General features: G+C 40.6%; 3 protein-coding genes and 2 pseudogenes across 4 annotated transcripts; 3 read left to right on the top strand and 2 right to left on the bottom strand.

The window, feature by feature from the left end:
* Positions 1-31,811: 31,811 nt before the first annotated feature.
* LOC117084914 lies at positions 31,812-35,596 on the bottom strand (annotated as a pseudogene).
* A 596-nt stretch (positions 35,597-36,192) lies between these two features.
* Positions 36,193-39,017, top strand: PYURF (PIGY upstream reading frame). The gene is made up of 2 exons (XM_033214794.1): positions 36,193-36,514; positions 37,987-39,017. The coding sequence occupies exons 1-2, from the start codon at positions 36,312-36,314 to the stop codon at positions 38,126-38,128; spliced, it is 345 nt and encodes a 114-aa protein (XP_033070685.1). The 5' UTR covers positions 36,193-36,311; the 3' UTR covers positions 38,129-39,017.
* On the top strand, positions 36,218-39,017 carry PIGY (phosphatidylinositol glycan anchor biosynthesis class Y). The gene is made up of 2 exons (XM_033214795.1): positions 36,218-36,514; positions 37,987-39,017. Exon 2 carries the CDS (start codon positions 38,223-38,225, stop codon positions 38,436-38,438), a length of 216 nt encoding a protein of 71 aa, XP_033070686.1. The 5' UTR covers positions 36,218-36,514; positions 37,987-38,222; the 3' UTR covers positions 38,439-39,017.
* Positions 39,018-40,412: 1,395 nt separating this feature from the next.
* On the top strand, positions 40,413-52,773 carry LOC117085664 (annotated as a pseudogene).
* A 764-nt stretch (positions 52,774-53,537) lies between these two features.
* HERC5 (HECT and RLD domain containing E3 ubiquitin protein ligase 5) lies at positions 53,538-114,052 on the bottom strand. Of its 2 annotated transcripts, XM_033214793.1 has the most exons (23): positions 113,625-114,032; positions 111,724-111,844; positions 108,752-108,828; positions 106,537-106,758; positions 105,274-105,365; positions 104,915-105,045; positions 101,857-102,002; positions 100,439-100,515; positions 99,600-99,703; positions 98,199-98,258; positions 96,357-96,450; positions 92,855-93,044; positions 88,891-89,045; positions 80,017-80,130; positions 79,071-79,181; positions 76,960-77,130; positions 73,162-73,305; positions 71,680-71,846; positions 66,054-66,120; positions 65,099-65,169; positions 55,601-55,784; positions 55,414-55,516; positions 53,538-54,025 (listed from the first exon to the last, which is right to left on the bottom strand). In XM_033214793.1, the coding sequence occupies exons 1-23, from the start codon at positions 113,887-113,889 to the stop codon at positions 53,820-53,822; spliced, it is 3,072 nt and encodes a 1,023-aa protein (XP_033070684.1). In that variant the 5' UTR covers positions 113,890-114,032; the 3' UTR covers positions 53,538-53,819. The 2 variants fall into 2 exon arrangements, 1 of the variants encoding a protein (XP_033070684.1); XR_004438040.1 differs by lacking the exon at positions 55,601-55,784 and having other exon boundaries at positions 113,625-114,052.
* Between the last annotated feature and the right edge of the window lie 13,221 nt (positions 114,053-127,273).

The following is a 127,273-nucleotide window of genomic DNA, read 5'->3' as shown; positions in this document are numbered from 1 at the left end:
GAATCAGTGGACTTGGGGTGCATGTGACCTAGTGAGACACCAGCTGGGGTGGCCAAGGGAGTGTTTACATCACTCCTCCTCCAACGATAGGCAGCACAGCTCACAGCTTTAAGAGAAACTCCTTCTTTCTGCTTGAGGAGAGGAGAAGGGAGAGTAGATAGGACTTTGTCTTGCAACTTGGGTACCAGCTCAGCCACAGTAAAAGAGGGCACCAGGAAAAGTCCTGAGGCTCCCATTCCAGGCACTAGCTCCCAGATGGCACTTCTAGACACACCCTGGGCCAAAACAGAACCCACTGCCTTGAAGGAAAGGGTCCTCCAAGCAGCATTCATCACCTGCTGACTAAAGAGCCCTTGGTCCTTGAATAAACATCAGTGGTACCCACACAAGTCTCACCATGGGCCTCCAGTGAGACCCAGTGTCATGCTGGCTTCAGGAGATTTCTAACTGTGGTGGCTGCAGGGAGAGATTCCTTCTTCTTGAGAAAAGAAAAAAAGAAGAGTGAGAAGGACTTCATCTTGCAGCTTAGGGGCCAGCTTAGTCACAGTAAAATACAGCACCATGTAGATTCCTAAAGTTCCCAACTCCAGGTCCCAGCTCAGGCATGACATTTCTGGACCCACCCCAAGCCAGAGAGGAACTTGCTGCCATGAAGAGGACAGAAGCCTGGCGGGACTCACCACCTGCTAACTGAAGAGCCCTTGGGCCTTGAGTGAACATAGGCAATGGCTTAGTCTTGCTTTGGCTATGCAGGCTCTTTATTTCTTCCATATGAATTTCAGAATTTTTTTTTCTAGTTCTATGAAGAATGATGATGGTATTTTGACAGTAATTGCATTGAATCTGTAGATTGCTTTTGGCAGTATGGTCATTTTCACAAAATTGAGTCTACCCATCCATGAGCATGGGATTTGTTTCCATTTGTTTGTGTTACCTGTTATTTCTTTCAGTAGTGTTTTGTAGTTTTCCTTGTAGAGATCTTTCACCTCTTTGTTTAAGTGTATCCCTAAGTATTTTAATTTTTTTCAGCTGTTGTAAAAAGGATTGCGTTCTTGATTTGAACCAACCTCAGTTTGATTGCTGTTGGTGTACAGAAGTGCTGCTGATTTGTGCACATTGTTTTGTATCCTGAGACTTTACTGAATCCATTTATCAGATCTAGGAATTGTATGGATGAATCTTTAGGGTTTTCTAGGTATGCAATCATATCAGTGAACAGTGACAATATGACTTCCTCTTTTCCAATTTAGATGTCCTTTATTTCTTTCTCTCGTCAGATTGCTCTGGCTAGGACTTCTAGTACTATGTTAAATAGAAGTGTTGAAAGTGGGCATCCTTGTCTTGTCTCAGTTCTTAAGATGCTTTCAAGTTTTCCCCATTCAGTATGATGCTGGCAGTGGGTTTGTCATATACAGTTTTTATTACTTTGAAGTAAGTCCCTTTTAGGCCTATTTGGTTGAGGGTTTTTATCATACAGTCATGCTGGATTTTATCAAATGCTTTTTCTGCATCTATTGAGATGATCATATGGCTTTTATTTTTAATTCTGTTTATTTGATGTATCACATTTATTGACTTGCATATGTTAAACTATCCCTGCATTCCAGATATGAAATCCACTTGATCGTGATATATTATTTTGATGTGCTATTGGATTCAATTAGCTGGTATTTTGTTGAGTATTTTGTATCTATGTTTTTTTGTTATGTCCTTTCCTAGTTTTGGCATTAGGGTGATGCTGGCTGCCTTCACAGAATGATTTACGAAGGGTTCCCTCTTTCTCTATCTTTTGGAATAGTTTCAGTGGGATTGGTACCAGTTCTTTGAATGCCTGATATAATTCAGCTATAAAGCCATCTGGTCTTGAACTTTTTTTGTTTGTTTGTTTTTTGGAGACAGGGTCTCACTCTGTCACCCAGGCTGGAGTGCAGAGATGTAATCTCAGCTCACTGAAACCTCTGCCTCCAAGATTCAAGTTATTCTCTCACCTCAGCCTCCAGGGTAGCTGGGACTACAAGTGCGCACCACCATGCCTGGCTTATTTTTATATTTTTTGGTAGAGACGGGGTTTCACCACATTGGCCAGGCTGGTTTCAGACTCCCAACCACAAGTGATCTGCTCGCCTTGGCCTCCCAAAATACTAGGATTACAGGTGTGAGCCACTATGCCTGGCCATTTTTTCGTTGGTATTTGAAAGAAATTACTGATTCAATCTTGCTGCTTGTTATTGGTTTATTCAGGGTTTCTATTTCTTCTTGGTTTAATCTAGATTTTCTAGTTTGTGCGTGTAAAGGTATTCATGGTAGCCTTGAATGAACTTTTGTATTTCTGTGGTATCAGTTGTAATATCTCCAGTTTCATTTCTAACTGAACTTCTTTTGATCTTCTCTGTTTTCTTTTTTGTTGTTGTTGTTGTTTGTTTGTTTGTTTTTTTATTTTTATTTTTTGAGAGTCTCACTCCGTCGCCCAGGCTGGAGTGCAATGGCGCGATCTCGGCTCACTGCAAGCTCCACCTCCCGGGTTCACACCATTCTCCTGCCTCAGCCTCCCAAGTAGCTGGGATTACAGGCACCTGCCACCACGCCCGGCTAATTTTTTTGTATTTTTAGTAGAGATGGGGTTTCACTGTGTTAGCCAGGATGTTCTCGATCTCCTGACCTCTTGATCCGCCCGCCTCAGCCTCCCAAAGTGCTGGGATTACAGGCGTGAGCCACTGCGCCCGGCCGATCTTCTCTCTTTTCTTAATCTCACTAATGGTCTATCAATTTTGTTTATCCTTTCAGAAAACCAACCTTTTGTTCCACTTATCTTTTGTATTGTTTTTTGTTTGTTTGTTTTAATATCATTTAGTTCTGTTCTGATCTTTGTTGTTTCTTTTCTTCTGCTGGGTTTGGGTTTAGTTTATTCTTATTTCTCTAGTTCCTAGAGGTATGACATTAGGTTGTCTATTTGTGCTGTTTCAGACAGAATTTTTAAATAAGTAAATGAATGCATAATCAACATAGTAGTAGAAAAATCACAGACTTTGAGCTGGATGTGGTGGTTCATGCCCATAATCCCAACATTTTGGGAGGTCAAGGCGGGCAGATCACTTGAGGTCAGGAGTTCAAGACCAGCCTGGCCAACATGGTGAAACCCCATCTCTACTAAAAATATAAAAGTTAACCGGTTGTGGTGGCGGGCACCTGTAATCTCAGCAACTGGGAGGCTGAGGCAGATGCAGGAGAATCACTTGAACCTGGGAGGCAGAGGTTACAGCAAGCACCACTGCACTCCAGCCTGGGTGACAGAGCGAGACTCCATTGAAAAGAAAAGAAAAGAGAAAAGAACAGGGAAGGGGAGGGGAGGGGAGGGGAAGGGGAGGGGAGTGGGGAAGGGAGGAGAGTGGGGAGGGGAGGGGATGGGAATTATGGACTTTTTGGATATAAAAGTTCAAATCCCAGCTCTGCACCTAAGGCAGCTGTGCCTCAGTTTTCTTACTTATTAAATGGTAATTACAATACATCCCCTAAAGATTGTGTTAAGGATTAAATGAGCCAATATCTTAAAAGGGTCTATCATAGTTCCTGGCATAGGACTCTGAATTATTAGTTCCCTTTCTTTTCCTTCCATTGACTACATTAATAAGACATATGGTTTAAACTAAAGTGTGAAGGAATTAATTTATATAAAGGAACAAATTTCCTGACAGCATACATTTTCCAATATTAAAATTGGTATATAATAAAAACAATGAACAGGTCAACTAAGGAATTTGGGGCTTAAGGAATTTCTCATTTCCTTCAGTAGAGATGCATTTTTCAGAGGCAGTCCATAGGTGGGAGAGAAGTAAGTGAAGGCTTATTGGAATGAGGGGAGAATAGAAAAGGAGTCTCATGAATAGGACTTTCCATTTTAAAAAGCTTAGCTCATGTCCAGAAGCATGACCTCTCACATTCCAGTGTGTGATTTATAAGCTGTAAGAGTGGAAAAAGAATGGGCTAGGGAGGCAGGCAGGCAGGAGTTTGCATCCTGGCCATGTGTGACCTTGGACATATTATTTAACTTCTTCGAGCCTCACTTTACGCCATTTATAAGTTGAAGATAATACTTCCCTGCAAGTTTGTAATGAATTACATGAGAAAACCTAGCCTTAGTGCAGCACGCCCAATAAACGAGGTTTCTATAAATCTCAGCTGTCCTTCCCACACTCTTCAGGGTGTCTTTCCTTATTTCTGTGCTACACCCAGGTGCTGTAATCTCTCAGCTGGTTTCCTCAGCTCTTGTAAAGGTATTTTTTTATGAACAGATAGTTGTTCAAATTGATGTTTCTGTGAGGGAATAAGGCTGGTCCATCCTATTCTATCTTGCTAGCATTACTGCTAATAAAAGAAAACCTTAGCTGTCCTAATAGCATCTGGACAGCTAAGGAAAACAAAATCAACTCCAGCAATAGTTTATGAGTTTATAATATGGAACATAGTCCATATGAAAACATTTTTTTTCTGAGGCAGGATCTCACTCTGTCACCTAGGCTGGAGTGCAGTGGCCCAATCACGGCTCACTGCATTCTCAACCTCCTGGGCTCACCCTCATCATCCCTAGTAGCTGGGACCATAGTCAAGTGTCACCACATTTGGCTAATCTTTGTATTTTTTGTAGCAATGGGTTTTTACTGTGTTGCCCATGCTGGTCTCAAACTCCTGGACTCAAGCGATCTAACTACCTTGCCTCCCAAGGTGCTAGGATTATAGTTGTGAGCTAGAGTTGGACTTTATTTTTAATATAATGAGACTATGCAGAATGATATTTAAGTCATTCAATGAAATTATCAGTTCTATTTCTGTATTTATATATATATATATATACACACTTGTATACACACACACGTATATATCAGTGCTGGCAATATAAAGAATTATCCACCAAAAATATTGGTGACAGAGGTTGTTTTAGGAATCTAGATGATTCATGAAAACCTGAGTTAATACAAGGTAGCAGGGATAAAGAAGAGACCCATATAAGTGAAATTTAGGAGGTAGATTTGACTGTATTTATGACCTACTTACTGAGTCCATGCTATGAGCCAGGCTAACTACTAAGGAAATAGAAAAGAAAAAATAGCTCTTAACATTAAGTAACTTCTAGTCCAGTGATGGATACCAACAGTTAAACCAACTACAAGTCAATAGGGAAATCATTATGATAGAGGTATAATCAGGTGCTATGGTTGCCTAGCAAAGATGTGATTAACTCAAACTAGGGAAAGAAAGTTAAAGAAATTGAAGGATAAGGTGGAAATGGGAGAGGAAAGAAGAGGCGGATACTTTCCAGATGAAGTGAATCTGAAAGGGATACATGGAGGAAGGAGAGGTATGGTTATTTTGCAGAACTGCAAATAGCTTGCTATATGTGAATATAAGGTACATGAGACCATGTGGTGACAAATAAGGTGAAGAAACTAAGATAAGAATCGGAAAAATTCCAGCACTTTGGGAGGCCAAGGCAAGAGAATTGTTTGAGGACAGGATTTTTAGACCAGCCTGGGCAACAGAATGAGACTTTGACACTCTTTAAAAAAAAAAAAAAAAAAAAGAGAGGACTTCGTGCCGTGGAGAGGAATTTGAAATTAGTTGGAAAGCTGTAGGACACCACTGAAGAATCATGACAGACAGGCAACAGAATCTTATTGGTGTCTGAGGAAGATGGCTGTGGTGGTAGAGTAGAAGACAGATTGCAGAAAGGTAAGGAAGCCAGGTCAGTAATGATATTAGCACCGAGTGCAAGTAAGGGATTAATTAAAGGCTATGATGAAGAGGTAGAATTTATAGGACTTGTGACTGATCTGATGGGGAGGTTTTAGAAAAAGGAAGTAGCTGTTACCACAGTGATTATTTTCACATAATAGGCTCTCATAAATGTTAATAGAATGTAACTAAATTGCTTTTTTTCTTTAAATGGGTTTCTTTCAACCAACGAATTCTTTCAAAATAAGAATATTTGTTTCTATTAATGCTGCTAAAGAGTGTGGTTTTACAGCTATTCGGGTTTACTTCCATTTTATTCACGTCTTAATCTATTATTGCAAATGTTTGCACAAAGCTTTTGGACAGCTAAACAGGTAATAATATTCAGAATGATTGCTTTGCACAAAGATACTTGGGGTTTAGCAGCTCCTGGGCACCTCCTATGTAACACAGTTGCCCTACCCAGGATGCTTCATTTTTCACTGACGGATGTTAGAGAATGGCAAGATGTTTGATAAGGCTAGGATGATTTTATGTATCATGCTATAGAGTTATAGTCTGGAAACATCAACAAAGCAAAAATAACTGTGAGTCCTTTGTCATACTTTTACAGCTTCCAACATCATCAATTTCAAAGCTCCTTTACCTCTTCTTCTGACCCCTCTCCCCAAATCCAACCCAATTATCGATTGGAGACCCCCATGCCTATTATATATCTAATTGGTCAATCCAGTCTATTCTCTCATCTAGATAACCTTACCAGCTTACTAGCTTCTCACTGGAGCTTAACAGGTCACCAATTTCATATAGAGTAACATTCACTATAATTCTCTCTCCTCATTCTCATCATATCAAACTTAACCAAGAATAGAATATTCCTGCTCAATCTCTGCTAATAGGATTTATCTGCATCCTCATTTCAGCAACCATTGTCATACAAAGTAGTAAGTAAATTTTAATTTATTTCAGGTTATATAAAAAGTCTTCATATCCACTGGAAATATTTCAATAGAATATGCCAATATCGTTTTCAATAAATATACAAAATAGCTTTTTAAAAGAACCTTTTGTATCAAACCTACCAGTTAATGATAATTAGCCAAAAAAAACAACCTAATTCCATTAGTTTAATCAAATTTTCACTTGTAGCATACCCAACAGCCACTTGTAAACAAAATTTCTCCATGTTAAACAAATCAAATGTTTTTAAGATATCTCAAACTACCCCATAATAATTTGCAAAACTTCCATGCTGTCATACTCTACTATATTCAAATTAAGTCAGTTAATTAAATTTTTGATTCCACACTCTAAAAATGTTGGTTTGTACTATATAATTTCTTTCCTTTTTTGCAGGGGGCGGGGGACGAAGTCTCGCTCTGTCTCCAGGCTGGAGTGCAGTGTCTCGATCTCAGCTCACTGTAACCTCCACCTCCCAGGTTCAAGTAGTTCTCCTGCCTCAGCCTCCTGAGTAGCTGGGACTACAGGCACCATGACCATGGCCACCTGATTTTTGTATTTTTAGTAGAGACAGGGTTTCGCCATGTTGGCCAAGATGGTCTCGATCTCTTGACCTCATGATCTGCCTGCCTTGGCCTCCCAAAGTGCTGGGATTACAGGCATGAGCCACTGCGCAGCCACCATATAATTTCTATACTAAAGTTCACCTGTCTGATAATTGTTTTATTTAGTTTAGTTCTAGATGTAATCCTATGTTTGACTCTCCATAAACATTAGCATGAGTAAGCCTGGAAATTAACACTCTACCTGAAAATCATCATCCAAAATAACAAAAGCAGCAGCACATTTTAGTATACTTGCTATACTTATTCCTAGGCCAATAAATAGAACATAAGCCTCACACCTCAGTCGCCATAATTCTGACTCTACCCATGGAGCTAGGACTTATCTGTTTGCCAGTTAAATGCCAACGTATCCTATTTACCTCTTCATATCCTCCTCTTAACATGTCAAAAATTTTCCCATTCTCAACCAATTCTTCCCATGATTAGCTCTGCATATCTTTCATTAGTAAAGCCCTTAACTTTACTTGGCAGCTGAGAAGCTTTAATCAAATTCAACTGGGAAAAATTGTAGGCTACCTATGCCTCAGTTGTTCACAAAGACTAAATAGCAGTCATTATTGTTTAAAGCCCAACTCTGATTAACCTCAATCATTTTGTTTACCTCATCTTCACAGTTACTTTATTATTCATTGAAAATTATGTGCCTGCTACCAAGACACAGCCTCTTGTCACTGAATTTATAATTGGTATTGCCAGGATACCGTTGTTTTTTTTTTTTTTTTTTCAGACAGAATCTCCCTCTGTCGCCCAGGCTGGAGTGCAGTGGCACAATCTTGGCTCACTGCAACCTCCACCTCCTGGGTTCAAGGATTCTCCTGCCTCAGCCTCCCGAGTAGCTGGGACTACTGGCACACACCATGATACCCAGCTAATTTTTGTATTTTTAGAAGAGTCAGGGTTTCACCATGTTGGCCAGGATGGTCTCGATCTCTTGACCTTGTAATCCGCCCACCTTGACCTCCCAAAGTGCTGGGATTACAGGTGTAAGCCATCGCAGCCAGCTGATACCATTTTAAATCCTTGGGCGATGTTTGCCATTAATAAGGTTTCTGCCCAACGGTCTTATTTTTGAAGAATTTGTTAAGCACCACATCGCCATTTTAACAATTTCGTTATTACCCCCTTACCAAATACTTCTCCTAAATAGGACTCTGTTAGTGAATGCTAATTGCATTTCTAACACCATAGATTTATTAAAGGCAAAGATCCTAAGGTTCTCCTATTTTCCTTCTTAATTGTTTTCATGAATTTTAGCCTTTACTAACCCCAAAATAATTTTCATTCTCTTTTCTCATGTCATTCTTTTAACAGTCAGTATCTTTGAGAAAAATATATTGTCAAATGTGACAAATTTATACTGAGTATTTTTAGTTACTTCATTTACTCTGTTTCAACAACTCTGTTGTTTACAAGCAACAGAGACCCTTTCAAGTTAGCTCATATGGATGAATAAGCAGACGAGGAATTCATGGAAGTTCAAGAATTGAGGCTGGATATTCGTTTTGGATTCAAACTTATTCTAGAAATCTTAGATGCAGGAGTTCAAGAATCTTTCCCCACAAACTCTGCTGTTGGTGTCAATCAGCTCTATTCTGTGTGTCTACTATTCTGTGCTAATAAACTTCTTCTGTTTACTTATGATTTCTATTTCCCTATAATTATATTACCCATGGTCCATTATGGCCTCCCAATCCTGGGTTCTGTCTCATAGATTTTCAGCTACACCATCCACCAGTAACAAATTCACTTTTGTTCCTTAGGTCCAATTCATGAGAAAAATTCATTTGATCAAATTAATTTTTTGAATCTGGCCTTAGAGGGTAAAGGTTACTGTCTCACCTGAAGGTAAGCTGTTCCTGAGACAGATGGTTAATCCAGTCCAATAAATGTGGTTGGAGGGTAGGGAAAGAGGGAAGATATCACCACATACCAAATACGGCTTCTGAAACAACAGGGCCCATTAGTAGGTCAGTTTCCCTTGGCGGAGGTTATGGACAGGGCAAGCACACAAAAAAGGTGGCCAGTAGTTACAGATGAGACAAAATGTAACCCTATTCTTTGTTTAATGTTTACCTCAACTTTATCAGATTTTATTATGCTGTTGTGCATTAACTAATGAAATTGTTTAAGAGAAGAATGTAACAACCATAAATTCTTTAAAAGATAATTACAGCATCTACGAAAAATCCATAGCTAACATCATCCTTAAAGTGCCCATTAATGGTGGACTGGATAAAGAAAATGTGAGCCAAGCATGGTGGCCCACACATGTAACGCCAACACTTTGGGAGGCCGAGGTGGGTAGATCACTTGAGGTCAGGAATTCAAGATCAGCCTGGGTAACCTAGTGAAACTCCATCTCTACTAAAATACAAAAATTAGCCATGAATGGTGGCGCATGCCTGTAATCCCAGCTACTACGGAGGCTGAGTGTGGGAAACAAATTCACCCAAACAAACCCAAAGAATGGACTCAGAGACACACAGAGCAGAGGAAAACGAGACTTTTAATAGTGGTCTTGCAAGATGGGGTTTCTGCTAGGCAGGCACACCTGGGGCAGTTCACGGCAGGTAATTTATCTCCTAGCACACAAGTCCATCCCCCAGTTCCTCATTGGTCGAGTCCTATGGGGTTATAATCTTCCCAGATGTCGCCTAAGTTTCATTATCCCCTTATAAAGTCATATCCAATTCCCCTTCCCCGCTAAAGTTTCGATTCCCCAATAAGGAAACTTTCTTCCCTTTTATGGGCTGACCCCTCCTCCTGTTCGTGTATCCTGACATTCTAGATGCATGTGGTTGATCACACCCGCAGGCTGGCTGCCAGTATTTAGATTTCTATCATGCCTTGAAAATGGACCATTTAAAATGTTTTCTCACACTGAGGCAGGATAATCGCTTGAACCTAGGAGGCGGAGGTTTCAGTGAACCGAGATTGTGTCACTGCGCTCCAGTCTGGGTGACAGAGCAAGACTCCGTCTCAAGAAAAGAAAAGAAAAGAGAAGAGAAGAGAAGAGAAGAGAAGAAGAGAAGAGAAGAGAGAGAAGAGAAGAGAGAAGAGAAGAGAAGAAGAGAAGAGAAGAGAAGAAAAGACCATGAAATACTACACAGCCATAAAAGAGAATGAAATCATGTCCTTTGCATCAACATGGATGCAACTGGACGCCATTATCCTATTTGAATTAGTGCAGAAACAGAAAATCAAATACACATGCTCTCATTTATACATGGGAAATAAACAATGGATTCACATGGACATCAAGATGAAAATAATGTCTATCTGGGGACTCCTTACAAGGGAAAGCAGGAAGAGGAAGGGCTGAAAAACTACCTATTGGGTACTGTGTTCACTATTTGAGTGATAGGTTCCAGCACGCATTATGCAGTATACCCATGAGCAAACCTGTACATATACTCCGTGAATCTAAAATACCGTTTTGTTAAAAAAAAGATACTGTTAAGTAAAAAAACCTAAGGCATATATGAGATTTATAATATAATGCAAGTTAGTAAAATCAAACACTCACCACCCCCCCAAAAAAAATGGTGCTAGGACAAATTGCATCCACATGCAAAAGAATAAGTTTTTATTTCTACTTTATATCATATAAAAAATTTCACTGGCAATGACTCTAAGAACTAAATGTAAGAAATAAAAACATGAAACTCTTAAAAGAAAATATAGGCATAAATATTTGTGAACTTGGATTAGCCAATAGGTTCTTAGATATGACACCAAAAGCACAAGCAACTAAAGAAAATAAGAGAAAAACTGTACTTCAAAGGATACCATTAAGAAAGTGAAAAGAGGCCGGGCGCGGTGGCTCAAGCCTGTAATCCCAGCACTTTGGGAGGCCGAGACGGGAGGATCACGAGGTCAGGAGATCGAGACCATCCTGGCTAACACGGTGAAACCTCGTCTCTACTAAAAAAAAAAAAAAAATACAAAAAACTAGCCGGGCGAGGTGGCGGGCGCCTGTAGTCCCAGCTACTCCGGAGGCTGAGGCAGGAGAATGGCGTAAACCCGGGAGGCGGAGCTTGCAGTGAGCTGAGATCCGGCCACTGCACTCCAGCCTGGCTCACGCTTGTAATCCCAGCACTTTCGGAGGCTGATGCGGGCAGATCACGAGGTCGGGAGATCAAGACCATCCTGGCTAACATGGTGAAACCCTGTCTCTACTAAAAAATACAAAAAACTAGCCAGGCATGGTGGCTGGCGCCTGTAGTCCCAGTTACTTGGGAGGCTGAGGCAGGAAAATTGCTTGAACCAGCGAGGCGGAGGTTGCTGTGAGCTGAGATGGCGCCACTGCACTCCAGCCTGGGCGACAGAGCGAGACTCCGTCTCAAAAAAAAAGAAAAGAAAAGATGACCCACAGAATGAGAGAAAATACTTGCAAATCATATATCTGATAATGGAATTGTATCCAGAATATATAGAACTCAGTAATAATTCTTAGAACTCAATAATACAAAGGCAATCCAATTGAAAACTGTCAAAAAAAACTGAACAGCCATTTCTCCAAAGATGATAAACAAATGGTCAATAAAAAGATGAAAAAAAGATGCTCAACATCATTGGCTCTCAGGGAAATGCAAATCAAAAGCACATGGAGATACCATATCATACACACTGAGATGACTATAATCAAAGAGACGAGATAATAACAAGTCCTTGCAAAAATGTGGAAAAATTTAAAATCGTCATATACTACTGGTAGAGATAAAATGATGCAATCGCTTTGGAAAATAACCTGGAATTTTCTTAAAACATTAAACACAGAGTTATATGACCACCAATTCTAATCCTAAGTATATATTCAAGTGAAATAAAAATGTACATGTATACAAAAATTTGTTCACAAATGTTCATAACAACATTATTCATAATAGGCAAACATTGGAAACAACCCAAATGTCTATCAACTGGTGAATGGATGAATAAAATATGGTATACCCACACAATGGGATATTATTTGGCAATAAAAAGGGATGAAATACTGATACATGCTAAAACATGTATGAAACTTTAAAACATTATGCTAAATGTGGCTGGGCACAGTGACTCTTACCTGTAATCCCAGCACTTTGGGAGGCTGAGGCAGGCAGATCATTCGAGGCCAGGAGTTCGACACCAGCCTGGCTAACATAGTGAAACGCAATCTCTACTAAAACTACAAAAATTGGCCAGAAATGGTGGTGCGCTACTATAGTTCCAGCTGCTCGGGAGGCTTGAATCCTACGGGTGCAGGTTGCAGTCAGCCAAGATCATGCCACTGCATTCCAGCCTGGGTGACAGAGTGAGACTCTGTCTCAAAAGCAAACAAACAAACAAAAAAATTATGCTAAATGAAAGAAGCCAGTCACAAAAGATCACATATTGTCTGATCTCGTGTATAGAAAATATCCAGAACAGGCAAATTAGTAGAGACAAAGTAGATTCATGGTTGCCTAGGGCTGCAAGTGGGGTGGGATTGGAGAAATGGGGAGTAAGTGCTAATAGGTATGGGATTTCTTTCTGAGATAATGAAAATGTTCCAAAAGGAATCTTAGTGATTTTGAAACTCTGAATATACTAAAAACCATTACATTTTACATTTTAAGTGGGTGAATTATATGGTATATGAGTTTATCCTAATCAAGCTGTTATTAAAACAAATTTATAAGTATACATTTCTTTGATATTTGTTACAATAATGCAGTGATTAGCTACTCGTTATACTTTCTATCCAGAGAATTGTAACACAATTCTTATACCAATACTCCAGCAAAGAATAAAAATTAAGAACTGGAATTTAGTCACTAGAGTAGTGACATTTTATCTGATAAGGTCAACTAGTTTAATAAAGTTGCCTACCATTTCATTATTAAACATAATATTGTCTTAAACATTGCATTATATTATAAATTATAGTGTATTACATAAGTTTGGGATGAAAGAAAGAAAAAAAGGTAAAGGAAGTACTGAAACATGTTTTTTTCAGTGTCTGTTGTGGAATTTCAATTATAGACCAAGAAACAGTTTTTAAAAATCGCCCTAGCCTAGGAACTATGTCACATGTTCTAGGGGAATATGACACATTACTGAAGAATAATAATTCAGGGAGCCTATTATTTTAATAATAACAAAGTCCAAAACTTATTTCTGAGACTCTATGACAGAGACTACTTAAATACATTAGATTCATCTGGGATTAATAATACCCAGTGCGTTTCAATTTGTATGGTGCACAAAAACAAAAATAAAAGCAATCATCTGCACAATTGAGCTATATGATTTCATTAAAACAGGTTTCACAATGCATGAAAGGACTAGATTAGCCAGGCCTGGTGGCGCCTGCCTGTAGTCCCAACTTCCCTGGGGGATCTGAAGCGGGATAATCAGTTAACCCAGGAGGTCGAGGCTGCAGTGAGCCATGATGGCACCACTGCACTCCAGCTGGGCAACAGAGGAAGACCAAGAAGGAAGGCAGGAAGGCAGGAAGGAAGGGAAGGAGGGAGGGAGGGAGGGAGGAAACAAAGGACTAGAAAAAGTATATAGAAGAATCATTAAACACTACTAGATTTGGTAGTCAATAATAATCAAGTTCTTTTTCCTGGCATAGGGATAGCACTATCCTACCCCACTGAAGTTAGATACAGCCTTATAACATTTTTTGACCAATAGAGGTGCAGTGTTAAATGATGTGTGTACTTTCTTCAGTTCTTTTCCTTCTGCCAAGGTAACCAGCAATATCCTAGCTGGTGGAACCTCTGTTAGACTGTGTCCCTTGGTACAGACAACGTGGAGTAGAGACCCCAGTCATTCTGTGATTGACATGGATTACACCAATCCATATGAATTTACAGTATCTCTAGTTCAAAAATTGTGAAATACTGGAAATTTCAAGTAATTCAACCTAATAGCATAAACACAAAATACACTTGTTCTTTTAAGCCACTAAGATTTAGGGATTGTTTTTACTGTACTATACCTAATCTATACTATTAGTAAGTGATTTTTTCCCTAAAGAGCAATGAAGTCTATTCTAAAATATTTGGTTGAGATTCCCATTTATACCACTATTAAGGAGGATGGAACTATAAAGAGCACTTGAATTATTACATCTTCATATTAGGATAATTTTATACTGGATTTTAGTTTAGAATTATTCCTTTAGTTCAGATTTAAAACCTCTTTATAGCTGAGTTCTCTTCAAGCATATGAAAAGAGAAAATAGGTATTTTTCTTGGAGCTGTCATCACTTTAAAATGAAACCAGGTGTGGTGGTGCACACCTTTAGTCCCAGCTATTTGGGAGGCTGAGATAGGAGGATCCTTTGAGCCCAGCAGTTTGAGACCAGCCTGGGCAACATAGCAAGACCCTGTCTCTAAAAAAGAAAAGAAAACTTCTCATATGTAATTCCCTAATCGTTAAGAATTCTCAAAATGCTGATGTGGTAGGATCACACAAGCCCGAGGGTGAGGCTGCAGTGAGCCATGACTGTGCCACTGCACTTCGGCCTGGGTGACAGAGCAAGACCCTATCTTAGAAAAAAAAAAAAAAAGGAATTTTCAAAAGGAATGATTTCCTTTAAATAATTAAACAAATTTAAATATATGTTTTAAGTCTCATAAGGAATGTATAATACCTCCCTTTAAGTCCTTGTAAAGTTGGTAGAATAACCAAAATTTTTAAATTTTATTTTATTTAGAAAAAAATTTTATTTTTAATTTCTGTGGGCACATAGTAGGTGCATATATTTATGGATGGCGTACATGAGATGTTTTGATACAGGCATGTAATGTTAAACAAAAATATTTTAAAGCAAGCCAGGGGACTGGAAGAGTAGTGATATGGACAGGACTGTGTCCCCCCCTACCATTCATATATTGAAGTCCTAACCCCCAGTGCCTCAGAATGTGACTGTATTTGGAGATAGAATTTTTTTTTTATTATTTTACTTTAAGTTCTAGGATACATGTGCACAACATGCAGGTTTGTTACACAGGTATACATGCACCATGTTGCTTTGCTGCACCCATCAACTCGTCGTTTACATTGGTTATTTCTCCTAATGCTATCCCTCCCCGAGCCTCCCACCCCCTGACAGGGCCCAGTGTGTGATGTTCCCCTCCCTGTGTCCATGTGTTCTCATTGTTCAATTCTCACACGAGTGAGAACATGCAATGTTTGATTTTCTGTCCCTGTGATAGTTTGCTGAGAATGATGGTTTCCAGCTTCATCCATGTCCCTGCAAAGGACATGAACTCATCCTTTTTATGGCTGCATAGTATTCCATGGTATATATGTACCACATTTTCTTAATCCAGTCTATCATTGATGGACATTTGGGTTGGTTCCAAGTCTTTGCTATTGTGAATAGTGCCGCAATAAACATACATGTGCATGTGTCTTTATAGTGGCATGATTTATAAACCTTTGAGTATATACCCAGTAATGGGATAGCTGGGTCAAATGGCATTTCTACTTCTAGATCCTTTAGGAATCACCACACTGTCATCCACAATGGTTGAACTAATTTACACTCCCACCAACAGTGTAAAAGTGTTCCTATTTCTTCACATCCTATCCAGCATCACTTGTTTCCTGACGTTTTAATGATTGCCATTCTAACTGGCATGAGATGGTATCTCATTGTGGTTTTGATTTGCATTTTTCTAATGACCAGTGATGATGACTTTTTGTCATATGTTTGTTGACTGCATGAATTTTTTCTTTTGAGAAGTGTCTGTTCATATCCTTTGCCTACTGTTTGATGGGGTTGTTTGTTTTTTTTCTTGTAAATTTGTTTAAGTTCTTTGTAGATTCTGGATATTAGCCCTTTGTCAGATGGGTAGATGGCAAAAATTTTCTCCCATTCTGTAGGTTGCCTGTTAACTCTGATGATAGTTTCTTTTGCTATGCAGAAGCTCTTTAGTTTAATCACATATGTCTATTTTGTCTATTTTGGCTTCTATTTTGTCTATATAGCCATATATCTATTTTGGCTTCTGTTGCCATTGCTTTTGGTGTTTTAGTCATGAAGGCTTTGCCCATGCCTATGTCCTGAATGGTATTGCCTAGGTTTTCTTCTAGGGTTTTTATGGTTTTAGGTCTTACATTTAAGTCTTTAATCCATCTTGAGTTAATTTTTGTATAAGGGATAAGGAAGGGATCCAATTTCAGCTTTCTGCATATGGCTAGCTAGTTTTCCCAACACCATTTATTAAATAGGGAATCCTTTCCTCATTTCTTGTTTCTGTCAGGTTTGTCAAAGATCAGATGGTTGTAGATATGTGGTGTTACTTCTGAGGCCCCTGTTCTGTTCCATTGGTCTATATATCTCTTTTGCTACCACTACCGTGCTGTTTTGGTTACTGTAGCCTTGTAGTATAGTTTAAAGTCAGGTCGCATGATGCCTCCAGCTTTGTTCTTTTGGCTTAGGATTGTCTTGGCTATGTGGGCTCCTTTTTGATTCCATATGAACTTTAAAGTAGTTTTTTTCCAATTCAGTGAAGAAAGTCAGTGGTAGCTTGATGGGGATGGCACTGAATCTATAAATTACCTTGGGCAGTATGGCCATTTTCACAATATTGATTCTTCCTATCCATGAGCATGAAATATTCTTCTATTTGTTTGAGTCCTCTTTTATTTTGTTGAGCAGTGGTTTGTAGTTCTCCTTGAAGAGGTCCTTCACATCCCTTGTAAGTTGGATTCCTAGGTATTTCATTCTCTTTGTAGCAATTGTGAATTGCTCACTCATGATTTGGCTCTCTGTTTGTCTGTTCTTGGTGTATAGGAATGCTTGTGATTTTTGCACATTGATTTTGTATCTTGAGACTTTGCTGAACTCGCTTATCAGATTAAGGAGATTTTGGGCTGAGACGAGGGGGTTTTCTAAATATACAATCATGTCATTTGCAAACAGGGACAATTTGACTTTCTCTTTTCCTAATTGAATACCCTTTATTTCTTTCTCTTGCCTGATTGCCCTGGTCAGAACTTCCAACACTATGTTGAATAGGAGTGGTGGGAGAGCGCATCCTTCTCTTTGCCGGTTTTCAAAGGGAATGCCTCCAGTTTTTGCCCATTCAGTATGATATTGGCTGTGTGTTTGTCATAAACAGCTCTTATTATTTTGAGATACATTCCGTCAATACCTAGTTTATTGAGAGTTTTTAGCATGAAGAGCTGTTGGATTTTGTCAAAGGCCTTTTCTGCATCTATTGAGGTAATTGTGTGGTTTTTGTCATTGGTTCTGTTTATGTGATGGATTATATTTACTGATTTGTGTACATTGAACCAGACTTGCATCCCAGGGATAAAGCCCACTTGATCATGGTGGATAAACTTCTTGATGTGCTGCTGGATTTGGTTTCCCAGTATTTTATTGAGGATTTTTGCATCAATGTTCATCAGGGATATTGGTTTAAAATTCTCTTTTTTTGTTGTGTCTCTGCCAGGCTTTGATATCAGGATGATGCTGGCCTCATAAAATGAGTAAGGAGGATTCTCTTTTTTCCTATTGATTGGAATCGTTTCAGAAGGAATGGTACCAGCACCTCCTTGTACCTCTGATAGAATTCAACTATGAATCCACTGGACTAGTTTTGGTTGTTAGGCTATTAATTATTGCCTCAATTTCAGAACCTGTTGTTGGTCTATTCAGAGATTCAACTTCTTCCTGGTTTAGTCTTGGGAGGATGTATGTGTCCAGGAATTTATCCATTTCTTCTAGATTTTCTAGTTTATTTGCATAGAGATGTTTATAGTATTCTCTGATGGTAGTTTGTATTTCTGTGGTATTGGTGGTGATATCCCCTTTATCATTTTTTATTGCATCTTTATTTGATTCTCTCTTTTCTTCTTTATTAATCTTGCTAGTGGTCTATCTATTTTGTTGATTTGTTCAAAAAAGCAGCTTCTGAATTGATGTTTTGAAGGGTATTTGGGTCTCTGTCTCCTACAGTTCTGCTCTGATCTTAGTTATTTCTTGCCTTCTGCTACCTTTTGAATGTGTTTGCTCTTGCTTCTCTAGTTATTTTAATTGTGATGTTAGGGTGTCGATTTTAGATCTTTCCTGCTTTCTCCTGTGGGAAATTTCCCTCCACACACTGCTTTAAATGTGTCCCAGAGATTCTGGTACATTGTGTCTTTGTTCTCATTGGTTTCAAAGAACATCTTTATTTCTGCCTTCATTTTGTTATTTACCCAGTAGTCTTTCAGGAGCAGGTTGTTCAGTTTCCATGTAGTTGTGCGGTTTTGAGTGAGTTTCTTAATCCTGAGTTCTAATTTGATTGCACTGCGGTCTGAGAGACAGTTTGTTGTGATTTCCGTTCTTTTACATTTGCTGAGGAGTGTTTTATTTCCAATTATTTGGTCAATTTTAAAGTAAGTGTGATGTGGTGCTGAGAAGAATGTATATTCTGTTGATTTGGGGTGGAGAGTTCTGTAGATGTCTATTAGGTCCGTTTGGTACAGAGCTGAGTGCAAGTCCTGGATGTCCTTGTTAACCTTCTGTCTCATTGATTTGTCTAATATTGACAGTGGGGTGTTAAAGTCTCCAGTCTAAGTCTCCTGGTAGGTCTCTCAGGACTTGCTTTATGAATCTGGTAGCTCCTGTATTGGGTGCATATATATTTAGGATAGTTAGCTCTTCTTTGAATTGATCCCTTTACCATTATGTAATGGCCTTCTTTGTCTCTTTTAATCTTTGTTGGTTTAAAGTCTGTTTTATCAGAGACTAGGATTGCAACCCCTGCTCTTTTTTTGCTTTCCATTTTCTTAGTAGATCTTCCTCCATCCCTTTATTTTGAGCCTATGTGTGTCTCTGCACATGAGATAGGTCTCCTGAATACAGCACACTGATGGGTCATGACTCTTTATCCAATTTGCCAGTCTGTGTCTTAATTGGGGCACTTAGCCCATTTACATTTAAGGTTAATATTGTTATGTGTGAACTTGATCCTGTCATTATGATGTTAGCTGGTTATTTTGCTCATTAATTGATGCAGTTTCTTCCTGGCATCAATGGTCTTTACATTTTGGCATGTTTTTGCAATGGCTGGTACTGGTTGTTCCTTTCCACGTTTAGTGCTTCCTTCAGGAGCTCTTGTAAGGTAGGCCTGATTGTGACAAAATCTCTCAGCCTTTGCTTGTCTGTAAAGGATTTTATTTCTCCTTCACGTATGAAGCTTAGTTTGGCTGGATATGAAATTCTGGGTTGAAAATTATTTCCTTTAAGAAGGTTGAATATTGGCTCCCGCTCTCTTCTGGCTTGTATAGTTTCTGCCAAGACATCTGCTGTTAGTCTAATGGGCTTTCCTTGTGGGTAACCCGACCTTTCTCTCTGGCTTCCCTTAACATTTTTTCCTTCATTTCAACCTTGGTGAATCTGACAATTATGTGTCTTAGGATTGCTCTTCTCGAGGAGTATCTTTGTGGTGTTCTCTGTATTTCCTGAATTTGAATGTTGGCCTGCCTTGCTAGGTTAGGGAAGTTCTCCTGGATAATATCCTGAAGAGTGTTTTCTAACTTGGTTCCATTTTCCCTGTCACTTTCGGGTACACCAATCAAATGTAGATTTGGTCTTTTCACATAGTCCCATATTTCTTGGATGCTTTGTTCATTTCTTTTTACTCTTTTTTTCCTCTAAACTTGTCCTCTCACTTTATTTCATTAATTTGATCTTCAATCACTGATATCCCTTCTTCCACTTGATCAAATCGGCTATTGAAGCTTGTGCATGCCTCACGATGTTCTCGCACTGTGGTTTTCAGCTCCCTCAGGTCACTTAAGGTCTTCTCTACACTGTTTATTCTAGTTGGCCATTCGTCTGACCTTTTTTCAAGGTTTTTAACTTCCTTGTGATGGGTTAGAACATGCTCCTTTAGCTTGGAGAAGTTTGTTATTACTGACCTTCTGAAGCCTATTTCTGTCAACTCATTAAAGTTATTCTCCATCCAGTTTTGTTCTGCTGCTGGAGAGGAACTGCAATCCTTTGGAGGAAAGGAGGTGCTCTGGTTTTTAGAATTTTCAACTTTTCTGCTCTGGTTTCTCCCCATTTTTGTGGTTTTATCTTCCTTTGGTCTTTGATGTTGGTGACCTACAGATAGGGTTTTGGTGTGGATGTCCTTTTGTGGATGTTGATGCTATTCCTTTCTGTTTGTTAGTTTTCCTTCTGACAGTCAGGGCTCCCAGCTGCAGGTCTGCTGGAGTTTGCTGGAGGTTCACTCCAGACTTGTTTGCCTGGGTATCACTAGCGGAGGCTGCAGAACAGCAAATATTGCAGAACAGTGAATATTGCTGCCTGATCCTTCCTCTGGAAGCTTCGTCCCAGAGGGGCACCCACCTGTATGAGGTGTCTGTCGTCCCCTACTGGGAGGTGTCTCCTAGTCAGGCTACACGGGCATTAGGGACCCACTTGAGGAGGCAGTCTGTCCAGTCTCAGAGCTCGAACATCATGCCACTGCTCTCTTCAGAGCTGTCAATAGGGATGTTTAAGTCTGCAGAAGTTGTCTTCTGCCTTTTGTTCAGCTATGCCCTGCCCACAGAGGTGGAGTCTATCGAGGCAGTAGGCTTTGCTGAGCTGTGGTGGGCTCCACCCAGTTCAAGCTTCCTGGCCACTTTGTTTACCTACTCAAGCCTCAGCAATGGCAGATGTCGCTCTCTCTGCCAGGTTGTAGCCTCACAGGTTGATTTTAGACTGCTGCACTAGCAGTGAGCAAGGCTCTGTGGGCATGGGACACACTGAGCCAGGCACGGGAGGGAATTTTCTGGTCTACTGGTTCCTAAGACCATGGGAAAAGCACAGTATTTGGTCGAGAGTGTACCATTTTTCCAGGTACAGTCTGTCCCACCTTCCCTTGGCTAGGAAAGGGAAATCCCTTGACACCTTGCACTTCCTGGATGAGGTGATGCCCCGCTCTGCTTCGGCTCACCCTCTGTGGGTTGCACAACCAGTCCCAATGAGACGAAGCAGGTACCTCTGTTGGAAATGCAGAAATCATCCGTCTTCTGCATTGATCTTGCTGAGGGCTGCAGACCGGAGCTGTTCCTATTCGGCCATCTTGGAAGCAACTGGAGATAGCACTTTTAAAGAGGTATGAAATGAAAGTAAAATGAGGTTATGGTGGGTGAATCCTGATTCAATATGACAGACATCCTTATAAAAAGAGGAAATTGAGACACAGACATATTCAGAGAGATGACCATATGAAGTCAACAGAGAGACAGCCATCTATAAGCCAAGGAGAGAGGCCTTAGAAGAAACCAACCCTGCCAACACGTTGATACCTAGCCTCAAGAATTGTCAGAAAACAAATGCCTGTTGTTCAAGCCATCCAGTCCGTGGTACTTTGTTATAGCAGCCCTAGCAAACTAATAGGCAGCTATCACCACCATACTCCATGGTGTACAGTGTCATCTGAAAGAGCATCACAGTGTGAAAGAGGTCTTTAGTAGCTGAATCTAGTGAGGGAAGGAAATATTATACTCTGAACTGCATAGTTCCTTTACTATGATGCAAAACCATTTAAAAGAATAGTTCAAGAACCTCCCATTTATTGTGTTAAATTTCTAACTCCAAAAAACAAGTAAAATATCCATCAAATCACTTGTACCATTTCAATATAGTTCTCCCTTAAAGAATATGCGAGTTGAACAAAGAGGCTGAGAGTCAGGACTCACAGCTGTAACACCAACATAAACCTATTCTTTGTAAAGTATGACTAACAACATGGGACATTATCTTCCTGTCAGAGGGTTTTTGACTAGTGATCTAACTGTGAACCAAATGCACAGTGTTGCAGAAACAACAGTTCTGCTGCTATTCGATCTTCGTTCCCAAGGAGCTGCTAAATGCAGATCTCCCATTTACTTAAGGCTTTAATATTCAGGGCTATGGATTTCAGAGCTTAACATCTTGTTTTTATACATAATTTTGCAGCTAAAGCACTAAAAATGTCAGAAAATCACCATTTTTAAGTCTTTTGATTTTTATTTGTAATCTCTAAGAAGGCCAAATGTCAGAGCTAAACAATTTCTACTTAGAACACAGAGGAACACTTGGTCTCTCTTTTGTTTAGCCTTCAATGTAACCTCATCGCTGTATGCTACTTATTAATTACATAGAGGAAAACAGTAATTTACAGTAGTGACAACTTAAAGGGACCACTTTAACAAAATGATCAGAGTTAGCATAACCAGTAATAATTTTTGGTAGGATACACTAAAAATGACATAGTGTTACTTCTGTGGTATCCTGGCAAAAAATGCATAACTTGAAAAAATGTATAACCTGAATCTAGTCGTGAAGAAATATCAGACATATCCAAATTGAGGAACAGACTTGCTGCAAGTAAACTTCCCATAAAGCCTCAAAATGTCAAGGTCATGAAAAACAAAAAAAGACCAGTGAACTGTTCCGGATTACAAGAGATGAATGAGACGTGATGACTAAAAGCCGTGTCTCATCCTGGATTGGCTCTTGGACCAGAAATCCTTTTCCTTTTGCTATAAAAATACATTAGTGGAACAAATGGTGAAATTTAAATTCATAAATTATAGAATAACATTGTATGAATATTGATTTTCTGATTTGGATAATTGTCCTGTAGTGATGTAAGAGAATATATTTTGTTTTGGTTTTGGTTTTATTTCAAAGTGTTGAAGTATAAATGAATCTCATGTCTGCAAGTTACTGTCAGTTTTTTAAAATCTAGCTACAGAAAGCTATTAATTTAAGAAATCCAGGTGAAAATATATAAGAATTATTGGTTATAGTTTTTATAACTGTAGTGTGTGTTTTAAAAATATATAATCCCAGGCAAAAAAGAATTTAGAAGACAGATGTGATAGAGTACTCCTTCTAGCACCTCTACCCTAACTTATATTACTCAAAATTATAATCAGATTGGGAAATAGTTTATATGTTTTGAATTTCTCTAAATTGAAAAAAGAATTTATTGTGCTTTTCTTTTCACAGGTAGCTAAATTTCAAGCAGATTCATTGACTGTGTAATATTTTTTTCCGTTGGCAAGTTAAGAGGAACAACATTTGGTACTAGACATATTCCATTCATGTCACAAGTGTTTATTAAACGTATACTATGTGCCAGTCACTGTGCTAGATTTAGGGATAAATAAATAAAATACACATGGTATGTGACCTAGAGGATCTTCTAGATTAGTACAGGAGACAGACATATAAGTGAATACTTGTAAAGAAGTAATAAATGTTATAATAAGAGTTAGTGAGTGAGTGTGCACGTGTTGGGGCAGGGGGTAGTTTACTATTGTATACAAGAGATTGATGGTCAATTCCCAGGAAGCAGGGAAAGGGAAGGAGTTAGAAAAATCTTCATAAAAGAGACTGTGTTTGAATTGAGTCTTAAAAGCTGAGTCCTGGTTTAGATGGACAATGGAGTAAAGATATTCTGGGCAGATGAAATGGCACGAACAAAAGACATGGAGCTATGAAACAGGCTATTATGGGGACAGCAAATAATTCAGAATGGCTGAATTCAAGACGAGAAGTGGTCACAGTGAGAGAAGATGCTAGAGACAAGCTGAGACCAGTTTCTGGAGGGCCTCATAAGCCATTGTGCCAGAAGATTTTGCACAAATCCAGGGAAATCATCGGGGAGTTCTTGGCCACTTGAGTGCATCGGTGAATAGCTAATCTGTTAAACTATCACATGCAAAGTAAGGTACATTGAGGTAGGCCATCCTACTCTGATAAGATGATTTGTGTTTATTGTAATAAGGGAATTGAACCAAGAATGGGATGCTCTTCCATCTTTCTATCTTACGTTACAACATAAGAAACATTTGCATTCTTTCTACTCTGTAATATTTCTGTAAAAGATTTCAGGAGTGCTGTGGTTTGAATATGTCCTCCAAATTTCTTGTATTGGAAACTTAACTGCCAAATTCATATGTTGATTGGAAGTGGGGCCTTTGAGAGGTAATTGGAATTAGATAAGGTCATTCGTGTGGGACCCCCATGGTGGGACTGGTGGCTTTATAAGAAGAGAAAGAGAGACCTCAGCTGACACACTTGCTCCTGTCCTCCTGCCATTGGATGCTCTTCCTCATGTGACTGGATGTGGGAGGTGAAAAGATGAAGTCCACCATGACTTCAGACCTGGGCCCAGGTGACACAGAGGATGGTGGTATCATTTACTAAGTTCAATAACGAGGAAGGAGAGTTTGCTGGGGAAAGTGTAGGTGAGTGGATAGTAAGTTTAAGAAGATCATTCTGATAGTCACCTTATATAACATTTTTCAGTTTATGAATTCTCTAAGTTGGTGACTAAAGTACTTTTCAGTAGGATCTTTACATTAAACGAAAATGTCCCCAATGACTTGACCAAACTCAAACTACTGAAATATTTAGTTGTATTTTCCATTGCAATGAAATCAAGAAGAAAGCAGGGCAGAGTGGGAATCCCAGGGCAGTACCCCAGGTGCTGGCAGGCCAGGTGTAAGTTCAAAGTTGGGCTCTGAGTCAGCCAAAGATGCCTGACAGGCTTAGAAAACTAGGAAAAGCAGACTTCCAAAAACTTAGAATTCTGACCATAGTTTCAATAAAAATACTCAGGACTCAGTTTACTTTCATCTAGTCAAGATTCTGGTAAAAATTATCCTATTTTGTTCATATGCAATAACTCTTGTGTAAGCTACATAACTGGAAAGTCAAATCAAGTTAAAGTTGTCAAATTCCTGACTCTCTTCAACTATGGAAAACACAGCTTTCTACAATAAAAGAACTTTTAAAATAGCCCCATCTTCCTCATCTGAATACAAAAAAAGACTTCTTTTGGAGATTCATTTCCTTTTTCACTATGGACTATTTGATTGCTACAATCTGAGCAGTTATTGAAAACACACACAAAGTAAAACACCTATTGATTATTATTTTGAGAATTACTTCAGTTGTTTTTGAAGGCACCATAATGCACTAGCTTAAAAACGGATAATAAAAAAGTCATATAGGATCACACATTTCAAAACTGTAAACTTGCTGTCTTAATTTTTTATTTTTTTCTGAGAGCACGAGGCTTTTAAAATCATGTTAATACCATGAAAAATTCCATTCATAACTTTCATTTAATTATTTGGAAAAGGAAATGGTAGACTTTTGGGGAAAAAAAGCTTTCCAATATGAGATCCTTTTAGTCACAGGAACTGACTAAGTAGAGGGAAGAGGACTGGAAAGTTTTTTCTAGAAAGAAAAAAAAAACTGTTAGACTCATAGAAGATGCTACTGAGTGCTTATTATAGTGTTTAAGATCATTCTAGAGCAGGATTCCTCAGCCTGGTCACTGTTGAAGTTTTGGGCCAGGTAATTCTTTGTTGTGAGGGGCTGTCCTGTACATGGTAAGTGCTTGGTGGCATTCCCGGCCTCTGCCCAGGAGCACCACCCCAGTTATAACCATCAAAAATGTGTCCACATATTGCCAAATATTCCTGGGGTCCAAAATTATTCCAGTTCAAAAACCAGTGTTCTGGAGTCTTGCTACTAAAAGTGTGGTCTGCAATTCAGCAGCAGCAGCCGGAAGCTGCTAAGAAAAGAGGATTTCAAGCCTCCTATTCAGTATGATCCTAGTCATAATGAGTCAGAATTTGCATTTTAACAAGATTCTCAGGTGATTCATATGCATATTCAAGTTTGAAAAGCACTGTCAGATGATATGGATCATATTTATCCATTAGCAGGAGGGTAGTGGAGAAGAAGGAGGAATGGGAGGTAGAAAGAGGGAGGAAGGGAGTAAAAAAAGATGGAAGCTAAGAAACCTGGTTGATATTGGAGACACATAGCACTTTAAAACCAAGCATAAATAACTTTGCTTTTTGTGAAATTTTGAACAAAGTTGCCAGTGAGAACGTTAAAGAATAACCTTTTATTATTGGGATTTTAAAGGGAAAAATATTAGAAAATTAGAGATAAAGAAGTTAGGACTATATACGAAGTTAGCCACAAGTTTAAATCACTGAGGCCTAGATTAGAATTGTGACTATTAAAATCAAAGTGCTGAAAGCCAGAAGACTTATGAAGAAACAAATTGTAAGAAATGGTGAACAGCCACATGTGAAAGAGAAATTATAAAGGCTTTTGGCACGCTGTTTCTCACACGGTCACCTTCCAAACTAGTCTGCATCATGCCAATGAAAACCTTGAGAAAGGGAAGGGGATAGTAGTATCAGTAGCATCGAATTACTCACATAGGTCTCAGGTGACATTGTTTTGCCTCCTTTTTTCCCTTCAATTTTATTTATAAAGTCAGAATTTTCCATGGTATGATGGTTAATAATGTGTCAACTTGATTGGATTGAAGGATGCAGAGCATTGTTCCTGGGTGTGTATGTGAGGGTGTTGCCAAAGGAGATGAACATTTGAGCCAGTGGACTGGGAGAGGCAGACCCACCCTCAGTGTGGGTGGGCACCATCCAGTCACCTGCATGGTGGGTGGAATAAAGCAGGCAGAAGAAGGTGGAATGAGCAGACCTGCTGAGTTTTCTGACTTTCATCTTTCTCCCATGCTGAATGCTTCCTGCCCTTGAACATCAGACCCCAAATCTTTCAGCTTTTGGACTCTTGGTTTGGGACTCAGAGTGGCTTCCTTGCTCTTCAGCTTGCAGATGGCCTATTGCGGGACTTCACCTTGTGATCATGTGAGCAAATTCTCCTTAATAAACTCCCTTTTATATATTCATCTATCCTATTAGTTCTGTCCCTCTAGAGAACCCTAATACATATGGTATTAGTACAAGAGGTAAATTATCTTGCCTCTTCCTCAAGCTCTCCCTTGAACCCTTGCAAAAAGAAAGTTCCCCACATTGTTTCCCTAAATATTACAACTCTATGTCCAGAGGACGATTGTCTTCCTGAGTACTTCTTAGTACTTCTACTCTTCGTTCTTTTTAGTAATTCTGATCAGGATCTTTTATTTTCTGTTATAACGGGCCAATGTGATGGTTAATTTTATGTGACATCTTGACTGAGCTGAAGGATGCCTGGTTAGCTGGTAACACATTATTTGTGTTTGTGTCTGCGAGGGTGTTTCTGGACGAGTTTAGGATTTTAATTTATAGGTTGAGTAAAGAAGATCTGCCCTCACTTATGTGAATGGACATCATCTAATCCTATGAAAGCCTGAATAGAACAAAAAGGTGGAGGAAGGGTGCATTTGCTTCTCATTTGAGCTGGGACAGCCATATATACTCCCCTGCCCTCAGACACTGGTGCTCTGGGTTCTAGAGTCTTCAAGCTCCGATCTGGACCTACACTGTTGGTTCCCCTGGTTCTCAGGTCTTCGGATTCAGAGTGAGTTACATCACCAGCTTTCTCCCGCTGGTTTTCCAGCTTGCAGAGGACAGATTATGGGACTTCTAGGCCTCCATAATTGTGTAAGTCAATTCCTGTAATAAATCTCCTGTTTTATAAATATATCTATGTAGATATCTCTTATTGGACTGTTTCAGGCCATTATTCTTTATGTAAATCACTATTCTAAATGATTTACATGTTTTATTTAATGATCACATCTACACTCTGGGGTAGTCGACCACTCAGGATTCAGTGCAGGAAAAAGAAATTATTCTAGGAATTTCCAGTACATAGGAATTTTAATATACAGAAGTATGTGTTTATAAAATTATTGAAATGGCTGGAAGAGCAGAAACAGAAGGCTGCTTCTGGGATTTTGGTGTTAAGCTAATGCCCTTATAGCTGTGACCCAGAAGAAACTGTTACTGCAACCACTGCTGTGGCTGCCACAGCTGCCCTGTGCTAAGAAGACATTGCTCCTTGCATCTAGAGAGTGCAGCATTCATCTAACCCATGCAAATCCTGTGTCTGTCAGGACCTGCATGTCAACTCTCCCTGCTGCAGGAAGCTCACCTCTGCCTCCCTTTGAAATTTCAGGTGTGTGTATCTAACTGGCAGAGTCTATTTCATAGCCAGAACCCTATCTATAAGGGAGTCTGGAAAATGTGCTTGTTCATTTTCCAAATTCTTCAAGTAGGAGGGTTGAGAGAGCAATAGCTCATCTTCAGATGGAGGTTGAGAGAGCAATGGCCACCACAGATTTCAAGCTGAGTTGGACAGAACTGCAATTTTTTTCTTGATTTCATTTGTTCTAAATAGACAAATTAATATCATGTGGAGTTGCTTATCTGGATATTTTCTTGTGATATATTTATAGTTTTAGTGACCTCTTTTCTTATTTTTAAAGTTTGTATTTCAAAATATGTATGAATAGGATATTTTAAAGAACAAAATAGTGGTAATGACTCCCTTTAAGAAATACTATTGGCTGCGCATGGTGGCTCATGCCTGTAATGCCAGAACTCTGGGAGGCCAAGGTGGAAGGACAGCTTGAGGCCAGTTCAACTAACCTGGATAACATAGCACAACCCCTGTCTCTACAAAAAAATTTTTTAAAATACTGTTTGTGCCAGGCACGGTGGGTCATGCCTGTAATCCCAGCACTTTGGGAGGCTGAGGGCGGACCACCTGAGGTCAGGAGTTCAAGACCAGCCTGGCCAACATGGTGAAACCCCATCTCCATTAAAAATACAAAAAAATTAGCCAGGCATGATGTGGTGGTACACACCTGTGGTCTCAGCTGCTTGGGAAACTGAGGCCAGGAGAATCACTTGAACCTGGGAGGTAGAGGTTGCAGTAAGCTGAAATCGCACCACTGCACTCCAGCCTGGGCAACAGAGCTAGACTCTGTCTCAAAAAGAATAAAAACAAAAAATAAAATACTATTCCTCTTTCCATATATTCATATCTTAATTATGTTGAACTTTTAGGCTTAAGATCAAACCTGGCCATTTTCATGATCAGTTTTGAAATCTTATAGTTATACACAGAAGGCATTTAAAATGTATATTAATATGCAGCCCTACAATATCTACTCAAGTCCATATTATTCACTCTTGCCTGAGCTGTAGCATAGTATTGATGGCTCATCATACTCATCTCTGCCTAGCAAATTTTAGATTCTACTTGCAAAGATAAAATTGTTTTTGTGGATTAAAAAATGATGAAAGGAGATAAAATGGGTGTCTCTTGAGGTCTCAGTAAATAATTTGTTACGGCTATATCAGTATATATCAGTATAGGTCATACTGATACTCCCCTAAGCCCTCCTTAGGCCTTTGGCACAGCCTTTTTGTGAGCCTCATATAAAGTATTAGTTCAACAAATGTTGAATGAATACACAGAAGAACGCATTATATGTAAACCTGAATTTTTTATTTACCTTTATTCTGTGCTGTGCTGTTTACTTCACTTAAGATTATAAACACCTTCAAAATAGGGAAAACCTTTTTTTTTTTTTTTTTTTTTTGGAGACGGAGTCTAACTCTGTCACCAAGGCTGGAGTGCAGTGGCACCATCTTGGCTCACTGCAACCTCTACCTCCCTGGTTCAAGCAATTCTCTTGCCTCAGCCTCCTGAGTAGCTGGGATTACAGGCACTGCCACCACACCCAGCTAATGTTTTGTACTTTTAGTAGAGACGGGATTTCACTATGTTGGCCAGGCCGAGATGGTCTTGAACTCCTCAGGTGATCCGCCTGCCTCAGCCTCCCAAAGTGCTGGATTACAGGCATGAGCCACCGCACTCAGCTGGAATAGCATCTTATATGCTTTTATACCCCTCCTTTTCACCTCTTAATATGATCCGAGAACACAGGAAGTGATCAATATTTACTGAACCGAATCAATAGTTTTGAAATAAAGTATTCTTTTACCAATTATGAACTGGTAACGTTTATATTTTAAAACTACTTTATTAAATAAAAAATTTTAAATAGAGAAATATTTAAAGAACAATTCAGCAATATTTCAACCAGCTAAAAAGAACCAACTTTTTTTTTTTTTTTTCCAGACATAGTCTCTCTGTCTCTCTCTATTGCCCAGGCTGGAGTGCAGTGGTGTGATCTCAGCTCACTGCAACCTCTGCTACCCGGTTTCAAGTGATTCTCCTGCCTCAGCCTCCTGAGTAACTGGGATTACTGGTGCCTGCCACCATGCCTAGCTAATTTTTGTATTTTTAGTAGAGACAGGGTTTCACCATCTTGGCCAGGCTGGTCTTGAACTCCTGACCTCGTGATCCACTTGCCTCGGCTTCCAAAAGTGCTGGGATTATGGGTGTGAGCCACTGTGCCTGGCCTATTTTTTACTTTTTAGAGACAGGGTCTTGCTATGTCGCCCAGGCTAGAGTGTAGTGGTGCCATCATACCTTACTGTAACCTCGAACTCCTGGGCCCAAGTGATTCTCCTTCCTCAGCCTCCTGAGTAACTAGTACTTCAGGCACTGCCACAGCCAGATAACTTTTTTATTTTTTGTAGAAATGGAGTCTTGCTAAGTTGCTCAGTCTGGTCTTGAACTCCTGGCCTCAAGCAATCCTCCTGCCTCGTGCAGGATTACAGGTGTAAGCCACAGCACTCAGCCAACATTTTGGTGGTTATTTGTTTTTTGCCCCTATGCCGAAGTTCTTGGTTTAAAAGTATAATCTTCGTGCATACATTTTTGTGTCCTGCTTGTTTTTCACTTATTATAATTGTTTGTGTTATGAGTTTTTATTTTTAAATCTGAATAATGGTGCATGCCTGCCACATAGTGGGCATTCAATAAATGAATAAGTTGATACTTTATTCATTTATTCATAAACATTAAGAATTACATTTTTTAAATATTTACTATTTTGATAGATGAGAAATGGAAACTTCTTTGATTTTTTAAAAAAACTAAGATCACTTTTATTTATCGAAGAACAACATAGTATATTAACAAAATGTTAGCTGATAGAGAAATAACACCAGAAGAAGTCTTGTGTACGTGATTATCAGCTAAGTAACTGGTTGAAGTCAGGATATAAATCACTGCATAATTTTTCATGGAAAGACAGAATAAATTGATGAGGCCCTTAATAAAGAAATGAAAATGAAACTTTGCCCTTTGGAGAAAGAGCACTCTGTAATTCCTATAGCCACCACCCTTCATCAAAGAGAAACAGGGCTGTGACAATGGTCCCATGAGCCTGGACCTAGAACCCCCTTAAGCTTGTTTCTTGCTTGACTTTGCAGAGCAGACTGGGCATAACATAGAGGCCAGAGACTAATTTGACAATGAAGTTATCAAATGTTAAAAACTATCAAATCAAAGTTAAAAACTTCATATCCTGGGCCCACTCTTTGATCTTGAACCATTAGTTCCACAGTTTCTCTTGGCCTTTCATGTCTAAAAAAATGCCCACGTATTACTATTACCACCTTGAGAGATGTGGCTGCTGCCATCAGTAGGTGAAAGGTTGTTTTGCTGCCTGAGATGGAAAGTCCCTAGCCAACACCTTATTTTCTGGCTGTATAAGACAGGCACCCAAAAGGCGAAGGGATGGGAGGACAGGCAGTCCAGCAGGTGACCATTTAGAACTTCATGCTATAAATGGTTTTGGATTTCCAAAGATGAAACGAGTCTCCCCAGCACAGGGCAGTTGCAGGTCACACCCCCAGGGCCTGACTGGTTTTATCAATCTGGCTGTTCGGGGTCAGTGCAAAGGACGTCCTCACCACCTGGATTGCACGTACGCACAGATGGTGATGATTCTGATATACAGGAAATTGTCGTGAAACTACAGTCTCGCTTTTGCATAGCAACCTTTCGCTTGTGGATCTGAAGGGCAAGATGCTTGTTGCCCACTGGACCAATCACTCTTGCTATTTAGGCCACAACAGTGCAGAAATGACTGGATGGAGTCCCACATCGCCTTGGTGCTGTTTTCCCAGTGGTAATGGCAGATGCTGTCCATCAGGCCCTCTGCTACCTGTACATTCAGCTTCTGTTCATAAACAAAGTGCAGGATAGCCAAAGTCACCTTAGCAAGGAGGATAATTAGCAGCAGAATGAACAAGGACATAAGCAGACACCTGTTTTTCTTGACAGAGCCTACGCAGCCCAGGAAGGCAACCACTGTGATAATGGAGCCCACGATGAGATGACAAGCTCATTGCCCAGCGTGAGGGAGGGGAGCTTATGGAAGAGGACTCCCAAGCTGTTGTGGGTCAGTGAGTACATCCCCTAAAAGTGCAGCAGCCACAGAACCGAAAGAGCAAGCTGGGCTGTGCGCAGTGGCTCACGCTCGTAATCCCAGGACTTTGGGAGGCTGAGGTGGCAGGATCGCTTGGGCAACATAGTGAGACCCTGACTCTACAAAAAAAATTTTTTTTAATTAGCTGGGTGTGGTGGTGCCTGTGCATGCCTATGGTCCCAGCTACTTGGGAGGCTGAGGTGGGAGATTGCTTGAGCCCAGAAGTTCAAGCTGCAGTGAGCTATGATGGAGCCACTGCACTCCAGCCTGGGAGATAGAGCAAGATCCTGTCTCAAAAAAAGAAAGAAAGAATGAGAGAAAGAGAGAGAGAGAGAAAGAGAGAAAGAAAAAGAAAAACAGGACATAATTCCACAATTTCAAGCTACTCGTGCCCATGCTGGGATATTCTGGCCCTTTTTCAGGCACTAGTCCTTAGCCCTTCAGAGAGAATTTGTGATTATCCTTCAGATGGCCAAGACAAGGCTGGTAACATTCATGTCTAGGGTTATTTCAAAACTTATTTGATGTTCGAAACTAGCATTACAACGTTACTATTGAAGATAAATTTTTTAATGTGTTTATTGATCAACTGTATTTTTTTGTGAATTTTTCTTTTCAAATATTTTGTCCATTTATCTATTGTAAACTTGATTTTAATGAACTCATTATAATTAAAATTTATTAGTAAGACTTTTATGATTTTTGTTTTTAAAATAAGTGTTGGGCTGGGCACAGTGGCTCATGCCTGTAATCCTAGCACTTCGGGAGGACAACGTGGGTGAATTGCTTGAGCTCAGGAGTTCCAGACCCGCCTGGGCAACATGAAACACCAGCTCTATAAAAAATACAAAAATTAGCTGGGTGTGGTGGCGTGCACCTGTAGTCCCAGCTACCCAGAGGCTGAAGTGCCAGGATTGCTTGAGCCTGGGAGGTCAATGTTGAAGTGAGCCACGGCTGCACCACTGTACTCCGTCCTGGGTGACACAGAGAGAATCTGTCTCAAGAAAATAAAACAAAAATAAAAAATAAGTGTTATCAAATTAAGAAACAATTGGCAAAATGAAAGTAAATCCTTGTAATCACAGAGAGAAAAAAATCAAGCAGAGATAAATGTTAGTTCAAATAGTAAATGATGCCATCTAGTGGAAAATTTACTTTGACTCATTTCTTTGGATTACAGGTTCATAAATTTCAATCCCACCAAATTTGGAATTGATGGGTTTTGTTAAAATATATAGTCCAACCCCTCTTCTGCCTAAAGATTTCTAACTTCATGTGTGTGATAATCCAAGAATTGTATTTCAATAGTATCCATATTGGAAATTAGAAAAATTCCATTTCAGTTAAAAAGAGTGTTCCAGAAGTACCTTGTGCTTTCCCTTTTCATCAGAATGTCTACTAGTTTCACCATAATAAATAATTTTATTGCTAACAACATTCTTTAGATGTGTTAGCCCCTGTACTGTTTTACTTGAATTGTTTTATTTAGTCTGTTCAAACACCATAAGTTACATACTATTATTACTGTATTTCACAAGTGAGAAGGTTGAGGGGGAGAACTTAAGTAGCTTCTTCAAGGTCACACAGGTATACTGTATCTGAGCTCAGAAACCATCAGGTTATTGTGCACAGGCCTATGTGACAGGAAAGGTCATAGTCATGTGAACAGTGACAAGGGACTAACTTTTAAAAGCCCAGTTCCAGTCCCATGATCCTATACTATCATCTACATTTAGCTTAGTATACTACGGGCAGAAATGAATCGTATTACTAAGGGCTATTTAGGAACATTTTGCTTTGATATGTTGCAACTTAATACGCACATAGTGACAGTCATACATTCAGATGTTCCTTAAATATTGGTTGTTGATTTCTGGTGTTATAAATTTGAGGATGTTTTCAATACTTTGCTGTTACTCTCTATTCTTCCCCTAAATAAAGTAAACGGAATTGCCTCAACGCTTCATGTGGAGGCAAACTGAAACTAATTTATTTATAACTGGTTAGAAAACCCAGTTGATAGAGATCTGTCAGCCAAGCTAGTTGAGGCATGTCAGCCAAGCTAGCTGAGGCTTAAGCGTGGGTGCCTTCCCCTACCCAAAAAGGGCCAAGGGTTGGGCCCACTCAGCGCTGGCAGAAGTCAAGCGCTGTTTCTCCTTAAGCAGAAACTTATCTTTCCTACAGTTCAGCCCTTCCCTTGAGCCCAAAGTATCAACTGACTTCAACTGAAAAATTAATTCCTGCTATTGCCCTAGTCGGAAATAGTGTGAAGGTGACATAGGAACTTTACAGTAGTTTCCCTTGAGGGTAAGTCCTGATAACTGCCCTATTCTCTAGGCCGTTAGTGACTAGGGGGTAAGTCCTGATAACTGCCCTATTCTCTAGTCCCTTAGTGACTCTAATAACGGAAAGTTACGACTATGAAAGATTTCTTTGTGGGGGAAGGAAGGTGTGGCAACCAGAGACTTTCATTATCTCTTAAATATCTATCCAGTAGAAGTGTTTCCTTTTTGGTATCCTATAAGCTACATTAACCTTAGAAAATCTCCTGAGCATTAGTGAACAAAGAACATCAAAAAATGAACCTTTTTTTTAAAAAAAAAAAACAGGATGGCCCAAAAAACAAATAAAAAATTAGGATGAACACATAAACATTTCTCAATTTATTTTTACATTGGAGTGGGAGAAAAATTTGAAAATATAAACATATTTTTGTATTCTTTCCTTCCAGCCCCAGGAACTCAAAGTGTGAAATGATAATGCCCAGAGATGCAAAAAAAAGTTCAGGTTGATATTCAGCAGAACGGAGGGAAAAAATGGATGACTAACAAGAAACTCTGAGTCTTCGGACATGGAAAAACTAGATGAAATAAAAATAAAAATAGACAACATTAATGGAGCACTAATTTGTGCCAGGCACTTTTCTAAATGTTCTTCGAATGCACAATCACATTTATCCCCTACCTTGAGAGAACAAGGTAGGTACAATTATTAATCTTATACAGATAAGGAAAATGAGCAGTCAAGTCATTTGCCGAAGTAATTCGGCTACTAAACTGTGGACAGGAAACCAAGCTGTCAGGCCCCAGAGCCCAAGTTCCCTTCTACTACACTGTAAGAAAGAGATCTAACATGCGTCACTTCCTCGGAGAGCCGGAAGCAAACCTGGGATACAAATTCACTGAATGGATCACCCATTTGACTAACAGACATCTGCCTGTTACACAGTTATTTAGGCCCTTTGCGGCCTCTAAGTTCATTGATAGAAGTAAATTAGTTGTGCTTTATTACGCAAATACTTCACAATGACTGGGTCTCAGGCAGGAAGAATTTATATAGTTTGGAGGGTCAGAGGCCTAGGCCATTCCTTCCAGGTTCTCACTTTTTTTAATGAGACAGAAAAAAGCCAAACAAGGTTACAGAAACTAATGGTATAGTAAAGACGTACATGAAAGAAATGAACGCTTTCAATACATCCATGGCAATACATTCAATACAATACATGAGAGTGTGTTTGAAACTTCACTTGGAGGTAACCACGTAGGTCCAAGCCTAACTCCCTACAACTCTGAGATCTGGCCACTGGCTTCCTAGCATCTCTGCCACAGGCCCCGGTGAAAACCCAGACACCTCGACTTAAACACTGGTTTAGTTTGTAGTCTGGTAAGGCGGCGGGGCACCCCAGAGGCCTCTGCCCTGGGGCTGTCCTACGGCCTGCAGATGACGTCCGTGGGAAAAGCAGTCGGAGCAGGAGCACCCTCGGAACCAAACCGCCCGCCCCGCCTACTCCCCGGCAGCGTTTCCCAGAGCACCAGGGGTGGGGCCTGGCCGGCTGGTTTGGACGAACGCGGAGCGAGGAGCTCGGCCCCGGCTGGCGGAGGCGCAGTGAGGCCTGGTCTCAGGCTGCTAGACCATGCTGAGCGGAGCACGCGGCAGGCTCGTCTCAGCGCTGCAGGGAACTAGCGCAGCGCCGTACGCGGTCGCCTGTAGGTGTCTGCACGCGTCGGGGTCGCGGCCTTTGGCCGACCAGAGCAACAAGACGGAGGAGCCGCCTCGCGCCTTCGATCCGGCGCTGCTGGAGTTCCTGGTGTGCCCGCTCTCCAAGAAGCCGCTCAGGTGACTCGCTGGCCTTGGCCCTTCCTTTGCAGCCTCCCGGTGGGCGGAAAGGGAGCGGTGGACCGCGGCCTGTCGCAGCCAGTGGGGCCTTGTAGGTCGGTCAAGTACTCTCCGCTGCCATATTCTGGACTCTGTCCCCGCCGGGCGCACGCACCTCCCGCTGCGCGGGGGCAGAATGGGGGAGACCAGAGGCCAGGGGAGCCGCGTCCCACATCTCCCAGAGCACATAGCCAGCCTGCCGGAATGGCTCGAAGCGGTTTAGGGTTCGCGACCGGCTGCTCTTTGCAATCACCCGGGGACCGTTTTAAAAATGCCGATTCCCCTGCAGCCCCCAAGACGGGCAGACTTGGAATGCTCGGGGGATGGGACCTGAACATTTGTATTTTCTTTTTTTCCTTTTAAGAGACAGGGTGCCCCCCTACGTTGCCCAGACTGGCCTAGAACTCCCACCTCAGCCTCCTCAGGAGTCGGGAGACAGGCGCCGCCCCCACGCCCAGCTTATTTGTGTTCTTAAATGGTCCCTAAATGATTTCTAACGTACCACCAGGTTCATGAACTACTGCGATTCAGGACAAGTCCAAAGCCTTCCGGTTTTTAAGCCAAGATAATGAAAAGTATTGTACCCTCCAGATTCTTGTGAAAGTGTCTTGTACAACGGGTGCCTGGCAATCTTAAGCAATTCAGCTGTGTATGCTGCCTGGTGGCTCTTAGTTGTGGCATAGCAAGTTTCGTAGAAGCCTCTTTAACCTAGTTTTTGGGAAGACAGCTCTACAGTTTCCAAGCTCCCCAAAATGGAATATTGACAACACCAGCGCTAGTATTACAAATCGCGTAAACGAAACACCAAACGTTGTCAGTGGTTATCTTTGAGTGGTAGATTGCTAGCAGTTTTTCATATTTCTTTTTTCCCATAATAAACATACTCAGTTTTCTCAAACCTTGAAATTATTTGATTTGCGTTTATAACTAGCTCATTGCGGACTTACTGCTTTCCAAAGTTTCCTCATTTCTGCCCTCTCACCTTTTCCAGTGATTTCCTTCTAATGGATTAGTTAAGTTTCTCTACTTAGCATTTATTCTAAAACGAAGAAGTTGATTTTTCTCTTGTGTTTATTCCAGTAGTAAATTAACAGGGATGATTTGGGGGTTGACCAAAGTAATGAAGGAATATTTGGATAAGAGAGGGGGATCTTTTCTGACTAATATGAAAAAAAAATTAAGGAATAACTTGTGAATAAGGTGAAAAAGAGAATATGAGAGAAACTGACTAAAATGGGAATAATTACAGATTCTGAGAGAATTTTTCTAAGATAAAAGGTTGAATTGGCCATCGTTGCTTTTAATTAAAAAAGACTATTCTGGGATTAACTCCATACCAAGAATTGGATAAATGGTGGTATTTGTTGAAAATCAGTCTCTTCAATTATTTTATTTTTCCACAACTCATTTTGTTCTTTTTTTTTCCACCCCAGATATGAAGCATCCACAAATGAATTGATTAATGAAGAGTTGGGAATAGCTTATCCAATCATTGATGGGATTCCTAATATGATACCACAGGCAGCTAGGATGACGCATCAAAGTAAGAAGCAGGAAGAAGTGGAGCAGCGCTAGTTCATAATTAAAAAAATAAAACGCCAACAGCCAACTTTTCTTAGTGCCATATACCTTTTAAAACACAGTGGCAGGTAATAAGTGGAAGAGAAGAATGTTTCTGTCTCTTCCTACATTGACTGTTCTTATTCCACTGGTTTCTTTAACAGGACTGTTCTACTCAGCCTCTGTGGAAGAAAACTTCCCGCAGGGCTGCACTAGCACAGCCAGCCTTTGCTTTTACAGCCTGCTCTTGCCTATTACCATACCAGTGTATGTATTCTTCCACCTTTGGACTTGGATGGGTATTAAACTCTTCAGGCATAATTGATGCAACTAGAGTCAATATGCTGTATGTATTAATGGTGGTTCTTGGGCATCTTCTTATCTCTGAAAGCTCAAATGGATGGAATTGAGTTTGTGGGAAAGAGGCTTTGCTTTGCGCATATCAGGCTTAGGACTGTGGGACGCTTAAGTTGCAGATGCTTCTTTTATTGTGCTCTTGTTCTGCCCTTGTTTTTTGAAGGCTCTGACTTATAACTGCTGTATCAGAAGAAACATTTTGACAGTGTCTTGTTGGAGATAAACATCCGTAATTGACATGTGATGACTATTTCTTATTCCATTCATCTAAGAGTCATTGAAATTTTGTTTTGCTTGTTTGTTTAGCTTCAAGGTCTTTGGTAAAGTCACATGTTAGGGATGACTGAAATAATTCCAAAGGAGTGATGTTGGAATAGTCCCTGTAAGGGAGAGAAATGCATTTGAACGAATGTGATACAAAACCATATAATCAAATAGAAATTTCATGTACTTACAAAAATTGAGTCTGTAAAATTACCTTCATTTCTTTGACATTAAATGCTTATATTAGCAATAAAGATGTTGACACTTTCCCATAAAAAATAAACCAGTTTGTAATCATTTGTTTTGTTTATTTGTTTGGTCACGGAAGTGTTATTGATACTAAGGGAAGTTGTAAAACTGCACTAAATGTAGCTGTGTTTAGAGAGGTACTTAATACATAAAATAGAATCATTTCCTAGGAAAGTAGGGGGTGGGAAGACTTGCAAGTAGTAGATTGTGCCCTGTTGAGCTTAGAGCCATATTTTGAGCCACATTTCAATTTATTTTCCCAGGACGCTGAATAACACCACTAAGGGCATGAGCATCGACACATTAATAGCCTCTGATTTTCCAGAACTTTCAGTAAGACTAATCGAGCATAGTACAATACTTCTGAAGTATAGTGTGTTTCAGTAGTTAACCCAGAGAAACCTAAGAACCGAATACAAACTTTATTTTTATTGGAATCTTATGTTAACAGAAACCTTAAACAGTGATTCTTCTGCATCAAAAAATTAAAACATGTTAGATGTGTTTTCTTTTGAATTAATTCAGAGTATACTGTAGTATAAATGGCATGTTAAAATTACTATGGCAACATACAGATAACCTGGAAGACTACAGGTTCCCAGGTATTTCCTGAAGAGTTGTTCTTTTCAGTTAACCCTAACTCTCACACTTAACCAAGTCAGGGAAAAGGAAACAATTCTGAAAAACAAGTATGTACTCTATCTCAAGAAGTCAATTTCAATTTCAGCTTTTGGGGAAGTTGAGTGTTTGACCGTTTTAGGAAACACTGACACGCATGCCCTTGGGGAGTTTAGTATTTAACACCATCCTCTCACTAATATAATTTATTTAGCTATCAGTTGTTATAGTATAAACATACACCAGGTACAATTATAAACATAGTGCTGTGTCTTCAATCTTACAACCCTAAGGAGTAGGTAATATTAGCACCATTTTACAGATAAGGAAACAAGCACAGAGAGATTAAGTAACGTGCCCAAGGTAACATAGCTAATAATTGGATTGAAATGTAAACCATCCAGCCATCTGGCTTCAGTCTTAACTACCATGCCATGTGCCACTTTATTTTGTACTATTTGGTCCTTTTTATTTATAAGAACAACAAGAATCAAAATGCTTCGTTTCTAATTTTTATTCAAGACTGTACTAGGTGACCACCACCCCCTTTTTTTTTTTGAGACAGGATCTCACTGTGTTGCCCAGGCTGGAGTGCAGTGGCATGGTACGATCATGGCTCACTGCAGGCTCCACCTCCTGAGTCAAGTGATTCTCCCACCTCAGCCTCCCAAGTAGCTGGGACTACAGTCATCTGCCACCATGCCCGGCTAATTTTTTTTTTTTTTTTTTTGTAGACATGGGGTTTCACCATGTTGTCCAGGCTGATCTCAACTCCTGGGCTCAAGCGATCCACCCGCCTCGGTCCCCCAAAGTGCTGCGATTACAGGAGTGAGCCACTACACCCAGCCAGTGCCCTTCTTACTGCTTAAGGCACTGTACACTTTAGCACTTAACCTTGTGCTGCAATTGTGTGGTTTTTGTCTCCTGTCTGTACAGTAAATGCTGAACATTTTAAATCTAATGTTTAGCACAGAGCAGGCAGTAAGTGCCTCCTGAATGAACACATGGCTCTGAGAAGCCTTATAACTTCAGCCAAGTTACTTAGCATTCTGGGCCTCATTTTTAGGGCCAAAAAGTCCTTACCCTTGTTTCATAAAATGGTGAGGATCAAATAAAATTTTATATGTGAGGGTACTTTGTAAAGAACTAAGTGATACTTCTGGAGACCATGTGAGGAACTTTGTGAACCCATTCGCCAGTGAAACAAGCCTAACTAGTGAAAATTATAAACAAAACAACCATTTAAACAGTCTGGAAATTGTCCTAAGGGCATACAGCTCATTAAATGAAGAAACATTCAAGGAAACCTACTGAAACTTAATAAGAACAGCAAGTTTTTGTCATCTGACCCAGCAACCATTTCTTTTTTGCTCCTTTTCAGCTCGGCAATGGCCACTCCAGGAGGGTGCAGTCAAGAACACAGGGCTCGCTCTTCCCCCAGCTCCTAGTTGAGGGTTACGGTACCTCCCAGGAGGCACAGGCCATCAGCATAGTAAAGGTAATTATGTAATTATAAAAGACAGTATAAATGCGTATTTCGTCATTCTTATTTATAGGGCAATTACGGACAAAAACCATGTATACGCAAGATGCATTGTATTTGGGAGCCTGTAACATAGATAACATATTTAGTATTAACATCACAAAGGAAATGGAGGTAAGCAAAGGTGTATTTGCAGTACGAAAATGATACCAGATAGTAACTTGAATTCATAGAAATACATGAAGAGAACCATAAGAGGTAAATAATATTAATGTAATGAATGCTATAAATATATACTTGCTCTCCTTTTCTCAGTTTAAGAGACATCAGATTATATAAAATAATTATAACTAAGTGTTGAGTTTGTAACATACGGATGTGATTACATAACAATAGCACAGCAAGAGGGAAAAAGGAATTGCACGCTTGATATGTGGCTAGGTCAAATAATGCTTCTATATCTTACTGACACTTTGTTGTTGTTGTTGTTTGAGATGGAATCTCACTCTCACCCAGGCTGGAGTGCAGTAGCATGATCTCTGCTCACTGCAACCTCCGCCTCCTGGGTTCAAGTGATTCTCCTGCCTCAGCCTCCCCAGTAGCTGGGATTACAGGGGTGCAACCACCACACCTGGCTAATTTTTGTATTTTTAGTAGAGATGAGGTTTCACCATGTTGGCCAGGCTGGTCCTGAACTCCCAACCTCAAATGATCCACCCTCTTCTGCCTCCCAAAGTGCTGGGATTACAGGAGTGAGCCACCATGCCCAGCCTCTTATTGACATTCTTATGAACAGATCAGCAGTTTTAAAAGACCTCGTAAGCCTTCATACACTGCTGGTGAGAATTTAAAACGTTGCAGCTTCTTTGGAAAACAGCAACACCACAAAAGGTCAAATGTAGAGTTGCCACATGACCCAGCAATTTCACTCCCAGGTATATACTCAAGAGAAGTGAGAACTTAAGTACTCACGATAGTTTGTATGCACATGTTCATAGCAGCATCATTTAGAATAGCCAAAAAGCAGAAACAACCCAAACGTCCATAAACTGATGAATGGATAGATAAAATGTAATATGAATATAATGAAATAATATTTGGCAATATAAAGTAATAAAGTAGTGATACATGCTAGACTATGGATGAACCTTGCAAACATTATGCTAAGTCGTAGAAGCCAGTTACGATAGGTCACATAGTCTAATTTCATTTATTTGAAATGTCCATAATAGGCAATCTCTAGAGACAGACAGTAGATTAGTAGCTGCATAGAGCTGGAGAAGAAGGGGGAGATTGTGCAGTTTTGGCTAAAGGATACAAGGTTTATCTTTGAGGTGATAAAAATATTCTAAAATGGACTATGGTGGCACTTTGGGAGGCCAAGGTGGGAGGCTTACTTGAGCCCAGGAGTTCGAGACCAGCCTGGGCAACATAGGGAGACCCTGTCTCTACAAAAATTAAAAACAAATAAAAAAATTAGCTGGGCATGGTGGTGTGTGCCTGTGGTCCCAGCTACTCAGGAGGCTGAGGTGGGAGGATCCAGCCCAGGAGGTCAAGGATGCGGTGAGCCATGATCATGCCACTGCACTCCAGCCTGGGCAACCCAGCAAGACCTTGTCTCAAAAAAAAAAAAAAAAAAAAAAAAAACCCAAACAGAAAAATTGACTATGGTGATGCTTGCACAATTCTGTGAAGATACTAAAAACCATTGAGTTATACACTATATATGGCTGAGTTACATGCTATGTGAATTATAGCTCAATAAAGTTGTTAGAGGAAAATTTAAAAAGCAGTATCTCAGTGTCCAGCCTAAGGCTCAGTGGTTCCAGGTCACTTGCTGGAGGTCAGATGCTGGTTAGAGGCATGGCCAAAAGTGAATGCAGGTCTTACGCCTTCTAAATTTTGTCCACCCGTTGTGCTACTTCTAGTGACCCTATGAAATATGACACCCTGTATTGGGAATTCAACAGGTTTCTACTGTTCCTTCCCAAGCTTCTCACTAGCAAATCATCCTGGCTTCATATCTGTTCATAGGGACACAAGCTGACCATTACGTAGCTCATGCTGCACACCAAGGCTTTGACCCCACCACTTCCATCTGTTGCACTGTAAACTCACCATGAGGAACACTGTCTTATTCCTACATTAGTGAAACTCCTCCCCACTCCTCCTCCTCAATAATTCGCTGACTTCATAATGCCAGGGGACCTATTGCTTCCTTAGAGACTCTTAACAAGATTCTCTTTGTAAGTGTCCTCAACTGCATCCCTGACAAACCATCTTTAACCACCTGTTAATGAGATCCTTCCCACCAGCTCTAAATGAGAAATTCCCATCCTGAGGGAGCAAAACCTGGCCTATTGTATGACCTACTCTCCTTCTTTATTTGCTGCCAGTCCTGCAAAGGAGGGGATTGGTTTTGTTATGTTTTGTTTTTGAGACATAGGCTCCCTCCCGGGTTCACGCCATTCTCCTGCCTCAGCCTCCCAAGTAGCTGGGACTACAGGCCCCCGCCACCACGTGGGTAGTTTTTGTAGAGACAGGATTTCACCGTGTTAGGCAGGATGGTCTCGATCTCCTGACCTTGTGATCCGCCCGCCTCGGCCTCCCAAAGTGCTGGGATTACAGGCATGAGGCACTGCGCCCGGCCCAAAGAAGGGAATTTTAAGGAGGCCCCTCTGAACTTGAGACTGCATCTGTAAGATGAAAATTACGATACCTACTTCCAGACCAAGGGAGAGTTTTAAGTTAGGTAGAAAATGTGAGACTATCTAGGAGAGCCACGAGCCCCAGTAGATTCTCCCTACTGTGTGTAGTGGTAGAGAAAGCCTGTCCACTATTCCAAGTTTTGTCCCTCTTAGTGAAATGTTCCATTTGGAGGCGATTGTTGTCTTCTGCATTTGCCACTAGATGGCACTTTTGGTTAACTCATGGGACCAATGGCCACTGAGCCCTCAGAAGGAAGCAGAAAGAGAACTGCACTGGTGAAATGCAGAGCTAGGTAGCATCCAGCAGAATGTCATGAGAGCCGAAGTGAATCCTGAAAAATGAATAGGAATAACCAAGACAGAGGAGGAGGCAGAATTGAAGAGAGGAGGTGAGGAAGAGGGAGAGATAGTGGTGCAATGGGAAGAGGGTTCCAGGCAAAAGAAAAAGCATGTGTGAAAACACAGAGAAGAGACTGGCCCATTCAGGAAACTGAAATAGAATCATGGGCTGCTTAATGATGTTTCCATTAACAACAGACCACATATACAACCCATAAGATTATTTGAGGAGCTAAAAATTCCTGTCACCTAGTAGCATCATAGCTGCCATAATGTTGTAGAGCAATTGCTTTATGTTTTAAATAAATGTAGTGTAGCCTAAGTGTACAGTGTTTATAAAGTCTACAGTGGTGTAATGTCCTAGGCCTTCACATTCACTCACCACTCACTCACTGACTCACTCAGAGCAACTTCCAGTCCTGCAAGCTCCATTCATGCTAAGTACCATTTAAAAAAATCTTTTATATCATATTTTTACTGTACCTTTTCTATTTTTAGATATACAAATATCGACCATTGTGTTAAAATTGCTTACATTGTTCAGTACAGTACACATGCTGTACAGGTTTGTAACATCATGCAAACATCACAGTGTACTTATAAACACAGCGTGTAAGTGTACTCTGTGATGTTTACACAGTAACAAAATCTCCCAAACAGTGGGAGATGAGGCTGGAGCTGTACACAGGGCACATCAGGAAGGATTTGGGAGCTGTCCAGTGAAATTGGAATTTATTGCCTGACTTTTAAATTATTTGGATTTGTGCAGCTGATAAACACTATGGTTGTTTTTATTTGGATTTGTGCAGCTGATAAACACTATGGTTGTTTTTCCCATAAAAAGGGAAAGAGAAAAAAAAGCACGTGCAGCGTACCAGAGGGTTTGTGTGTTACAGATCCCTGCTGTGGCAAATGTTCATACTTACAGTACAGTAACCACTTGTCACATGTAGATATTGAGTACTAGAAATGTGACTGTGACTGAGAACCTTTTAAATGTATTGAATTTTTATTAAAGAGCCCATACAGCACAGCACAGTTCTAGACTGTTTTTCCCACTGCTGCCAATGAATGTATTCACTTTTCAAAATTCTTCAAAGACTAAGCCTTTTGTACAGAGGAGTCCAATTTATTGGACAGTGCAGATAAAGATTTCCAGCTTCACAGCAAGCTCTGCTGGACAGTGTTGGTCTAGATATAGGGAGACCAATTGAGAGGCTAATGAAGTGATGGGACAAGAGATTTTTTTTTTTTTTTTTTTTTTTTTGAGACTGAGTCTTGTTCTGTCACCCAGGCTGGAGTGCAATGGCACAATCTTGGCTCACTGCAACCTCCGCCTCTCGAGTTCAAGCAATTCTTCTGCCTCAGCTCCCTGAGTAGCTGGGATTACAGGCACCCACCACCATACCCAGCTAATTATTGTATTTTTGGTAGAGACGGGGGTTTCACCATGTTGGCCACGCTGGTCTCGAACTCCTGACCTCAGGTGACCCACCCGCCTCGATGTCCCAAAGTGCTGGGATTACAGGTGTGAGCCATTGCGCCCAGCCAGTAGATGATGATCTTGAACTTTGAGCACTGGCAGTAGTGGGGTTACAGAGGTGTTAAAACTAGAATTATTAGAACTTGACTTGAATGTGGAATGTGGTAAAAAAGAGGGAGAAATGGAAGATGACTGTAGGCTTCTTCTTGAAGATATTGGTGGGATCACTCCAAGCTGTGAAATATAGAAAAACATTTTTGGACTAAAAAATGACAATTTTCTCCTTGCAAATGTTGAGATTAAAGAGCCAAGGGGCATACAGGTAGTGACATAGACTACATAGAAAAATGGCTATGGTGCTGGAATATATGAATTCCTGTAGGTCAGAGGTATAGCTCCAGGTATCACAGGCAGACCTCATCTATCAGCTTAAAGAGGAGACACTTTAGCCGTGGGCCCAGTAATAACTGAAGCCATAGACTTGATCAGGAGTCCAGGGGTTGGGGGTGTAAGGATACAAAGGAAATGGAAAATAAGCCAAGAAAAGGAGAGCAGTAATCAAAGGCCTCAAATGTGGTAGAAATGATTTAAGATGGAAATAACAAGTTTCTGTTGATATTTGCAACAAAAACAGTCATCTGTGGCTTTTACTGGAGCAGTCTGAGTGGGAGAAGTGGGGGACTGGAGGGCAGATTACAGTGTCACGGAGATATTAAGGCTGGAATTTCCTAATTGTAGATTTTTAGGAAAAAGCAAGGAAGAAGGGAAAGGGGGATATATAATGGAAGAGGGAAATTCTAAAATGTATTATCTTAATGGCAGAAATGTGGATATAGAAGAGCCTGTGGTGAAGCAATTGAAGATTAGAAGACATAGGAAAGCTGGCTGGGCATAGTGGCTCACGCCTGTAATCCCAGCACTTTGGGAGGCCAAAGTTGGTGGATCACCTGAGGCCAGGAGTTGAGACCAGCTTGGGCAACATGGCCAAACCCCGTCTCTACCAAAAATATAAAAATTAGCTGGGTGTGGTGTGCATGCCTGTAATTCCAGCTACTTGAGAGGCTGAGGCATGAGAATCCCTTGAACCCAGGAAGCAGAGGTTGTGGGGAGGCAGAGGTTGTGGTGGGCCTGCATCGCACTATTGCATTCCAGCCTGGGCAATAGAGCGAGGCTCTGTCTCAAAAAAAAAAAAACAAAACAAAACAAAATAGGAAAGCATGGAGAAATGATGGAGATGGAAAGGAATGCAATCAGAGCACAAATAGAGCACAAGACACCTCTCCTCAGAGACAGGGAGGGAGAAAGAAACAAAGGGTGTTGGAAGTGGGTTTACAGATAGCTAGCAAGTAGGAAATTCCAGGCTAGGCGTGGTGGCTCACGCCTGTAATCCCAGCACTTTGGGAGGCCAAGGCGGGTGGATCACGAGGTCAGGAGATCGAGACCATCCTGGCTAACACGGTGAAACCCCATCTCTACTAAAACTACAAAAAAATAGCCGAGTGTGGTGGTGGGCGCCTGTAGTCCCAGCTACTCGGGAGGCTGACAGGAGAATCGCTTGAACCCAGGAGGCAGAGGTTGCAGTGAGCTGAGATCATGCCACTGCGCTCCAGCCTGGGCAACAGAGTGAGATTCCATCTCAAAAAAAAAAAAAAAAGTAGGAAATTCCAGAGGTAGATCCCACTCTAGGTCTAATCGGTGGACATCACACACCAGGTACAACTATTACCCTTTCTTCTATAACACACACAATTTAGCACACATTTAAAAATACATATTAAATAAGACAGATTTTATTTTATCCCATTTTCTCTCTGCTTGAGAATATAAATACCACTTCATAACAGAGGAAAACATTTACTCACTGGTGTTGTTTGAGTTTGTATCTTGTCTTATTATTAATTTGTTTTACTGTATTAGCAAATGAAGGACACGTTCGTTTTCTACCTATTGTGAGCTGTCCTTCAAATACTTTCGGGTTGCATGTTTTATAGGTTGGCCTTGAATATCTTATTTTATTAATCATAATTAGACTCTTGTACCCTCTTAACAGACCATTGTCTTTAACCAGTTTCAAAAAATTATTTCTCTCTTGTTTCTCCCGTACTGTGAGCGTCTCTTACAAAACTATTAGCCAAGGTAACTCCTTAAAAGGTCATCCTTGTGATTTAGGGACTGAGGCAAATTATCTTTCAACTCAAAGTTGCCCTAAATTCTGTCCCCAGGCAAACAACTTGCCATCTTGGCACACATACGCACACAAAATGAAATACATGCTCATTTATGTACTCAAAAAGTATACAGTGACAGATTTCCCAAGGCATATTAGAATTTTATAGTTGCTGCTTGTACTAGAACTGTTTCTTTAGAATAGCTCCTCAATTTCTTTCTCCATTGGATGCAATTCTAGGGGAATTGCCAATCATCTTAACCTTTCCTGGCCATGGAATGGGTATGAGACTCAAGGTGGGCAAATAAGAAAGATCATCTCTCTTTGGAATTTAAAAAGTTTTTTTGAGATATAAGAGGCATACAATAAATTACACACATTTAAAGTGTGTAATTCGACAAATTATGGGATATGTATATACCTGTGAAACCATTCTCACCATTGAAATAATGAACATGTCCATCATCCCGCAAAAGTTCCTTGTGCCATTCTGTAATCCTTACCTCCTGTCCCTCCCCACCCCCATCCCCTTTCCCAGGCAACCACTTATCTGCTTTCTGTCACTGTACTTTAGCTTGCAATGTCTGGCATTTTATATAAATGTAAATGTAAATTTTATATAAATATAAATATACAGGATATAGTCATCGTTAGCTTCTTTCACTCAGTATAATTATTTTGAGATTCCTGCATGTTGTTGCGTCAACAGTCCATTCCTTTTTATTGCTGAATACTATTCTATAGTATGGACAGACTACAATTTACTTATGTATTCACCTATTGATGGACATTTGAGTTGTTTTCCATTTCTGGCTATTAAAAATAAAGCTGCTATGAACATTTGTATGTAATCCTTACGTGGACATACACTTTTATTTCTTTTGGGTAAATTCCTAAGAGTAGAATAGCAGGATCATATTGTAGATATTTCTTTTAAAGAAACTACCTAACAGTTTTCCAAAGTGGTCAAACCATTTAAATTCCCACCAACCGTGTATAAGAGTTCTAGTTCTTCCACATCCTTATCAACATTTGGTATGTCTATTTAATTTTAGCCATGGTAATAGGTGTGATGTGGTACCTTACTTGGGTTTTGATTTGCAGTTCCATAATGATAAATGTTGTTGAACTTATTTGCCATCGATATATCTTCTTGTATCTGTTCAAATCTTTGCCCATTTTAAAATTGAATTTTTGAATGTTGAGAGTTCTTTACATATCGTGGGTAGGATGTAAGTCCATTTTGTGCTGCTATAACAGAATACCTGAGACTATGTAATTTATAAAGAACAGGAATTTATCTCACAGTCTGGTGGCTGAGAAACCCAAGATCAAGACACAGCAGATTTATTTTCTGATTCAAGCTGGCACCCTTGTTGCTGTGTCTTCAGAGTAGGAGAATTGTGTTCCTCATGTGGCTGATGCAAGACTCCTTATATGGGGTCAGAGCAATAGTAGGTAATACTGTTCTATGTGAAGAATAAAGGAGGAAACACAAAGGTTCCAGTCAGTTGGAAAGATTCTCTTTAAAAAGCCTCCTCAGGAGTTTTGTGTGGGGCTGTGTCCCTGTCCACCCCAAAGTCCCCTTGGATCACCCGAAGAGGGATTTGGAGCTGGAGCAGTGAGCAGAACGAATACCTCACATGACCAGAGTGGCTGCTCCAGTAATAGAGAACCCCTTTTGAGGTATAGTAATGCATGGAGGGACTTAAGAGCTTGCTATTGGTGGAGTTCCCTGGGCCGAACAGCAAATTAAAGATAACTTGTGAGAAGTCAAAGCTTGGGTTCACAGTTGTATAAGCTGTCACCTGGAATGCCTTACAAACTGTGAGGTGGCTGTATGAACAGTTAGACCTCATTTATCAGCTTAAAGAGGAGATATTTCAGCCGCAAGCCCAGCAGCTCTACTGGTTATTTGGCCAGTTCAATGGTCTTATTCATTAACTGAAGTGCACCCAAAACAAAGATCTAGCCAATCAAGTCTCTGTGTGCCTGGAGGGACTGGGCAGTTTGACACCTAAGTTTGAAGATTCAACAATCCTGCTCTTTGAAGCAGACACAACTGCTCTGCATGACTATCACCACATTTGGGTTTCTCAAGACAATTCAAATTCCTTAGCACTTCATGCCTCATGCTAACTCATCAAATATCAGGCCCTTCCTGGAGAAGAAAGGCTATATCCTAATGCCAGAGCAGAAGTCAGCATCCAGCATCACAGATGTCCCTCTAAGTGAATGACTCCTTGGAGCTCCACCATACCAGTGGTCTTCAGGAACAACCCCCCAGGACTGGCTCACCAAAAAGCAGACCTTGGAGAATAGACTTCTTCCAAAGCCTGCAGTTTCTTCAGTAATGTCTCAGGCAACCGAAAGGGCTTTCAAAACTTGCTCCTCAAGAATCAGCAACAAGAAGTTCCTGAAAAACCAAGTTACCCAAAGTGACAGCATTTTACTACCAGTTCCTTCTTCATTTAATTGAAAAGGTAGAAGATCTAGAGCTTTCTGATCAAGATGAGATGGATCTGTCTGGCTGGCTGGTGATTCCCCAGGAATCCCATAAGCTGGAGAAGCCTGAGAATGGCAGTTGTGAAACCAGTGATAAGTTTCAGTGTAGAGATTTTGAAAAACCTGGGTAATGTGAAGTGCCTGAATGACTACTTGGAGGCCAAGAAACTATTGTCTATCCTCAGCATCATTTCCGAGGATTGACTTGTCCAGAAACATCAGGACCCATATAAAGTAAAGGACATATGCAAAGTCAATGAGCCCTGCAAAAGTTTTTCAGAGTGTATGATGAGAATTGAGAAGGAAGCTCTGTGTAAGTGGCTTCTAAAGAAAGATGGACAAAAGAATGGGATACCTGTGGAACCCAAACCTGAACCTGAGAAGCATCGATTCCCTGAATACGTGGCCCTGTCCTTCAAGAACAAGCTAAGACATCAAAGGCAATGGCTCCTTCTAGAATTGCTGATTCCAAGTCATAAACAACAGTCCCTTGTCAGAGTGGCTCATCAGGCCCCCACATAAGGAAGTAAGTCGCAAGGAAGTGCCTAGTACTGAGGACAGGGCTGGCCAACAAAAGCTTAAAAGCCCCACAATCACTTCCTGGTGTCCCTTTAATACAGCTGACTGGGTCCTGCCAGGAAAGAAGATGGGCACCCTCAGCCAGTGATTGTCTGGAGAAGACAAGTGGCTACTTCAGAAGAAGGGCCTGGAAGTATTACTTAATCCACCCCTACAGGAGGAACATAACTTCCCCCAAGACCATGATGGCTACCCTACAGTTTGTGATCTCTTTGCCTGTATGAAACTTAAAAGTCGAGAAAGAGAAGTGATTATATCAAACTCCTCTACAGATGTGAAGGAACAGACAAGAGTTCAGCAGCTTTTCAGCAGATTATTATAAATCCATGAGCTGAGTGACTGTGGCTTGCCAAATCATTGTATTTCTGGGTCTGACCAGTTGGCTTAGTCCCTTTCCTGCCTAAATTTGAACTAGTGAAGCAAAATACATCATTGGATTATGAGTTACCATTTAAACAAAAAAGGCTGAGGTGACTCAGTTCTTTCCTTCTGACAGAAGTATTAATTCACCCCATTCTAGAAATGTAGCACCTTGGTGGAGTTTTTCACAAGCCTCCCAGGCTCCTTAGATTGGGTTATTACTAAAAGTACATTAAAACACCGTAGTTTTAAAAAGGAAGTATTTCTGTAATTGAAGTATATTCTAAAGCTAGTAAACTTCCCTAACTTTTAATTGCCCTGTAGCTGCTTCTCTTGCTGTGTTTTCTTTTATTAGAGGCTGAAATTATTTTTCTGTTCAATATATACTTTGCACAAAAAATTAATCCTGCCAGTAGTGATTACCAAAACATGTACTAATAATCTTGGTACTTTTTGACATTAATTACCAAACATCTTAGCCTACGTTAGTTTTACATTATTTTTCTTCTTCACTTGAAAGAAACTGAGTTACTGCAATTTTTTTCTTTATTCCTTTTTTCTAAATCAAGCTTGTCCAACTCATGGCCCATAGGCCCCAGGATGTCTTTGAATGCAGCCCAACACAAATTTGTAAATTTTCTTAAAACATTATGAGTTTTTTTTTTTTTGCAACTTTTTTTAGCTCATCAATTATTATTAGTGTATTTTATGTATGGCCCAAGACAATTCTTCCTATGTGGCCCAGGGAAGCCAAAAGATTGGACATCCCTGCTCTAAATGTTATTAGAGTATCCAGTGAGCTTTTTTGGAAGGGCTCTGTATTGTTTTAAGACCATTTTTCAAGGTAGTTTTAGACTCTTTTCAAAATACTCTATAAATATAGGGTTTAAAAAAGCCCAGGTGCCAACTAAGAGCAAATAGGTGAGACACGTTGGAAACGTAGTGTAGTACTTGAACCACTCACTATCCTAGGGATTATTGGTGTATCCTCTATAAATGGAAGCTGAGCTTGACCCCTGGTACTTTTAACTAGGGATAAAGTTGTCCTCTCACTGTAAGCACAGCATACCTGTACCTCCAAAAGTACAATGCAGTGACATTTTAGTAAACAGGCTGCTTACAACACTTATACCTTGGGATGTTCATTGAAGCTTTATGAAAACTACTGATGTTTTCTCAGTATCTTTAAACTCATGTCCATGCTTTAAAAAGTCTGTAGGAGAGAACTGGGTTTTATAATGTTTTAAAATTCCTTTAAGACATCTTCACCACTTTCCTGACTTTGGAACTATGAAGTTTCTCAACTGCCTATGTTATTGGAAGTACTTTTGGGAAAATGTCATGGTCCTACAATGTCACTGTCATACAGTTTCATTAAAGTTCTTTGAACCACAGCTGAAAAAGAGCTTTGTATTATTCCTTAAGCCCCACCCAGGTATCATTTAGAACTATAATAATAATAAAGATGATGGGCAAAAACAACTTAAGGATGGCTGGGCACGGTGGCTCATGCCTGTAATCCCAGCACTTTGAGAGGCTGAGGTGGCGGATCACCTGAGGTGGGGTGTTCGAGACCAGCCTGACCAACATGGAGACACCCCGTCTCTACTAAAAATACAAAATTAGCTGGGCATGGGGGCGCATGCCTATAATCCCAGCTACTCAGGAGGCTGAGGTAGGAGAATTGCTTGAACCCAGGAGGCAGAGGTTGCGATGAGCCGAGATAGCACCATTGCACTCCAGCCTGGGCAACAAGAGCGAAACTCTGTCTCAAAAAAAAAAAAAAAAAAAAAACTTAAGGAGTCTTTCCAGTATCTTAAGTTGCAGCTAACTTTGTAGTTCTTGTTGGGGCCTAACACACTGTCTTTTACATTATCAAAGTGTAATTTACATTTATCACTATGTTAATGAGTATGCACAACATTCTTTTGCTTGGATGCATTTTGTACCTAACTCCATTAAAAGCATAACAGCCATTTAAATAAAAAAGCTGCCTCAGAAGCTTCTCCCAATGACTGTCACCACTGCCACCTGTCCCTACCTTGAAGAGAGGCTGGGATATGCATGATTTTAAAAGACTCAGAACAATGCCACTTCTACCATATAGGCAATCTGTACTGAAAGAAGGGGAGAACAGATATTGGGTAGATAATTACAAGTTTTAAAAAAACTTCTAAGCTAAAGAGTCTCTCTTCAGGCCAAGTCATGCAAACACTGTGTGAGAGACACAGCTTAATCTATATTATAATTGATATATCTTACATGCAATGATAGCAATTCCAAAAGATCTGGTAAACACATTGACTAGTGAATAAGACTTACAATTTTTCAGTTATTTTATTTTTGAAAAATATTTCCCCAAAGAGGTAAGGAATATGATGTAGACATAGGGGTTTCCAAGGGAGAGAATACAGTCACGGGTTCTTAGTTTCTGTTTCTGGTTAGGCCAGTAAAGCCTCTTATTCATCCCTCTTTCCCGCTTCTCATTAGAGACAGAAACGAAAACCCATGGCTTCAGGCTGCTAAAAGCCTAAAACAAAGTAGAGAAACAACAACAACAACAACAAAATAAGGCTGTTGGACAAGCTTGCTGGTCAGCCAAATCCTCTGTTGTTGCTGATGGCTACTTGAAGCGCTTCTTCCACTATTTCCATTGTAGAATATTTAGGGAGAAAGAGGACACTGAAACATGTCAGTGCTCTCATAGGGTCTCTTTCATTCCAACTTTCAGGACAGCAAAATGTTATTTTCATATTCTTTAAATCTTTCATTTGTAGTCTGTCAGTTCCTGTAAGAAATACTAAAAAGAAGAATAAAATGAAGCAATCTGTTTTACATGGAGACCAGAATCTCTTTACAGAGAAAAAAATGATTCACAAAACTTTATTGTGAGCCCATGTGCAGTGTCCTACATTTGACAGTGCATTTGGGATTGTATTAGAACAATGTCTGACACATAGTCACTGTCCTCAAGCAGCTTAAAGTCTGACTGGGAATATTAGATTCTTGTGAAGAAAAAGACACATAATAGCAAGAGAAAAGCTGTAAGATATAAGACAGCCCAAGGAGTGTCATGGAGTTAAGTGCCTCCCGAGTCAATGCTGTGCTTGAGAATAAGGAGAGAGAGCCAGGCTGGGATGACTGAGGGGATTTCCAAGAGTTCAGAATTATGCCAGACCTTTAAGGATGGAAAGGTTTAGAAAAGCAACAAGGAGGTAGGTGAGGTTCAAGGCAGGAGAAGGAACTTCAGAGAAAGGCCTGGAGGTGGGAAGGTACAAGGTGAGCTCTAGAGTGTTCAGACAATGGGATTATTTGGTTGGAACAAAAATTTCCTCTAAGAGTTAAGACTGGAAAGGTAGGTTGGGCTTCTATTAAGTCTGAGTATCTTCTAACATACATGTTATCCACAAAAATAAAAATAGAAGATAAATGTTTCTCAAAAGTAAGGAAATAGAAAATGAGAAAGTCATTAAGCCTAAAGATACAAATAAAATAGCTGTGTACAGTAATAGCAAATACAGTATTAATAATATAGGAACAGTAAAAATTAGCCAAATAAAATATCTCAGTTAATCCCACAAAGGCTGAATAAGTGAATGATGACAGGAGTACAGAAAGAAGGCTTGATATTTAGCTTGGATGAAGAAACAAAAACTTTTTTTTTTTTTTTTTTGTTGAGATGGAGTCTCGCTCTGTCGCCCAGGCTGGAGTGCAGTGGCCGGATCTCAGCTCACTGCAAGCTCCGCCTCCCGGGTTTACACCATTCTCTCGCCTCAGCCTCCCGAGTAGCTGGGACTACAGGCGCCCGCCATCTCGCCCGGCTAATTTTTTGTATTTTTTTTTTTAGTAGAGACGGGGTTTCACCGTGTTAGCCAGGATGGTCTCGATCTCCTGACCTCGTGATCCGCCCGTCTCGGCCTCCCAAAGTGCTGGGATTACAGGCTTGAGCCACCGCGCCGGGCCGAAACAAAAACTTTAAAAGCAATAAAAAGGGATGAAATCACAGGGGAAAAGATCGCTTATATAATTAACATTTGTTTTTTGATGTTGGGACACAGAGGATGTTGAATTGGACTAGGCGTAGCTCTGACACTATGATTTGCTGCAAATTGTACCTATCATAAAGGAAATTTTTATCCCATTAAAAAGACATACGATTACAGACCTATTCCTTGATATAATACTTACCAAGGAATTTTTTCTTTTCTTCCAGCGTCAATTTGTGGAAAGCCTTCCAAAACATCACTATGGTGGGATGTGAACTGTTATATCCTGGTTCATAACGTGCATTCTAGAGAAAATACAAAAAAAAAAAAAGTTATTGAGGAAATAGGAAGGAAAATTGAATTTAATCAACTTAGACTTTATGATGTACCCTTTCAAATGTTTTCCAATCATAATCTGTATGTCCAACAATCACATCCTTCAGTTCTTCGGGGTGGAATAATTTGATAATGTCTTCGTCGCAGATTTTGTAAAATCCTCTCCGAAATTCTTCATAAACCGCCTTTACAGAGTCATTGAAAATGTAATCGATATACTTAGAAACATAGTCTCTCCTTTAATAAAACAAAAAGTTATTTCAACACTTACTGCAATATCCTGAACGAAATGGTGAGGGGCTAAAAATAAAAGCTAGAATACCTAACAGTTTTTGAGTACTTACCATGTGTCATGGACTGTCATAGTTACTAGAGATTATCTAATGTAATTTTTTTTTTGAGACAGAGTCTCGCACTGTCACCTGGGCTGGAGTGGAGTGGTGTGATCTCAGCTCACTGCAATCTCCACCTCCTGGGTTCAAGAGATTCTCCTGCCTCAGCCTCCCAAGTAGCTGGGATTACACGTGCCCACCACCACGCCCAGCTAATTTTTTTGTATTTTTAGTAAAGATGAGGTTTCACCATTTGGCCAGGCTGCTCTCAAACTCCTGACCTTGTGATTTGCCTGCCTCGGCCTCCCAAAGTGCTGGGATTACAGACGTTAGCTGGCCCTAATGTAATTTTTATAACAACTCCATCATAGGCTGCTTATAACATATATAACTTAAATGTGAAAACACAGATTAAAGTCAAAGAAGGGAAAAAATATTCTATGCAAACACCAACCAAAATGAATCTGGTGTAGCTATACTAAAATCAGAAAAACATGACTAGGATAGAAAAGTACATTTACTAATGACAACCAGGTCATATACCAGGAAGGTAAAACAATTCAAAAATTTGTTATGTGCTTAGTAATAACTTAACAAAACTTAAAGAAACAGTCATATCTACATGTATAGTATAGATGCTAATATACCTCTCCTACTAACAGAAAAGCAGACAAAAAATTTTTAAGGACAGAGAAGATTCAAATACAATAAATGATCCAAGAAAACTATTTAGAATACTGCAACAAGATCTCTACACAGAAAACTACATAACATTTTTTCAAGAGTGACTAAAGATGAGCTAAACAAATGGAGATTTTATATTCATGGATTAAAGACTCTTTATTTTAAGATGTCAATTTTTCCCCAAAATTGATCTATAGGTTCAATACAATCACAGTTTCAAAAATTGAAAAAATAAAACCTGATCCAGACATTGTATCTTACTAAAAAAATCAATTAAAGTGGATCATAGATCTAAATGTGAGAAATAAAATGATAAGCTTCTAGAAGAAAATACAGGGGGCGGAGCAAGATGGCCGAATAGGAGCAGCTCCAGTCTCCAACTCCCAGCGCGAGCGACACAGAACCGGTGATTTCTGCGTTTTCAACTGAGGTACTGGGGTCATCTCGCTAGGGAGTGCCGGACAATCGGTGCTGGTCAGCTGCTGCAGCCTGACCAGCGTGAGCTGAAGCAGGGCGAGGCATCGCCTCACCTGGAAGCGCAAGGGGGAAGGAATCCCTTTTCCTAGCCAGGGGAACTGAGACACACAACACCTGGAAAATCGGGTAACTCCCACCAATACTGCGCTTTAAGGAAACAGGCACACCAGGAGAATATATCCCACACCTGGCCGGGAGGGTCCCACGCCCACGGAGCCTCCCTCACTGCTAACACAGCCGTCTGCGGCGATCTATCCGCAAGGCAGCAGCGAGGCTGGGGGAGGGGCGCCCGCCATTGCTGAGGCTTAAGTAGGTAAACAAAGCCGCTGGGAAGCTCGAACTGGGTGGAGCTCACAGCAGCTCAAGGAAGCCTGCCTGTCTCTGTAGACTCTACCTCTGCGGACAGCACAGCTGCAGCCCATAGGGGAAGAGCGGGGGCGGTGCAGACGCGAACGACTCTGTCTGACAGCTTTGGGGAGAGCCGTGGATCTCCTAACGCGGAGGTTGAGATCCGAGAACGGACAGACTGCCTGCTCAGGTGGGTCCCTGACCCCTGAGTAGCCTAGCTGGGAGACATCCCCCACTAGGGGCAGTCTGACACCCCACACCTCACAGGGTGGCGTCACCCCTGAGAGGAAACTTCCAAAGAAAGAATCAGACAGGTACACTCGCTGTTCAGCAATATTCTATCTTCGGCAACCTCTGCTGCTGATACCCAGGCAAACAGGGTCTGGAGTGGACCTCAAGCAATCTCCAACAGACCAACAGACAGTCCTTCTGACTGTCAGACGGAAAACTATCAAACAGGAAGGACACCTATACCAAAACCCCATCAGTACGTCACCATCATCAAAGTCCAGAGACAGATAAAACCACAAAGATGGGGAAGAAGCAGGCAAAAAGCTGGAAATTCAAAAAATAAGAGCGCATCTCCCCCTGCAAAGGAGCGCAGCCCATCGCCAGCAACGGATCAAAGCTGGTCAGAGAATGACTTTGACGAGATGAGAGAAGAAGGCTTCAGTCCATCAAAACTCTCAGAGCTAAAGGAGGAATTACGTACCCAGCGCAAAGAAACTAAAAATCTTGAAAAAAAAGTGGAAGAATTGACAGCTAGACTAATTAATGCAGAGAAGATCATAAACGAAATGACAGAGATGAAAACCATGACACGAGAAATACGTGACAAATGCACAAGCTTCAGTAACCGACTCGATCAACTGGAAGAAAGAGTATCAGCGATTGAGGATCAAATGAATGAAATGAAGCGAGAAGAGAAAACCAAAAGAAAAAAGAAGAAAAAAATGAACAAAGCCTGCAAGAAGTATGGGATTATGTAAAAAGACCAAATCTACGTCTGATTGGGGTGCCTGAAAGTGAGGGGGAAAATGGAACCAAGTTGGAAAACACTCTTCAGGATATCATCCAGGAGAACTTCCCCAACCTAGTAGGGCAGGCCAACATTCAAATTCAGGAAATACAGAGAACGCCACAAAGATACTCCTCCAGAAGAGCAACTCCAAGACACATAATTGCCAGATTCACCAAAGTTGAAATGAAGGAAAAAATCTTAAGGGCAGCCAGAGAGAAAGGTCGGGTTACCCACAAAGGAAGCCCATCAATAACAGCAGACCTCTCTCGCAGAAACTCTACAAGCCAGAAGAGAGTGGGGGCCAATATTCAACGTTCTTAAAGAAAAGAATTTTCAACCCAGAATTTCATATCCAGCCAAACGCTTCATCAGTGAAGGAGAAATAAAATCCTTTACAGATAAGCAAATGCTTAGAGATTTTGTCACCACCAGGCCTGCCTTACAAGAGACCCTGAAGGAAGCCCTAAACATGGAAAGGAACAAGCGGTACCAGCCATTGCAAAAACATGCCAAAATGTAAACCATCGAGGCTAGGAAGAAACTGCATCAACTAACGAGCAAAATAACCAGTTAATATCATAATGACAGGATCAAGTTCACACATAACAATATTAACCTTAAATGTCAATGGACTAAATGCTCCAATAAAAGACACAGACTGGCAAACTGGATCAAGAGTCAAGACCCATCAGTCTGCTGTATTCAGGAGACCCATCTCACATGCAGAGACATACATAGGCTCAAAATAAAGGGATGGAGGAAGATCTACCAAGCAAATGGAGAACAAAAAAAAGCAGGGGTTGCAATCCTAGTCTCTGATAAAACAGACTTTAAACCATCAAAGATCAAAAGAGACAAAGAAGGCCATTACATAATGGTAAGGGATCAATTCAACAGGAAGAGCTAACTCTCCTAAATATATATGCACCCAATACAGGAGCACCCAGATTCATAAAGCAAGTCCTTAGAGACCTACAAAGAGACTTAGACTCCCATACAATAATAATGGGAGACTTCAACACTCCACTGTCAACATTAGACAGATCAACGAGACAGAAAGTTAACAAGGATATCCAGGAATTGAACTCATCTCTGCACCAGCGGACCTAATAGACATCTATAGAACTCTCCACCCCAAATCAACAGAATATACATTCTTCTCAGCACCACATCGCACTTATTCCAAAATTGACCACATAATTGGAAGTAAAGCACTCCTCAGCAAATGTACAAGAACAGAAATTATAACAAACTGTCTCTCAGACCACAGTGCAATCAAACTAGAACTCAGGACTAAGAAACTCAATCCAAACCGCTCAACTACATGGAAACTGAACAACCTGCTCCTGAATGACTACTGGTACATAACGAAATGAAAGCAGAAATAAAGATGTTCTTTGAAACCAATGAGAACAAAGATACAACATACACAGAATCTCTGGGACACATTTAAAGCAGTGTGTAGAGGGAAATTTATAGCACTAAATGCCCACAAGAGAAAGCAGGAGAGATCTAAAATTGACACTCTAACATCACAATTAAAAGAACTAGAGAGGCAAGAGCAAACACATTCAAAAGCTAGCAGAAGGCAAGAAATAACTAAGATCAGAGCAGAACTGAAGGAGAGAGACACAAAAAACCCTCCAAAAAATCAATGAATCCAGGAGTTGGTTTTTGAAAAGATCAACAAAATTGACAGACCGCTAGCTAGACTAATAAAGAAGAAAAGAGAGAGGAATCAAATAGACGCAATAAAAATGATAAAGGGGATATCACCACCGACCCCACAGAAATACAAACTACCATCAGAGAATACTATAAACACCTCTACGCAAATCAACTAGAAAATCTAGAAGAAATGGATAATTCCTGGACACTTACACTCTCCCAAGACTAACCAGGAAGAAGTTGAATCCCTGAATAGACCAATAGCAGGCTCTGAAATTGAGGCAACAATTAATAGCCTACCCACCAAAAAAAGTCCAGGACCAGATGGATTCACAGCTGAATTCTACCAGAGGTACAAGGAGGAGCTGGTACCATTCCTTCTGAAACTATTTCAATCAATAGAAAAAGAGGGAATCCTCCCTACTCTTTTATGAGGCCAACATCATCCTGATACCAAAGCCTGGCAGAGACACAACAAAAAGAGAGAATTTTAGACCAATATCCCTGATGAACATCGATGCAAAAATCCTCAATAAAATACTGGCAAACCGGATTCAGCAGCACATCAAAAAGCTTATCCACCATGATCAAGTGGGCTTCATCCCTGGGATGCAAGGCTGGTTCAACATTCGCAAATCAATAAACGTAATCCAGCATATAAACAGAACCAAAGACAAGAACCACATGATTATCTCAATAGATGCAGAAAAGGCTTTTGACAAAATTCAACAGCCCTTTATGCTAAAAACGCTCAATAAATTTGGTATTGATGGAACGTACCTCAAAATAATAAGAGCTATTTATGACAAACCCACAGCTAATATCATACTGAATGGGCAAAAACTGGAAAAATTCCCTTTGAAAACTGGCACAAGACAGGGATGCCCTCTCTCACCACTCCTATTCAACATAGTGTTGGAAGTTCTGGCTAGGGCAATCAGGCAAGAGAAAGAAATCAAGGGTATCCAGTTAGGAAAAGAAGAAGTCAAATTGTCCCTGTTTGCAGATGACATGATTGTATATTTAGAAACCCCCTTGTCTCAGCCCAAAATCTCCTTAAGCTGATAAGCAACTTCAGCAAAGTCTCAGGATACAAAATTAATGTGCAAAAATCACAAGCATTCTTATACACCAGTAACAGACAAGCAGAGAGCCAAATCAGGAATGAACTTCCATTCACAATTGCTTCAAAGAGAATAAAATACCTAGGAATCCAGCTTACAGGGATGTAAAGGACCTCTTCAAGGAGAACTACAAACCACTGCTCAGTGAAATCAAAGAGGACACAAACAAATGGAAGAACATACCATGCTCATGGATAGGAAGAATCAATATCGTGAAAATGGCCATACTGCCCAAGGTGATTTATAGATTCAATGCCATCCCCATCAAGCTACCAATGACTTTCTTCACAGAATTGGAAAAAAACGGCTTTAAAGTTCATATGGAACCAAAAAAGAGCCCGCATTGCCAAGACAATCCTAAGTCAAAAGGACAAAGCTGGAGGCGTCACGCTACCTGACTTCAAACTATACTACAAGGCTACAGTAACCAAAACAGCATGGTACTGGTACCACAACAGAGATATAGACCAATGGAACAGAACAGAGTCCTCAGAAATAATACCACACATCTACAGCCATCTGATCTTTGACAAACCTGAGAGAAACAAGAAATGGGGAAAGGATTCCCTATTTAATAAATGGTGCTGGGAAAATTGGCTAGCCATAAGTAGAAAGCTGAAACTGGATCCTTTCCTTACCCCTTATACGAAAATTAATTCAAGATGGATTAGAGACTAAATGTTAGACCTAATACCATAAACCCTAGAAGAAAATCTAGGTAGTACCATTCAGGACATAGGCATGGGCAAGGACTTCATGTCTAAAACACCAAAAGCAACGGCAGCAAAAGCAAAAATTGACAATGGGATCTAATTAAACTAAAGAGCTTTTGCACAGCAAAGAAACTACCATCAGAGTGAACAGGCAACCTACAGAATGGGAAAAAATTTTTGCAACCTACTCATCTGACAAAGGGCTAATATCCAGAATCTACAAAGAACTCAAACAAATATACAAGAAAAACAAACAACCCCATCAAAAAGTGGGGAAGGATATGAACACACATTCTCAAAAGAAGACATCCATACAGCCAACAGACACATGAAAAAATGCTCATCATCACTGGCCATCAGAGAAATGCAAATCAAAACCACAATGAGATACCATCTCACACCAGTTAGAATGGCAATCATTAAGAAGTCAGGAAACAACAGGTGTTGGAGAGGATGTGGAGAAATAGGAACACTTTTACACTGTTGGTGGGATTGTAAACTAGTTCAACCATTATGGAAAACAGTATGGCGATTCCTCAAGGATCTAGAACTAGATGTACCATATGACCCAGCCATCCCACTACTGGGTATATACCCAAAGATTATAAATTACTACTACAAGACACATGCACACGTATGTTTATTGCGGCACTATTCACAATAGCAAAGACTTGGAATCAACCCAAATGTCCATCTGTGACAGACTGGATTAAGAAAATGTGGCACATATACACCATGGAATCTATGCAGCCATCAAAAAGGATGAGTTTGCGTCCTTTGTAGGGACATGGATGCAGCTGGAAACCATCATTCTTAGCAAACTATCACAAGAAGAGAAAACCAAACACCGCATGTTCTCACTCATAGGTGGGACTGAACAATGAGATCACTTGGACTCGGAAGGGGAACATCACACACTGGGGCCTATCATGGGGAGGGGGGAGGAGGGAGGGATTGCATTGGGGAGTTATACATGATATAAACGTCATGCACATGTACCCTAGAACTTAAAGTATAATAAAAAAAAAAAAAAAAAAAAAAAAAAAAAAAAAAAGAAGAAAATACAGGGGAATATTTCATAGCCCTAGGATAGGGAAGTAGTCATAAAATAGAAAACAGAAAAACACTAAGCATTAAGGAAAATATTGATAAAGTGGACTACATTACAATTACAAAGTTTGGCTAATCAAAAGACACATTTAAAAACTGAAAACAAAAGCCACAGTATATAAGAAGATATTTGCAGTACATATAACCAACAAAAGGCTTACATCTAGAACTCTCATAAACTGACAAGAAAAAAAAAAGCAACAGAAAAATAGACTAAAGATGAGGAATAATTATTTCTGAAAAGAGGATATCCAAATAGCCAATAGGCATATAAAGTGCTTACCATTAGTAATCAAAGAAATGCAAATTAAAACCACAATGAAATACTACTATGTACCCACCAGAATGGCTAATTTTAAAAAGACTAGCAATACTATTAGAGTGGACATAGAGCAATTAGAACTGTCGTATCCTACTGATGAAAGTCTGCCTCCATTTTTTTATGTTTGCTTACTAACAGCTTTCAAGTACCACTCCTCCTCCTTTTTCCCCTTTCGCCTCCAAATCTGCACAACACAGGCTCGCTCCCTGGGCACTCACTGACAGCTGTGTGGCTTAAATTTCCCCACGCATGCTCTGGGTTGCATGGGAACCCTAACCCTGGCCCCATGCCGGAACCACCATAAAAACTAAAGCCACCTGCCTCTCTCTTCACTTAAGCCAAAGAGATCAGCTTGGATGCCTGTCCAGCTCTCCCCAGAAAGCCCCATTATGTACAAAACATTTTCATACTCTCTGGCACACATATGGCATCATCCATATCAATATCCAAATGTTTCAGGAGGATTGATCCTGCTCTGCATGGAGCAAGGGGAAACCACAAGGCACCAAGCACTTCTCCCAGTTACATACTAACAAATGCCTGCACATAAACAAAACACATGTACAAGAATGTTCACAAGAGCATTATTCATAACAGTCCAAAACTTGAAATACACTATGTCGGTCAAAAATACTACAGATAGGCCGGGTGTGGTGGCTCACGCCTGTAATCCCAGCACTTTGGGAGGCCAAGGCAGGTGGATCACAAGGTCAGGAGATCGAGACCATCCTGGCTAACACGATGAAATCCCGTCTCTAATAAAATACAAAAAATTAGCTGGGCATGGTGGCGAGCGCTTGTAGTCCCAGCTACTTGGGAGGCAGGAGAATCGCTTGAACCCGGGAGACGGAGGTTGCAATGAGGCGAGATCATACCACTGCACTCCAGCCTGGGTGACAGAGCAAGGCTCCATCTCAAAAAAAAAAAACACACACAAAAAAAACTACAGATAAAACTGTGATGTATTCATACAATATACAACTATACAGCTGGAAATGTTATATTTCTTGATCTGGCAGTAATTACACAGGCATGTTTGCTTTGTAAAATTCACTAAACTGTACATTCATGACTTGTGCAATTTTCTGTTATATAGGTTATATTTCAATACAAAATTAAAAAAAAAAAAGATTTAAGAAATTGTGGAAAAAGATGTGATATAGGCCAGCATGCTTCCTAGAGATCTCTGACCAATTATCAAGGGAAGGTTCTATAATCCCAAACTCCATGGCTTTAAATGGCATTCCATAAGATGTTGGGAAGTCAAAATATCATAGTAACCTTTTCAACAAATATTTACGATGTGCCTGCAATGTACCAGGCACCACTGTAGACTACTCTAGGTACTGAATATACAGTGGTGAATAATACAGACCAAGTCCCTGCCGCATTCACTATCATGGGAAAAACAATGAGAAATAAATAAGCAAATAAACCCCAAAGGAAGGTGATGTGTAATACAAAAAGAAAAAGTAAAGCAGAGTGAGTGGATAAAGAGGGACAGATGTTGGTGCTGTAATTTTGGACAGGAAGATATAGAAAGGTCTCTCTGGGAAAGCCATTTCCATTTCTTACCACAATATAGACTCCATGATATATATGTCAAAACACATACAACACACACCAACTTCTCTGCCTTAGCAAAAAATGATTAATGATAATGAAAAATTAAAGAGCTAAAAGGAATTTTTAGAGCTCAGTGAAATAAAAATAGTAAATATACAAACCAACTATTTCATTTTTTGTACCTACTTGTTAGTCTGGTTGACAATTACGCTACTTCCATTAGGAATTAAGTTTGTGTCGTTTCTGTCCCAGTGTACCTGTAACCACAAATAAACTCATATAATAACCTATCATCAACAAAAACTCTTTGGAGCATACTTTTTAACAAGAATGTGTTAAAATGTATATTTTTATCATAAAGCTAGCAAGGAATATACAAACAAAAAATTACACCCTATCATACTGAATAAAAATAAATTTTTTCAAAGCTTGAATTACCTTATTTTAACTGATCAAATTAAACAAATTAATTGGAAAATTGCTACATCTCAGTATTCACTTCATACAGCATAGACCCAGTATGGTAGATTTATAAGAATGGCCACGAATTCTTCCCATCCTAGTTCTTTTGCCCCTTTGCCTAGTGACTTTGCAACACTTCCAATCAAGGGGGGAGGCTATCTCTTCAGTCACTGAATCTGGCCATGGCCATGTGAAGCACTTTAGCCAACAGGATCTGAAAGAAGCAGAAGCATGTGTGGTGGGGTTTGCTATCCTTTCCTCTCTGTAATCCTAAGGCCACCATGTGAAGAATAAAGACTGCAGTCTTGCTTCAAAAGCCACAGCTAGCCTATTGGAGAATGAGAGACCACAGGGAATGGAGACAAGCTGTTGCAGCTGATACCCTATAACCCAACCAGCCTGCCAATGACTGGGCATGTGAGTGACACCACTTTAGACCATCCAGCCCAGCCAAGTCGGCCCAGTTCAGAAACCCACAAAATTGTATATGTTCTTTTAGGGCACTTGGTTTTAAGGTTGGCTGTTACATAGTAAAATCTAACTGACGTACCTAGATCATGATGAAGAAAAATACCTTTTTCACTAATTTATTTCAGGTTTTTTTAAGTGAAAGTAGACATGTTTAGTTAAATACGTAAAATCAGTTAAAACTAATCTGTTATCTGCTTTTGTTACTCACATTAAAATGGATGTAAAATACTTCTTCAAAGTTATCACCTTCATCATCCAGAAGTGTTTGCAAATTCCTAAGGGGAAAAATAATCTTGCTTTTAAAAACGTAATAACCATGATCACTAGACACAGCATCTAAAATAAATGTCAAATGTATAGCTATTCTGAAGGTAGGAGGTCAGATATAGTTCACAGCACTTCTTTCTCCATGTACTGATAACCTAAACAGGGCCAGACGTCAACTAAACATGTCAAATTTAGGAAGCTTGTCTGCAATTCTGCAGGCTGCCTGCCTGCTTCACAGCTCTCTTCCCTTTACCCTAAATTCCCTACCTAATGATTGTAGGTTTCTATTTAGAAAAGGATTCTAACGTTCACTGACAGTGAAACTCATTCAAACTGGTGTAACCTTTATTGAAGCTTTTGAACTTTACTTACAGAATAGGTCTCATATTAAATTTCAGGTATCAGTAACTCTGAGGTGGGTCAAAGGACCTTCTCTGCACCTCTTGTCCCAATATCATCAAGCTTAAGAAACACCTGAAATTAGACTACCTTAATAGTTTCAGGGCATTTGTGAGAACAGAGGTCACATCAAAATGGACAGTAACCAATTTTTAAATATTTCCATCCTGTCATCCTATGATGCTTTATACATGCTTTTGAAATAACATGATGTCTCATTGTATTTGCTCATTCACTCAAATATTTATTCAATAAACATTTAAGTAACCCCTACCATAGCAGGCATAGGGGATGTAAAGTTGAGACTAAGATATTACTGCCAATAAACTCTGGGACTTGAAGGTGAAGTATGCTGATGGGAGTCTTACCTACAATACAGTGAGGTATGTGCAGCCAGAGAACTATGGAAATCACATAGGCTTAAAATAGCACAGTTACATTTTTCTGAAGGGATACATGCATGACATTGGGAAAGGCCTCTGGGATAAGGTAGAATCTGAACTGACTTTTTTTCCCCACTGGATTTTTAGATTACTGTATTGTGAAGTAACGGACCATGTTTTATTCATTGTGGGTTGTTTTTGTTTTTGTGGGGAAAGAGGTGAATTGTTCGCCAGCTGTGATCCTGTGAAATTGAACAAGTTACGTGCTTCTAAAATACAATGGTGGGCCAGGTGCAGTGGCTCACGCCTGTAATCCCAGCAATTTGGGAGGCCAAGGTGGGTGGATCACTTAAGGTCAAGAGTTTGAGACCAGCCTGGCCAACATGGTGAAACCTCATCTCTACTAAAAATACAAAAATTAGCCAGGCATGGTGCCATGTGCCTGTAATTCCAGTTACTCAGGAGACTGAGGGACAAGAATCGCTTGAACCTGGGAGGCGGAGGTTGCAGTGAGCCCAGATCCCACCACTGCACTCCAGCCTGGGCCACAGAGTGGGAGACTCTGTCTCAAAATAAATAAATAAAATAAAATTCAATGTAGAACAGGCATAGGATAGACATTCCCATTTCAAAAGGGAGTAATAGAAAGAAGAAAGGGGTAAGAGGTCCCAATTAAGTCCAAAACTCAAAACGGCATGCAACATTAAATCTTAAGGCTTGAGAATAATCTTTGACTCAATGTCCCACCTTCAGGACACACTGGGGTTGGGGTTGGGCTCCTAAGTTTCCAGGCAGCTCTACACCCATGGCTTTGCTGGGCACAGCCCACCTGGAGGCTCTCACACATTAGTATTGGGTGCTTGTGGTTCTCCCTCAGGCTCTTCTGGGGTCTCTAGAGCAGCCTCACTCCTATGACTCCACTAGGCACTGCCTTAGTGGGGGCTCTTGACAGTGGCCTCAACCCTGTGCCAGTTCTCTGCCTGCACCCCATGGCTCTGTGAAGTATCTTTTGATATCTAGGTAGGAGAAGCCAAGGCCCCACAGCTTGTACACTCTGTGTGTCAGTAGAGATGGCACAGCCTGCCCACCATCCAGGTTTACCACCCGTGCCCTCTGATGGGACAGCCACTGTGACCCACACCATACCTGGGGCCACTGGAGTCACACCTGGGTCAGCTGAGGAGCACTGTGCCAGAATGCAACGAGTAGGGACTTGTGGCAGCACTGGACATCAAATGTCCAGGTCCTGTGGCTACACAAAGCCACTCTTGACATAGTTCTGTCCTCCAGGCCTTGGTACTCAGGGCCTGTGATGGGATTGACAGCCCCCAGTGATCTCAGAAATGCCTTTGGGGTCATTCTTCCATTGTCTTGATGAACAGCACCAGGCTTCCATCCATCCACACTAATCTCTTTATTAAAGAGTCACCTGGCCACACCCCCTTGGTGCTCTCTTCAAAACACGTTTGCATTCTTTACAACATGGCCAGGCTGAGCATTTCCAAATCTTTAAGTTCAGCTTTTTTTCTAATGATAAATTCCACTGTAAATAATTCTCCCTGCTTCCATTTTGGTGTAAGCAGTCAAGAAAAGTCATATTGTTCCTTTACCACTTTGCTTAGAGATTGCTTCTGCCAAATATCCTATTTCATTGTCAAGAATCTTACTTTACACAAATACTAGGATACAACACAATTCAGCTACATTCTTCGCCACTTTATATAGTAACCAGGATCACCTCTCCTCCAATTTCCAGTGTGTTCCTCACTTCCATCTGGGATCTCATCAGAATTGCCTTTATTGTCTATGTTTATACTAACATTCTGATCACGACCACTTAGGTAATCTCTAAGAAGACCGAGGCTTTCTCTAGAGGTCTCCTCTTCTTCTGAACCCTTGCCAGAACTGCTCTATAGGGCAATATGCGATTTTTCTAGCATGCACCTCAAAACTCTTCCACTACTTATTACCCAGTTCCAAAGTTGCTTCCAATACCACACTTCTTGGTAGCAAGAAGTCCCTTAGTCCATTTAGGCTGCTATAACAAAATATCTTAGACTGGGTAATCTATAAACATAAATTTATTGCTCACGGTTCTGGAGGCTTGGAGTACAAGATCAAAGTGCCAGCAGATTCGGTGTCTGAATCTAAAGGGAATAGGTGACGACCCATTCCTTTTCAATGGTGCCCTCTCTATCCTCTCATGGTGGAAAGGGCGAATAGGCTCCCTTGGGCCTCTTTCATAGGGGAATGAATTCCACTCATGAGGGCTCCACACTGGGGATTTGGCTTTGATATATGAATTTTTGGGGAACACATTCAGATCCTGATAGCACCTTCCCTTCTGCATTTTTCTAACACCCTCCTGATGAACAGAGAAGTTCTTTAATCTTATTGCAGTTAAATGTATGAAATCTTCTCTTTAATGTTGGTACGTTACATGTCTTGTTTAAGAAATGTCAAAGGTGAGAAATACAATTTTCTTGTATTTTCATGATTTTTGCATTTAATATCTAAATCCTTCATCCTCATGGAGGTGATTATCATGTATGGTATAAGACAAGGATCTACTTTCATTTTTCTCCCCAGATACCATTTTTTTCCCCAGACAGATATCATTTTTTTTTCCAGTTCCATTTATTTAGTACTCCTATTCCCCTTGATCAAATATGTCACCTCTAATAAAGTTCCATATAGGCATGGGTCCATTTCTAATCTATCTTCTGTTCTATTGGAAAACCTATCATACTGTCCTAAATAATACAGCTTTCTAATAATTCCTTTTTTTTTGAGATAGAGTCTCGCTCTGTCGCCCAGACTGGAGTGCAGTGGCGCAATCTTGGCTCACTGCAACCTCCGCCTACTGGATTCACGTCAGTCTCCTGCCTCAACCTCCCGAGTAGCTGGGACTACGGGCGCCCGCCACCACGCCCAGCTAATTTTTTGTATTTTTAGTAGAGGTGGGGATTCACCATGTTAGCCAGGATGGTCTCGATCTCCTGACCTCGTGATCTGCCCGCCTCAGCCTCCCAAAGTGCTGGGATTACAGGCGTGAGCCACCACGCCCGGTCTCTAATAATTCTTGATATCTGACAGACCAAGTTCTCCAAATTCTTATTTGCCTTAAGAATTATTTCTGGTTATTCCCAACCCTTTGTTCATCCATATAAATTTTAGAACCAGGTTGTCAAGTTTAATAAAAAGCCTCCTGGGATTAAAATTGAGTTTTACTGAACACAGAGATCACTGGTTCTCAAAATGTGAGCCAGACCAGCAATTATTGGGAATCCTTGGGCCTTTACAGAGTTCATGAGATCAAAACCATTTTCATAACATTATTAAGATGTTATTTGCCTCTTTTCACATTCTGCTGTGAGTAAACAGAAGAGTTTTCAAGAAGCTATATGACACTGTGGAATGCGCTAATAGCTAACAGATATTGTGTATCCCTGTGTTTAAAATACTTAATTTCTACTCCTGTAAATACTGACAGATATAACCAACCTAAGTAAAAGCGCTTTGGAGTCTTATTCTTTTTTTTTAATTGAGACAGAGTCTTCTTCTGTCACCCAGGCTGGAGTGCAGTGGTATGATTATGGCTCACTGCAGCTTCGACCTCCTGGGCTCAATCTATCCACCCGCCTCAGCCTCCTGAGGTGTGCCTCCTAGCATGTGCCAGCATGCCCAGCTAATTTTTATTTTTTTTGTTTGTTTGTTTTTGTAGAGATGAGGTCTTGCCATGTTGGCCAGGCTGATCTCAAACTCCTGGGCTCCAGCAATCCACTTGCCTCAGCCTCCCTGCAGTGCTGGGGTTACAGGGATGAGCCATCATGCCTGGCCTGTTCTTACTCTTTAAAAAAATAACAATAAAAATCCCTGTAGTATTCCACTGCATAAATATACCAAAAATATATCATTCCCTTAGTGAAGGACATTTAGGGAGCCTTTATATTATGAACTATAAATATAATGCATATTACTGTACACTGATCCTTGCCTGGTTGTGTATTTCTGAAAGTTAAATGTCTAGAAGTAGAATTGTTGGGTTGAAAAGGCAAACATGTTTTGATTTTGCTAAGTCCTGCCACACTGTTCTCTGAAAAGGAGTACCAATCTGTATTTCCACTAATAACACCTGAAATTAAAATGAAAGTTTTCAAGCCCTTGCTAATACTATATAGCATCAACACTTCAAACCACCATCAACCTGAAGTATAAATTAGCCTCTTACTTTAATAGGCATTCTATGAGCACTGGTGAGATTGAAGACATTTTTATTGAGGAAGCATTTCTATTGCTTCTTTCCCAGGTTGCCTTCTTGGATACTTTGTGAATATTTCTTATGGATGTGTAGGAATGCTTTACACAGCAAGGATATTAAAACCCTTCTACTGTTGCCATTTTTTGGTGAGGTGGTGGCTTGTCTTTTAACTTAGAAATAAGTTTCCATTTTAAAGGTGATGACATGAAACAACATTTAACATAAACATCACTAGTAGATTTTGCACCAAGGTGTATGTAACCTGTGCTCTGTGCATGACTATTCCTACACAGAAAAAGTTGAAAGATTAATGCAAACATTGAAGACTAGTTAAGGGAATAATCAACACTTTCTAATTTTAGAAAATGAAATTATCATCCAACAATTCTTGTCAAAGTTAAAACTGGTCAGAAGTACCTAAAATGCTGCTGTTGAACATGAAAATATTATGAAGTGTGTGTACTTAAATATTTGCCTAAATATAAGTTTATTAGAGTCCTTCCTCAGGAACTATGTTTACTTACTTTCCCAAATCAGGACTGAGTTCTTTCAAGTCTTCCAATGATGGCATTTGGTCCAAAAGTTTCTTAAACAGTGCCAGTGGGAAAGGAAGGTTGGCAACATTGCAATTGAACAGGCAAAGTCCACATAGGAGCCCAAAGAAGAAATACCTTTTCTTCTCAAATTTAGGCTGAAAAGCGAAAAAAAAATCTTAAAGTATTATGAGTTTTTACCAGTACAATGAAATATTTATATTAAATAAACCTTTGTTCCTCTTTCATAAAATCAAATCTCGGCCGGGCGCGGTGGCTCAAGCCTGTAATCCCAGCACTTTGGGAGGCCGAGACGGGCGGATCACGAGGTCAGGAGATCGAGACCATCCTGGCTAACACGGTGAAACCCCGTCTCTACTAAAAAAATACAAAAAAAAAACTAGCCGGGCGAGGTGGCGGGCGCCTGTAGTCCCAGCTACTTGGAGGCTGAGGCAGGAGAATGGCCTAAACCCGGGAGGCGGAGCTTGCAGTGAGCTGAGATCCGGCCACTGCACTCCAGCCTGGGCGACAGAGCGAGACTCCGTCTCAAAAAAAAAAAAAAAAAATCAAATCTCAAATTGAAAAATTTAAAGCCTGAGATAAAAATGTTTAGGGTTTATATTAGGTTGGTGCAAAAGTAATTGCAGTTTTTGCCATTAAAAGTAAAGGCAAAACCTGCAATTACTTTTGTACCAACCTAACATTTGGTCATTAAGTCAATTTAAATCCCTGCCACTCTCATGTTTGTAATCCCAGCCCTTTGGGAGGTCAAGCTGGGCAGATAACCTGAGGTCAGGAGTTTGAGACCAGCCTGGCCAAACTGGTGAAACCCCATCTCTACTAAAAAACACAAAAACTACCCAGGTGTGGTGGCGGAAGCCTGTAATCCCAGTTACTGTAATCCCGCCAGGCTGAGGTGGGAATGGCTTGTGCCTGGGAGGCGGAGGTTGCAGTGAGCTAAGATCATGGCACTGCACTCTAGCCTGGGTGACAGAGTGAGATTCCGTCTCAAAAACAAAGCAAAACAAAAGAAACAAACAACCAAATAAATCTCTGCCACAGTTTTAGTTCCTAAAAGCATACCAGCAATAAAAATACATTAGGTTCAATAATCTTTATGAACTAGTTTTCACAATTTCTTTCCACAGCTTTTGTCTTCAAATTCATTGGGAAAACAGAACTGACACAAAGAATGACTACCTAAAAAAAAGAAGGTTCCTTTTTAACCCATGCATTATATAATTGATCAAAAAAACACATTGCTTGAGTTCTATGTGGACAGATATGGGAACCCAGGAAAAGGAAACTCCATTTTAAAGAAAATAATCACCTTATTAGAATTATAGATTATCTCCACAATTATATCCGTAACTCCTCACCTAACACGAAACAGTCTAGACAAACTAATTTTCTATGTTATAAGATGTACTTTTTCTGTCACAAAATACCTTAAGCGAAGAAAAGGGAACTTACCCTAACAGGAAACCACATGCAGGAAGCCCCTTCAGGATACATGAACATCCCATATTCTGGCTGGATCATCTCTTCAAACAGACAGTAGAAGAACTCTCTCTTGACTCCTACAAGGTCATACCCAATTTCTCCACTAAATGAAACCTGAGGAAACAGAGCAAATAATACATCACTTCCAGGGCTCCATATTGCTATACATGAAGTCTCATTTAATAACAGTAAATAGCTAACATTAATTGTGGACCCAAGTATTTGGTAGGCACTAAGTATCCTACTTATATATTGTCATATTTAAGCTCTACATTAATTCTATGAGATAATGCGGCCTTGAGAATTTAAATAACTTTTCTAAGTTTATACAACAGCTAGGTGGTGTAGCCTAGTTTTTTTTTTTTGAAATGGAGTCTCACTCTGTTATCTAGGCTGGTGTGTAATGGTCTGATCTCGGCTCACTGCAACCTCCGTCTCCCGGTTTTAAGCGATTCTCCTTCCTCAGCCCCCAGAGTAGCTGGGATTACAGATATGCACCACCACGCCTGGCTAATTTTTTTGTATTTTAAGTAGAGACAGGGTTTCACTGTGCTGGCCAGGCTGCTCTTGAACTCCTGACCTCAAGTGATCCACCCACCTCGGCCTCCCAAAGTGCTGAGATTACAACCATGAGCCGCCACACCTGGCCTACAGCCTAAATTTAATCCTATGTCGGTCAAACCCCAGAGCCTAAGGTTTTTACCACTAAACTGACCTCAACTGGCATCACTATTATAGTCATCAGATCCAAGTATATGTAATAAAAACAAACAGAAAGAAATCATAAAAATCCGCCGGGTGTGGTGGCTCACACCTGTAATCCCAGCACTTTGGGAGGCCAAGGTGGGCGAATCACGTGAGGTCAGGAGTTTGTGACCAGTCTGGCCAACATGGTGAAACCCTGTCTCTATTAAAAATATAAAAATTAGCTGGGTGTAGTGATGCATACCTGTAATCCCAGCTACTCAGAAGGCTGAAGCACGAGACTCACTTGAACCCAGGAGATGAAGGTTGCCATAAGCCGACGTCACACCACTGCCCTCAGCCTGGGCAACAGAGTGAGACTCTGTCTCATACATATATAAATAAATAAACAAATAAACAAAAAAAAAAAATTCAGGATGTTCAAAAAACCAGAGCACACATAAGGTGTTTGCTGAAGTGGCTATCTGCTCCCTGAGGCTGCACCCCCACTGCTGACACCAATCCCTCCCAAGAGGATGCTATCATAACCCATCTTTGCTCCTTCAGTTACCCCTCCATTCCTGCCTTTTCTTGGAATCTTTCACTTCCATTTACAAAAATGTTAAGTTCCCCCTTAACCTTAAAAGGAAAAAAAAAATCCCAACATATTGTCTCCAATACAGACAACATGGGCTCCTTCTACTCTTGCCAAACTTCAGAGAGATACGCCAACTTCCAAACCCACTTCTCCACTTAAATGGGTCTCTCCAAGAAGACCAAGAACTGTAAATCGCCAAACTTCAAGGACTTTTTCTCATATCTCATCTCTTTGATTTCGTTAACTCCTTTTCCACTTCTGATCATATCCTTTTTCTTGACACACTCTTCTCCCTTGCTTTTGCTTATGAAGCACCCTTCATGGTTTTATTTCTCTCTTCTTTTTCCTGCTAGTTTAACTTCTAGAACCAGAATTGCAAACAGTTCTATCCTAACACTTCTGTCCTTTCTCTCTGTTCTTTCTCTGGAGGTTCATTTTCTCCGTAAACTTTGTTTACCACTCGTAGATATTTCACCTTCAGATTCAGTGTATTTTCTCTCCTGATTGACAGTCACTTCCAAAGACCTGTTCGACATTTCTACCCAGATGTTCTACTAGCATCTCCAGAAAGCTACTCTTACCAGTTTCTTTATTTAGATGCATGCCTCTTCCATTCCTCTTGGTGAAATAGTGAAATATTAAAAATCTCTGTAGCAAGACCCGGTGTCAAACCCTTCCCCCCCTTCTTACTAAGGACAAGCTGCCTGATCTCATAAAGCCTGTTTTCCCACATGATTATCAGAAAGATTACAGGGATCATACATGTAAAATATCTCACACAGAGCCTGCAAATGGCAAATGCTGAGTGTTACCCGCATTTAAAAACTGGATGAACGATATATAAAAGTGGAACTCAAATAATCGAGTGGACTGACTGGCAAAGGATACAATCACATGAGTTCATTAGAGTTATACAATTATCTGTGTGCAAAAATACATGGAAATGCCAACTTTAACCTGCTATATATATATATTTTTTTCCTTGAGACAGAATCTTGCTCTGTTGCCCAGGCTGGAGTACAGTGATGCAATCTTGGCTCACTGCAACCTCCACCTTCCGGGTTCAAGTGATTCTCACGCCTCAGCCTCCCAAGCAGCTGGGATTACAGGCACCTGCCACCACACCCAACTAATTTTTTTTATTTTTAGTAGAGATGGGATTTCACCATGCTGATCAGGTTGGTTTCGAACTCCTGACCTCAGGTGATCTGCCCACCTTGGTCTCCTCAAGTGCTAGGATTACAGGCATGAGCCACTGTGTCCGGGTGCAATATGCTTTTACATCAGTATCTTGAGACTTAGTAAAGTCAATCTTTCTTTAATCTGAGTAGAAGTGATAAACTAGGGTCCCCAATCAAAAATACTCCATTTACTAATATTATCAGGTCAATCTTTATCTGTCTTGATTAAGCAGAAAGTCTAGTTCCTAATGGCTGGGCCCAAATCCTGGCTCTGATGCTTATCAGTTGGGTTACTCTTGGGTAAGTCACCTAATAGTTCTGTACCTCAGCTTCCCCATCTGTAAAATGAGGGGAAAACAGAATCTGCCACGTAGTGTTGTTGAAATGGTTAAAAAATTAGGTACAAAGCACAACAGTTCTTGCCACAAGGACAGCACTCAAAAGATCTACTGGTCATTATGATTCGGTATCAAATATTTACTAATAAGACAAATTATATGGTAACTAAAGAAAAAATCAGTTACAGATCTTCCGAACATGGTCAAATCTACAATTATACCCCAAAATAACTGTAGGATTTTAAGAGAAAGTTCTCTTTTCTACAAAGCAATTTAGGTTATTATTATTTTCGGGGTTTTTTTTTGAGACAGAGTCTCGCTCTGTCACCCAGGCCAGAGTGCAGTGGCATGATCTCGGCTCACTGCAACCTCTGCTTCCTGGGTTCAAGTGATTCTCATGTTTCAGCCTCCCGAGTAGCTGGGATTATAGATGCCCACCACCACACACAGTTAATTTCTGTATTTTTAGTAGAGACAGGGTTTCACCATGTTGACCAAGCTGGTCTCAAACTCCTGACCTCAGGTGATCCACCTGCTTCAGCCTCCCAGTGCTGGGATTACAGGTGTGAGTCACCATGCCTGTGCCAATTTAGGTTATTACATAAGAAGAAAAACAACCCCTTAATTCTCCTCTATGCTAACCATCTCACTGACACCCTTCAAGGGTGGAGCTAGCCAGGCTAGGCCAGACCTCAGAAGGGACTGTACCTCTTAGGGCCAACACTGAACTATCTACCTGAGCAGGGTGTGGGGAGAACAACCAGTTTGCCTGCTGTTCTTAGCCCAAACATACTCAATGAGTGCCCACAGCTATCACCCAAAACTCAAAGGCAAACTAGGGAATCAGAGGAACCCTAAAATAAACAACCTCTGTGGCAAAGGACGATAACTTCCTATGAAACCCTTTGTTACATTTATGTTTTTCTTTTCTCAGCAGCAAAAACATTAAGTGAGAATTACACTTTACCCATAACTCTTTCCTCAGGTCTTCATTCTCAAATTGACTTAGCTGATTCAAAACATCCTCAATCAAGTGATTCCTTCTGACTGTTAGATCAAACGTGGGCATCAAAGCGAATTCAGACTCTCTTTCTTCCTCAATTGCTGCCGACATAAGATAAGCTTTATGTTTTTTACCCTAGGAAAACAGAAACAGAAATATTACACTTCATTTTACCATTGGCCCTCTCTAAGTAAAAATTTGGAAAGCAGAATAAACTGGTTCTGCTTATAAATGCAGGTCACCTTTATGAAAAGAACCTTATATGCACCACTGAAGATAAATGATAACATTAGTATTTAGTCTCAGCGAGCAGAGGAAACAAGGGACCTGAAGAATCAAAGCCTTTGTGGAGCCAACCTGGATGAGCAAGTAAGTTACCAACTGCAGGTTTTATCAGACCACTTTCTCCTATACACACAATTATTAATGCTTAAGATACCAAAGCTACTTATTAACAGGCTAAGAGATGTATTGGTATCCATTGAAACAGTGCACTGCAACATGATGCTTTCTCATTCAGAAGAGAAGTTCAGATGCTTAGAAAGCAAAAAGGCTGCAGGAAAAAAATCCAGGTGTGAGAGATGTCACCAAAGAGCCTATTCCAGGAAAAAAAACACCTAGACAAGAGATTTTAAGGCAGAATTTACCTAAGAAGTTAATTGAAGACAGACAAGCGGGGAAAGAGAGAGGGAAAGATGGACAGACAGAATGTCCATTCAGAAACCAAATGGCAATTTTAGGTCACCGAAGTCTATGGTTTGGGGCCGGGTGCAGTGGCTCACACCTGTAATCCCAGCACTTTGGGAGGCTGAGGCAGGCGGATCACTTGAGGTCAGGAGTTTGAGACCAGCCTGGCCAACATGGTGAAACCCTGTCTCTACAAAAAATACAAAAATTAGCTGAGTGTGGCGGCAGGTGCCCGTAATCCCAGGTACTTGGGAGACTGAGGCAGGAAAATCGCTTGAACCCAGGAAGCGGAGGTTGCAGTGAGCCGAGATCATGCCACTGCACTCCAGCCTGGGCGGCAGAGGAGACGCTCTCAAAAAAAAAAAAAAAAAGTCTATGCTTTTAGCAGAAAAAGGAGTAGTCAAATACTACTTCTACGAAATTATCTCTGGAACCTTGTTTAAAATCAGGAGAGAATAGGTTGTAAGAGTTGAAGCAAAACAAAGTTCTTTTATCTTTTTGCTTTGATTTCCCTTTGTTAAATATTTCATTCTAGTCATACTCAGAACTCATAAATCAATTTCCCATTTTTATTATGGTAAATGCATTATATTAAACTATCTGCTTTAAGGACATATATTTGAATGTTATACATACATATAACATATGTCTGCATATGTAAAAGTGATAATAATACCCAACCCTTTGGGTACTTTGAGTGAGGCAGTTTTAAATGCTTTACCTGTATTAACAAATTTAATCCTTATAAAATTGCAATGAGGCAAGGATTATCTCATACAATTCCTTGGGAATTTTCAATTGCCCAATTTTACTACTTTGGTGGTAGAATATTTTGTTAACGTTTGATAAAATATCCATCCACTTTGCTGGATATATCTACAAACATAACCACCTCAGTTAGTAACAGTACTGTATATAGAAAAGGGAGAATCTGTACAAACCTCTATTATGGCACCATCACAGAGTAGTAGTCATTTATTGGGCTCCTAATTTCAGGAATCCTCAGCCACCTCTATTCCTGCTACCATATCTTTTCATTAGATTGTGCCTCCTTACACAGGTGCTAGTCAAGCCCAAGTCTGTTATACCTCTTTGAGTACTATTCAGAAGACTACAGGCTGCCACTGCCAACTTCAGGTAAAACCCAACAACTATGCCAGTTGTCCAAGCTCCATCCCTTGCTACCAAGGCCCTAATTTGCCTTAAGGTGAAGATGATCCAAATTATGACAGTCTGCCTTGCCTTCTTCATTAGAGTGTAAGCTACTTGAATGCCACAACCATTGGTTTCACTGGTAGTTGGTTCTCTTATCACCCCCAAAATATTGCATGATTAAGAAGGCACTTAGCATGTGATTTATGCTAATGAAGACAAATAGGCATACATACCTCTATTTTTAAAAGTGTGTCTGTATGTAGTAGTTTAATTTTCGACAGATGATTAAAGATAAATGGAAAGTGACTGAATATGACCCAGCATCCTGCATTTTCTGAAGTATCCTAAAAATGGAAATGACAACAATTCTGATAAGTTAAGCGACAGAGAAACCTTACACTTTACCTCACAGCCTTACATCCCTGATGGTTTAAGGTCTCAGCACTTCCAACAAAAGCAATCCAAATTACTGGTCCATAGTATTAGTAGTAGAAAATGTGTTTTATATGTATCAATGAAAGGTATATAGAGAATGTTTAGTGCCCATTTAATTTAGCAATTAATTATAATCTTTGGATGCTTTCCCAAAGACTCTGTTCTGCTGAAACCTGAGTTTCTGCCATGTGAATAAGCTCAGTTGCATTTGGTAAACAGAGAATGATATAACATGGGTAGCTGGTTAGCTCATATATGAATTTTGCTGGGCAAGAGCTGATGTGCTAGAAGGAGAATTATAACTTTCAGAGAAAGAAAGAGAGACTTCGGGCCAGCTGCTACGTTGGCAGTAGGAGCCCTTCAACTGTATTTTCAGAAAATAAAAAAGGAGTGCTTACATCCAAGACACTCTACCACAGGTCTTGGCTCTTGACTCCTAATGAGTCTCACTGCCTTCTATGACCACTTTAAAGGTATCAGAGCTCCACTAGTCCTTCTCCAATTACAGTGTAGATAGATTTCTACCCTTTCCTTTTTGTGCATTTTTCATATTCCCATAGTCATCTCCCAAGGTGTCAATCATTTTTCCGCTGGAACTCTGACTACAAAATTGCATAGATTTTGAGGAGTCTTCACGTTTCCCACAAGCCCTGCTATTTCTATTGTGCAATTTTGCAGAGGACAAGAAATGCCTATATTAACTCACTGATTATCAATTTCCCCCTTTAAACATGCTATACCTACCACAGTCATTTTCCACAAACATCTTCTGCATACTTCTACAAAAAAATTGAGACGGTACAAGAGTTCGTCTACTTGGAAAATACTTTCAGGTAGTTGACATTTCATCTGGTTTACCTTAAATAAAATATGACTTGTGAAAAAGTTTTATAGTTAAAGACAATTTTGCTTAATAGCTGTTAATTGGATTATCAAATTAAATTGTAAATGAAACACCCTTATAATGACCAGAATAAAATTCTATCCAATTCCTCCATTGCCAAAGCCCCAAATTTTCATGAACATAAATATCTAAGATTTAATAGTAGAGATTGATGATATAATGATAAACTTCTAGTTATTTTTAATTCATAGAAAAATTTGAAAGAACTTTCAATTCAAAGAAAAAAAAAAAAAACAACGCAGTATCCCAAAGTACTCTGGGGTCCAGTTCTTCAGGTCTTAGTCTTCAGGACTTAATAATATACCACCTTATAGGCATTCACTCTGCTGAGGCATTTGTGGAACATTCCCCTACCGAGAGGAAATTTTCCAACCCTCCATCTCATATGATATGATCAGGGTTATTATGACTATTATGACAGACACATGAACACCCTGGCATGTTGTGAAGACAACGAATAATAATGACACTAGACACTTCGGGCATTAGTGACTGTTAGTATTTGACTTGGATGGGCGTTATCCTGAAATAAATTACTCTCAGGTGGTCTTCTAAAAACTCATCTTGGCTATATGCACTGAAACCATGTGTCTAGAATGTTTTTACTGACTCTTGTCCAGACCTCAAATATTCCAGGCCTCCCAGTACTACCACCCAAAGCCTGGTGAGACTGTTTCACCCTGTAACTATGGCTCTCTGGATCTGATGATCTTGGCCTTGCATTATCATTATTAGCCTCAAGGTCTCCAGAGTCACAGAGAAAGTGGGTGCTTCATCTTCATGGTTCCTGGTGGCCTCCTGCTGAGGTGCAGAGCCTGACAAATATCAAATATTCTGATGTTGGTTATTTATAGATTCAATGCCATCCCCATCAAGCTACCAATGACTTTCTTCACAGAATTGGAAAAAACGGCTTTAAAGTTCATATGGAACCAAAAAAGAGCCCGCATTGCCAAGACAATCCTAAGTCAAAAGGACAAAGCTGGAGGCGTCACGCTACCTGACTTCAAACTCTACTACAAGGCTACAGTAACCAAAACAGCATGGTACTGGTACCACAACAGAGATATAGACCAATGGAACAGAACAGAGTCCTCAGAAATAATACCACACATCTACAGCCATCTGATCTTTGACAAATCTGAGAGAAACAAGAAATGGGGAAAGGATTCCCTATTTAATAAATGGTGCTGGGAAAATTGGCTAGCCATAAGTAGAAAGCTGAAACTGGATCCTTTCTTTACCCCTTATACGAAGATTAATTCAAGATGGATTAGAGACTTAAATGTTAGACCTAATACCATAAAAACCCTAGAAGAAAATCTAGGTAGTACCATTCAGGACATAGGCATGGGCAAGGACTTCATGTCTAAAACACCAAAAGCAACGGCAGCAAAAGCCAAAATTGACACATGGGATCTAATTAAACTAAAGAGCTTTTGCACAGCTAAAGAAACTACCATCAGAGTGAACAGGCAACCTACAGAATGGAAAAAATTTTTGCAACCTACTCATCTGACAAAGGGCTAATATCCAGAATCTACAAAGAACTCAAACAAATATACAAGAAAAAAACAAACAACCCCATCAAAAAGTGGGGAAAGGATATGAACAGACATTTCTCAAAAGAAGACATTCATACAGCCAACAGACACATGAAAAAATGCTCATCATCACTGGCCATCAGAGAAATGCAAATCAAAACCACAATGAGATACCATCTCACACCAGTTAGAATGGCAATCATGAAGAAGTCAGGAAACAACAGGTGTTGGAGAGGATGTGGAGAAATAGGAACACTTTTACACTGTTGGTGGGACTGTAAACTAGTTCAACCATTATGGAAAACAGTATGGCGATTCCTCAAGGATCTAGAACTAGATGTACCATATGACCCAGCCATCCCACTATTGGGTATATACCCAAAGGATTATAAATTACTCAACTACAAAGACACATGCACACGCATGTTTATTGCGGCACTATTCACAATAGCAAAGACTTGGAATCAACCCAAATGTCCATCTGTGACAGACTGGATTAAGAAAATGTGGCATATATACACCATGGAATACTATGCAGCCATCAAAAAGGATGAGTTTGCGTCCTTTGTAGGGACATGGATGCAGCTGGAAACCATCATTCTTAGCAAACTATCACAAGAAGAGAAAACCAAACACCGCATGTTCTCACTCATAGGTGGGAACTGAACAATGAGATCACTTGGACTGGGGAAGGGGAACATCACACACGGGGGCCTATCGTGGGGAGGGGGGAGGAGGGAGGGATTGCATTGGGGAGTTATACATGATATAAACGATGAATTGATGGGTGCTGACGAGTTGATGGGTGCAGCACACCAACATGGCATAAGTATACATATGTAACAAACCTGCACGTTATGCACACGTACCCTAGAACTTAAAGTATAATAAATTAAAAAAAACAAACAAACAAATATTCTGATGTTATCTATTAGGGTCAAAGGACAAAGCGGGATCCCCTGAAGATTTCTTTTGTTGCTGCTTCAGTATTTCTTGTGATTCTCTTTGTAAGTAGCAAAAGCTTGTTAGAATACACCTTCCCAGAGCTCAATAAATTTCTCATTTTTTCAAAACACAAATTATTTGTCATTAACCTTTCCCTTTTGTAAAATAAAAAATTTAAAACTGTTGAAAATAGCCATTGTTTTTCAATAGTATGGCAGTTTTTTTCTTCAGCAGTATGATATATTAGGTACCCTGATCCACTGAAAACACCTAGAAATACAGGAAAAGCTGTAACAAACATGTTTAAAGGCATTACTGATTTTTTAGGTAGATGGAATAATCAGGTCAAAAACCAAATGAAAGTGGCATTTGCCTTGAGAGCATCTGCCCAACCTGGTGAACGTAAACTTCAATTTTCAATGGTTGGGGCTTTGGGGAAAGGAGGCAAAGCCCAGACTGTTCAAATTAGGGAGTCCATAGGAGAAGTTATCCCCACAAGTCTGAGACCCAAAAGGGTTAAACCATCAGGTAAGGATGAACTAGAAATGAATAAGCTCTCTTCCCCACTGCCATATCAATCACTCCACCTCCACCTTGACCCCAGGACCACAAGGCAAACTGTTCCAAGTTCAAATGGTGCTGAGCTAGGGAAAAATTATCCCCCATAGGATCTATAATTACAAAAGAGCTCTCCTTCAACTTTACCACCAAATTCTAAAAAGCTTCAAGCCAAAAATGTAAAGTACTACCAAACTGGTGGTATCTCCAGGAGCCTGGCAGAAGAAAATTCTCTGTGAAGAAAGCCAGTCCTCAGGTAATTCCAAAAGATAAAGTTCCAAGGAAAACGGACAGCTCTCACACATACACAAATCACAAAATACATGAGGATAAAGACACCAGGAGGAAGATTCAGCAGAAACTGACCTGCAAAGACTTCAGATACCTGAGTTATAAGGCATATATATTCAGATAAATAAAAGGAAAGTGTGAAAAGAATGAAGAAATTATAAATAATGAGCAAATTATTTATAATTTAAAGAACAAATTCGAGTATCTAGAAATGAAAAACATTAATACTTGAGATAAAAACTTAAAAGGTAGTATTAATAGCAACCAAAATCACTGAAAAAAGAATTCATGAACTGGAAGACAGCGTTGAAGAAATACTATCCAGAATGGGGTACAGAGAGACAATGAGACGGAAAATATGACAGAAAGCTTAAGGGACATGCCAAATAGACTGAGAAAGTCTAACATATCAATAACTGGAATTTCAAAGAAGAGAGTCAATATTCAATTAGATTTGAAATGTGGAATAATTTCTAAAAGGAGGGAAATACCCTTAACCTACAAAGGTTATTTTCAAAAACCTAATAGAAGGCCAGGCACAGTGGCTCATGCCTGTAATCCCAGCACTTTGGGAGGCCAAGGTGGGAAAATCACTTGAGGTCAGGAGTTGGAGACCAGCCTGGGCAACGTGGCGAAACCCCATCTCTACTAAAAACTAAAAAATTAGCCGAGTGGGGTGGCATGTGCCTATATTCCTGGCTACTCAGGAAGCTAAGGCACAACGATAGCTTGAACCCAGGAGGCAGAGGGTGCAGTAAGCCAAAATCGTGCTACTGCACTCCAGCCTGAGCAACAGGCTCTTTTTTTTCTGTCTCAAGAAAAAAAAGGAAAAAAAAGCCTATGGGGCTGGTGTGGTGGCTCACCCGGGTAATCTCTGCACTTCCGGAGACCAAGGCCAAAACAGGAGAATCACTTGAGGCCAGGAGCTCAAGACCAGCCTGAGCAACATAGTTAGGCCCTGTCTCTCCAAAAATGAAAAAATTAGCTGGGCATGGTGGTGCATGCCTGTAGTCCCAGCTACTCAGGAGACTGAGGTGGGAGAATCACTTGAGCCCAGGAGTTCAAGGCTGCAGTGAGCCATGACTGCACCACTGCACTCCAGTCTGGGCACAGAGTGAGATTCCGACTCAAAACAACAACAACAACAACAATAACAACAACAACAAACCCCTATAAGTAAATGATACTAAAAGCATTTCCTTTGGAAACTAAGAATAGTCCATGAAAAAAAATTTCCTTTAAAATCACAAAGAAGTACCCACTTTTACCCCACCTCTATTTAACATCATATTAGAAGCCCTAGCTAGAGCAAGACAAAGGAAAATAATAAAACGTATATGGACTGGAAAAAGAAAACATTATAAAAAATTCAAAATTTTGGCAAATTTGAGAATTTGGCAAATTTGCTGAATATAAGAATCAATATTCAGGCCAGGTGCAGTGGCTCACACCTGTAATCCCAACACTTTGGGAGGCAGAGCCAGGCAGATCACTTTAGGCCAGGTGTTCGAGACCAGCCTGGCCAACATGGTGAAACCCCGTCTCTACTAAAAATACAAAAATTAACCAGGCATGGTGATGCACGCCTGTAATCTCAGCTACTTGGAAGGCTGAGGGAGGAGAAGCACTTGAACCCGGGAGGTGGAGGTTGCAGTGAACAGAGCTCACACCACTGAACTCTAGTCTGGCCAACAGAGGGCAACTCTGTCTCAAAAAAAAAAAAAAAAAATTAATATTCAAAAATCAATGCATTCCTATACACCAACAACAGATAATATAATTTTAAGACACTATAATAGTGTAACAAATGCAAATGTCTTGGGATATATTTGACTAAACAGACTTTAATAGTAAAATAACAAAACTTTACTGAAAGACAACTAATAAGTGGAGAGGTAGATGCTATGAAGATTCACAATAGTAAAGATGTCAATATAGTGAAACACAGAAATATAAATAATTAACTATAGATTGAATGTAATTCCAATCAAATTCTCAATAAGACTGTGTGTGTGTGTGTGTGTGTGTGTCTCTCTGTATATAACCTGACAAGGCAATTTAGAAATATATATGGTAAATTTTTAGCAAAATTTGTATGCCAAAAATATTCAAGACGCACTTCAGAAACAAGGCTAGGGTACTTGTCTTATTAGATATGAACAATTAATGTACAGCCATACAAAAGGACCCATGGTATAGTGGACTCATGGTACAAAAGGACCCAAAATTGAAACCCACACATGGAAACTTGATTCACAACAGTTTGTATTGCCTATCAATGGAGAAAAGGCAGCATTTCAATACGTGGTGCTAGGGTAACTTTTTCACATTAAAAATAATAAAAATAAATTTACAGTACGTTTCTAATTGCATTAAACAGTAAATTGTGAAATGCAAAGCTAAAGTCAGTATTTCCTTTAGACCTGGACAAGAGTGTCCTCTGCCCTAGGATCATGGTTCTTGTAGTGGCTCTCCTCCAGCCAAGCCTCTTCCCCCAGAATAAGGGGTCTGCAGGGCCAGGGGGACCTGTCTATTTTCAGCCCACACATCCCCTTCTAGATTGGGCTACATATACCCAGGACCTAGGATTCCATGTTCAAATGGTTCCAGGTCTGCTTCTGGCACAGGCCTCTCCCCTTGCTTGGTCTCTAGAGAGTGAACTATGTCACAACTGAGACCCTCCAGCCTCAGGGTTGGCTAAGGAGGGTCTATGGTGTGAGGTGGGATAGAACTCAGACATATGGGCTGAGGTGTCCACATATGGGCATGTGACACGCCTTCTGGTGTGGGACAAAACCAAGGGAAGAAAAGAAGAGCAGAGGGCTGCATTTAAGCTACCCTTCTCTTTTCTTTTTTTTTTTTTTTGAGATGGAGTCTTGCTGTGTCACCCAGGCTGGAGTGCAGTGGCACAATCTTGGCTCGCTACAACCTCTGCCTCCTGGATTCAAGCGACTCTCCTGCCTCAGCCTCCCAAACAGCTGGGATTACAGGAGCGCCCACCACACCCGGCTAATTTTTGTATTTTTAGTAGAGATGGGGTTTCACTATGTTGGTCAGGCTGGTCTTGAACTCCTAATCTTGTGATCTGCCTGCCTCAGCCTCCCAAAGTGCTGGGATTACAGGCATGAGCCATCAAACCCAGCAAGCCGCCACTTTTCAATGTAGAATTTTAAGAAGACTGAGATTTCTAAATTCAAACCTGGCCTCCCCTGTCATTATGAAGGTTTATTTGTCAAAGGAGGAGGGCAGTATATTTTATTAACAGTTTGTTAGACAGGTTTTTAAACTTTTAAATATTAGACATATGGTATATAGGCCTCCATTTACACTCTTCCTCTGGCCTTGGCTATTGTCCTCTTAGAAGACTATCTAGGGCAGTTTTAGAGACCTAATCTAGCCCTCTGTTATTTTTATAGTCTTACTGGTAACATAGCCATGACCATTCATTTTTGTATTGCCTGTGGCTGCTTTCATGCTACTCCTGAAGAGCTGAGTAGGTGCAGTTGTGACAGAAACCACATGCCGCAAAAAGCCTCAAATATTTACTATCTGGTCCTTTCCAGAAAAAAGCTGCCAACCCCTGATTTAGGGTAATAATTTAAAACCTTTATGGAAGAAAAAAAGCTTAAAACAAGACACAAGGAGTGAAATTATATAAAGAAATGGATAGACAAATTTATCTACATTAAAATTAAGAATGTGAGTTTGCCAAACACCATAAAAGCAAAAGACAAGCTATAACTGGGATACACCATTTGCAACACATATCGCTGACAAAGAAGTAGTATCCAAAATAGAAAGAATTCCTATAAGCAGTAAGAAAAAGTCAAATATTGGCCGAGCACAGTGGCTCATACCTGTAATACCAGGACTTTGGGAGACTGAGGTGGGTGAATCATTTGAGCTCAGGAGTTTGAGACCAGCCTGGGCTACAGGGTGAAACCCCATCTCTACAAAAAATACAAAAATTAGCAAGGCATGGTGGCTTGCACATATAGTCCAAGCTACTCTGGAGGCTGAAGTGGGAGGATCACAGGAGCCTGGGAGGCAGAGGTTGCAGTGAGCCGAGATTGAGCCACTGCATTCCAGCCTGGATGACCGGGGAGAACCTGTCTCGAACAAATCAAAATCCTTTATGGGAGAAAAGAAGTTTAAAACAAGACACAAGGAGTAAAAAGAAATGGATTGACAAATTTATCTACAATAAAATTAAGAATGTGAGTTTGTCAAAAAACACGATAAAGCAAAAGACTAGGATACAATATTTGCAACACATACCATTGACAAAGGAGTAGTATCCAAAATAAAAGAATTCTATAATCAGTAAGAAAAAGTCAAACATCATTTAAATGAACAAAAGTCAAGGACAGGCATTTCACAGAAGAGGAAACAAATACTGCAATTATAAACATGAAAATATGCTCTAGCGCATTTGAACCAGGGAAATACAATTAAAACCATAATTTGGTATCATTTTATATCAAAAATATTTTCAAAATGGAGCAACGGGAATTCTCATCATCTCCTGGAGAGAATTTAAATTGGTCCAACTGCTTTTGAAGAGTTTGTCACTACCAGGAAAGAGCAACACACACATATCCATAGCTTATCAATTCTAGAACTAGGTATGAAAACCAGAACCAACTCTTGACACAATAACACCAAGAGATTATGAGCAAAAATATATTATAGCAGCAATGTTTTCTCATAGAGGAACTCCCAACAAGACAAAAAAAAAAAAAACCACACACAAGAATTGCAAACAGCAGCATATATATTTGTCAATATTGGAATGGATAAGCAAAGTATGGTACATTCATACAATGAACTATACTGCAGAGTGAAAATGAATGAAATACAGCCATAAGCATTAATCTGGATGAATCTATAAAACAACACTGAGTGTAAGAAGCATGTATTCCATTGACATAAATTTTGAAAATAGCAAAATTAAACATCGTAGTGTCTATAAATACATACATATAGTTCTAAAACAGTAGGAGCAAAGGAATGATTACCCCAAAATCCAGGATGACTATCTCTGTGAGATGGAGAGGCTGCAATCCATGAGGGGTACACAGGTATTTCTAAAGTACACAGGTATTTCTAAAGTACTGGAAATGTTGTATTTTTTTTAACATGGGTGGTAAGGACACTAATGTTTATTTTATTATTTTTCTTTGAATTCTAAATAGGTATTATATATATATATATTTCTTTTTATGTATGATGTAATTTACAAAAAACAACATTTAAAAAAATAGCAATATAAACTTCGTATGTCTCACAGGAGTCTGCTTAAGATTCAAGCCAGCTGAAAACAAGGCAATTTTTACTGCTAGATAAAAACACAGAGGTTTCTAAAGAAACTCTTACCCTGTGCAGCTTCTTCAACATTTCCAGGAGAGCTTGAACATTACCATTCTCCTCAGCACTTTCATCCCAGTAATCCAACTGGCATATGACAGCTGTTTTAAACATCTGGACCAGTTTGCTGAAAGTGGATTCTTGCAGAGTTGCCCAATACTCTTCTGAGGAATACAAGGAAAGCAAATTGTTTTAAAAATGAGTTTTATTGTGTTTTTTTGTTTGTTTGAGACAGAGTCTCGCCCTGTTGCCCAGGCTGGAGTGCAGTGGCACAATCTCAGCTCACTACAACCTCTGCCTCCCAGGTTCAAGCAATTCTTCTGCCTCACCCTCCTGAGTGGCTGGAATTACAGGCACCTACCACCATGCCTGGATAATTTTTGTATTTTTATAGAGACAAGGTTTCACCATGTTGGCCAGGCTGGTCTTGAACTCCTGACCTCAGGTGATCCGCCCACCTCTGCCTCCCAACGTGCTGGGATTATAGGCGTGAGCCACCTCACCAGCTTATTGTGTATATTTGAGGCCTACAAAATGTAATGGGATACATATAAACAGTAAAATTGTTACTATAGTGAAGCAAATTAACATTTTTTTGCAGGCCAGGCATGGTGGCTCACACCTGCAATCCCAGCACTTTGGGAGGCTGAGGCAGGTGGATTGTCTGAGCTCAGCAGTTCGAGGCCAGCCTGGGCAACATAGAGAAACTCGGTCTCTACCAAAAATACCAAAAATTAGCTGGGCATGGTGGCACGTATCTGTGCCACCTCGGGAGGCTACTCGGGAGCTACTCAGGAGGCTGAGGTGGGAGAATCACTTCAGACTGGGAGGTAGAGGCTGCAGTGAGCTGAGATTGTGCCAATGCACTCCAACCTGGGTGACAGAGTAAGACCCCATCTCAAAAAAAATTTTTTCTTTTCATAACAAGAACAGCTAACATCTATTTATTTAACAACAATAAAATCCCTAATACAATGTTATTAACTATAGTCCTCCTGTTGTATTGTCTAGTAGATCTCTAAACTTGATCCTACACATCTGCTTCTTTGTGGCCTTTGAACTACATCTCCACATTTCCTTTCCACCACTATCCACTAGTAACCACTATTTTATTATCTATCTCTGCATATTTGACCTTTACAAGGAAGGTAAATATAATTATCACGTAATTTTACTTAGATTCTTGAAGGAAAAAAGTAGCCAATATTTTCTGAAACACGTAACAAAATATTTTAGTATATATCATAATTACAAAAGCACACTTGTAACAAACTTTTCACTGAATAAATACAATTACTATTACAAGTTTAGAATTTAACTTTCTGGTTGCTTGAGCCCAGGAGTTCAAGATTACAGTGAGCTACAATTGTACCACTGTACTCCAGCAAGGTGACAGAGTGAGCCCCTGTCTCTACTAAAAACTACTACTAATAATTTAACATCCTGGAAAAGTTCCTTTACAGTTAATAGAACTACAAACCTGATGTAATTAATTTGTGAAAATATATGAGCAAAATTAATCACATTTTTGCTGAGATGAAACAGTACAATGTGTTAAAAATTAAAAATTGTTCGTGATTGCATAATTTTCTTTTTGTGCTCCCAGTCTGAGATTTTTAACTCTTAGAAAACATATTTCAGCATTTTAAAAAACAAAAACCATTTTAAAGTAGCTTTTCATCACTTATCATGTTACCCAGTTTTAATAAAACATAAAGAATGGACTTCCTTGAGCTGAGTATGCTATGTATGTCAAAAATCCCATTAAATCTATTCATGCCCCTAGAACTTACTTGCAGTGTACTGGAAATACAGGGATTGGATGAAACAATCAGACTATCTGGATGTGGGACAGTCTACAAGACATCTGACCAGGATTTCATCCTTCCTTCCTCCTTCATTCCTTCCTTCACTCCCTCCTTCTTCCCTTCTCTTCCCCTTCTCCTTCCCTTCCCCTCCCCTACCCCTTCCTTCCCCTCCCCTACCCCTTCCCTTCCCCTTCTCCTTCCCTCACCTTCCCCTTTCTTCCCCTTCCCTTCCCCTTCCCTTTCTCTTCCCCTTCCCTTTCCTTCCCCCTCTCCCTTCCCCTTCGTCTTCCCCTTCCCTCCCCCCCCTCCCCTCCTCTCCCATCCCCTCCACTCCGCTTCCCTTTCCTTCCTTCCTTCCTTTTTCTTTTCCTTTCTTTTGATTGATTGTATTTTTAGTAGAGAAGGGGTTTCACCATGTTGGCCAGGCTGGCCTCCAACTCCTGGCCTCAAATGAGATTTAAAAAGAAAAAAAAAAGCTGTAAATACTTTTTTTGGGAAAAGAAAAGAAGTGACCTAGATATTGAATATGACCTAGATATTGGATAATATTATAAAATTATGACTAATTTTCTTAGATATGATAATGATGCCAGGGTAATATAGAATTCCATGTTCTTGGCCGGGCGCGGTGGCTCAAGCCTGTAATCCCAGCACTTTGGGAGGCCGAGACGGGCGGATCACGAGGTCGGGAGATCAAGACCATCCTGGCTAACACGGTGAAACCCCATCTCTACTAAAAATACAAAAAACTAGCCAGGCGAGGTGGCGGCGCCTGTAGTCCCAGCTACTTGGGAGGCTGAGGCAGGAGAATGGCGGGAACCCGGGGGGCGGAGCTTGCAGTGAGCTGAGATCCGGCCACTGCACTCCAGCCTGGGCGACAGAGCAAGACTCCGTCTCAAAAAAAAAAAAAAAAAAAAAAAAGAATTCCATGTTCTTTTTTTTTGGGACAGAGTCTCACTCTGTCGCCCAGGCTGGAGTGCAATGGGGCGATCTCAGCTCAATGCAACCTCTGCCTCTCAGGTCAAGCAATTCTCCTGCCTCAGCCTCCCGAGTAGCTGGGATTACAGGCATGCACCACCAAGCCCGGCTAATTTTTGTATTTTTAGTAGAGTTGCGGTTTTGCCATGTTGGCCAGGCTAGTCTTGAACTTCTGACCTCAGGTGATCTGCCTGCCTCAGCCTCCCAAAGTGCTGAGATTACAGGCACGAGTCACCGTTCCCAGCCAGATTCCATGTTCTTAGATGAATGGTGAAATATTATGAGTGAAATCTCATGTCTTCAACTTATTTTCAAATAGTTCAGTAAAAATAAAATGTAATCTTTACATAAACAGAAAGCACACATGGCAACATATTTATTTATTTATTTTTGAGACAGAGTCTCGCTCTGCCACCCAGGCTGGAGTGCAGTGGCCGGATCTCAGCTCACCGCAAGCTCTGCCTCCCAGGTTTACGCCATTCTCCTGCCTCAGCCTCCCGAGTAGCTGGGACTACAGGCACCCGCCACCTCGCCCGGCTAGTTTTTTTGTATTTTTTAGTAGAGATGGGGTTTCACCGTGTTAGCCAGGATGGTCTCGATTTCCTGACCTTGTGATCCGCCCGTCTCGGCCTCCCAAAGTGCTAGGATTATAGGCTTGAGCCACCACGCCCAGCGACAACATATTTATTATTGCTGACTCTACAGTAGAGGGTACATGGGTATTCAGTATATATCATAATTACAAAAGCACACTTGTAATAAACTTTTCAGTGAATAAATACAATTACTATTACAAGTTTAGAATTTAACATCCTGGTCGCTTGAGCCCAGGGGTTTAAGATTACAGTGAGCTATGATTGCACCACTGCACTCCAGCAAGGTGTACTACTTATTGCCTGTGGTATACTATACTATTCTTTCAACTTCTCTATTTGTGAAATTTTTCACAGTGAAAAGTTGGAAACTAAGGAAATCATGACAAAGCCATGTGTGTATCCAAGGAAACTAAGTACTAGAATAATCTATTTTAGATGACTGTGGTATTGTTACAGTATCTTTAGAGTATGCTAACAATACGAACAAAAAAAATGAATACATTTATAATTATCTAAGTTTTGCCGTAACTTTACTAGACATGTCTTTCCACTGAGAAAACAGGTAAAGTATCTTCAAATGATCAATCTTACCCAGAACCAGTGAAGACGGGTCACTCATTTTACAAACAACCTTTGCAAATGGAACCACAAGGCTCTCCCAGTTGTTAGAAAGATGCATCACAGGACATTCTGGGAGAAGGAAGAAAACTTCCAAAGCTTCTTGGTATGGAGAATGAAATGGAAGTCTTTTGAGCAGATTATCTTTGAGGCAGGTGGTTATCTGTGGTCAGAAAGGAATAGGGAAAAGGCATTCAAAACTCAGTGGAAGCAGGGTGGAACTGATGGTAATAAAACAAGGTGAAGAGGCTGGAATGTCATTCTACTACTAAACAAGAATAATCATTTAGTTTTTCTAAAACCCCTGTTTACATCCTTTCTCACCTAGCCTCCAAAATATTGGAGGTATTTGGAATATACAATATTCTCTCCATTCAATTATTGGGGTGCATGAAGAAGATCAAGCACACCTGTAATCCCAGCACTTTGGGAGGCCAAGGAGGGCGGATCACAAGGTCAGGAGATCGAGACCATCCTGGTCAACACGGTGAAACCCTGTCTCTACTTAAAATACGAAATTTAGCTGGGCATGATGGCGCATGCCTGTAGTACCAGCTACTTGCGAGGCTGAGGCAGGAGAATCGCTTGAACCTGGGAGGCGGAGGTTGCAGTGAGCCGAGATTGTTTCACTGCACTCCAGGCACAGAGCAAGACTCCATCTCAAAAAAAAAAAAAAGAAAGAAAAAGAAAAAAATCACATGTGCAAAAATTACACTGAACAACGGATTCAGAACTAATAAACAGCCTTCTCAATCATAAGTACCATATTCTACCCTCTGGTTTACACTATCACACCTTGGGTTTCTTTTTTCAAAAGTAAAAATGCATCAGAACCCCAAAAAGCAGAAAAACAAAACAAAGCAAAAAAAAAAAGAAAGACAACAACCATTTCAGGAACAAAATTTAACATGATTCTCATCATCTTCCATAAGAGCAACTGTCTCTACCACAGACTCTAACTTCTAGCCCCTCCAATTTCCTTATAGTTTCCCAAATTCAGAATGCAACTGTTTAGGAAAAAATGGAATGGAATTCTGAATTTTTGTTATGTGTGCTTAGATCATAGTAATGATTTGTTTAAAATCCCAATATGAAGATAAGCTAGTATTTATGGAATACTTACTACTTGTCAATTATTGTGCTAAGTGATATACATATATTAATTAGGTCATTTAACCCTTATAGTTTCTCCCTAACATAGATGATATTAATCCCATTTTACTGATGAGAAATCTGTGATTCAGAGACATTAAGTAACTTGCTCAAGGTCACACAGCTAAGTGGGAATTTCTCTGGATCTTTCTGACTCCAAAGCCCAAATTCTTAATCGTTATATTATGAGACAGTGGCTAAATGATATCTGTAAATGTACAAATTGTTGTAATTACCTATTTTTATATTAAAACATTATATTGGACTCCCACAATGAGATTCAGTCTTTGGAGTTAGTATACCTGACAACTCTATTTCAACATCTTATTAGTACACACGCATTCTACCTCCTTGCTCATCGTCAGACACAACCTTAAGCCTCCTTACCTACTCCAAATCCTTAGAATGACTGTGATACCCTCAAGCCAGTCCTATTGTCTGACACACTGTGCTCTGGCCTACACTTTTCTAGCTGCCTCAAATGCCCTTCCACGTGAGCACCTGGTAAGATCTTAATTCCTCTGGGCAACTTTTTGAGTAAATAGAGCTAACTATTCACTGCCCTAATAATGACTCAATTCATCCAAAAATATTGCACACAGGCTACATTCTAAACTAGGCACTAGCGAAGACAGTGAAGTGTAAAACACACCAGGTATTTGCATTAATGTATGCATGTATGTATCTGTCTCCCTTACTACACCATGAGCTTCTAAAGGACAGGGAGTATATCTCTTTCATTCTTCATCAAGAGTCATCATTACAGTGCCCAGCACATAGTAAGTATTCAAATGTTTGCTGAATAAATGAACACATGCCAAAGGTCTGAGAGTCCATATCACAGAACCTCAAGATAGAAAGAAACATTTACAGGTCTTCTAATCCAATCATCTTATTCTGAAACAATGGAGGTCAAGGGTGCCCCATGATTATTTCATTTACATACCATATGTTCTTTCTGTGGCACAATCAAGGTATAATTAGTAAACAGGTGGAGCCCTTAATGATGAACTGATCCAATCCCTTTCCTTCACAGATGCACAAAAGGGCTTCTATTTTTGGTAATCTTTCCATGGTTGGATTTAGTAGCAATGACTCAGAATCTTACAGAAAGTTAAACTGGCCCCCACAGGAGGATTTTAAAAAACAAAAGAAAATGAGCACTAACAAATGTTGATGAAATAGTCCACAGAGTTTCTGGGTTGTTGATACAGGCAGCACTAAGTGTTGCAGAGTCCCAATAAAGGTACATAATTAGGGAACCATTTCACCTCAGACCCCCAGTGGGGCTGTGGTTCTGCCAAAGACAACTGAACTTTCCATTTTCCCTTGAAAGAAAGGAGCGCATGAGAAAACCTGCAGCTGAAATAGAGAACGCTAGTTGTGGCAGACAGAGCAACTGCCGGAGCTGAAAGGAGGAAGGGTGAGAGAGCAAAGACTGAGAGAGAAAGAGAAGAGGGATATAAACACAGAGAGAGACTAAAAAATGGGGGGGAGGCTAGAGGAAGGAAGGGAGGAGGGAAGGAGAGAGAAAAAAAGAAGGAACTACAGTGAGACCCAGAGAGGAAAAAAATGCAGAAAAGAACAGAAAGTAGTATCCCTGTATCAACCAGTACAAAAAAAAACAGGGAAATAATAAAGACTACATTAAGAAAAACTAAATTAATAAAGGAAGCATGCAGTGAGCCAAGATTGCGCCACTGCACTCCAGCGTGGGCGACAGAGCAAGACTCTGTCTCCAAAAAAATAAAAATAAAAAGAAGGAAGCATGTTTGGAGCACCTGCAAGAAAAAATACCTAAAGATAGTACTAACAGTGCTGAAACAGGAAGCAATCATCCCATAAAGAACAAGAACATTCTAGAATCTACAGAAAAGTGGAATGGAAAAAAAAAACAAAGAATCCAGGCAGTCCCTGGTGAGGATATTCATATCAGAAAAAATGTTCTCATTTCTACATTTACGCTTAAAAGGATTGCATATAAAATGTTCTTATTCTAGTGTGCCAATCTCAACAAATCCTTAATCATCTTCCTAAAGCCCTGAGTTGAAAAACTTCCCTCTAGGAATGTGTATGCATATATGTGCATGTGTGTTTGTGTACAGACACATTATTTAGAATATTTGTAACCTGTGTGACTACTATGCCAACTATTTCACCCTAAAAGGGCAAACTCCTAATTGTTATCTGAGTTTAACTTAATCTGAATATGCTACAAGGTCTCAGAGAATCCCTTAACACAAAACATTTCTTCTAAAATTTTGAGTTCTTATAAGAAATATTCTGGTCTATTTTCTTTCTCCACATAACAATCTGAAGATACCATGTTAGTAATACAGTCCTTTTGGGTTAACTCCTTGAAGATGTTTCTTGCTTTATTTAAGTCCAAATAAACAGGCATCATTTCTGTAGTTCTTCTGCAGAAGAAAGATAAATTATCTTGTTAGATTATCTCCCTAGATGCAGTTTCTCCTAGAGCTTGCCCCATTTCAACAAAATTACATTTTTTCTCGTGTATAACTATAATAAATTGTCTAAATACAAATGCAATGTAGTACACAACATTATTTTTTCTAAAATACCAAAAAATATCAAGGCTGCTTTCACTACATATACCATAAGACTTTAACTCAGATGCTGTCTTATCTGTAACAGATTAAAAAAATAAATATTTCCCAGTTTAAAAAAAATAGCCACAGAGGGAGGCTGAGACAGGAGAATCGCTTGAGCTTGAAAGGTCAAGGCTGTAGTGAGTTGTGAACATGCCACTGTACTCCAGCCTGGGTGACCGAGCGAGACCCTGCCTCAGAAAAAGGAAGGGAGGGAGGGACGAAGGGCGGGCCATAGAAAAAAGATAAATGTTTTTCGAAGGAACGAAGGAAGGACCGACCACAGGAAGGAAGGACCAACCACAGGAAGGAAGGACCGATCGAAGGAAGGAAGGAAGGAAGGAAGGAAGGAAGGAGCGCTACAGAAAAAAGATAAAGGTTTTTCCCATTTCTAAAAAATACATCCATTTCTTCCAGTTAAATGGTCTGAAAAGTAGGAACCAAAAGAGGGGGCTTCTGACCAATAATTTCTTAGTACTACAATATAAAGTCATTAATGAAATGCTTAAGTATCTTCTCATGGAAGACCTTCTAATGGAAGGTCATGCAGCCATTAAAATTATGTTACCGGCTGCGTGTGGTAGCTCACACCTATAATCTCAACACTGGGAGGCTGAGGTGGGAGCACTGCTTGAGGCCAGGAGTTCAAGACCAGCCTGGGCAACATAGCAAAGCTACTGTCTTTACAAAAGTTAAAAAATTAGCAGGAGATGGTGGCACATGCCTGTAGTCCCAGCTACGTGGAAGGCTAAGGTGGGAGTATTGCTTGAGCCCAAGAGTTTGATGATGCTTGAGCCCAAGAACCATGATGCTGTAACTCCAGGAGACCTTGTCTCAAAAAAAAAAAACAAAAAACATATATATATATATAGATATATATAGATATACATATATACACCAAAAGAGATAGAACAAAATGTAAAATGGGCAAACATTAAGTAGAAAACAATGTATAAACAATGTGATCCAGCTGGGCACGGTGGCTTACCCCTGAAATCCCAGCACTTGGGGAGGCCAAGGCTGGTAAATTGCCTGAGTTCAGGAGTTCGAGACCAGCCTGGCCAACATGGTAAAACTCTGGCTCTACAAAAAAATACAAAAATTAGCTGTGTGTAGTGCCATGTGTCTGAAGCCCCAGCTACTCAGGCTGAGGTGGGAGGATTGCTACAGCTTAGGAGGCAGAGATTACAACGAGCCAAGATCACACAACTGCATTCCAGCATGGGCAATGACAGGGTAAGACCCTGTCTCAAAAAAACAAAAACAAAAAACCAGTATGATCTCATTTTTTGTAAAATAATACATTTGCATGAAAAAATATATACATAAGTGCTAGCTATTACTCTTAAGTGATGGATTATGGAAGATTTTCACTTTCTTTTTATTGTATGTATTTTTGACATTTTCTACAGCAAGCATATATTTACTTTTGTTAAAAAACAATTTTTACAAAGGGATGAACACACAGCTAATTATTTTACCCTCCAATCATTTTTTATCCTCTTTCACGGTACTCTTAATACAATTTAATACAATTAATTTATTACATATATTACCTTTTCCTTAAAAAACTTCCAGTTAGACAAGCAGGAGATGAAAATATCTCTTGGATTTCCCTGTATTAGTAATAAGACACTGGTTAAACCAAATCACATGGTATACATACATACAGCCTCTTTATAGCATGAAACATGATAAATACAACATCTTGTAACAATCCTTCTAACCTCTCCATTTGTCTCCTATCTGTACGCATATTATCTTGGCTTCCAAAAGTCCATTCTGTTTGGTAAATCTCAAAATTTCAGTGGCAAACATGGGAAATAAAAAAGTTTATACATACTAAGAGAATTCTCAAATAAAGAGGAAAGGCTTGATTTATGGTCAGAACTTTCTTGAACAAACAAAATACTCCCACCCCACCAACTATGCAAGTCCTATTTATTTCTATTCCATTGAAGTAGAAACAAAATAAATTACCAGAAATTAAATGGGGGAAGAAGTATGCTGAGTTTCATCTTAGCAGTAGTTGTACAGTTCTTAATTATTTATGCTCTGCAAATTATGATGCAATTATTTTGTGCAACCATTTTGTACAATCATTTTCCAGAATTAGAAAGCCATACTTTAAAATATTTCTAAAAGATGATGTTTGTAAGAATAGGCAGGAGTTCTATAAGACTGCAGTTCTATGGTTTAGAGAAGAATGGTACAAATTGTCTGGCTAAGAATAACAGGAACATAGACTAATGGTTCCAGTATCGAATGGGACTGGGGAATACTATAGACTGTATTTTCTGGCCAGAGAGTCACAATATACATAAACAGAGGCCTGGAGAAACCATACAGTAAAGAAAGCTGTCCTCATGGAGCTTATATGCTAGTTGTTGGTTAGTTTTATATGTCAACTTGGCTAGGCCATGGTACCAAGATATTTGATCAAATATTATTCTGGATGTTTCTATGAAAATATTTTTTTAGACAAGATTAACATTTAAAACAGTAAACTGAGTAAAGCACTTGAACGAGTGAATAAAAAGAAAGCACCTTCCATAATGTTAGTGAGCCTCTTCCAGTTGAAGGCCTTAAGAGAAAAGGCTGAGGTCACCCAAAGTAGAGGAAATTCTGCTTTTAGATTGGCTTTAGACTTGAGTTGCAACATCAACTTTTCCCCAAGTCTCCAGCCTGCTGGCCTGTCCTACAGATTTTGAACTTGCCAGCCCCTACGATCTCATGAGACAATTCCTTAAAATAATCTCTCTCTCTCTCCCCTCCACAGATGGATAGATGGACAGATAGACATGATAGAAACAGAGAGAGAGACAGAAATACACATATATCCTATTAGTTTGTTTCTCTGGAAAACCCTGACTACAAAATCTCATACTGCTGTGCAGAACCAGTTTGGGAAATGATACTTGAGAGTGTTATATAAGCAGACAGACTGTGGGATGTACCTTTTTGTGCTATGCCACCGTTTCGTCTCCACATCAGCAATCCATCTCTTTACAGTCCCTTCATTCAGTATAGGAATTGTCCTCTTCAGATTAACATAGGAATTCTGTAAACAAACAGAAAAGTAAAATACAATAATTTAGATACATGAGAGATAGGTACCCAACTTTTAGGTACACTCTAGAGGGTAAAACTGACTTTTAAATATGGGTAATACAGCCCTGGGACAATCACAAAGTGATACTCAACCAATAAGTAATCAATCATTTGTCTGGTTGCCACTTTCTTGTCCAAGGGGGCTTAGACTGAGAGTAAATTTCTCTGAGGGCCTCAACACTCAGCACTTTATACAAATACAATCAAATTAAAGTGAACATCAGACAGCCTTGACGGGAAGGGAAGATCCTGAAAGAGCTGTGTGCAGAAGTGTGAGGAACTCGATTTCACTTGGTGAAGTAGGGCAGGGAAGTTAGGGACTTTTTATTTGCAAGCCCATGAACCTTGGGGTCTTTCTTAGTACTGGCCTTTAAAGTCATTTTTAGAATCTGCCACTCTGTTGTTTGCAAGGATACTGACCAAACATCACTGGCAAGTAGCCCCCAAAAGGTAAGTAGAGTCTATGGAAATCACACTGATCAGACATTCACCAGAGAAAATTTTGCTGATTTTTGTGGGAAAATACTGATGTAGTTTAGACAATAAAGAATCAGTAATGTCCAGCTATCCCCCAAAAAGTCAGCCTAGTAAACTGATGATTTTGGAATTCATCAAACTTAGATACTAGAACCCTTAGTCTTCCTTAAAATACCAGGTTATAGAACACCTGGAGATCTATTTTTACCTCTTTCTTTATCCAGAGCAATATGCTTTGATTCCCTCCAGCAATCATTATTAACTCCTTTTCTGAGGTATGGCTTTCTGAAAGGATGCACAATAAGTAAGAGTGTTAGAAAGTCATTTAGCACAAACAGGCGTGTTCAATTTAAATAACTTCAAATTCTTCTTAAACATAGTCATCTTAATAGACAAAATTAATACATCCTCCACCAGTTAAGAAGCTGAAATACATATACTTTGGAGTAAAGTCTAGTTGGCAAACATACGTAATTCACAAGGTGGACATGTGACATCAGTTTAATATACATAATATAAATATTTATATATAAAATGCAAATATTTGATTAGCTAAATGCTATCAGTTTAATTCAAACTCCCATTACTTTTTTTTTTTTGAGATGGAGTCTTGCTGTCGTCCAGGCTGGAGTGCAGTGGCGCGATCTCCGCTCAATGCAAGCTCCGCCGCCTCGCGGGTTCACGCCATTCTCCTGCCTTAGCCTCCCTAGAAGCTGGGACTACAGGCGCCCACCACCACGCCTGGCTAATTTTTTTTTATTTTTAGTAGAGATGGGGTTTCACCGTGTTTGCCAGGATGGTCTCGATCTCCTGACCTTGTGATCCACCCGCCTCGGCCTCAAGATTTAACCGATGACGCTGACTATAAAGAATATAAGTACTTTAAGCCCATGTAACTGGTTATAAGGAATCAAAGATAATACATGCTGCTTAAGGAAATTACTGTTCATTTTCCCACAAGAAATGAGTAAATTTTGTCACTTGAGATCACCACTAAGCTTTCAGAAACAAGTAACAGAAATGCTCCAAGGTGCTTCTATAGTGGAGTGTTTCAGAGCTCAGACTGAGGTCATAAAGGGCACAGGTTCGACTCCAGACAAACCACTTACTGGCCATGAGTAAGTGGCTAACTCTTTTCTCTCCAAGTCTCTTTATCCTCCAATAAAACAGAAGTGACAGAATACACCTCCCAGAACCGTTACAAGGATTGGTGAGATAACACAAGTAAGTGCTGAGCACAGTTCAGTGCCAAGTATATGTTGATTGCTCATTATTCTGAGGGTTTTATATGACTGTGGATCAACTTAACCAGGGCAACCAGCCACCACAGAATTAGTTAAGTCTCTTGCAAACTGGAATGAGAGCTGCATATGCCTCTGAATCCACTGTCTATTTTATCATTTAAATTCACATTAATCCTAATCTGAAGGAGTAATACAGAATAATTATTTTGCCTCAATAAATCAGACTGACTCTTGAATTGTTTACCAGTAAAAAAATGAAACCAATATTTAAAGAAACTCCCTTCATAGTCATATACTGTTTTCTTTGCTGCATTACCCAGTTAGAAAAATCATTTTCTCTAAAAAGATACTATGCCAAACCCTATGTTCCTATAGCATTTACCAAGTTTGAGTTCTTCACTTGATGATACTTTCACAGGAAGCGGTATCAGCTGGTCAAGTGTTCCACCGTTTCCCAGTTGTCCATCTTTTCCAGAACCAAAGGAAAAGACCTTTCCCAAATCAGAAACATAGGCAAGCGTGTGCCACCTATTAAATAAAAGCACATATGGTCAATCCTTAATTATCCACAATGATTAGAGTGTTTAACAATACAGTAAATTGCCAAAACTATGTTACCCAGTGAGAGTGAAACTAAACACCTCTTAAAGGATGAAAACCATCTGGAAACCAAGAAATCAACATGTACCTGAAAAGACTGTGGAACCCAAAGGCCACTCAAGACCATGATGTCGTACTTTGGCGAATGGTGTTCCTTTGTTGGAACAAGCACCTCCCCTTGCCCTCTGCTCATTTTTCACCCTCAGTTTGAGTCACCACCTCTTGGAAACTATCTGAGTCTCTTCTCTTCCCATCCTGGAAGACTCAGTTGAGTTCCCATTTAATTTCTCAAAGACCTTTACCACACTGATTTCCTACTGATTTGCTTGTTTGTATCTCCACTATACTGTTGTGTAGCAAGGAATCTGCCTTGCCCAGAGAGGTCTGGCTGGTGCCCAGTTCCTGGGAGGTAACCTCTAAACCCACAGAATCTCCCAAGCCCTTAGACCTACAGGAGGGCAGAGCTGGAGATTAAGTTCAACTACCTGGGCAATGATTTAACCAATCATGCCTCAGCAATAAAATCCCAATAGAAACCCTCAATCTAGGCTGGGTGTGGTGGCTCTTGCCTGTAATCCTAGCACTTTGGGAGGCCAAGGCAGTAGGATACTTTGCGCCCAGAAGTTTTAGACCAGCCTGGCCAATATAAGGAGACCCTATCTCTACAACAAATTTAAAAATTAGGTGGACACGGTGGCACGCACCTGTGGTCCCAGCTACTCAGGAGGCTGAGGCAGGAGGACTGCTTGAGCCTGGGAGGTCAAGACTGCCGTAAGCCATGATAGCACCACTGCAGTCCAGCCTGGGTGACAGAGTGAGACCTTGTCTCAAAAAAAAAAAAAAAGCCAAACCAAAAACAACTCTCGACTTGGGTGAACTTCTGTGACTGAATGGCAAATTATGTACATCCCGTACTGTCTCCAAAAAAAAAAAAAAAAACCAGAAAAAACAAACACAACTCTCAACTTGGGTGGGTGAATTTCTCTGATTGGTTGGCAAATTCTGTATATCCTGTCACATTATCAGGCCAGAAGAGATAACACCATCCACCTCCTCCAAGGGGAGATGACAGCCACAAGCTCAGCATTTGGAGCCCTCCTAGACCCTGCCCTTACGTTTCTTCCTTTGACTGGTACTAATTTGTATCCTCTTCTTGTAATAAATGTGACTATGAGTATAATAGCTTTCAGTAAGTTTGTGAGTCTTTCCAGTGAATTGTCCTGTTAGTAGGGGTATTGCCCTGATGTGCATTAAGACAGATCTCCAACTTGCCTCCTTCTCTTGTAACACATGCTACTCAAAAGGATTGTATGTAATGAAGAATCCAAAGAGGTGATAAGACTGCTTTAAGAGATACCGAATGAGGTATCAATATTGAAGAGACGTTTGTTTGGTGAACAGACTCATATTCCGATAATTTGGTCTACCTTAATATTACCCATTTATGTAATTCTACTCCAAGATTATAAGAAAATCAGACTGAAAGTATGCATGTTCGTTTTTTACAAGAATGGTTTCAGTAAACTAACAAATGAACCCAACATTCAAATACAGTCTGAATTTTACTCTATGTTTAGTGAGGGAAAAACTCCCCAAAAGAGTAGTGTATACGGGGGAAAATATTTTTTAACCCCATCAACTCCCAATATCCCCCTGGCAAGACATGCACTGATATATCTGATGACCAAAAAATTAAACAGTGGCGTGGTGGCTCACCCCTGTAATCCCAACACCCTGGGAGGTCAAGGCAGGCAGATCACCTGAGGTCAGGAGTTCAAGACCAGCCTGGCCAACACGGCGAAACCCCGTCTCTACTAAAAACACAAAAATTAGCCAGTTGTGGCCGGGCACGGTGGCTCATGCCTGTAATCCCAGCACTTTGGGAGGCTGAGGCAGGTGGATCACAAGGTCAGGGGATAGAGACCACCTTGGCTAACACGTTGAAACCCCATCTCTCCTAAAAATACAAAAAATTAGCCAGACGTGGTGGCAGGCACCTGTAGTGCCAGCTACTCGGGAGGCTGAGGCAGGAGAATGGCGTGAACCAGGCGGAGTTTGCAGTGAGCCAAGATTGTGCCACTGCACTCTAGCCTGTGCGATAGAGACTCCGTCTCAAAAAAAAAAAAAAAAAAAAAAATTAGCCGGTTGTGGCAGTGCACGTCTGTAATCCTAGCTATTCCAGAGGCTGAGGTGGGAGAATCACCTGACCCTGGGAGGTGGAGGTTGCAGTGAGCTGAGATCACTGCACTCCAGCCTGGGCGACAGAGCAATATTCCGCCTCAAAAAAAAAAAAAACCTTTAAATAAACCAAGGAGTCTGAGCAAAACATTTTACCTTAATCTTCTAAAAAAGAGCTGTGAAAATTAAACTTCTTAGGAATATTTCACTCAAACCATCACTGACTATGTCTCATACTTTACTGTGATTAGCGCAGGCTACAATGAAAGAACTCTGGTCATTAAAAAGTATGTTGGCCGCAAGGCATTGTGAGAGAGGGTGATTACATTAATGAATAATCCTTTGTGATTCGTGCTTTACTTTTCCCAAATAAACAATTAATGACTTATTTTTCTTAAAGACAAAAGTGCACCTGAATAGTTACAAAGGTATTTTCATTAAGGAGACAGCAGAAAGTGAACTGTACCTGCTCGTTAAAAACAACAACAAAGAAAACAACCATGTATAGTAAAAGGGTTATTACGTTTATCTAAATAAGTTAAGCATTTTCACTGATTTGAAAATGTTTGATACTTAAATCTCAAAGAAACTGATAGAAATTTTATTAAATTACTATCTAGTTTACTGCATTCATCAATTTTCATTGATACTTTACAACTTACCTTCCACATGCTATCTGAGTCACTTTATTCCCAACAAGCTCAGCCACCAAACAGGGTCTTAGCTCATTCTGTGTTGAATTATGACCAAGTTGCCCATGTTTTCCAGCACCAAAAGTAAACAGCAGCCCATCCTAAGGAAAGGGAATGGAATATCAGATGCTAGAGAAATAAAATAAAAAAGTAGTATTCACTAATGCAAAGTGAATAACTAATAAAAAGCACTGTCAAAGTAAAGCTCCTAAATATCAGAAGGACAGTCCTACATGTAGGAAGTGATGACCTTTCTTCCCTGGGAAACACCAGCTTCCCATACAAAATGTTCTAAAAATACAGCCAAAAAGAGACAAGGGTACACCCACCTGTGTGAGCAGGGCACTGTGAGAGCCACCACAAGCGAGAAATTCAACTTTCTGATTGTCTAGTGCTTCAATAAGGGAAGGAGAATCTTTACCTATGTAAGGAAAAAAATAGCTGAAGTGACCAAAAGGAAATGCTGAGTTTCACACTGCAGTTACTTGGACTGCTGCTTCTCAACCCAGCGACAACAGTTCTCATGATATTCTGACAAGGCTCTATGTTGCCATGTTTAAGATCAAGTTCCATGCCTCAGGGTGAAGGTGGGACCAGTGGCCAAAAGGGTCACACTTAGGGGCACCCACCTGTGAAAGGGTCAAACCACGTCCCAAAGCCTGTTCTCAATTCTGACTTCATTCACTTTAATTGCAGCACATTAGATATTTCCAATACCATCTAGAATTACTTTTAATGATCATAGCAATTCCTTTTTCTTTCAAATTATCTACTAGTGTCATCACCTCACACTACCTCTTTTCTTCATGATTATTTTCATGTCAAAGCACTCAGAGATTCAGCCGAAGTAGTTTAATGGCCGCTTGTTCTCTTCTCTCCTTTGAATATTTTTCTAACACTGACTTATTGGCTATTCTGTGTAATGAGCATTGCACTGTGTCAGAGAGAAATGAGTAACCAGTGATCCAGGGAAATGCATACAGTACCACAGCTGGGTAAAGGAGCAGAATTTCTTACACCTGAAAACTCTAATGAGTTGTTTGGGATCATGAGAAAGTTTACCATTAGCTTTGTTCAATAGTGGAAATTACATGTTTCTTCATGTGTGTTTTTGTGTGTTTACAGACATAATTGATACCTTATAGAATAAGATCAGGATATGTGATTTCTTAAATATAATTTTAGTATTCTTTTGTAATAATACACTAACAGACTTTAAGTGCAAAGGCTTTAAAGGTCATCTCATCCAAACTTGTTACTTTACAGAAAATGAGGTTTACAGAAAAGTTTAGTGACTGGGCAAGGCTTGTAGTTAGTAAACTGCAAAGTGGGATTCAGAATCCAGGTTCTCATCCCTAATTCAATGCCCTTTCCCATCTCACACACAGCCCTGAAACATGTCTCAATTACAGTAACAACTTCCACACTACCCATGCCTCTTGGACTGATTCTGCCCTGAAGACAGCGAGGTAATCAGGAAGAGCACTGCAAATCAAAGTGAAGATTTGAACCATTATTTGACAGGGAGGTCCATTAAACTCATCTAACAAGTATAAGTGTTGGTGACAGGAATCTGAGAATGTGTTCCATACTCTCAGTGTGGCCCAGGCCTAGTTGTCCAAATTCATTTTTTCCCCACGAATAAATGTTGCCAGACATGGTTAAGGCCATGCTGTGGGCTTCTCCAGCAGAAATCTGAGCCAAGGGTACTCCTGCGAGGTGCTCCACAATCTGTGGTGCGGTGGTTGAGGGAAATTTCCTTCCAACTCCAAGCTGCCCATGCAGGTTCTGTCCCCAGGCAAAAAGCTCACCACCTTGACATAAACAAAGCAAATGCTGTTTTATTCCATTTAAAATGCAGCAGACATTACCCTAAAGCATGATGCAAGCTCTACATAGTATAATATCACAATATTGTACCTTTGCACTAATGGTACTCTCAGTTACCCTATGTCTGACACAGAAAAATATAGAATCTTCTCTTTAGCAGTGACAGTTACACTTCCTTATCCCTTACCTCAAAGGTGAAGCTATTTGAACATATTAAATAATATCTTCAACATAATAAATTTGATCGTAAATCAAATTCAAGAAATATTTACTTTAAAACACTCAGAGGATGGGCCCATGAAAAACAGAAGCAATCTACCTCTGCGAAAAACCCCAGAGCTACTATTTTCTCTATCTCCCTTCCTTTCATGTGCCTAAAGATCCCAAATAAATAACTGTAAAATTCATCTGAAATTACAAGATCCCAAATCAACAACTAAAATTAATTTCAAATTACAGTTGCTCAAATGAGTCAGTTTCTTCTTCCATTAACTGAATATATGGAGCACATTTTTTAGGGAGTGTTCTTAGATGTTATCTGATAGAGCTGACAATATCTAATCGAGTCTTAAAAAATACACCAGAGAATTAAGGTTTACTGGCATCTCTTTGCAAGATACTGTGCAGGATCTGGTGGTAAGCAGAGCCTCTCCTTCACACACAATTTTCATGCACCTGTCAACCACCAAGAATATAATGATGAGCATGACCAGCTTATTTTCTTGTTTCCCCAACTTTTATTATTTCTGTACTGTGATTTACTAGTAATAAACTCTGAATATCCCGTGTACATACATGCCTCTAGACCCTGGGCTTCTTAAAGGCAGGGTGTGTGCGTTTCATCTTCATAATCAAAACACAGTAGATAATATGAAATATTTGTTAATGAATTAATGAAGTCAAATGATCAGTTTTTTCCGATACAAGTTCATACTATCAAATCTCAACAGGCTTTGAAATGAAGGTCAATACTCACTAATTATTAACTTCCCTTGAATCCCAGATTCTATTCAGTTTATGAACATGTTTACATCAGTCCTATATATTAACAAAAATTCCCTTGACTCCGAATTCCCTTCTATTACCCTACTGCTATCTTAATTATTCCATTCACAGTACATTTCTTTTTTTTGAGACAGAGTCTCGCTCAGTTACCCAGGCTATAGTGCAGCGGCACAATCATGGCTCACTGCAGCCTCAAACTCCTGGGCTCAAGGGATCCTCTTGCCTCACCCTCCCAAGCAGCTGGGACTACAGGTGCAAGCCACCATGCCCAGCTAATTTTTAAGTTTTTTTGTAAAGATGGGGTCTCCCTATGTTGTCCAGGCTGGTCTCAAACTCCTGGCTACAAGTGATCCTCCTACCTCAGCCTCCCAAAGTGCTGGGATTACAGGCATTAGCCACCAAGCCTGGCCTCACAGTCAAGTTTCTTTAGGAAATAATTTACATTCACTGCTTCCATTTCCCATCATGACAGTGTCTGATAGAAAATGGGAAATACTACAGGGTCAGGGAGAATCCTTGAATTCAAAAGGCAATGTTATGTTAAAACATAACAATGATATGTTAAAACATATCAGAGGCCTGCAACCTGGCCACAAAAGGGGATTCTGAGCCGGAAGAGTGGAAGTTGGAAGACTGTTAGGAAAAGGGAAGCAGTTTCTGGAAAAGGGTGGCCCCAGGCCTGGACCAGCTGTAGAGAAAACAGTTTTGATTATTCAGAAAATTTTCACTGTTTTGTACTTGAAAAATAAAAACATCGTATCAAATTTAGGAATAGTAATTATAGAAACCTGAACATTTTACAGATCCAAGAATTCTCTCATTATGTATTTGCTTTAAGAATAGTATTCGGAACTATATCAAATTTAAAACTGTATTTCTGTCCTGTTACAAGTGAAATATAGACATTCTACTGGCTCCACATATACACACATGTATTACTTCTACAAAACTATTAATATTACAGAAAAATACCTTTTGAGAGTGCAAGAGAATGATAATCTCCACACGTGATCTGAATTATTTTTTTTCCTTGTAAAATGCTTTCAAACCTGATGAAGGAAAATACATTTTGTGTTAATTGCCATAATGAAAGTTACAACATGGATTTCAAAACCATTAATAGTATTTAATTAGAAACAAAGCTCAAGAAAAAACTTTCAATTTATTGCATCACATTCAGTACATCTAAAATTATTTTTTAAATACTGTATGTTTTAATTAGTGGTTTAAGAAAAAACATGCATTACATAATTATAATAAAATATTATGCAAACAATAATTTTATGATGCAGGAATAAATGCAAGATGAAAATGAGTTCTAACCAAAGACAAGAACCACATAATTATCTCAATAGATGCAGAAAAGGCTTTTGACAAAATTCAACAGCCCTTTATGCTAAAAACGCTCAATAAATTTGGTATTGATGGAACGTACCTCAAAATAATAAGAGCTATTTATGACAAACCCACAGCTAATATCATACTGAATGGGCAAAAACTGGAAAAATTCCCTTTGAAAACTGGCACAAGACAGGGATGCCCTCTCTCACCACTCCTATTCAACATAGTGTTGGAAGTTCTGGCTAGGGCAATCAGGCAAGAGAAAGAAATCAAGGGTATCCAGTTAGGAAAAGAAGAAGTCCAATTGTCCCTGTTTGCAGATGACATGATTGTATATTTAGAAAACCCCATTGTCTCAGCCCAAAATCTCCTGAAGCTGATAAGCAACTTCAGCAAAGTCTCAGGATACAAAATTAATGTGCAAAAATCACAAGCATTCTTATACACCAGTAACAGACAAGCAGAGAGCCAAATCAGGAATGAACTTCCATTCACAATTGCTTCAAAGAGAATAAAATACCTAGGAATCCAGCTTACAAGGGATGTAAAGGACCTCTTCAAGGAGAACTACAAACCACTGCTCAGTGAAATCAAAGAGGACACAAACAAATGGAAGAACATACCATGCTCATGGATAGGAAGAATCAATATCGTGAAAATGGCCATACTGCCCAAGGTTATTTATAGATTCAATGCCATCCCCATCAAGCTACCAATGACTTTCTTCACAGAATTGGAAAAAACGGCTTTAAAGTTCATATGGAACCAAAAAAGAGCCCGCATTGCCAAGACAATCCTAAGTCAAAAGGACAAAGCTGGAGGCGTCACACTACCTGACTTCAAACTATACTACAAGGCTACAGTAACCAAAACAGCATGGTACTGGTACCACAACAGAGATATAGACCAATGGAACAGAACAGAGTCCTCAGAAATAATACCACACATCTACAGCCATCTGATCTTTGACAAACCTGAGAGAAACAAGAAATGGGGAAAGGATTCCCTATTTAATAAATGGTGCTGGGAAAATTGGCTAGCCATAAGTAGAAAGCTGAAACTGGATCCTTTCCTTACCCCTTATACGAAAATTAATTCAAGATGGATTAGAGACTTAAATGTTAGACCTAATACCATAAAAACCCTAGAAGAAAATCTAGGTAGTACCATTCAGGACATAGGCATGGGCAAGGACTTCATGTCTAAAACACCAAAAGCAACGGCAGCAAAAGCCAAAATTGACACATGGGATCTAATTAAACTAAAGAGCTTTTGCACAGCTAAAGAAACTACCATCAGAGTGAACAGGCAACCTACAGAATGGAAAAAATTTTTGCAACCTACTCATCTGACAAAGGGCTAATATCCAGAATCTACAAAGAACTCAAACAAATATACAAGAAAAAAACAAACAACCCCATCAAAAAGTGGGGAAAGGATATGAACAGACATTTCTCAAAAGAAGACATTCATACAGCCAACAGACACATGAAAAAATGCTCATCATCACTCGCCATCAGAGAAATGCAAATCAAAACCACAATGAGATACCATCTCACACCAGTTAGAATGGCAATCATGAAGAAGTCAGGAAACAACAGGTGTTGGAGAGGATGTGGAGAAATAGGAACACTTTTACACTGTTGGTGGGATTGTAAACTAGTTCAACCATTATGGAAAACAGTATGGCGATTCCTCAAGGATCTAGAACTAGATGTACCATATGACTCAGCCATCCCACTACTGGGTATATACCCAAAGGATTATAATTACTCTACTACAAAGACACATGCACACGTATGTTTATTGCGGCACTATTCACAATAGCAAAGACTTGGAATCAACCCAAGTGTCCATCTGTGACAGACTGGATTAAGAAAATGTGGCACATATACACCATGGAATACTATGCAGCCATAAAAAAGGATGAGTTTGCGTCCTTTGTAGGGACATGGATGCAGCTGGAAACCATCATTCTTAGCAAACTATCACAAGAAGAGAAAACCAAACACCGCATGTTCTCACTCATAGGTGGGAACTGAACAATGAGATCACTTGGACTCGGGAAGGGGAACATCACACACTGGGGCCTATCATGGGGAGTGGGGAGGAGGGAGGGATTGCATTGGGGAGTTATATATGATATAAACGTCATGCACATGTACCCTAGAACTTAAAGTATAATAAAAAAAAAAAAGAATTGAAAAAAAAGAAAAAAAAAGAAAATGAGTTCTAATTCATATAATCTACTAGGGAAAAGTCTCAAATCATTTCATGGTAATGTGTATTTTTTCTAGGTTAAAAACTTTTATTTCCAGAAATTGAACTTATAGGACTATTGTGAGGATCAAATGAGTTAATGAGTGTAAAAGTCCAATTTAGGGCTAGGCAGACTATTTAATCATTTTCTTTAAATGCCAAAACAACACATGATACCTGCCCTGGGGAACATAAGGACTTTACTGGTCAGTTCAGAAGTTATCATTTACTTAAGATGCTACTATATAAAGCAGGGGACAACAATCAGATATGGTAACATTTTCCTACAAAAATTATTGTCTTTTGATTAAAATTAATTTTAATAAAAGAAAAAAGTTCCCTACCTTAGATGTTTCATGTTGTAGTCATACTCAAATGGTTTTCCATCTGATGAGAGAATCAGCATGTGGTCTGCTCCTTGGTCCACGGAATGTATCTTCATGTTTTTTCCTAATTTAATGCATTCTACAAAGCAAATCCAACCAGGAACTATCATCACGTTGATTATTACCTACTGTATTACTAATTTCATTATAATACACTTAAAACATCTGGGAAACATTTCAACTACACAAGGTTGACTTACCATGAACTTCTCTTAAGAAAATTCTGGTAGGCAAAGCAAATTAGGAATGACAATTGTCTTGACGTATATTTTTTTAATCAGAAAAAATACTGATTATACTTTGTTGTAAATGGAACATACCCTTAAAATATCCAATTAAATATCTGCTTTTAGGTTCTTGTTTATTAAGTGAAGACAAACGAAATTTGAAATGACAAAGACGAAAAAGAAAATATAACTTTAAGACAACATAACTCATTTCAAGAACAAATAGATTGTGTATTCTGAAACACATTCCTTTCTCCCAAAAAGCAAATAACAGTAATAAACACCTCCCAACAGTTCCCAATAGAAGCCAATGCCTATATTCTTAAAAGGAAAGTTTATGTTTGGGGTACTATTTTTAAAGAGGATGCTGTTGAAAACATTTTTCATCGGCATTAGTGCACATTTGGCCCTTTCTAAAGTTAAGAGATTTTAAACTGTCCGTTAGTTAAAATGTACTCTTATTTAATTTGTTCACAAAAATTAAACTAGGATAGTTTTGGAACCTTGTTTCATCTTCAGTGCTAATGAAATAGAATTTATACATGTGAAAATCTCAAAGCACAAACCATATTACAAATGCTAGGGGAACCAAAACAGTTTGGTAATAAGAAATGGCCCAGCGGACCTATGGTTTCTTTTAAAGAGTCTCAGCATCTCAAATCAGTTGAATAAAAGGAAGTATTAAGAAATGGTATTGGGACATCGGCTAAGCATTTGGAAAAGCAAGTAAATCTAGCTCCCCTCCTACCTCAGTACTTAAATTCCAAGCATGTGAAAACTTTTAACTTAAAAAAAAAACCTTAAAATTACTATAAAGATGAGTACATTTTTTAAAATATTGGGAGTGTGGATAGCTTTCCAACCTAACATAAAATCCATAAGCCTCCTTAACAGACAAAAAATCGATTGACTACCCCCCAAAAAATGCACAATAAAAAACAACATCCACAAAAGGCAAAGTGAGAAAAATATTACAACATGTACAACGGGCAAAAGGCTATTCTTATTCAATACTCAAATACCTCTTCCATACAAATAAGAAAAAGATTTAACAACTCAATTTTTTAAAAGCCAGGCAAAGACAAACAAGCAGTTTACCGAAAAAGGAATGCAAACGTCCAGTAGTTAAATGCAAAATAAACTCGCTGCAAGATACCAATTTATTCACTCCACAGATGGGCAAAATTTTAAAGAACGTGGGCAATTATTTCCCCCACTTCGATGAGAACGTGGAAGTGCAACTGAAGGCCAAGGTAAAATCCCATCACTGAGAATGGCTCCCAAAGTTGGAGCAGTGACTACTACCTCAAAACGAGTTAGTGGAAGATGTGGCGGGCGGGGAACGGGGGGACAAACTTGAACAGAAACCTATGAGAAAGCCAGACTGGCTATAAGAACGAAGATGCTGCCCCCATGCCCCGCACCGGCCACTTTGCTGAGTGGAGGATTCGCTGGTCGCCAGCATCCCGCTCACCCCGCACCCGACACGGACCAGGATAAAAAAGCTCAGGTGCGGCGTCGGCGAAACGACCTGAGCCAGGCGCGCGTCTGCGGCCTTCTGGGCTCTCTTCCCTCAGGCGCGGACCCCCGGCCGCCCGCCCCTCACAGCCCTCACACACCAGCCCCACTCACTCGGCGTCCGGGCGCCGTCGCTCCCCGCGAGCACCTGGTGAACCTGGACGCCCGCCCCGCCGCGCTCCAAGACCGCGAGGCGCCGCGGCGAGCAGCAGATTTGGCGCGTCACCTCGGCCCTCCGGAGCAGCGTGCGGTAGAAGCCTGAGGCGCTGGGGAACAGCCAGAGCTGCGCGTCCGGAGACTTCGCGGGCTGAGACGCGGCGGTCTGGCCCGCGGTCGAGCGCCCGTCGCGCCGCGACTTCCTCCGCGACCTCCGCTCCATCGTCGCTTTGCGAGGTCCCAGGCCCAGACGCGAGAGGAGAGAACGCGTTGTCCCAGGACTCAGCGCGCCCACTGCCCCGTGCGTCGCGAGGCAGAACTGGAACCAGCTGCGCGCAGCTGCGTGGCGTCGGGGAACCGCAGCCTCAGCTATAGAGCCCCTGCCCGGACGCCACGCCCCCCACGTGCAGCTTGGGGGCGGGGCCTGCAGCTCGTGTGGGAAACGAAACAATGTTTGTTGTTGTTTTTAGGGGGCGGAATCGAAAAGGAAAAGGAAACTAATGTGACTTGGCAGGCGGCCAAAGGCAACAGGTCGTTGGCTGGGGTAAAGGCCGGTGGGCTGGACTGAGAAAGTGTTCCCGGGCGTGCAGCGGCCACCTTAACTCCTGGACGGAATGGCTTTCGAGGAAACGCTGCAGTTCCGCTAGGAGGCACCCTGACACACGCATTTCCAGAGGGCGGGATAAGGGAAGCCAAAGTTTGTTAAGCGTTGTGCGCCGCCGCTGGGCGTGGTGATTCACGCCTGTAATCCAGCACTTTGGGAGGCCGAGGCGGGTGGATCACTAGAGCAGGAGATCAAGACCATTCTGGCTAACACGGTGAAACCCCGTCTCTACTAAAAATACAAAAAACAAAATTAGCCAGGCGTGGTGGTGGGCGCCTGTAGTCCCAGCTACTGGGGAGGCTGAGGTGGAAGAATGGCGTGAACCGGGAGGCGGAGCCGAGATTGCGCAAATGCACTCCATCCTGCGTGACAGAGCGAGACTCCCTATCAAAAAGAAAAAAAGAAGGGTTGTGCGCGGGGCTCAAACCGAGATAAAACTGGGCAGAGCTAGGCAGTCAGCCACCCCTCCCCCACCCCTTTCGCGCCTGCTCAGCTATGTACTCCTGGGTGCCTGGCAACAGTGATGTGCTTTAGGCCTTTTCTAGAATGCGTACAAACGGAACCATACCTAAGTGATGTCTGGCTTTTTTAAATTAGCACAATGCTTTGAGCTTCATCCTATTGTGTTTAATTAGTAATTCCTTTGGGTTATTGCTAAATGGTAGTCTATCGTGTGGACATGCCACAGTTTATTTATCCATTCACCAATTGATGGGTCTGTCGGTTGTAGGAAACAGGAAACGGGAGAAAACTTACCCTTTGCACTCTGAAGGGTCACCGAAAATCAACTGACAAGGCTAGGCCTGGGCTCCTGCCTGTAATCCCAGCCCTTTTTTAGGCCAAGGCAGGAGTATCTCTTCGTTGTGTAGTGTATTCAAATCTTTTGACCATTTATTTATTAGCTAGCTTGACTTATTATCTGAGAGTTCTTTATATATTATATTTGAGTTCTTTATGTGTTTCATACCGTGTTCTTTATTAGCTATAGGTTTTGAAATGTTTTCTACCTGTGGCTTGCCTCTTCGTTTTAAGTGTCTTTTGAAGCACTGAAGTTTTAAATTTTGATGTAATTGATACACTTTTTCTTTTACATAGTTCATACCTTTTTTGTCCTACTTAAGAAATTTTTGCTAAACTCGAGATTATAAGATTTCCTCATTTGTTACCTTCTAAAAGTTTTATAATTTTTGGTCTTCATTATACTTAAAATGAATTATTCTTTACAGTATTGATAGATGCAGGAGGCAGATAAGGGAGGGTCCCTGGAGAGTCTCTGACCTGCCCCACAAGCTCTTGTGCAGCTGAGGAAGCCTGCCCAGGGTCTTGTCTGAGCATGCCCACAAGGCACTTGGGGGCCCACCTGCACTGGGAGAGTGGGTTGCAGCCACAGGGAATTCAGCCTTATGCAGCAGGGAGGAGCGAGACGTCTTCAGCTTGTGTGCGTTGACCTATTATTCAGTCTGTGAGCTAGGAGCCTTTTGGCAGGACCCTCCTTGTTTTTTTGCTGAGAGCTTTCTTTTAATAAATGCCACTCTTCACCTCTCAATGTATTCATGTGCCTAATTGTTCCTGGTGGTGAAACAAGAACCTGGATTTTAGCTGAGCTAAGAAGCAAAAATTCCTGCATCAATATAGGGTAAGAATAAAGGTTCATTTTTTTTCTTATGGATTTCCAGTTGTTCCAGCTTGCCTGTCCCCATGGAATTGCCTTGGCATCCCTGTCAAAACTCAAATGGCCGGATATCGTAACCTCAGAGTCAGCCCAAACTGGCCATACTCTCTTGATAACAAAGTGGCCAGTTACCTTGTAGGTATGACAGAGCCAAAACCTCAAGTCGTGGGTACTGGGCATGTGCCATGGAAAAAACTTTGACCTCTAACAATGAAACGGGAAAGGTTCCCTTGTCCCCTTCGTAGGGCGTGCGAAGTGGGAGTGGCTCGCTTCTTCAGTGCCCCACTGCTCACACCTCTAGGGGAGCATACAGACAGGCAGGTTGTGGGGCTCCGACCCCACACCAGTGTCTAGGGGTGGATGTTTACTGCTCCTGAAGCACCAGTGGGCTGTGCTACTGTGTGCTTTTTTAGTTTTGCTGTCTATAGGCACTTGTGTTAATCAGCTCAATTAGACTCTCCACCTTGTCACAAGGACAGAGGGCTTTCTGTATCCTGGGTACTTGTCTTGGTGTACCAGAAGAATTGGATCACATGTGGGCTTGGAGAATGAGTGCAAGGTTTTATTGAGTGGAAGTATCTCTCAGCAGATGGGGGAGCCAGAAGGGAGTTGGTTTTCCCCTGGAGTTGAGGCGCTCAGCGGCCCGGGCTGTCCTCCGACTGCCCTGGCCAAACTCCGCATTGTTCTCCTGGTCGATGGCCTGCCAGTGCTAGTGCCTTCAGAATGGTTCTTGCTACACAGTACCTACTATAAGTAATTATTCAATGAATTAATGAATCCCTTAACATTCAGATTTTTGAAATAAATTATTCAGCAGTTTGCTAAAATAAAAACTCTAGAGATATTCCTGAATATAAAATATATATCTAGCAAGGTTAGGGATATAGGAAATATTGCTTTACATAATATTGTTTTATTAAAAATATTATTCTTGGCTCACACCTGTAATCCTGGCACTTGGGGGGCAAGGCAGGAGGATTGCTTGAGCCCAGGATTTCAAGACCAGCCTGGGCAATATAGTGAGACCTTGTGTCTTAAAAAACAATTATTCTTGATTCATCACTTTATTATTTATCCAAACATTTTTCAACTAGTTCTCTTTTTTAAATTGTAAATTGGCAATTTATAATTGTATACATTTATGGGGAACAAAGTAATCTTATAATTTATGAATAACAATGTGAAATAATTGAATCAAGCTAGTTCCCACATCCATCACTTCAAATACTTAACAATTTTTGTGGTGAAAACATTTCAAATTTAATCTCTTAGGTATCTTGAAAAGTACAATACTGTATTGTTAATTATATTTACCACACTGCGCAATGGAACTCAAAAGAAAAAGAAAGAACATATTCATCTTGTTACCAGGTTAAGTGTTCTGATGGTGAGGTGTCCAGGTTCTTGGCACATTGAACAAAGAATTGAACAACACACATGAACAAGCAGTGAAGGAGTGAATTTATGAGAGTGGAAGATAGTGAAGGATCAAAGGCAAAAGTACATTCCACAGGGTGGGAGTGGACTCAAGCAAGTGATTCAAGAGCTCTGGTAGCAAAGTCTTCTGGGGCTTTAGTACCCTCTGGAGGTTTCTTGTGGGTTATATTCTATGTAAATGAAGGATTGGCTTGTGACCAACTAGAGGCCGAGGTGAATTGGCCCATGGCCAATCCAAGACTGGTGTGGTTTGATGCCTTATGCAAATGAAGGTCCTGGAATGGACCAATCATTGGCCAGAGTGCAGGTTCGGCCTGTGGCCAATCAGAGCCTGATGTGGTTTGGCACCTTATGCAAATGAAGGTCCTGGAATGGACCAATCATAGGTCAGTGTGCAGACTCTTCAGCTCCATGGAGTCTGTCCAAGTTATCCTTAGATTCCCTCTCTCCAGACCCTGTTCTCCTGCCTCATTTTACCCCTGAGAGACATGATCCCTAGAAATCTTTATGGGAGGCAGAGGGAGTGATGGTCTTTTCTTCTGTAACTGCTTCCTGCTGATTTATACGCTGGTCCTACCTACTGGGGACCACAGAACTCTCTCCCTGCTTTGTCTTGTGGAGACAGGGTAAGCTTTTGATAGCCAGAGGTGGTGCCTTTACCTAGCACTGGCTGGAAACCTTGTCGCACATCATCTGAAGCTAAATGGTTTCTAGGCAAGAGAAAATGAACTTGGTTAAAAGGTTTAGCAAACATGGTGCAAAGACCAGGGCCAGTATAGCCATTAGCAATGGTCTGGCTAGGGGTTGGAGCCATGACCCCCAGCCCAGCAACCTTGATCAGGAGCCCCATGATTCCAACAGCTGTTGTCGTATCTTAGCGGCCCAGTCAGCTAGTTTTCAGGTGGCATCCCTTACTATTCCTGATGGGTTGACATAGAAACAGCATGCTATTGCTTATGTCTAGGAAAAGACATAAGCCTCCTTTCTCAGTAGTTACAAGGTCTAGTCCCCTTCTGTTTTGCAAAGTGAGAACTTTGCCAAAGTGTTTTGCCAGGGAGCCTATTTGATTTTGTACAATGACAATACTTTGAGCAATATCATCCAAGATTTCCATGAAATCATTGGACAAACGCTGGTGGTAGGATAGGGAGGTTGCCAGCCTGTTAACTCCTGTTCCTATTCCTGTTATTACTCCCAGCTCTACTAAAAGGGGTATGATGAGTTGGATGGCTTGCTTGTGTCTGGTGGTTGCAGTCAAAGGTATAGTGAAAGATTGGTTATTGGGAGCTATATTAATTTCAGGGGCTGAATGAACAAGTGTACAAGTTCCAGTCCAATTGGCAGGTAAACATAAGTAGGAGCTAGTCCTGTACAGGAAAAAGGCTCCCTGTTTTTCAAGACAGAAATTGTTTTCTGTGGTGAACATATGGGTTAATTTGTTATTTTTGCTTTCCCAAGTAGTTAAGGTCCCTGCTAAGGTGGCCCCTGTTAAAGACTGAAAGGGGCCTTGCAAAGTTGGGTTGCCCCAGTGGTTTTGTTTTCCTGGTGAAGGTAGCTGCTTTTGGTGTCCACCAATAACCACCCGGGGGTATTTTCATATTGGGGAACCAAAAGACAGCTAGAGGTTTCAGGACTAATGCAGTCTTCCCAAGGAAACGTGTGGATGCAGCTAGTGGGCTTCCCTTAGCAGTATTTAGACCGAATATCTTTTAAGGTGCCCTTAAGTAGGAATGGTTTCCATGAAAACCGTACAGGTTTTCTAAATCACATAGTTTGGGTAACTGTGTAATTTACATGATTGTGTGAGGGATTAATCTCCAGGGTGTAATTGCACTGATTACTTTTCAAGGTCCCCAGGACCTGACTGGACTTTTGGCTCCTTTTGACACAGAGTGTACCTGGAATTCTAGCTCTGTGTGTGTTGATATTGGGCCCCAGATGGATTTTTCTGAGGATGTAACCCTAGAGAGGTTGCTCTGATAAGACTGCAGGAGGTTTACTGCTCATCCTGTCATTGTAACCTTTGTCATGTCTGTAATTTGATTGTATAAGTCATCTAAGTTTATTAGTTTGAAGAGAGTTCCTCCTTTGTAGGCAACGTGGTAAGTCATTTTTTCAAGGGCCCAATGTCGTGCTGGGACTGGGATAGCAGTGTACCTGGAAGAGTATGGGGAAAAGCAAAGCCAACAATATTTTTGCTAAGGCTAGGCTGGCAGCCAGGCACAGTGGCTCATGCCTCTAATCCCAGCACTTTGGGAGGCCTAGGCAAGTGGATCACTTGAGGTCAGGAGTTCAAGACCAGCCTGGCCAACATGGTGAAACCCTGTCTCTACTTAAAAAAAATCCAAAAAACAAAAACAGAAAAACAAGACTGGGCTGGTGGTGTTTAACAGCCTTTGTATTAGATTCAAGGTTCTTAGTAAATACTGAGGGTCACCTAATGACTGGCCAGAGGGTAAATTGAGGCCCTGCTGTAGAATTAAGCCAATTCCCAATATGCATGATCCTAGTGTGTGTGGCCTGTAGCAAATCATTGTGGGTATGAATGTACCTTTTTGTTATTTTGCCTCCTTTAAGTCCTACAGGATAGGATTCTACTAGGGCAGAGGAGATGATCCCACCGCTTGGGAAAAGGCAGTTTAATAATGTAAGAATAACTAGTATTACCCCAACTACCACGACCACACAGAAAAGACACCAAGGAAAGTTAATAGGCATTTACTTATCTTTTGGCCATTCTTTTAAACAAGCACTTCAGGTCTTCCACAGGTTCACAGGTACAGTGGCTGGTAGGAGTTCCAGGTTCGGGGTCCGGAAACTTCTGGTATGGCAGGCTTGACACTGGAAAGATGTATCCAATTATCTAACCCTAGTTCTTTGACCACAGAAGGTGTGGCCAGCACCACTGAAAATGGTTCCTTCCATTTGGGTTGTAGCTGTTGAGCAGATGATCCCTCTTTCCATGTTTTTACCAGTACCTTACCTCCTGGCCTAATTTTGGGTTGCTGGTTAGTTCCCAGTACAGGGAACCACTGGGTTCCAAACTTTTGTAAATCCTACTGAAATTGTCCCAGGTTAATTAGGTATTTTACTAAACTGGTTGTTTCTGGATCAGTGATTAGATCATTAGTTAAAAATGGCCTTGCATATAATATTTCATATGGGCTCATATTAATTTTTGCTTGAGGGGAATTACGGATCCTTAAGAGGGCTGTGGGGAGCAAGTTGACCCAAGTCTCTGACATTTCCTGGCACAGTTTAATGACCATTTTAGAGTTTGATTAGCCTTTTCCACTTTCCTGGAGGATTGAGGCCTCCATGCTGAATGTAAATTTGATCCTGAGGGCCTTAGCAACCCCTTGAGTTATTTGGGAGACAAAAGATAAGCTGTTATTTTGAAGGCTCTGGGGTAGCCCAAACCAAGGGATTATTTCTCTTTCTTTATTTTATTTTATTTTATTTTTTGAGACAGAGCCTTACTCTGCTGCCCAGGCTGGAGTGCAATGTGCAGTCTTGGCTCACTGCAGCCTTCACCTCATGGTTTCAAGGGATTCCTGTGCCTCAGCCTCCTGAATATCTGGGATTACAGGCATGCACCATCATGCCCAGATGATTTTTTTTTTTTTTTTTTTTTGGTAGAGACAGGGTTTCGCCATGTTGCCCAGGCTGGGCTCAAACTTCTGGCCTCAGTGATCTGCCTGCCTCAGCTTCCCAAAGTACTGAGATTACAGGTATGAGACATCGTCCCTGGCCAGATTATTTCTTTTAAGAGAATTTTCACTATTTCATTGGCCTTTTCTGTTCTGGTAGGGTAAGCTTCAACCCAGCTAATAAAAGTTTCTATCAGTACTAGTAAAAACTTGAATCTTTTACAGGCTGGCATATGGGTAAAGTCCAATTGACAGTCTTCCCCTGGGTAAGTTCCCCCTCTTTGGATTGGCTCTATTAAAGGAGACAAGTTGTTTCCTGGGTTATTTAATGCACACAGTGAGCAGGCTTGACAGACCTGTTTGACCATGGAAGCTAGGTTGGATTCAGTAAAGAGCCTGTTTACCATGGCCAAAGTTGTGTCTCTTCCCACATGGAAAGAGTTATGCAGGGCTTTTATGATTTTCCATTGGGCTGCTTGGGGAGGATTTATTTTTGATCCCTTATACCACCAAGATACCTGTTTCATTCCTCCCTGTTGTCTTATTAGCTGTTCTTCCTGTGAGGTGTACTCAGGTTCTATTGGGGAGTCATAAAAAAGGAGTAGTGCTAAAACTTGTTGAGATTGTACCTTGAGGGCTGCTTCCTTGGATTCCTTTTTGTTCCCTTGTGCTATAGGGGTTAGATTCTTTTGGTGCCCTTTGCAATGAATAATGACTATGGCCTCTGGCAAGTGTTGTCTGCAATAGCTGAAGAATCCTATGTTTCATGGGGGAGTGCCTGTTAGTAAATAGTCCCCTTTCCAAATTGTAGCATGAGCATGAACCACAAGAAATGCATACTTAGAATCTGTATAGATGTTAGCTTTCTTTCCTTGTCCCAACCTTTTTTTTTTTTTTTTTTTTTTTTGAGACAGAGTTTTGCTCTGTCGCCCAGGCTGGAGTGCTGTGGTGCGATCTCAGCTCACTGAAACCTCTGCCTCCCAGGTTCAAGTAATTCTCCTGTCTCAGCCTCCCAAGTAGCTGGGACTATAGGCACACACCACCACATGCAGCTAATTTTTGTATTTCTAGTAGAGATGGGGTTTCACCATATTGGTCAGGCTGGTCTTGAACTCCTGACCTCAGGTGATCCACTCGCCTCAGCCTCCCAAAGTGGTGGGATTACAGGCTTGAGCCACTGCACCGGCCCCTTGTCCCAACCTTAATGCTAGAGTAAGAAAAATGATCTCAGTCTTTATGTCGATGTGCCTGGGGGCAGTAGCTGGACTTCAAAACTGGTATAATTCACTATTGCGTATCCAGAGTGGTCCTCCCCGTTTAGCACAAAGCTGCTGCCGTCTGTAAACCCGTTATCCTCAGGGTCTGGAAGAGGCTGATATAAAAGATAAAAGAGGCTGGCTCACATATCTGTGTACGGTGATCTGCTCACAGGAATGATTGGTTATGGTGCCCAGAGGTAGCAATGCGGCTGGTGACATGGTTTGGCTGGGTCCCCACCCATATCTCATCTTGAATTGTAGCTCCCATAATTTCCATGTGTCGTGGGAGGGACCCTGTTCCTGGAACCAAGCTGGGTCTGGCTGTTTTTTCTCAAGGCCCAATAAGGAGAAGCAGACAAACTAGGAAAGAATGGAATTTATTGGTGTAACTGGATACAGGGAGAAGGCCAGAGATAATTCCACCAGACCAACCCAAAGTGTTACAATTTTCTTAGTGCATGTATAGGTTGGGGTTAGGTGCCTCCCGTGCAGTATAGCATTCGTCTAAGTCTATTTGTAACTAATTTTGTTTCAACTAGAAGGTCGGAGGCAAAAAATGCTTGCTAAGTTTGATTAAAAGGGCCCCAGTACCTTCAAGGCCTATCTACTATGGTACCAGAGTGATTATTTCTGTCTTATCTCCTTTGCAGCTTGGTCCAGAGAGCTGCCTTGGACTCTCCAATGAATCTATTCAAACAGCTGCCACTGTGGCCTTGTCCTGTCTCAGATTCCATTGACCCCAGATGGGTCCCGGCACTAGGAAGACTATCTCTATTATTTTGAGTTGCTCCAGGTTAGGGAGAAGCCTACTAACCGTATACCATATGTTTCATTTCTAGCTTTGATGTCTGGGCAACAATTTCCCTAGGCTTAACTATTGGCTAAATGTTAAGGCAGTGCTGTGGAAATCTGTCATTGTAACTGGAGTGCTATACAGGCCTGTCTGTGTGATTGTCAGGGAGAATTGGGCTGCCACAACCCGGTGGGAGGTAATTGAATCATGGGTGCTGTTCTCATGGTAGTGAATAAGTCTCACTAGATCTGATGGTTTTGTAAAGGAGAGTTCCCCAGCACATGCTGTCTTGCCTGCTGCCATGTAAGACATGACTTTGCTTCTCCTTTGCCTTCCACCAGCCATGATTGTGAGGCCTCCCCAGTCATGTGGAACTGTGAGTCAGGTAAACCTCTTTCCTTTATAAATTACCCAGTCTTAGGTATGTCTTTACTAGCAATGTGAGAACAGACTAATAGAACTGGATTTAAGGTGTTACAGGTCTTGTGATCTCTGGATTATCTAGGAGTGCCACCTCGTATTTAATCTTTCTCCTGTCATCCAGATATGTCCTTTTATTTCTAGGACTGGTGGGGAGTTGTGGCTGGTCTAGAGTAATTTTCGTTTATTTATTTATTTATTTATTTATTTATTTATTTATTTTTGAGGCGGAGTTTCAGTCTTGTTGACCAGGCTGGAGTGCAATGATGTGATCTCGGCTCACTGTAACCTCCACCTCCCGGATTCAAGGAATTCTCCTGCCTCATCCTCAGGAGTAACTGGGATTACAGGCATGTGCCACCACCCCCGGCTAATTTTGTATTTTTAGTAGACACAGGGTTTCTCCATGTTGGTCAGGCTGGTCTCCAACTCCCGACCTCAGGTGATCCGCCCACCTCGGCCTCCCAAAGTGCTGGGATTACAGGCGTGAGCCACCATGCCTGGTCAGCCTAGAGTAATTTTAATAGCTTCTTCAACCAAAATAGCAGTGGCTGCTATTGCCTGCGGGCAGCTGGGCCGCCTGGTGGCTACCCTGTCTTATTTCTTTGCTAAGTAAGCAACGACTGGGCGCAGTGGCTTACACCTGTGATTCCAACACTTTGGGAGGCCAAGGTGGGTAGATTGCTTGAGATCAGGAATTCAAGACCACACTGGCCAACATGGTGAAACCTTGTCCCTACTAAAATACAAAAATTAGTTGGGGCATGGTAGTGACAGGCACCTGTAATCCCAGCTACTTGGGAGGCTGAGGCAGGAGAATGACTTGAATCCAGGAGCTGGAGGTAGCAGTGAGCCAAGATTGTGCCAGTGTACTCCAGCCTGGGAGACAGAACAAGAGTCCATCTCAAAAAAAAAGAAAAGTATGCAATGGGCCTAGGCTCTGTTCTCAGCTTCTGAGTAAGCACTCCCACTGCTATACCTTTCTTTTCTTCCACACACAAGAAGGGCTTGGTGAGGTTTGGAATGCTGAGAAGGGCTTGGTGAGCCTGGCTGAGAGCCCGTTTTAACTTGGTGAAAGCCTCCCTCATTTCTAGGGTTCATTCCATGGGCTCATCTTAAGGTCCCCTTGTTGCCTCGTAAAGAGGCTTTGCTATGTGCCTGAAATTTGTGATTTATATTCTACAGAATACAACCATTCCAAGTGAAGCTGCTGCTTGACGTGTGAGGTAATTTGGGTGGCCATGATGTCCAGAGTTACCTGGGGATCCTAAGTGGTAGTGATGTCCCTGGGTCCTGTGAGTCTTCATCTGATCCCTCCTTATGCACTGCTAGAGTTTTGACTGGTGGAGCCCCTCAGTGGGAGCGGGGGCAGTCAATTATCCAGCGCCAGGGGTCGCAACTGGTGCCCTCACATTGGCAACACAGGCCCTGTGGGGGCTTAGTGGAGTCCTTTTCCTAGTGCCCACTTTTCTTGTACTTGTAACCAGAGCTTTTGTCGGCATTGTCCTTGTGACCCTTTGGGTTTCCTTTGGATGCCTTTTGGGTATTTAGGGCATCACCAATGACAGTTGCCATAATTTCAGCTATTTTTCTTTACTGTATTCCCTTTCCTCTTCCTCCAGATCACGATTGTTATATACCGTGGAGGTGGTATCAATAAGCTGATTTTGATTAGTTTGTGGTCCCATGTGTAGCTTCTGGATTTTATGCCTAATGTCCAGGGCAGCTTGACTAATGAAATCCTGTGTCATTAATACTTTGTCTTCAGGAGAGGGAGGGTCCAGGTTGGTGTATTTTTTAAAAGCCTCTTCCAATCTACTATAAAATATAGCTTTCCTCCTTACCCTGTGTAATTTCCCTTAATTTACTGCCTTTATCATTTCCTTTCTCATTCCTCCCAGGTGAGCTTCAAGGAATTTGGCTCAGTTGTTCATTCCCACAGGGGTGTTATAGTTCCAATTACGGTCAGTGATGGGGACTGTATCCGGACCCAGGCAATTGCCATCGGAGTTTCCGGCAAACAGCTTGTCTGCTTCCCATTGGGCGGCCTCAGAAATATGTTCTTTCTCCAGAGGAGTGCAACAAGTTGCCAGGATACATTGAACATCTTTTTGTGAGAGATCGAAGGCTAAGGTTAAAGTTTGGAATCTGTCCACAAATCTCCTGAGGTTCTCAGAATAAATTCCTAACTTATCCTTTCATTGCTGTATATCAGTTATGGAGAAGGGGGCCTCCACTTAGATTAGCCCCTCAGCTCCTGCTACTTCCCTTAGGGGAAATACAGCTGGACAGGAAATTGAATAAGGTGTTGCCCTGGAAGCGTGTGGGGAACTTAGTGGAGTTCCCGGCTCCTGTTCCTGGGTTTGATCCCCAGGAGCACTTGGCAGGGGGTTGTATGGAGTTGGTTGCAGTTCCCCCTGAGAAATGGTGGCCCTTGCAGAAAGGGGTCATCTATGACATCTGGTTCTACTTTAGGAATTTTTTCTTTTTGAGGGCAAAATTTGGAAGCCTTACAAATTGAAGGGTTTTGGTGCAGGGCCATAAAGGCTTAAACATGGTATTTCTGACCATTTACCCTGCCTTTTGCAAAATAAGTCTAATTGCAGGATAGTGTCATGACCGAGACTCCTATTGACTAGCCATTGCTCCTGGCTATCTAGAGGATACTGGGACCAAACAGTATTACAGTAAAAAAAAATTGTTTCCTTCTTATATTGTCAGGGTCAAATTGGTTCCAATTATTGAGGATGCAGCTGAGTGGGGAGTCAGGTGGTATGGATGAAGTATTTCCTATTGTTGTAAGAGAGAAAAAATTCTAAGGAGGGTTTAATACTAGACCTCAGAACCTCCACCTAGGGGCTTCCCCTTCAGAGAGGTTGTGGCCTAGGATTGGATCTCCCAAGGAGTCCCCTTTTGGGGTCCAGTCTTAAGAGTGTCAGACATCTGTGACCTTAGGTGGGCACCAGTCCTGCTTTGAATGCTTTCCTTTCATAGACAATGCCTAGTATGATTCCCTTCGTTCTTGGATACAGTTCTTGGCTTTTGGCATCCCTGTAGCTGGCCACAGTAGTTTCTTCCCAGATGGTTTCCTTAACCATTGTAGTAAGTATAGTTTGAAGGGCAAGGGATGGCAGACTGCCTAATTTAAACTTGTTAGAGACTAGCCTCTCAATAAGGGAGTATAGTGCTCTCTGACTGTACCAGATAAACCAGGCGCAGAGATTTCCGCAGGGATCCACTGTGCAATTTATGCAGTGATCCAAGAGTCTCCACCAGGATTCTTCCCTTAGTACCAGATCTACTAAACTTAATTGATCTAGATCTGGTCCCTTATAAAAGAAGCAGGGCACTTTCCCTATCCAAGTGGTTGGTCCCTAACCTTTCGGCTAATGTTTGCCCTTGGGGCCTCCATAGTCAGTTACCTATTGCCCTGGCCCTTTGGGTTGGGGTACATCTCTAATTGGTCTAAACATGTTATTCCAACATAAGCAGCAAATAAATATAATATTATAGTCGCAAAAACATGCACCTCATGGCGGCATGGATTTATCTTGTGCCCCTATTTGTTGCATTCCCTGACGGGCTGACTCCACAAGAGAATTTTAGCATAAGAAAAGCAGGGTTAAAGCCACCTGAAATGTGTATGTATTCGACCTGGACAAGCTGCCACTGCCAATTGGTCACATGTGGGGCTCAGGAACTATAACCAGGAGATAGAAAAGAATCCAACTTCCAGGCCAGACAGCTATCCCCATTCACTCTTTGGCTTTTG

This window comes from Trachypithecus francoisi, unplaced genomic scaffold (assembly GCF_009764315.1).
Source record: "Trachypithecus francoisi isolate TF-2019V2 unplaced genomic scaffold, Tfra_2.0 Lachesis_group1, whole genome shotgun sequence".
Lineage (NCBI taxonomy): Eukaryota > Metazoa > Chordata > Mammalia > Primates > Cercopithecidae > Trachypithecus > Trachypithecus francoisi.
The sequence above is the reverse complement of the archived record's forward strand: the minus strand, read 5'-3'. Positions and strand labels throughout refer to the sequence as shown.

Coding starts and splice junctions, on each gene's coding strand:
- PYURF (XM_033214794.1), top strand. CDS start 36,312: ATGCTGAGCGGAGCACGCGGCAGGCTCGTCTCAGCGCTGCAGGGAACT. Junction 36,515..37,986: donor CTCTCCAAGAAGCCGCTCAG/GTGACTCGCTGG, acceptor TTTCCACCCCAG/ATATGAAGCATCCACAAATG.
- PIGY (XM_033214795.1), top strand. CDS start 38,223: ATGTTTCTGTCTCTTCCTACATTGACTGTTCTTATTCCACTGGTTTCT.
- HERC5 (XM_033214793.1), bottom strand. CDS start 113,889: ATGGAGCGGAGGTCGCGGAGGAAGTCGCGGCGCGACGGGCGCTCGACC. Junction 100,516..101,856: donor AAGTGAAGAACTCAAACTTG/GTAAATGCTATA, acceptor GCATCCTTTCAG/AAAGCCATACCTCAGAAAAG. Junction 77,131..79,070: donor ACACACTTTTAAAAATAGAG/GTATGTATGCCT, acceptor CTGTTTTCCTAG/GGTAAAAAACATAAAGCTTA.